Genomic DNA, 144,179 nt, shown 5'->3' on the forward strand with positions numbered 1-144,179 from the left:
GAGATGATGTCGTCCATAACCCGTTGGAAGCAAGCTACTCCATTCGTGACACCGAATGGGATTCTCCTGAATTGGTAGATGCGTCTACCTGCCTGGAATGCGGTGTAAGGTTTGTCTTCCTCTCGGATGGGAATTTGGTGATAGGCGCTTCGCAAGTCGATGGTGCTGAATATCTTATAATTGGCCACGCGTTCGACCATCTTGTCTATGCGTGGCAGGGGGTAGGCATCGAGTTGGGTAAAGCGATTGACCGTTTGGGAATAATCGACAACCATTCGTTTCTTATGGTTCTGACTGCTGGTTACCAACACCTGTGCGCGCCATGGCGAATCGCTCGGTTCTATAATTCCCTCTTCCAGTAATCGCTTGGTTTCTGAAGTGATGAAATTCATGTCAGCAGTGGTATATCGCCGCGATTTGATCGCTATCGGTTTGCAGACCGGCGACAGGTTAGCGAACAGCTGGGGGGACGTTACCTCCGCGGTAGTCAAGGCATTTAAAATCAGACGAGGTTTGCTTCCTCCAAAGGGTATTTCGACGCTCGTGTGCTGCTTGAGGACATTATGACCCAGAATTACATCTGCGCATAAATCACGAAGCACCAGTACCCTTACATCCCGATGCGTGTACCCTTTTACGTCCAATTCGACATTGCAGTACCCTCGTACGCGGGACTGTAGTGATGTGGCGGCCATGCATACCGTATTGTCTGTCGGGTGGATTTTCCATTTCCTGCCCTTCACTAGCGAGCTGTTGACGAAACTTTCAGAGCTACCGGTATCAATCAGTGCCTCAGCCATATGCCCGTTAATTCGTACGTTGATGATAGCCTTGGATAGATTCCCCGGGGAGGCTGCAGTTAGTTTATTTTGCGAGTAGAGAGCCGCAGAAGTGGGTTTATTTCTCCTTAGAGTAGATTTACATACCCTGGCATAATGCCCTTTCTTGTCACAGTTCATGCATGTGGCATCTCTGGCGGGGCATTTTTGGCGGTGGTGCCTTTTGTACCCACAAAAGAAGCATTTACCAACCGGAGTAGTTGCTGAGGAGTTTGACGTGGCCTGTGTATCCGGCTCCTCGGGTGTTTCTCCATCCCCTATGTCTGGCTGTGTCTGTGCCAGTGGGGTCCCTTGAGTTCCCATCGCAGCAGCGTTCATTAGCAGCATCGGTGTCCCAAATGACTCAGATTGCTGCTGTGCCGTATCCATCGCTCGAGCCTGATCAACTACCTTGTCAAGAGTGGGTTGCGCTTTCTCTAGTAAGCGTTGCCGTATGTGGGCTGATCTAAGTCCTTGGATGAATGCCTCCCGGGTCGCTTCCTTTCGGTGTTCCTCGGCGCTTACGGCCCGGAAGCTGCAGTCTTTTCCCAGCTGATTCAGAGCTTGCAGGAACTGATCGATTGTCTCCCCGGCTGCTTGCCTGCGTGTGTGGAGAAGATGTCGTATGTATACCTCGTTCTTGCGCTTCACGTAGAGCGCTTGCAACACGTCGATCGCTGCTTCGTAAGTGTCGCACTCCGAGAAGAGCCTGTATACGCTGGGCGAGACATGATTCACGAGGGCGGCCAATTTGTCAGCTCCCTCTTCGATGATGGTCAGATAGTGTGAGAAGGAACAGAACCAATGCGACCATTTCATTTCTGAGTCAGTCGCGTTTGGGTCTGCGTCGAACCTCTCGGGTTTGTAGATCTTGTCCATCGTTGGTTGAGAGAGCCGAGAAAACCAAATGGAATAAATTGAAATGAGGACGAGAGAAGAACCTTCAGAGTTTAGGCTTTATTCCATTTGATTGAAGCCGCTTCTACGGGCACACCAGGAAATACAGACGCAGCATGGAGTACAAGCAGTAAGGTACACACACGCAACTAATCACCGCAAAATAAATCAGTATTATATATCAATCAGTATTCTCACCATTCAATGAGCACCAAGTGAGCCGCCGACATAAAACGGCAATGCCCCAGGGACAAACCCCGCGGCCGAGCCGAACCTCAGCTTTATCTCTTCTGTGCTCGAGCCGGGCAACATGTGATCACACGTCACGACCTTCCATTCACCACAAAGCTTTTCATGTTGTTAAAACAATCGCACTGTTCCGAAAATATATATCACAATTGACAGGAGCTCGTTTCTTCATTTTTAAATTATAACATCGATGCAATGATTACGTATTTATAAAATCCAAACGCTAATTATTCATCTTTCTATAATCGAAGCGAGAGGAGATTGTAAGCTGCTGCTAATAACACCGATGGCCGTCATGAACAGCACAAAGGTAAATCTAACGTGTCTTCCGTCTCTCTTGGATGTGTGTTACAATTGCCGACAGTATTCAGTACAGTAACATGCTGTACAGGTTTGTATCCGAGGAGCAATAAGCTATACCATATAGCTTAGGTGTGTAGTTTTGTGTAAGTACGATGTTCGAAAACGAAAACGAAAAAAAAAATGATGTTCGCACAACGACGACGTCGCTTAACGACGCGTTTCTCAGAACGTAACCCCGTCGTTAAGTGGCACATGACTGTATATCTCCTTCTCCGGCTGCGGAGGTCTTCAATAAAGCATCTGTGTGTATGTCTGAGTGTGTTGGGCCCGTCTTTAAGTATAACTGTATAAGTGTTTTATTTCATCATTGTAAATATTTGTATATATCATGTATATATATATATTTGATTATATATATATATATATATATATATATATATATATATATATATATATATATATATATATATATATATATATATATATATATATATATATATATATATATATATATATATATATATATATATATATATATATATATATATATATTTGATTATATATATATATATATATATATATATATATATATATATATATATATATATATATATATATATATATATATATATATATATATATATATATATGATATATATATATATATATATATATATATATATATATATATATATATATATATATATATATATGTATATATGTATATATATATATATATATATATATATATATGTATATATATATATATATATATATATATATATATATATATATATATATATATATATATATATATATATATATATATATATATATATATATATATATATATATATATATATATATATATATATATATATATATATATATATATATATATATATATATATATATATATATATATATATATATATATATATATATATATATATATATATATATATATATATATATATATATATATATACATGGAGCCCTGGAGTGAAGAGTGAAATTGAACTGTCTTCGGAAGGCAATTCCATAAAAAGGAGAAATGAGGAAGAAACTAGAAAATATAATTTGACACAAATGCATCAATGGATATGCCTCCACCCACATTAGATGTCAATCCACTGTTACTTTTCATTTGATTAAAGGTCACATGAAAAATAGAGCACAAGAGAGAAAAGAGAAACAGTTCTTACAGAAAGTTGACATCCCCTTTCAAATTTTTCACCTTTTGATACTTTTTAGCCTGGAATTAAATTGCATTAAATCAGACTTTTCCACCATTATTTAAACATCGTAACCCACAACTTCCAAGTGAAAAACAAATTCTACAAATTTCAGAAAATTAATTAAAAATACAAAATTAGAATATCTTGGTTGGATCAGTGTCAATGCCCATTATAATATCAATTGTCAATTAGCTCAAGTGTAACCAATCACCTTAAAAATCACACACCAAGTGAACTGGCCTCCACCTGTGTTAAATTGTAGTGATTCTGATTATTTCAGAATAAAATCAGATGTTCCTGTTGGTTTCCTCAACTATGTGACCCAGTGCATTTCACAGCAAAGACTCAATGAATACCAAGGAGCTTTCAAAAGATCTCTGGGATAATGTTGTGGAAAGGCACAGATCAGGGGATGGGTATAAAATATTTCAAAGGCCTTGAATATCCCTTGGAGCAAGGTCAAGCCAATCATTAAGAAGTGGAAAGCGTATGGTACCACCAAGACCCTGCCTCGATCAGGCCGTCCCTCCAAACTGGATGACTAAGCAAGGAGGAGACTGATCAGAGAGGCCACCAAGAGGCAAATGGCAACATTGAAAGAGCTGCATGCCTTTATGGCAAAGACTGGTTACTGTGTGCATGTAACAACAATATCCTAAGCACTCCACAAGTCTGGCCTGTATCGTGGGGTGGCAAGAAAGAAGCCATTACTCAAAAGAGCCCACCTCGAGTCCCGTTTGAGGTTTGAAAAAACACTCCGGAGATTCGGAAGACACGTGGCAAAAAGTTTTGTGTTCTGATGAAACCAAGATGGACCATTTTGGTCTAAATGCCAAAAAAATGTTATATTTGGCACAAACCCAACACAGTACATCACCCAAAGCACACCATCCCTACTGTGAAGCATGGTGGTGGCAGAAAAATGTTGTGGGGATGATTATTATATATCAACAGGGACTGGGTCACTTGTCAGGATAGAATGGAAAATGGATGGAACAAAATACAGAAAAATCATAGAGGAAAACCTGCTGCCCTCTGTAAGAAAGCTGAAATTGGGACGGAAGTTCACATTTCAAGATGACAACGACCCGAGCACACAGCCAAAGCTACAATGGAGTGGTTAAGGAACAAAAAGATAAATATCCTTGATTGGCCGAGTCAGACCCCCAACCGAAAATCTGTGGCATGACTTGAAGATCACTGTCCATCAATGCTCCCTACACAACTTGACTGAGCTTGAACAGTTTTGCACAGAAGAATGGGAAAATTTTACCCCATCAAGGTGTGCAAAGTTGGTAGAGACCTATCTCAACATACTCACAGCAGTAATTGCTGTCAAAGGTGCTTTCACCAAGTATTAACAGAGGGGGGTGGACACATCCAACCAAGATGTTCTGGTTTTGTTTGTTAAATTAATTTTCTGGAATTTGTGGAATTTATTTTTCACTTGGATGTTATGAGTTACGATGTGTAAATAAAGGTGTAAAAAGCTGACATAATGCAATTTAATTCCAGGCAATAAGGTAACAAATGGTGAAACAATTTGAAAGGTGCATCGACTTTCTATGGGCACTATATTAAAGAGAGACTTCAGATGCTTCCAATTCGAGTTATGGTGGGCAAAATGATTTTCAAAGGATACTTGACCTTTGACCTGTTCAACCTAAAATCAAATCAGTTCACATTTGTACTACAGTCCATACTTGGGGCAAGTTTGGTTGAAATCACTTCAGGAGTTAAAAAGTTAATTTGGTTAAAAAATAAAATGATCAGAGGGACAAGCCTTCAGCTGTGGAGGAACGAAGAGTAAAGGTGTGCAGAAAACGTGGATTTCGGGAGGTTAATCAGGAGGCTACTGAAATAACACACGAAGAGCACGATGGGGAGGGGGAGGATTGGAGCAATGAGATTGCAGAATGAGCTGGGCCAGAGGAGAGACAGTACAAATAGGACTGCGGGGCCTGAAACTCACCTGGATCAGGAGCAAGTCACTCAAACCCCCTCAGACCCTCATTTTTTTTAACGCCGTGAACAAACTTTGGTACATCACGAGTGATGATGGTTGTGGTCAAATATCATCGAAATTGTGTGTGTAGTTTCGGAGAAGAGAGAAAATTCCTATTTTGGGTGGTCAAACCTCCCGCAGGCCCCCACGAGACCCTGATTTTTTTTTTTTTTTTAATGCTGTGAACAAACTTTGGTACATCACGGGTGATGAAGGATGTGGTCAAGTTTTATCGAAATCGTGTCATTTCGAAGAAGAGAACAAATACCTATTTGGGGGGGTCAACACCCCCCCATAGACCCCCTTAATGAGCCTTGATTTTGATGCAGTCATTATACCTTCATTAGGCATCATATATGAAGCTTGGGGCGAAGTTCAATCAAAATTGTGTGTTTAAGTCAAGCGATAATGACTGAAGTGTTTGCAGACTCACTCAATCACTCTCACTCACTCACTCACTCACTCACTCACGGACACTGCTCAATTACAAAACATCACCGGACTAAAGTCCAGGAGAGCTAAAAAAAAAAAAAAACCCAAACAACCTGTCTACAATCTGAGAGCAACAGGCCCTGTGCTTCAGCATCATTATGGGAGATTCCAATAAGGTTTCGATCTTTAGATTCCACAGACTACAGGAAAGACAGAGATAATGCTCGGATGCCAGCCCAGGGAGAGCAACACTCCATTGAGGTATGGACAAAGGCCTTGTGGTGGCTGAGTGGGGAGAGAGTACATGAAATACCTGGAAGCTTAAACTTTATGTGTAAAAGGGCCTCAAGCATCAGACATATACAAACAATGCTCCAAAAGGCTGATACTCCAGAGGATGAGAACGCCTGTTTATAAATATTAGAATGATGTTGTGGAAAGACAAATTGTTTATATTAAGGTAGTCTAAATGCCCCTTTGCGCCCTTTCCTAGCAAGGCCCCAATTTATTAACAGGCCTATTTGTACTCCAATGTTTTTAATACTCATTGTACTGCTGTGGACGCTATGCATGCGAGCACTCCGAAGTGTTGGGTAGGTGCCTGGCAAATTAATTTTGGTGTGCACATGAATGACTCTAAGCATCTCACCACATAAGAGTGCTTACCTTTTACACACCTCCTCACACCAAATGAGCATCACACGAGTCTCAAAAAGTCACACAAGTCACGTTTGATAAAACATTTTTAAATGTCAAAACTTTGAGCAACAAATGAAACCACATCAATTATGAAAGTGGTGACAGACAATACATGATACTACGGCATTAAATGAACAGAAAAAAACTCCCACAAATATAAGAACAGTCATGTAGCGGAAAATGGAATGTGCTTAAAAATTATCCTAATAAAATTATTTACTCAAAAGCATGCTTTGTTGTCATAATTTTAAAAGGGCTGCCTCATTATACACATTTGCATGAATTTTCCATGCACTTTTCATGGATGTTGGAGTGTGGGGGAGAAGGGGAGGGAAAATCAAATCCATGTTTATTCGTTTGTTCCAAATTGGATCTTTTTGAGTGGTGAGTTCCTTGATTTTATCTTTAAAATGAGCCAGCAGTGAGATCTATATATGAGTAAGAAAGTGAGTAAGATATTACACCACAATTGGCATGCAAGAGTGGTAAAACTAGAGGTAAAGCAAGCATCAAAACATTTTCCAAGTGAATGAAATGAATATGTCATGACATGATAACATCAGACATCCTCTCAGAATGAAAGAGATCAGATTGCATTAAATTCATTTCAATCTGCATAACTCAGAAAATAAATGATCTTTTGCATCGCATCGGAGAGCATCTCGCGAAGGTTCTTTGTGCAACGGCACATACTGCACAGTGCCTTTCTTGCTTCAACAAGGTCTGCGTACAAGCGCAAAATTACATTTCAAAATTTGATTCCAGTCTTTTGATGGGTTTATACTTTAGATAATGTTTGAGTGGAAGGTAAGGACACAAAATTATACTTTGCTCATACCATTTTGGAGAGTTACACAATAAACAACCCAAAAACATAAAAGGCACAAAATTCTCACTTCAATAGAGGTAAGCAATTTGAGTTGAATAAAGGTGGAGAGGTGCACAAACTCAGCTCTCTGCTGTCTCGCCTGGGTTCAAATCCCGACCCAGCTATAAACTGCCATCATGGTGTTTCACACACATGATGATTCATCATTGTGTGTGCCATTCCTCGATGGACGTTAAACTAGACATCCCGTCTGCCGACATTAACTGGTGGACGTTAAAGATCGCACGGTGTCATTCACAAAGAGTAGGCGAGTTATGACCGGCACCGTCAACAGATTACAAATTTCTGCTCTGACGACTGAATCGACCTTCAGGCCTGGCCAGCCAGTTTGCGAAATAAATAGGACAAAAACTCCACCAACACCTGACCCCCCCCCCCTTTCCTCAGGCAACGCCATAAAAACGTGTTCGGCAGGTTCACTATGTATTTTTGCACAAATTCTATGGAGATTAGCAAACCAGTACATTTTTGAGAAGCGTAATGCATCAGGAATATGAAATTTAATGTTTGCATTTGCACAGATTCCTGCATAGCCGCTATTTTGGATTTTCAAAATGGCCACCATAAAATAAGAATTTCCGAATATCTCAGCTTGTAATAAACATAGAAACTTCATTCTAAATGCTAATCCTATGTTTCCAGGCCCAAATAATCCAAGGCTTATGTCAAATTAGTGATTATGAACACCAAAAACCAAGAAATGAAGAAGTTTGCGAAATTATGTTTGTATTTTCATGGAAAAAAATGCACATTCAAATTGTTGGTAGTGACACCAGCATATGTATAGACGTATTTCCTACCTCAGTGTGACACATCATTATCACTCTGTGTCATATTCAATATTAGTCTGCATAGTTTTCGCATTCTGTGCCACACAATCTTCTGGCGGCAGTTGCAACAGTGTTTATAAGTCCTGATGCTACAATAATTTTGCAGTATTTTTTTACAGTAGTTTTGCAATATTTAATTTTATAGTGTAAAAATTTATGTTAACACAACTAGTCGACAATTATCTTGGTCTTGGTTAATTTAGTGATGGCTCTCTTTCTTTTCAGTGCCTGAGTCATTATGAGTGAAGACGCGGGAACCAGCAAGTGAGCTCGTTCAAGTCTTCCATGGACACTATAGACTGGAAGCAGTGCATTCTTTGTTAGGAGTCCACTGCCAGCAAAGGACCACTTGTTCAACATCCCAAAACATAATCATACCAGAAACTACTTGATGTAGTGGATGAAAGATCCAGCTTTCAGGATGGAAAATATGTTGACATCCAAAGACACCTCAAAGACTTTACCAAAGAAATATTGATTGAAAGGAAATATTGATTATTCTGATGCCACAAATCAAATATCCATACAGCGAGCGAGAGACTGCTTTCAGTAAGCCATGTCTACAGAAACCTATGCTGTGAAAAAACGTGGGCATAAAAGAACAAGCTCTGAAATCTAGCAATCAGCAGCCTCATGCATCTCAGCACCTTTCACTAGATCTGTGACAGAACCATTGACAAGGGATCATTGCTTCTTATGTCAAGAAGATGATGACCAGCGTCTCTTCACCGTATGAACTGAAAACGTGGGGAAGGCACTTAGATGAGTTGTGGAAATTTCCTAAGATCCAGTATTGATGACAAGACCAAACAATGCACTCTCACCAAGTGATGCCCAGCAATAGATGTAAGATACCACAAATCATGCTGGACACGACATGTGTTCTATGTCTTGAGGGATGATGCCAGCAACCGGGCCAAGTCTACAAAGACAGACCTTCCAAAGCAAGTACCATGCTTGATTGAGCTGATCAATCTCATTGAATATCAAACCCAAAATGAGGCTCATCTACCCATGGATGTCATCGAAAAAAAACCGACATATCTATGCTTGGTGGTCGTGATGAGGCACAGAAACACACTCTGACACTGACACGACAGTGGCGATAGGACAAAATTCTTGCAGAGTTACCAAGTGTGAAGTTAGTGAGGCAGAAAGAGAGAAGAAAACCATCTGTTATTTACTGTCCTGAATCCTGCGAAGAAGATATGGTCTACACTTCCTTGATGCAAGATGATATAAGTGAAATGGACAACACAATGATGAAATACAAGACAGCTAAGCTAATACGCAACAGCATTGCCAATTTCATTGAGGAGAAGGAAACACAATTACAGTATGCAGCACAAGAGAGGATGTCCTAACCAAGCTGTAGAGCCTTATATGGTAGATTTTGGTGTGATTTGAGGAGGAGCTGCAAACAGAGATGATGAGCAGGATAGTTGACATGTCAGCATTGAAGATAAGTCACAATATTTTGGATGCTTTCAAAACCAGGAGACAATTGCACCACATGCCCAAGAAAGACACTGACACATTTCGGACACCACACACACGAGAAAACCCACAGATTGTAGGGTTGGCACTCACTGTACATCTTGACACCAGGAACAAGGGCGTTGATGGACCTCCTCCATATACAGAACTACTGCGGATCACGTAGCCATGCCTTGCTCCTAGAAACAGCAATTGCCAACGCTGTTGTGGGAAGCATAAAACAATTTGATGGATTGTATGTACCACCTTTCCTCAAGAAAGGTACATTTGTCTTCTTCGCTGTTGATAATACCGATTTTGCAGAGGACACTGTAGATGGCAAAGGCACCACACATGGCACAATCACCACAGTGTATCAAAAGGCAGATGTGCCTGGAGAAGCAATCACACCCAATTTGGAAGTTAGTGAGGCAAAAAAACCTGTCGGTTGTCCCTTATCACGTACCCATTGAGCCTTGCAGCAAACCAAAACCTGGCCCAGTCAAGCGAGCAAAGGAATTCAAGGTGTGTTCCACAGGTGTTGTTGAATCCTATAAACTAACCAATCTTGGTTGGATGATTGTATCTGCTTTGTCGAGATCAACCGACAGTGAATCACAAAGCAGTATCCCGGGTTGGGCAGACTACAAATCACTTGTGTCATCTAGTCAGTCACTGACTCAAGTCGGTGCCTTGCCTCTACTTCGAGAGGTCGCACATGAGTGGTCTACCATGCTGACTGTGATGTTGAAAGCGTCTCAGTTGAAGAACTTGGCAGTTGGTGAAAACCACCCAACTGTCATAACCTATGACATAGTCCTGTAAGAGAAGGCAGTGCAATTGCTCGATGCAAGACCTAACTTGAAAAGAGAAGTTGTTCCGAGACTTGGGGAGCTGCATGCTGTGATGGCTACACTGAGGGCACTTGGAGCCTCAATAGAAAATTCTGGCATAGATGGTGCATGAATTGAGGCAGATGTATGTGGGCCTGCTACAATGAGACAGATCCTCAAGTGCAGCCACTACAAGAGAGCACTCCGTGCACACGTCCTCACTTACATGTCTCTGTATGAACTTGCTCTACAACAGTTCTTCACAGAGATGCCACAACTAAAATAAATCTGCTTGAAACCAGCAAATTAATTAGAGGAAGCCTGCATTAACAGCTTCTGGGACAAGTGATGGAGCAGAATGCATCAGAATTGCAAACACTCACCTGCTTCAAGTCTTGACCAACTAAGATGTCATTCAACAGCTGAAGAAGTGGGAAGCTCAGAAATCATCGATGACACAAAGTTCTTCTTTTCTTGGTTTTTGGTGTTCACAATCACTAATTTGACATAAGCTTTGGATTATTTGGGCATGGAAACATAGGATTAGCATTTAGAATGAAGTTTCTTTGTCAATTACAAGCTGAGATGTTCAGAAATTCTTATTTTGTCAGCCATTTTGAAAATCCAAAATGGCGGCTATGCAGGCATCTGTGAAAATGTAAACATATATTTTCATATTCCTGATGCCATAAGCTTCACAAAAATGTACTGGTTTGCTAATCTCCATAAAATATGACCGAAGGTGTTGTCATTGACAGAGTGAACCAGGCTATGTGAACAATTGTGGCCATTAAAGAAGAAGAAGAATTCAAGTTGAATAAACTTGAAAATGGTTTTCACTGACAATTTTTCTCAGATATAATTATTGAAAAAAGTCGTCTTTTTTTTTTACTGGCGCAGATCAACTCGAATCCATTTTTTTTTTTTTAACGGTTTTATATTGGTTTTTCCCACCCTACTGGATGAGATATTCACAATATAAAAATATTTCATGAAAATACAGGTCAGGTCAGGAATGGGAGCATGCGCAGGAACAGCGCGTAGCTGCATCCACCTTCCGCCAGTACTCCAGGGGCCTTCATCTGGCCATCCCCCAGACAGATGCCTGGCTCAACCCTATCTCCTTGAGATTCTGATCATCCTGCTGCAACCACGAGGCATGTGGTCAGCCCACTGGACTCCTCCACTCACGAGGCTCCCTTGCTGAGAGAATCTGGTGAGCAGGATCAGTGTCAGGAACACGAGCCACATGTCCATACAGCCGCAGCTGGGGCTCATGGACTATGCAGGTAACAAATATCATTTGAGTCTCTCTCAGCAACCGCTCATTGGACACAAAGTCTGACCAGCGATAGCAAAGGATTCTCCGAAGAGACCTGGAACCAAAGGAATTAAGTCACCGTCTCAGATCTCTGGTCAGAGTCCTAGTCTCATATCCATAGAGCAAGACTGGAAGCACCAAGGATCTGAAGACTTGGACTTTCGTCCTCCTGCACAGGTACTGGCAGTGCCACACCTCATGATCCAGTGAATCCATGACTCCCCAGGCCTGACACAGACGTCTGTTGACCTCTGGCTCACAACCAGCAGAGACATGAATATCACTGTCAAGGTAAGAGAATCTCTCCGTGACCTCAACATCCTCACCACAATCAGGTACAGACAAGATGGCAGCATCCAAGAAGTCATTGAAAGCCTGGATCTTAGTTTGGACCCAGGAACCCCGTAATCCGAGTGGCTCCGACTCCTCATTCAGCACCTTGAGGGCCCCCAAAAGGATATCTAGAGTCACTGCAAAGATGACTGCATCATCTGCCAAATCAAGGTCAGAGATCTTGCCATTAACAAACGATGCACCACAACTTGATTTCTTCAAAATCCTCCCCAGCATCCAGTCCATACAAGTGCTGAAACATGTGGGGGCAGTACACACCCCTGACGAACTCCAGTAACAACTGGAAATACGTCAGAGATGGTATCACCACATCTCACAGTACTCTCAGTTACAGAGTATAGTTCAGACATCAGATTGATCAGTTTTGGTGGCACCCCACGATGACAAAGAATCCTCCAGAGGGCATCCCAATTCACCGAATCAAACGGTTTGAATAAATCAACAGACTGCAAGCAGCCCCTGTCAAAACTCTCGTCTGCATTCGGTGAGGACTCGAGGAGCAAGGATAAGGTCAATCGTAGACCACTTTGTTGTAAAGCCTGGCTGCTCTGGACGCTGGTGCTCAAGCAGACGGTAACTATTCGAGGAAATACCTTGCCCAGCACGGAGAGCAGTGTCACCCCTCGGTCGTTGTTGCAGTCCTGGCAATGACCCCCTTCCATTTCCAGAGAGGGACAATAAGGCCCCTCTTCCAGTCAGTTGGGCTGATGCCTGTGTTCCAGGCAGAACACAGAACTGCGTGCAACGACACGAGTACAACAGTTCCACCAGCCTTGAGAAGTTCAGCATGAATGCCACAGATCCCAGGAACTTTACCCCACTTCAACCAGTTCACCGCAGTCTGTGTTTCCACAAATTAAGGTGGATCACAGTTGATTGGAGGGTCAGCAATAGGGATAGTAACACCCTCACATCCAACTCAACAGCTGGTGGATCAGCCAGGGACAGCTTGTGGATCAGCCTGGGAAAGCTGCTCAAAGTAAATGGCCCAGCGGGCCTTCACTTCAGACTCCTCTGTCAAGAGCCCACCACCTCCACTCTTACTGCAGTACACCAAGGGACGGGCTTGGAGGAGCACAATGCATGAATTACTCTGTGGGGAGGAGAATCACTTGACCACAGGTGATGCTCTACTCACTTTCAGATTCCTTGCACATAGGCCTCCTTGTCCACCCTTAGCACATATACAGTTTTACGCCTCAACTCTCAGAACAGCTCAGCTCTCTTAACAGCTTCTCTCTGTCATTCAACTTGGCTCTGCGACTCTGGTTTTTGGTATCCAATGTCCCTTGGGAAACAAAGTTCTTCTTTGCCTGACAGTGGGTTCCAAGACATCCACCGGCAATATCAAGGTTGGTAGTCTTGAAGGACTCAACAACTTCAGGATTCCCCAAAACACCCAGCCCCCCAAATCCATACTCAGCCTGTTCATAAACTCTTCAGCTGACCACTCATCCTTGAGCTTGCCAACATCCAGCCTCGGCTGGGATTCTCCCAGATATAATCTCCCAGATATAATATATACCATTCTCCCAGATATAATCTGCATCTTCAGAGTTGCTACCACAAGCATGTGGTCGGTATTGAGGAACTGAGCACTCCATTAGACCCTGCTGTTCTGAATCATCCTCCAGCGACCATCAGCGAGCACATGGTCAATCTCCTTTGCCACAACACCAGTGTTGGAATACCAAGTCTGGTGATGAGGCTGTGGGTGCTGAAACCAAGAACCAACCAACCTAAGTCCACGATTTCTTGCAAAGTCAAGGAACTTTGTGTCATTCTGGTTCACAGTTCCAGACCCATGGGGCTCAATACGTCTCATAACCATCCCTGTCAGTTCCAGTCGATAAATAGAAATCCCCCAAGACTCGAAGAATATCTTGCCTGGGGCACTGGTCAACCACAGACTTGAGCACGGCATAGAATACCTTCTTCACAGTGAGATCACTCGCCTCAGTCGGAACATATATAGAGACCAGGGAAATATTCTTCCTCTTCTTCTTGCGTATGGCAGCTTGGCTGCCAGGTAGCTATCATTTGGTTGGGGTGTGACGAAGCCTCTAATGCTGTGGTCCTATACCAGTACACTGGTACTCATTTCGCTGACCTCGGAAGGACGATAAGTTGAGTCAACCCCACTTGGTGGTGATTCACCGGCCAACGGGGCTCAAACTCAGGACCTTAAGATACCAAGCCAGCCACCCTAACCACCAAACACCAGGTTTACCAGGGAAATGACACCCAGGGAGTGACGAATCATCAGTCTCATGATCGCCTCATTGACCGGTGTTACCTCAATTATCATGGAAGTCAGCTTATTGGACACAGCTACAGAAACTCCTTGGATATGGTAACCATTAGAGCATCCAGACCAGAATTAGGTGTAACCACCCGCCATGATATCACCACTATCCGGTCTCCAAACATCAGAGAGGGCTGCAATACCAATGTTCAAATGCTGGAGCTCAGATGATACCAGAGACAGGTGATCATCCTCTTAGGGATAGGACATTGCAGGCACCCACCAGAAAGGACCTCCTCAGGTTAACTCAAGGAGACCGCCGTCTGGTGGATGAAACCTCAGCAACACCCCGACACACAACACTGCAATCCAACCCAGGAAGGTTACCACATGCTTTTCCTATCATCAAAGAATGGGGGTCCCGAAGGTATTTCCCCAATCCCATCATCCGATGAGCTGCTCTGTGAAGGGCATCTGCACAGGACGTACTCCCACAGAGTGGGTTTTCATTGCATCTTTTATGTGTTTTGTGGAATGAAGTGTTTTACGGTGGCCAGAGTGCAAATCCTGCCACTAACCTCCTAGAAAAAGGAAACCCAACTGTAGGAGAACATGCGCTGACACAGTTGGGCACCAGTTATGGATGGCCGTTGGCTCACAAGGAGCTCTTCCACCCTTTGACAGGTTTTCTTTTTAATCCTGCCGGGTGTCCATATCCATACACACTATTCACCAGGAAACCTGGTGAGGGAAACAGTTTAGTCGCTGACAACCCAACCGTGAACTCTCCAAATCTGACCTCAAAACTCGACCTCAAATTACAGCGCAAAATTCACTCTCTTTCTCTTTTCTATAGGTACACTTCGGTTTCTGCTCCCGAGAACTTGCTGGTTATGCACCTCCGCCACAAGTGAGACAATACTCGACAAGCCACTACATAGCATGATTGTTGTGTAGCCATTAACAACTCAAGGGTGGGTCGTTATGATGTTTGTTTCTTCCCCTTCACTGCCAAACTCGAGAACTCTATACCTTTTCATGTCTTTCCAAACAGTTATGACCTTCCCTTTTTCAAAAATCAGATTTTTTTACTTCCTCAAAAACTCTTGGACTATTCTCTCTTTCTTCACTTTTCAATCTATGCAGTTCTTTTATTTAAGGCCTGGCCTCGATGAGGACAATATATTCCGTGACTGGAGCCTTCAACATTAAAAAATAATAATAATGAGAACAGCACTCTTCGACATCGCGACGTCGACAGATATGCCTCCGCCCACATTATGATATCTTTACACATACTTGTACCAAGTTTGATTTAAATCCCTGAACCCAGATTCAAAACATTAAATAATTATGGCTGCCAGACCATGTGTCTGATCACGTTGAAATTTGAAACATATGTTCCCAATGACTACTATATCATAATTGTGAAGCTTCACGTCGATTGATGAAGCAGTTCAAGAGAAAGAATTTCTTAAAGATTTTCATTCAAACCAATATGACTGCCAGACTATGTGACCTATAATTTAATTATTTGTGAACATCTTGGTATTCGCAAGGCTTGGGAAACATGTGGGTGAAGATTCCCCTTGAGATGTCAAGCCGTGCTGGAGAAGAGGATTTTAAAGGTTTATTCTTCAAAAAATCTTAGCTGCCAAGCCATGTGACCTATGACATCATAGGTGGAGATCTTTTCGTTCCTCATGGAGAGGCGATCATACCTGTAAAGTTTTCCTCGATCTGTTCAGCCATATCGGAGAAGAAGATATTTGAAGGTTTTTTTTTGGAAAAAAAAAAAAAAAAGGCCTGCCAAACCACATGACCGATGACCATCCACAACCGTCCACAACTCCAAATCCGTCCACAACTTTTTGAGATATCGTGCTATATATCATTTTGGCCCAATCTCTCAATGGTGAAGAAATACGTAAAAAATTATAGTAGTCCGATCCGGATCCGGATCTTCACCACAATCTAATCAGTTCGTCCTTGCCACACACCAAACCTGTCCGCAAAATTTTATCTGGATCCGTCCACAACTTTTTGAGATATACACAAACAAACAGACAGAAAGGGGTGAAAACATAACCTCCTTCACCTTCAGTTAGGGAGGTAATTAGCACGGATGGATGAACAACCCGAAAACATAATGCCTCCGTTGACTTCCATCAGCGGAGGCATTAAAATTAATTCAAATTGAATGTTATATTTTGTGGTATTCTTTACTCTGTCCGGCAGTCAAGCAAAATTGGAAATCATTCCAAACAGAAAATTACTGTTCTTAGGGATATCATAAATGACACAAACAACAAGCACGGATAACAAATGTAACATTAAATAAGGTGGTGTACATACACTGCATCAACGGCAGTAGCTTGTGTTTTTCTACAACCTTTAAAATCTTTATTTTATTTCAATTTCATTACATACTTGAACACAAGAACACAAATTCAGCACTTTCAAAACTCTTCCGTTTAGCAGTACTTGGACAAAATATTACGGCATTTTACATCATCTCGACCAATCAAATTTGCTGCTCGCAGACCCAGCCTATGTCCTTTTTTCTCAAGATTGCACGTGCTAAGGTGTTCAATGAACTCTCTAATTTCTTTTTCTGATATTAGTTGTCAGTGGATAAAACATTTGGTGAAATTTTTTTTCACAAAATTTGCATTTTAAAGCCTCTATATAAATATGACCACATTGATTGTCCCTTTATGTTACCAATCTCTTTCTCTCTTTCTCTCTTTCTCTCTCTTTCTCTCTCTCTCTCTCTCTCTCTCTCTCTCTCTCTCTCTCTCTCTCTCTCTCTCTCTCTCTCTCTCTCTCTCTCTCTCTCTCTCTCTCTCTCTCTCTCTCTCTCTCTCTCTCTCTCTCTCTCTCTCTCTCTCTCTCTCTCTCTCTCTCTCTCTCTCTCTCTCTCTCTCTCTCTCTCTCTCTCTCTCTCTCTCTCTCTCTCTCTCTCTCTCTCTCTCTCTCTCTCTCTCTCTCTCTCTCTCTCTCTCTCTCTCTCTCTCTCTCTCTCTCTCTCTCTCTCTCTCTCTCTCTCTCACCATTTTTGGTATTGTCACCGAGCTTCATCGGTATAATTAAGTCTTACAATTTTGCCAGCAGTGTCTAAATTTACCTCCAAGTTTATATTCCATTCGGCCCAGTCAAAAGTAGACTTTTGTCAAAGTGTTCTCTATTCTACGAGATGATATCACAACATTCCGGTGGGCAGTGCCTGCATTGTTGTTGTTGCTCCCCCAGTCCTATCAAATACCATTCCATCTACTCACCCATCCATGACAGATATATCCATTAGTTAAAAAAAATAAATGCAACTACGGTAATGAATAAAACTTTTGTACGCTCTTTAAGGGGCTCAACAGTAAACACTTGTGCACTGGCACTTTTTCTCTGCACTGCCATTCACTCTCCAACTTCAATAATAAATTCCCTCAAACCAAAAGATACTGATATAGACACAAGTTAGAGCAAAACAAAAAAAAACAGAAGAAAAAGAGATTTTTTCCAGTAATGCAACTAATTCTATATCTACCAACACCACTCCCCCTCATTTTTTGCTACTTGTTTTGGGGTAATATCCATATTTGTACAGCCACCCAACAATGACTTTGGAAGCTGCCGTGTTATTCCAATGACTTTGTGTAACGAAAAAGGTTGATGTCATGGAATTAATCTCTGCTATGAATCGTTGTCGCATTAGCAGAGTTAATTGCAATTTATTGAAGTAAGGGGATCGGAAACTTTCCGAGATGCTCTTAAAGCATTGCATAATCCATTTAGATGACATTTCGACGATTTATTCGTGGGAAGAAAGCACTCAAATAATTCAATCATTGGAAGAGCAGGTTCGCTTGGTTAGTGAGTTACAATTCGACTTAGCTTTGCCAATTATATATTTGTCTTTCAGAATGTTATGATTTACCTGTACAGATAATACATCCCACTTTTTTTTAATTTCAGTCACAATGTGTATGTAAATCCATAGTTTCTGCAGTTAAGTGTATGACTTGTTCAGTGTATCAATTATTCATGTGTTGCACCCATATAAAAAGGAAGAAGAAAAAACTCACAACTACCTACCCCAGTTCTCAAGATAAACGAGGTATGTTTTCAGAAGCTTAAGTCCTTCATTCACTACGCCTATTGTGAATAAGCCTGGTGTTGGTTTTATTGTTTAAAGTGGCTGGCTTAAGATCTTAGGGTTCTGAGTTTGAGTCCGCTGTTGTGTCATTAAAAAACACGAGGTAGGTTGACTCAGCCTGTCATCCGTCTGAGGTCAGAAAATTAAGTACCAACTTATTGGGAATAATGAGCCATTTGATTATCCTGTGTCAGAGTGGTGACCCATCCTGAATTGTGCCCCCTTGCCAATGGAAAATCACCTCGGCAGCCCTATGCATCTGAAGATGCAAAAGCAGTGGCTGTTCTTCTTCTTATTCTTATTCTATTGTGAATCATGCTCAAAATGTGAACATATCTTAATGTTTGTGGGGGTGGGGGTAAATACCACCTTTGAGCAGATAGAAATGTATCGAGTAGAATGTTCCATGTACAAGTCGTTAGCCCAGCTCGGTGATTAAGTAGAGAAACATAGCTTAAGAATTGTCTTGTTTGAATGTGCACCAAACCGGGGATGGTGCGTGGTAATAATTAATTCGGGATTAAGGTGAAGAAAATTGTACGTATAACCGCTTGTAATGTCCCACCGGATAAAGTTGAGAAGAATGACAGCTCTGTTGAGAGGGGCTGGCTGTCCAGAGTGAGGGTAGGAGCATTTGATCGCTTCTCAAGGGGCAGAGTTATGGGCACCTCTCTCAAGGGGCAGAGTTTTTGTTACCACAGGTGGAGGGAGTTATTGGGGGACCTCTCGCGACAGCAAGGAGAGTGAGGGTGGTAGCTGATGAGAGAAGAGGAGAATTGGGTGTGAATGGAGGAGAAAGGATCACCTTGGGGAGAAACGGTTGCTCTGTTTGTGGATTTCTGCTTGCCTTCTTATGTTCCTGCTTTCTCCTGTTCCTGCTCTTGCTGTGTTCGTCATTCCTGCTTTGACCTGTTAATCGACCTGCCTGGGTGCCTTCGTATTTTCATCACCTGCTGCTCCACCAGAGCTGAGACCTCATCCGGTTTTCGTTCCCAATCCGCGTCTGTGAATAAATCTGGTGTGTGGCGCCATACGTTTCATTGTTAGCGTACATAATTACTTCTGCCACTGAAGGTGAAGGAGGTTTATGTTTTCACCCCTTTCTGTTTGTTTGTTTGTCAGTTTGTTTATGTGCAGGATATCTCAAAAAGTTGTGGACGGATTCGGATGAAACCAGGTGGACAAGGAAGAATTGATTCAATTTTGGTGAAGATCCGGATCTGATAATTTTTTAAGTGATTCTTCACCATTGAGAGATTGGGCTAAAATTATATATAGCACGCGATCCAAAAAGGTGTAGACGGATTCGGATGAAACTTGGTGGACTAGTTGGGTGTATGACAAGGAAGAATTGGATATATTTTGATGAAGATCAGGATCCGACTACTAGAATTTTTAAAGTGATTCTTCACCATTGAGACAAAGTGTGAAACCGATATATAGCACGACATCTCAAAAAAGTTGTGGACAGCTTCGGATGAAACTTGGAGAACACAGGTGGGTGACAAGAAAGAGTTTATTCGATTTTGTTAAAGATTCGGATCCGGATCCGACTACTAGAATTTTGTAAGTGATTCTTCACCATTGAGAGATTAGGCTAAACATGATATATAGCATGATATCTCAAAAATTTGTGGACGGATTCGGATGAAACTTGGTAGACAGGTTGGGTGTGTGACAAAGACAAATTGATTCTATTTTGGTGAAGATCCAAATCCGGATCTGGAAACGAGAATTATTTGATTTTTAAAGTGATTCTTCACCATTGAGAGATAAGGCCAAAAACGATATATCGCATGATATTTGAAAAATGTATTGGGCCCGATATGTTCTCGTGGATCAGGCATTACATGGCGGAAATATGCGCTCTACCGAGTGCCCTTCTAGTTATTTATTTATTGATTCTTTGTTCCCCCTTTCTTCCCCACCTCAACCCTTCATCATATCCCGCTGTTGGTTGAACCATTCCCTGTTTATTTGGTTGGGATTCGGGAAATAAACCTGTTGGTTTTAAAAGAGTTTAAAGCCTTGTGTGCTTCTGGGATTTTTGCGTGAGCGCAAAACCACCAATGTTTGAACGCAGTCCAAGGGAGTAAAAGCCGTTTTGGTCCATCCGTCCAGCGTCGGTGTTAATCGGCATGGACAAGCCAATATGTATGACATACTCGCACTTTTCTTCTCAAAAATCTTGCTGCTTTGATTTGGGCATATGCTGTTTGCTCAAATGAAGATGATTCCTTTGGGGACTTGATGGCATAGAATGTATTGTTGCGAATTTGGAAACCTATCGCACACAACACACAGGTCCTATAGATCAGTTATATCGGTAAGTATGTGTTTTATAGATAGCTTCCTTTCCCTTGTCTAATTGGTGAATAAATGTTCATGCGCTGTGAGTTACTTTTGATAGTTAGGATTTCCTTTTATTTGTAACACCATCAGCAACGACAGCAACAACGACAGCAACAACTACAGCAACGGATTACTACAGCTCTGCAGAGAACAACAGCAACCGTCTGCTCCCAGATTCTCCGCGCACTCAGTGGGGGAGGGGTCATACCCCCACCCACCAATGCGCTGGGCAGCGCGCCGAGTGGGGGAGGGGTCGAGCCGCGCCGAAGCGCATAAAAAGGGAGCTGGTCTGGAGCCGCAAAAAGCTGGTCTTGGTCGTCGTCGTCATCTTCCTTCTCCTCCGCCGCAAGATCGAGTGCTCGAGAGACACCATCCCCCCCCACCCCCCCCCCCCGCAAGGGTCGCTCGCCGGTGCCCGGGTTCGGCTCGCCTCTCGCTGGTCCCCGGGTCGACGTGAAGACCACACGAGGTGGACAGGTTCAAGACAGACCCTGGTCTTCAGCCCGACTGTCCTCCGGGCTGGAGGTCCGAATAAAGACCATTCGATCCAATTCTTTGGGTGTGTGTGCGTGTGTGTGTCCGTGGGCCAGTCAGCTAAGTAGTGAATTGTACAAGTGCTTTTTGCCTGTAGATACGTGCATTTATTATTACTCGGTTTAACTCTGCCCTTATGTGCTTCCCTTATTCCTCCCCCCCCCACCCCCATCGTAAATAAACATCCCCATTTGTGAAATGTTTCAGCTCGTTCGTGTCTATTCCTTCATTGGCTTTGTGTGCTGGAAAATTAGCCAGCCCATTGCCGTTGTAACGGGATATTTGGGACCGACGGATCTCGGCGATCAAACCGCTCGGATCGCTCACGGAATGAGTACGCTAAGTGGCTCGTTTCGTACGGGAGCCGTCGAGGGTGAATTTGCCCGGTAGGTTGGACCAAGTGGGTATTTAGGTAAATTGAAATTGGCAATCGACCCAACCCCACGTGGTCTGTCTATTGGCGAACTTCGGTCCAATAAGGGACCCGTACAACTCCGGAGTTTTCCGAAGAAGTACGATCTGAATTCCGGGCGATCGGTCGAGCCGACCCTGCAGCTCCATCTAGCGGTCGTGCTCGCGGCCGACGCTCGGCCCCGCAACAGTATTATATAATTTTGCGCTGATCGAACCAAGATGTGGGAATTGTTTATTTTCGCTATGCTACTTTGACCAATCCTATTAAAAAATATTTTGCCAGCTACTCAAGTGAAGTGGGAATTTGTCATTAGGATGTGATTGGTCACTATAATTGCTGTTTTATTGCACTGCGTATTAATTGTACCCAGACTCTACTCTGCCTGGTGTTGGCTTAATGGTTAGAGTGGTGGGCTTGGGATCCTAGGATCCTGAGTTCAAATCCCACTCGGCTGTTGAATCAATACCAGGTGGGGTTGACTCTGCCTGTCATCCTTCCGAGGTCGGCAAAATGAGTACCAGCTTGCTAGCATCATGTGTCGGAGTGGCGACCCGTCAAGGATTGTGCCCAATAGCCAAGGAGACTGGTTAGGCAGCACCAACGCTCTGCACAGAGTCTGGTCCCAATGGATGGAGGGATGGACTTGACTGTGCTAGAACTGAACAAGAGCATTCATACATTAAAAAAAGAAACAATCAAACACTATGAGTGATAAATAATAGAAAACAATAAGTTTACAACCAAAAGAACAACCAAAAGTATGCCATCTTGAAGTCGTTTGTTTCAATGTGTGTGGGGGATATGTTGGTTGAAGGAAATAAACTTTCTCACCTGAAAAGTGAAGGTTCTGGCAATTGGAAAGCCAATCTACCATTTGCAACTGTATTTTGCAACAAAGAACAGCTCTTTCATAGCTCATAAATGCATGAAAAAAGTCTTTGGGAAGTTCAATGCCAGGAAGTTCCCTGATGTAGCATATAAATTCTCCAACCTAGAACATGAAAATTTGTCCATTTAAATTAAAACCAATTTAAATTTTGAAACCATTTTTTAACATTCAACATCTCACCACCGACTGAAACTATAAATCATTTACTTGGAAATAATTATATCAACATGTATGTGTAATGAGACAGAGAAGATGTAATTTTGGTAGCATCCCTACTTTTGAGTCATTTACTCTGGATTCACCCAACAGAATAGGATCCAACTACAAACTCATGCTTCACAGGCATGGTGTTGTGCATTATGAAATGTCCAATCCTTTTGAAAATGTTAAACTGGCTGTTATCTCTACCATAACTTATTTGTGGATGTTAAAGATCTCACAATGTTTTTCAAAAAGTTGGCCCTTGTGTGTCAGTTCTGTGGTCAAACTAAAAATTCTGAACCATAATTATGATTGTAAGGCAATGCCAAACTGCATACAGTATTCCTTACTCATTGAAATTACCACACCGGGCAAAGCGAAAAGTGGGGTTAAGCAATTGGTTCACTTCTGTCTGTCTACAAATGTCAGTTTATGATCGAGGAACAACTTTATTTCAATTGAATGATATATTTTAAGCACGAATCGGAAAACAAACCTGCAGTTTAGCAGTACTGTCAGACCCCACAATTTGCGGATTTGCTATTTGCAGGCCCCTTGTTTTCGTGGATCATAAAGTGTCACCTGCATCAACATTTGTGCTTCACGTATTTGCAGGTTTTTTTTTATACTTCAGGACTGATCTCCTATATCCACCTGGGAGATTGGAAATCAGCACGCATCACAGAATTACATCAAAAGGTGCAAAAACGTATCCCCTTAACTACAGCCCAATTTGCTTACTGTGCTTCGAATTGCAAGGTCATGGACTCCATCGCAGTTGACATAAAATCATTCCTTTTCTCTAACAGCCTCATCTCAGATCATCAATTTGGATTCAGAACTGGTCACTCTACCTTAGACATGCTGCTTCCACTTACCCAACAATGGATGGAGGCCCTCAATGTCAGACATGAGATAAGGGCGGTCTCTCTGAACATATCTCGAGCTTTTGACAGTCTGGCATCCTGCCTTGCTCTCCAAACTGTCTGCCTCTCGAATCCAAGGCCAACTCCACTCTTGGATTACTGACTTCATCCCCTCTCGTAGTCAACGTGTGGCTCTCAACGGAACCCTTTCTTCTCCTCTCCCTGTCGAGGCTGGAGTATCACAAGGCAGTGTTCAAGGCCCCATATTAGTCCAAATCTTCATCAATGATCTCACTGACTCTGGAAAATTATCTTTATCTCTTTATTAATGGCATCCCTCATCCTTCTGACAGACAGACAGGCAGTAGCCTCTTCCCTCTCCTCAGACCAAGACAAAATCAGAAACTGGTCAAACATAATCTTGCTTATGTATCCATATTGTCCACTCTTTGCATTTTCCATTACCCCCTATCGTTACTTGCATCCTTTGTTTGTCCATCTCCAACTACTTTCTCCCTCTGCCCTACTGTTGTTGTTTCCCCCTTTCTCCTGCTGTTCCCTTTGTTATGTTGTGTCCTGATTTATTTTGTGTAATTGCTCTTCCATGAGCCGAAACCATGTAAAAAAACAACAATTCCCCGACATTCGCGGCATTTTTCAGGAACGTATCCCCCACGAATAGTGGGATTTGACAGTACTACAGCCAGATCTGAATTCATCCCGATCGCACATGTACAGAGGAGTGCAATCATATTTGTACTCTGTCTGCATGCCTGGCTGTCAAACAAAATTGAAAATCATTCCGAACAGGAAACTTGCTATTTTTAAGGATGTCATCAAGGACACAAACCACAGGCATGAAGAATTTGGCACGTGTTAAATATGGTGGTGTAAAAGACTGCCAGCGGTGGTAAACTTCTGAATTTTTTCCCTACACCCCTTAAAATCCCCATCCAATCTCAATTGAATTATATACTTGAACACTGGAGAACACAAATCGCCTTGTTGGCACTTTCAAAAACCTACTGTTTAGCAGTACAGTACTTGGAAAAATATTCATGCCTTGAGGACAGAGTAACTATGAGAATCAGCATTCATGCCATCTCATGTTCTGAGGGCAGAGTAACTGTGTGAGATTATGCAGAGTAGCAAACAAATATTGCAGTGCAGGGCACTGTTTGTTTTGTTCATCTTTTTCTCAAAGACTGTTGCAAAATCTTCATTTTCTCTGAGAGGAATTGGCAGAAGGTTTGTAATTGCACAAGTGCATGGATAAATCTCAATGGCGACGAAGAACTCATCTCATCGGAGCATCGTCAGCTCTGGACTGGTCTGTTTGACCCATCGGCTTTGTATGGTTACCATCGTGCCTGTTATGCAAGGTTCACGAACAAAACATACATAGATCATGCCGGAAGTGCAAAGCAAGGTTTTAAAAGACTTCCCACGTCCTTTCTCAAGATTGTGCAGGGTAAGGTGTTCTATGAACTCTCCAGTTTGATTCTGCACTTCCTACCCTCCCGATGAATAATTGATGCTGACAAAATTTAAAGTGAAGGTAAGTTTTAAGGTATAATTTAATAAACGTCATGAGCACTCGTAAGTCTTTCCATATATGTAGATATGTTCTTAGGGGTCAGCTACATTTTAGGTATGCACAAATAGTGGAATGTTTCACCTCCCTTCTCTTGCAGTCATTAATGTGAAATGTCACAAGGTAAAGTGTTTGAGGGCAATCAGATAAATTGACTTTTCCTACTCTAAAATAATAGTTGGCTCTTGCTATTCTGATTCTTAATGGATACATTTTGATGCTAACAATGAGGATTCTTTTTTGGCAAATTAGTCAGGGAGCATCATAAGTCCCGTGGGATTTTTGGTATGAAAGCAAACCACCATGCTAGACTCTTCAAGTGGACCCTAATGATTAATAGAAAGCTTGGTGGCACTCTGGGAAATGGTGCGGACGTGTATTTTGAACACATTTAACATTTTTTGAAGAATGACTATTTTACGCCACTTATAAAGTGACATAATGTCAACCTGACCCCTCCATATATCACCAATTTTGTCATATTTGGTATCAAATTGACCGGCATGAACCTCTGCATACTCATAGGTCATTTATTCGTCAATATATGAGCCATATCATGAATAAATCACACAAAAATCAAAATTTTGACCAAATTTCGACTTCGGTTTCACCGTCCGCAGTTCACCAAAATACCTTTTTCTCAACATTGTGCTCACTAATCTGCTAATGAATAGTATCGCAACATACCTATGTTATCACGAGTTCTTTTGATATTTTATACATATCATTCACTTGATAATTCAACGAGATATACCTCAAAATGTAACCCTACCCCCTAATGAATCGGAAGGCTACTCTTTCCGACATCTGTAAATTTGGATGCATGATTTTGTAAACACATGCCACAAATCCTACTGCAGATGATTAGGTTGAGGTAGTCTTCCAATATGACTATAGTAACCATGGTATCCACTAATATAAGCATTTTCTCTCTTTCAGATGTGATGCTGCTGAAGAGCCACAAGATGATATATTCAATGCAATATAGCTGATTCTGAATAAAAACATACTTTTATGTTTTTCACTGTTATGTTTTTCAGATGCAGCAGAACATCTGACAAGAACAGAAAGGGTCATCGGTAGTTTGTAGACACTAGATTGGAACTCCAGCATACTATCCCTCTCTTGTACCCAGTGATGGCTTATTGCGTATTCTGCTATTGCTAACAAATGCTTCCACATTCTAATACATCACCTTGTCAACATCGAAATGGAGTCAGCCACAAAAACTGTATTTCCTCCAGAGAAAGTTGCGAGAGTAGACACTGACTATTCCTTGTGTATTATTTGCCAAACAAAAAGTGCCGCAACATTAGTTCAGAGTCCCAGTGCTTACGAGAAGATATTACTCTGTATCAGAGAGCGAGCTAAGTACGGTGACAGAGACTATCCCGAAATCAGCCGGCGACTTGGAAATGTCTCCAGCCAGGACCAGCAGGAAAAATCTGTTGAACTCCACAGACACTCCGAACTTATGTTGCATATCAACAACTTTTTTGCTCCTGGTGGCTTGCCTCATGGCTATTCCGATAGCCAGTTGCTGTGGCATCTCGTGTGTCATTTTGAAGGTCTTTGTTGGCTTGTTTCCAACTTGTTGTGGTGACAAGTACTTAGCCACAGTACTTTGTGCCAGAATGATGGCATGCTTGTTGACGACGAAGTATTCCTTGTCTGTTGACAATGTTGTGTTTGGGCCCTGGATTAACCATCTATAAAATATGTAGAGTTCTTCTGGAACATACTTGCTCGTAGAGTCAGATAAGTTTCCAGTGAATGTCCATTTGTCGGCCTTGCGTATCGCTCTCCTCAAAATTGAAGATGCTTTGTATAGCACCCTCATGTCCGATTCCATCCCCATCTCTGTTTCCTCCATCCGGTTAATGGCTTCCTGATTCATTAGCAGATTGGTGAGCACAATGTTGAGAAAAAGGTATTTTGGTGAACTGCGGACGGTGAAACCGAAGTCGAAATTTGGTCAAAATTTTGATTTTTGTGCGATTTATTCATGATATGGCTCATATATTGACGAATAAATGACCTATGAGTATGCAGAGGTTCATGCCGATCAATTTGATACCAAATATGACAAAATTGGTGGTATATGGAGGGGTCAGGGTGACATTATGTCACTTTTTAAGCGGCGTAAAATAGTCATTCTTCAAAAAATGTTAAATGTGTTCAAAATACATGTCCGCACCATTTCGCAGAGTGCCACCAAGCTTTTTATTAATAATTAGGGTCCACTTGAAGAGTCTTGCATGGTGGTTTGCTTTCATACTGTTACGTTTGAGGGGGGGGTATGCATTTAAAGGGTAATTAAGATGTTTAATTAGGTATGCCATGCTGTTTGAGTGTACCAGGATCTCGATGTAATAAGTAGCAATTCAGTGGTGATAAGTTGTCTAGTAAATGTCCATTTCTTCAAGGGGGAAATGATAATTGTCACGTAATTAGATAGGGACACAGGATAGGGTAAGTGTGTCTGCGTAAACCCCTTTTAGTATTCTCTGGAGGCTTGCCGTGATGTCACAGGACAGTGCTGCGGATGGCTCCGCCCCGTGATCACGATTGGCGGAAGGCGACGGCGGAGGGCCAATAAACGGCTCGATTGGAAGTGACGAGGACGGGAGGATAAAAAGGTTCTGTTCGGGGTCGAAAAGGAAGAGGAAGAAGATCGGTACAGAAAGACCGTTTTTTGGGGTGGAGGTTGTTGTGCTGGGAGCGTGCTTGCTGTTGCGCTGATTCGGCCCTGGTTTCTTCGTGTCTTGTAGCCTTGCTGAGCCTCGTGCCTCACCTTGGTTGGCTCTGGGGTTCTGCTGGCTCGGAGTACGGGGTCGAACGGCGGGCGGACCTGCCTCCCTCTCCTGCTCGCGGTTTGGCGCTGGAGCTGGTTCCCTGGCGGCTGTGAGCGGACTTGGGCCAAGACCAGGAAGTCGACAGCACCACGGTTTCTCCTGCCCCCCTGACGAGAGCAAGGCCAGCTCGTCCAACGCCAATCCAAGGACTGTTGCGTCCACACCACGGTCCAGCCTGACTACCAAGAATAGCTGCGTTTTGTGTGTGTGTGTGTGTGTGTGTGTGTGTGTGTGTGTGTGTGTGTGTGTGTGTGTGTGTGTGTGTGTGTGTGTCTGTGTGTGTGTTTTTGTGTGTGTACCTGGCGCCTTAGAGGGTTTGAGATTTGTCTTTTCATTGGAATTGTCTGTGTTTTCCCCACGCCCGATCCCACACCATCCCGTCGAATCGCCCCGGATCCCTCTTCTTGCCGAGTCTTGTTATTTTTGGTTAGAGGAATAAACGTTATCAACTCAGTGAAAAGCGACTCGTGCCACCTTCCTCGTCCCGTTTGCGGTAGAGCGATTAGAACCGCCATCTTTGGGTTATAAATAAATAAACCGCCTCCATCATTTCGGCTCATTCTACGTTGGCGGGACTGTTCAAGTCCCGTGGACGTCACAATATCAAAAATCCCACGGGACTTTATTTTGTGCAAGATGCTGCCTGACTAAATGTGAGAGGAGTTTAAAAGGACAAACATGGAGCATTCAAAGTATATTTATTATATTGGGTTAATAACACAAAAGTAGCTTTCCTTGTGGGGAAGGTGTAAAATGGAAAATAAAAATACAGTATTAAAAAAAAATGGACCCAAACACAATACCCTCTCCTTTGGCGATGGTAATAAGGGAAGAGGGAGGATATGAGAGAGGATAAAATGTCAGAGAATGTGGGAAAATAAAGGAAAGGTTGGGTGAGGGGAAAATTAAAGGAATGGAAAGAAAGCCAGGAAGATGTATGGCGCACAAGGAATGGATGTTTGGGTTCAATCCCACAATGTTGTGTGCATGAAAAGATAGCCCAAGTCACAAAGCATTATGAAAGACGATTACATCCCATTTAGTTTTCACTACTTTTTGATCTGTTTCTCAAACAAAAGTTGATCGATTAAACATTTTGCATTTTTTTTGTGTAAACCAAAAGAGTGATGATAAATGATAACAGCTTTCAACTGTGCACTGGTGAAGATAGCAGTTCTCTGACAAAACATTGTGCCATATAAAGAGAATCAATGCCTGAACCAAGTTCACCCAATCGACTCTCAAAAAACACCAGACTATGGTCGATTCTCCGAGTTGAATGAGTGTCCACTTGTGGACGAGATGAAAGAGCACACAGTGGAGACTGTTTTCTCAAGTGTAGACTGTCTACAAGGATGAGGAAAAATGACTGTGATGTGAATGTGATGAGACTGTAAATAAGAAAACATCAACTTCCCAAGCTGTGGATGCTGCCACTACTCTCTTGGCCTACTTCGATTCATGTGTATGCAGCACATCACATGGCAGTGCATTTGATTCATTCCTGAGGGCATAGCTCTGCCACAGAATCAATGTCTTCTGCATTAGCAGGTGGCCAGGATACAGCACACAATGGCCTGCTCTTTCTGAAAGGTATGGTGGGATCTTTTAGGTCCACCTATGAATGCGAGCAGATGGGAGTCGGCATAACGTATGGGTTGAAGAACAATGCATTCATTGTTGCAGCGTTCTACCTTTGAAGTAGCAGGATGGCATTTTATAGTCTGATCAGAAATCAAACCCAAACAAGCTCAAAGTGAGTGTGCTCCCTCCGAGCTATCCTTGGCTAACTACCTCAGCTGTTTGCCTTAAAAGAGAAGACAGGAAGACACTCAAGCTATTCTCACATGCTACAATTATTGTTTTCTGCAAAATAAAAGCCTATTTTGTCCACAAAAAAGTCCAGAAAAATCAGGCATCATGCCTTATGGTCACAACTCTTGACCCTGAAGTTACCCTTTATCCCACCAATCCCTCCTACATTTGACCTGACTACACCTACCCTGCCTGACTCAAACTGAAGCTGGATCTTTTCATTCTTTTGGACATCGCATCTTCAGGTCAACATTTTTTTTCTGCTGTTATTTTTCGATTAAAATACCCCTTCTCACTCCTATCATAGTGGAAATTCTGAAAGATAGAGTTGTTAGACCAAAGTGTGTGTGACATAAAATTCCCAAAATGTAAATGGAAGTGGCTTCCTACCTTATGATTCTCATCATTCAAAGCTGAAATCAGTTTATATGTGTTCAAGCTGAAAGGAAGCTCTGATTGAGGAGTGGGAATTGGTCTTCCTCGGTACATATTTGCAAGAAAAATTTCTGCCTAAACAATACAGAAGCAAAACATTTCAAAAACAAAAAATATCAGTTTATATTAAACAAGTGAATCGAGCCAAATATATCCCAAAGCAACTGCTTTTACGGTGTAAAAAGAAGGCAAATTAAATAAATCTCAGTGTCACAGAAACAACAGAAATCAGGGTCTCCAAGCTCAGCAACGATGTGAGTTTCTGTAAAGTCAACAACGAAGACACAATTATATTTTTTGGAAAATAATAGAGAACAACTTATTGCCAGACAAATCCACATTCACCGAGAAGGGCACTCGGTAGAGCCTGATCCACGAGAACATATCGGGCCCAATACATTTTTGAAATATCATGCCATATATCGTTTTTGGCCCTATCTCTCGATGGTAAAGAATCACTTAAAGGATTAAATAATTCTCCTATCCAGATCCAGATCTTCGCTCACAATCTAATCAATTTGTCATGGTCACACCCAACCTGTCCACCAAGTTTCATCCGAATCCGTCCACAACTTTTTGAGATACCGTGATAAGTATATGTATGTTGTTGTTGTTCGTCTTTCGGCTGCTCCCGTTAGGGGTCGCCACAGCAGATCATCCGTTATGATCCGCATACTGATTTGGCATAGGTTTTACGCCGGATGCCCTTCCTGACGCAACCCTGGTCGCCTCTTACGACACAGGGATAAGGATTGGGTTTCGCCATGATTCCGGGCTGCCCTACACCCTCTCATTGCGTGGCCCAGTACAGAGCTCCCATCCTCAAGCGATCCTCAAACCCAAGCTTCCGGGTAGCCGGATTACAGGTGCACGCCACTACACCTGGTTTGATAAGTATATGGATGTATGTATGTATGTATATATATATATATATATATATATATATATATATATATATATATATATATATATATATATATAGCCTATTTTTTACAGACAAATCCACATATATATATATATATATGTATTATATATACATTATACATATACATAGTGTTGCGGTTGTGGAACTTCGCAAACCACCATTCAGGTCCCATAGGTGAGATATCTCTGAAAGTACATGTGTAGTTAGCCCCAAACCCGTTGTTTAGAGGGAATAAATGTGATTCATTCTGACTGCGACCCTTTGAGATAGCCGTTTTTCTGTTTTATCTTTACTTTGAACCAACCACGTCTCAACTGCCATCACACAACAACCACCAACCACAACGCCGCTTCATAACAACAACAACAACAACAACAACAACAACGCCAACAGCCACCATCTTTACCTTCACAACTCGCTCCCGCAAACATCGCATCACCGCCATTCCAAACGCACCATGGCCATAAACCACCACCATAAACCCTCCACCAACTTCACCTCTCTCCTTCTGCGGCCATTCCCGCACCACCTGTGAGCACGGAGCATCAGGCTGTCCTGGGCTCGTACGGGACGCGCACTGAGCCGCGAGTGCAAAATGCGGCCTTTCCGAGGAGAATTCGGATCAGGAATGCTACACGCCCACTTCTGATCCGTCCAATCAGCAAGCGCGGAGCGGTTTGGCCCCGCCTCCAGACGCGTCTGTGTGGAATTGAGATATGCAAATTCTAGGATCAGGGGAGACTCACGCCCCTTTTCCTCCGTCCAATGGGCGAGCGTGGCTCCACCCCCGAGCTCGTTCTGATCCAGAAATTTGCATGTGGGTCCTCCTGCCGGCCTATAAAGCGCCGAGCGCAAGGCGAATCGGAGAGCAGAGTCGGTTTGAGTCGAGTCGGGTGGAGAGTGAGCAGAGTCGGTCTCGGTCGAGTCGGTTTGGGTCGAGTCGGTCTCGGCAGAGTCGGTTTGAGCGGAGAGTCGGCCCTGGAAGAGCGGAGAGTGTGTTGAGCAGAGTCGGGTTGGAGCGCGGAGTGGAATCGGGAGGCGAGGGCGTACAGGTGGTTTGCTGCAGTCAGCTGAGGAGAATTGGGGAAGAGACCGAGGAGCTCGGGTCCGAGGCAAGGAAGACGGCGGTCGGCGACGAGGTCGCGGTGGAATCGCTCGTCACGGGACCCAAGCAAGCCAGCTATCCTCTTTCCCCAGAGCATCAACAATTCTCCCCCCACCCCTTTTTCCCCCGCGCTGAGATAGTGCGAAAAGGGGGCCCCGTTCCCACCCCACTCCAAGCAGTGCCAACGAAACCCGCGAAGGAGCAGGAAGTCGGGGCACCGCCGCGCTGCCACATTTGCGGCTCATCACAAAGACACGGGTAGGATCCACCCGGTCTCGCGGACCTGACCGCTCTTTCAGGTCCCGCGCAAATATTGGCCCACAGGCCCCGTCTGCCCCCTTGTCTTTGAGGGTGGCCCTTTTCTTTTGTTTCTGTGTAAACGTGTGTGTGGCGCCAGTCTGGTGAAGTAAAACTGTGTAAGTGTTGCCGTGTGTACGCGTAGTCGGTTGTAGATCTGCATTGTTGTGTTTCTTTTGTTGCAATTGCTTTATGTGCATTCTGTTTAATTGTATATGTGTGCTCTCCGTGTGCCGCGGAATAAATGTGCATCATGTTGAACTGTTTTCCCGTTTCGCTTCGTCTTTTCTTTAATTGAATCTTCATCTTGCTTCACGTAAAGGGTTGGTCGTGGGCTTCATACGCCCGATAATTAATCGGAACCGTAGAGGCCGACGATAACACCGCTCGGTTATCCCGATAGTACGGAACGGATCGCTTAAGTGGCCCGTGTCCGGAGTCGACCTGCGGCGAGGTGCGATTGCCCGGTCTAGCCTCCGCGTGGGTACTTAGGTAGGTCGAGTTTGGCGAACAACCCTATCCCACGCGGGTGGCCGATTGGCACGATCGTGGTGCGGCCGAAAGGCCCACCCGTGACTAGCTCTCGGCGTTAGTCCGAGAGGGTCACGATGGAATTGTCCGTCCGGTGGGTGACGTGCCGCGATTCGTGTCACGTGGCCGTTCGCACGCCTGCGGGCGCGAATTCGCAACACTGGTGTCAGCAGTGGGATACAAACTCATCCCCCTCCTCGCGGCACTGGTGTCGGAGAGCGGGAAAACGGGCTCTCCTGTCTCCAGCTAAATTCACAGGAATCGGTCCAGGGGTGAGAGGAGCGACCACTGATTCCCTCCAAATTACAAGCGATTCAAATTAACCCGTTACGAGAAATAAGATGGCGTCTCAAGGCGAGCGGGAGCCGGGGGTGTTAGAAATGGATTTAGAATGTGTAGAATCCATGGCCCAGGATGAGAACCCCGAGCAGGAAATGCTGGTTGTACAGGACGAACTTTCCCCCCAACTGAACCCAGAGTTCGAAATGGGCGCAGTGGCTGGGGTGGCGGACGAACGGCCCCCACGTGCGAATTCGCCCACGGATCGGACGATGGAAATGTTTGAGGCATTGATGAGAAAAATGGATGCGAATACACAACAAATGAACGAAGTGAAAACAAAAATGGATACGAATACACAACAAATGAACGAAGTGAAAACAAAAATGGATACGAATACACAACAAATGAACGAAGTGAAAACGAAAATGGATACGAATACACAACAAATGAACGAAATGAAAACGAAAATGGATACGAATACGCAACAAATGAAAAACGAAATAAAAGGCATGAACGAAAAAATGGAAACAAACATGAAGGAAGAAATGAGAGAAATGCGGGGTGAGACGCAGAACATGGGAATGAGCCTAAAAGGAAGCTTGGAAGAACTAAAAAACGAAATGAAAAAGGAAGTCGACACGATACGAGCGGAGGTGACCGGGTTAAAAGAGAAAGTAAAAGGAGTGGGGGTCGCCATGGAAGAGAGCAAACAAGAGAGGGAAAACGAAATAAAGACGGTGGTGGGAAAGATAGACAAAGTAGGAAAAGGACTGGGAGAAGTAATAAAGGGACAAGACCAAATAAAGGAGGAAATAGGGAAGAACACGACGGCGATAGAGGAATTAAAAAGAGAACAAGGGAAAATAAAGAAGGGATTGGGAGCCGTGAAGGAGGACTGTGAGAAAAGACATCGGGAAATGACAGACAGAGTTGAAAACCTGCGATAGGAGGTAAAAGCGGAGACACAGAAAGGATTAAAGGAGGTGGGGACGAATGTAGAAAGAGACATGAGAAGGTAATTAATGAAATGGAGCGAAAAGCCGGAGAAAAGACAGAGGAACTGGGGGAGCAGATAGGAAAAAACCGGGGCGAGACAGAAGAACAGTTTAGGACAACGAGGGAGGAAATATCCAAGACAAATAAGATGGTGACACAGGTACAAGGGGAGGTGGAGCAAACAAGAGAGAAAGTCGGGGAACTGTCGTTAGGGACGATAGGGGAGGAAATAAATGGAGTAATAAAGGGGAAAATGGAGGAAATGGAGAGGAGACTGACGAAATGTGTGGAGACCCGGTGTGAGAGGCAGGTTGACCTCCTTCGGGAACAGGGGGAGAGGATATTCTCCCTCGAGGCGGATCGCGCCCAGGTGGGGCCGGTGTCACAGGGCGGAGGAGGAGGCTTGCCCGATGCGGGGGTGAGCATGCCAAGCTTGGGGAGGGTAGAGGCCGCGGGGTCTTTTGGCCTAAGGGGGGTACCCAGTATGACTGTTCCGGGGGGTGTGCAGAGTGCGAGTCCAATGGCTTGGGAGAGTAAGCGGGACGACGCGGGGCACGGACAGACACGGACAGGGGTGGTAAAGCCCCCGGGCAAATGGCTCGGACCCTGCGCGAGTGAGGCACCGTTGGGACTGGGGAGGTACACCCCTCCTGGAGTCCCTGGGGAACTGGAGGAGGGGACCTCGAAAGGACCGAGGGTGCCGCTACCCCTGTACGATGGCAAGACGGACTTGAGGGCATACATGGCCCAGTTCCAGTGTGTTGCCAGAGGCAATGGCTGGAACGAGGCGTGTTGTGTGGCACAACTCACGGCGGCCCTGCGTGGCGTGGCCTTGGAAGTCCTGACCACGGTACCAAGTGAGGGGGTGACCCTGGAGGATCTCCATTCGGCCCTAAAAAACCGATTTGGCATGGACCAGCAGAGCGAGCTTGTTAAAGCTCAGCTGAACGGGCGCAAACGACGCCCCCAGGAATCACTGGGAGAATTGGCACACGACATTCGCCGCTTGGTGGGGATTGCGCACACCAACATGCCGCCGGAGTACCGGGAGGAGATTGCTCTGGACCATTTCCTCCGAGCGATAGGGGGCACCGATGTCGGAGCATTGCTGACCGTATGGTGCCCGGACAACCTCCAGAAGGCGGCTGATACTGCCGCCTGCTGGGAGGCAGCCAGAACGCCATTGGGAGGGGCTGGGCGGCATGCGGTGGCAGTACGACAGGTGGACCCCGTGAACGACAGTGCGCTGGGAGCCGGGGCAACCCTGGGCGACCAAGCGCGAATGGAAAGGATGGTGCAGGGCATGTTCGACCGCCGATTCGGGAGACCTGGGGAGAGGCGGTGGGGCCCAGGAAGGGCGGGAGATGGGCCATCAGGGGGTACCCCAATTCGGAACGGAGGGGGGTATAATTCGGCGTACCGGAGGCAAACACCTTACCAGAGGAGGTGTTATAATTGTGGCACAAGGGACCACCTGCAGCGGAAGTGCAACGCCCCGCGCAGGGAAATTCCCCCGCGAAGAGAAGAGCCACGGCCCCCCAGACCACCAACTCCGCCCCGGGTCAATAGGGATAGCCAGGCCCAACCATCACCCCCCCCCCACCAGTCCCCGGGAAACTAAGAAGTGCCGAACATGTAGGACCGTGTTCGGCAGACTCGGACGGAGAAGAGCCATCAGAACTGCGACAGGTCATCAATTGTGGCCAAATTGGCAATGGTAGCTTAACAATTCAGTGCAAAGTTGCTGGCGTAGGGGTAGACGCCGTTGTGGACACAGGAGCAAGCGCAACGATCATCAGCCCTGTGGTCCTTGATTCGAGTGTAGACGGTTGGGATGAGATCCACCGTCTGCAAAACCATAGTTTGCAGCTAGCTACCGGGGCAACGGCCCCCATCATAAGACGTGGTTTCGTGTCAATTAAATTGGGCACCGTGAAAACAAGGATAGAGGTTTGGGTGGCGGAGGTGTGGGACCCATGTCTAATAGGGTTGGATGTGCTTACGGCCGGTGGTTGTAAGATCGACTTGGGCTGGGGGGTCATGCAGTTGGGTGGTGAGGAGTTGTCGTTTGGGGGCGTGAGCACGGATGAGAGGGTGGAGCTGGAGGCTCCTGACTCCGTGGTCATTCCCCCGGGTGCCGAGGCGGTGGTCCCGGCCTGGTGGCCAACACACCCAACGTGGCAGGGCTCCTGCGGCCTGGCGGAACTACCGGCAGGGCTGTCAACCCCGGGTTTAGTCGTGGGCCGCACCCTGGTAAGTACCGACGGGCCAATAGTGCCCGTGCGGGTGATAAATATTAGCACGGAACCACGCACTATCAGGAAGGGCACGAAGGTGGCAGATTGCACCCCAGTAAAAGAGGTCGCAGAGCTAAGGGACGATAACGTCGAGCCGGACCGGCCCCAGAGGGAGTCTCCAGACTCGATTAGGAAATGGCCTGGTCCCATTTGCGAGATGGTAAATCAGAGTAGTGTAGATTTGGAGGATGCCCAGCGGGAGGCCTTATACAAGCTGGTCGACCGACACATCGGGATCTTCTCCTTGTCACCCGAGGATATTGGACGTACGGGCCTTGTGCAACATCAGATCCACACCGATGGGGCCCGGCCTGTCCGTCAGCCTGCTCGAAGGCTCCCATGGAGCAAAAGAGAGGAGGCTGATGAACAGGTTGAAAAGATGCTCAATGCAGGTGTCATTGAGCCCTCGGGAAGTCCTTGGATGTCACCAGTTGTGCTGGTTAAAAAGAAGGATGGAACCACGCGTTTCTGTGTGGACTATCGCCAGCTGAACAACGTGACACTCAAAGACTCCTATCCCCTGCCTAGAATTGACGATACCCTCGACGCCGTTGCAGGCTCTAAATGGTTCTCAACTTTGGACCTCAAGAGTGGGTATTGGCAGGTGGAGATGGATAAGACGGGGAAGGAGAATACGGAATTTTCCACAGGGAAGGGACTGTATCAGTTCACTGTGATGCCGTTCGGTTTGTGTAACGCCCCCACCACCTTTGAAAGACTGATGGAGCGTGTACTAGGCGGCATGCCGTGGCAGTCATGCCTGGTGTATCTGGATGACGTCCTGGTACACGCTAAAACATTCACCCAGGAGATAGCCAATTTGGACCAGGTGTTTGGGCGCCTCAGGCAGGCAGGGCTGAAATTGAGCCTGGAGAAATGCACTTTGTTCGCGACAGAGGTGGCCTATCTCGGACATGTGATAGGCCGCGAGGGGGTGAAGACCGACCCCGGAAAAATTACAGCGGTAGAGGAGTGGCCCGTACCTACAACTGTCAAACAGGTATGGGGCTTTTTGGGACTTTGCTCCGACTACCGGCGCTTCGTGGCAAACTTTGCGGAGATAGCCAGGCCCCTTCACCGGTTGACGGAGAAGGGGTTGAGATTGAATTGGACGGGGGAGTGCCAGGAGGCCTTCCTCAAATTAAAGGGGTGTTTGACATCCACACCCGTTTTAGCGTACCCCACCGATGACAGGATGTATACCCTGCACACGGTTGCAAGCCAGGAAGGATTGAGAGCAGTCTTGTCTCAGACACAGGGGGGGCGTGGAAAGAGTGATCGCGTATTACAGTCGGGCCATGAGTAGGCCTGAACGAAATTATTGTGTAACTCGCAAGGAGCTATTGGCTATGCTGTCTGCCGTGAGCCATTTCCACCCGTACTTGTACGGGAGGAAATTTTTGGTTCGAACTGACCATTCCTCCTTGCAATGGCTCTTACGGTTCAAGGAACCGGAAGGCCAGATTGCAAGGTGGTTGGAAAAGTTGCAGCAGTACGATTTCAGTGTGCTCCATAGAGCCGGTAAGGCTCATGGGAATGCCGATGCGCTCTCTCGACGCCCCTGTCTGGGAGAAAACTGCAAATATTGCACGACATGAGGAGAGGGACCAATTGGCAGACGCCTCCCCGAAACTCCCAGTCCGTGCGGCCCGGGTGGTAGGCCCAACTTTGCCACTAACTGCGGGAGAGGAATTTGGTGGATTGGCATGGAGCACGGCCCAGCGGGAAGACCCCGTGATAGGGCCAGTGTACAAATGGGTCCAGGAAAACAAGAGGCCCAGTGGGGAGGAGATCGCCCCATTCGGAGCGCGAACAAAGGCATACTGGGCTCAGTGGAGGACCCTAGAAATGAGGGACAACATCTTATATTGCAAGTGGGTGGAGATTCCTTCCGAACAAACTTCTTGGCTGGTGATAGTCCCTGATGGGTTTAAGACCCAAATTTTGAAACAGGTGCACGGTACCCGCGCCGGCAGCCATTTGCGCAGGACCAAAACAAAATCTCGGGCCCGCCGGCGGTTCTATTGGGTTAACATAGGGCGCGATGTACAGAACTGGTGTCGAGCATGCGACGCCTGTACTGCGAAAAAGGGACCGCCACAGAGGATGAGGGCCCCACTCCAACTACATCAGATTGGGGCCCCCCTTGAGCGAGTGGCCATGGACATTTTGGGACCAATGCCCCCCACTCGCCAGGGTAATAAGTACATCCTTGTAATTATGGACTATTTCACCAAATGGCCGGAAGCCTTTGCCCTTCCCAACCAGGAAGCAGGGGTTGTGGCCAAGGCCTTCGTAGAAGGATTTACATGCCGGTATGGGATTCCGCAGGAGCTGCACACGGACCAGGGACGAAATTTTAAGAGCGAATTACTAAAAGAGGTGTGCAGGCTCCTGGAAATTCGAAAGACACGGACAACGCCCCTGAGACCACAGTCTGATGGCATGGTGGAGAGGTTCAACAGGACCCTGGTCCAACAGTTGGCCCTCTTCACCGCTACTAACCAGGAGGACTGGGACGAACATCTCCCGTACCTCCTGATGGCCTATCGCGCGTCCCAGCACGGGTCTACTGCGTGTAGTCCGGCGCTGTTGATGTATGTTCGGGAGCTGAGAAGCCCCGTCGATTTATTGTGCGGTCCGACGCCTGAGCGGCTTGATAGGCCCCGGGGGAGGGCTATGCCCGTCGGTTGGAGGAAGGCATGGAGAAGCGAAGATTTGGCTCTTTAACCCCCGGCGGAGGAAGGGCAGATGCCCGAAGCTCACCTGACCTTGGCAGGGCCCGGGGGTCGTCCTGGCGCAAATCAGTGACGTGGTCCTAAATATTAAAATGGGACCACGGGCCTTTCCCCGGATCGTCTACGCGGACCGCCTGAGGCCTTACAAGGGCGACCTTACGCCCACATGGATATGTCTTGCCGGAGGAGTCGGTGCAGGAACAGCCGCTCCCGCAGAGGCGCAAGGCTCTCAGAGCCTTGCAACGAGTTCACGAGCCCAGTAGGAAGGGAGTAAATCCCCCCTGGGAAATAAGGATTTGGAGACAGTGACAGGCTTTGGATGTGTAGATGGGACATAGCTTAGCTACGTAGTGTTAAAAGGAACGTGCTATAGTGTAAGGGACGACGTGGGAGCACGAGTTAGTTAGGGGAGGTAGTTAGAAGGATGGCAGAGTTCAGCGTTGTGTGAGTTGTGAGAAGTGGAAACAAGTACATGTTGAGTGAGTGAGGCCAGCGGGTCTGTGTGAGTGGAGCGAATGGGGAATGCATGGTGCGATGAGTGATTGGGGGGAGGAGTGACTCCCGCCCAAGGGACCCCGGGGTCAGTGTAAAGTGAGTTCGGGGGTTAGTTAAATTGACAAAATGAAAGTCGTTCTGCTGTTGGTGGGAATGTAGGCTCGATACCCATTTGGAGGGGTGCAGGAGCCCTGTTGACAGGCTGGGAGCGTGGCTGCGAAAGGTGAGTATCACTGAGTGGGTACCCCGGGCACCAGGCTAGTCGGCCGTAGTAGGCCAAGGGCCCATGGGGGGCCGGGATAGCTTAGTGGGCACGGGTGCGCCCGCATGGTGAGGGGGCCTGGGGCGCCATTAGCCGCGTGGGCAGTGTTGTGGGCACGGGTGACCCTCGGAAAGGGGCCCGGGAAGCCAGTCTGCCACGTGTGCGTTTCAGGGGAGGTGCCATGGGGGGCACTCCCCGGTGTTTAGGGAGCTAGTAGGCTCGGAGGTAGTGTAGTGCCCGGGTGCCATAGCTGGAGATTAGGCAGAGGGTAGTGCCTGCCAAGGGGAGCCACGCGTCCCAGCCATGAGACCGTGTGAGGGCACGGGAAGAAAATTGGGGGGGGGGGGCGAGGCCCGAAATTGTAAGGACACCAACACAGGCGACGGGAATCTGGGTTTTTAGAACCAATAGCTTAAGCGAGAGGCGCTTGTTGAAAGCCCCGGGGTAGTTTAAAGGTAAATGGATAGGGTAGATTAGGAAGTGTACCCCTCCGCACCACCCAGCCCTCACTATCGTTGTGGGCCGCTGGACCCACTTTGTGTTATAGATCGCTGAAATCTGGGGAGGCCATCCTGAGGCTTCGTTGGGCCTCGACACAGGACGCTAGCTCTCCCTTATTCCCCTCCGGGAAGGGAACGTAGGGGTTGGGAGTAGGCTAGGTGACGAGAAAGTTAAGCCGAACAAGGACGATAAAGGGGGTTAGGGGATGATTTATAGTGGGGAAGGAAAAATAAAAACAACAAAAAAATAAGTTGGGGCTAAATTGGGTTTTTTTACAAATTAAGGGAGTTGGTATGGACAGTGACAGACAAAGGCAATAGGTTGGGAGGGAGACCGTAGGGTAGGTCCGAGCCCGCCTTCCGAGTGGCCAGCACCACCGCACTCCCTCCACCAACCTCCACTGCGAGGCAAAGGCCGGCCCACTTCATCGGCAGCTGTTGTTTTGCTGCAAGGCCTGTGCCGGCTGGATCGTCTGCTGGCTGTGTTACTTCAAGGCCTGTGCCGGCCAGATCGTCTGCCGGCTGTGTTTGCCTGCAGCGGCCCTGTTCTGCCGGCTTTGTTTGCCTGCTGCCTTTGCCATGCCATGCCCAGTGCCCCTGTTCACGAGGCCCGTTCAATTTTTGCTTAGCCCCCCCCCCCCCCTGTTCATTTCCATGTGCGCCAGGATCAAGGCAACAGTTTGCAAGCTGCGAGAACTGCCCTGTTGGCAGATACAACACGGGCCTGCAGTGGCGGCCCGTGCACCGTGTTTGCGTCCATCCATTCATCCATCCATCCATCCATCCGTTGTGCTCATTGCGTGTTCCACTTGAGCTGGCACTGAGACTGCGTTTGTGCAGCCCGTGCACCGTTTTGCTGCTTGCGTCAGTGCAAGTTCAGTGTTCTGCAGGGACTGCCTTGCGGGCAGCCGCACCAGGAGACTGCGTTTGTGCAGCCCATGCACCGTTGTGGTTCACTGCGTTCAGTTCAAAAGGGGAGGCCTAGGACTGCGTGTGAGCAGCCGGCCACATTCCCTGTCACCTGCATTGTTTGAGCCAGAGACTGCATGCGAGCAGCCTGGCTCCCTGCTAACTGCTTTCTTTTTGCAGAGTCCATTGATCCTGGCCCATGGTTTAGTGTAAAATTTGTAAGTTAAGGTTAAGATGTACTGTACATATGAGTGCGCCCCCGGCATGTCTGTCTTAGCGCCGGCAATTTTATTCAACTCGTCCGTGTGAGTGGGTTTGTTTAGTTAGTTACTCAGCCCTCAGGTTATTTATTTTGGGGACACGAATACCATGAATGTCGCACTCAGGGATCCGTAGGTAAGACGTACTAGGGGAGAACGAGACATGATGGGCACACGAGAATTTGACGACTCGGGACGAGTCTGTAAAAAAGGGGTGGGGTGGTGTTGCGGTTGTGGAAATTCGCAAACCACCATTCAGGTCCCATAGGTGAGATATCTCTGTAAGTACATGTGTAGTTAGCCCCAAACCCGTTGTTTAGAGGGAATAAATGTGATTCATTCGGGCTGCGACCCTTTGAGATAGCCGTTTTTCTGTTCTATCTTTATTGTGAACCAACCACGTCTCAACCGCCATCACACAACAACCACCAACCACAACGCCGCTTCACAACAACAACAACAACGCCAACAGCCACGATCTTTACCTTCACAACTAGCTCCCGCAAACATCGCATCACCGCCATTCCAAACGGCAGCATGGCCAGAAACCACCACCATAAACCCTCCACCACCTTCACCTCTCTCCTTCTGCGGCCATTCCCGCACCACCTGTGAGCACGGAGCGTCAGGCTGTCCTGGGCTCGTACGGGACGCGCGCCGAGCCGCGAGTGCAAAATGCGGCCTTTCCGAGGAGAATTCGGATCAGGAATGCTACACGCCCACTTCTGATCCATCCAATCAGCAAGCGCGGGGCGGTTTGGCCCCGCCTCCAGACGCGTCTGTGTGGAATTGAGATATGCAAATTCTAGGATCAGGGGAGACTCACGCCCCTTTTCCTCTGTCCAATGGGCGAGCGTGGCTCCACCCCCGAGGTCATTCTGATCCAGAAATTTGCATATGGGTTCTCCTGCCGGCCTATAAAGCGCCGAGCGCAAGGCAAATCGGAGAGCAGAGTCGGTTTGAGTCGAGTCGGGTGGAGAGTGAGCAGAGTCGGTCTCGGTCGAGTCAGTTTGGGTCGAGTTGGTCTCGGCAGAGTCGGTTTGAGCGGAGAGTCGGCCTTGGAAGAGCGGAGAGTGGGTTGGACAGTCGGGTTGGTGCGCGGAGTGGAGTCGGGAGGCGAGGGCGTGCAGGTGGTTTGCTGCAGTCGGCTGAGGAGAATTGGGGAAGAGACCGAGCTCGGGTCCGAGGCAAGGAAGACGGCGGTCGGCGACGAGGTCACGGTGGAATCGCTCGTCACAGGACCCAAGCAAGCCAGCTATCCTCTTTCCCCAGAGCATCAACAATTCCCCCCCTCTTTTTCCCCCGCGCTGAGGAAGTACGAAAAGGGGGCCCCGTTCCCACCCCACTCCAAGCAGTGCCAACGAAACCCGCGAAGGAGCAGGAAGTCGGGGCACCGCCGCGCTGCCACATTTGCGGCTCATCACAAAGACACGGGTAGGATCCACCCGGTCTCGCGGACCTGACCGCTCTTTCAGGTCCCGCGCAAATATTGGCCCACAGGCCCCGTCTGCCACCTTGTCTTTGAGGGTGGCCCTTTTCTTTTGTTTCTGTGTGAACGTGTGTGTGTGGCGCCAGTCTGGTGAAGTAAAACTGTGTAAGTGTTGCCGTGTATACGCGTAGTCGGTTGTAGATCTGCATTGTTGTGTTTCTTTTGTTGCAATTGCTTTATGTGCATTCTGTTTAATTGTATATGTGTGCTCTCCGTGTGCCGCGGAATGAATGTGCATCATGTTGAATTGTTTTCCCGTTTCGCTTCGTCTTTTCTTTCATTGAATCTCCATCTTGCTTCACGTAAAGGGTACGTAGTGGGCTTAATACGCCCGGTAATTAATCGGAACCGTCGAAGCCGACGATAACACCGCTCGGTTATCCCGATAGTACGGAACGGATCGCTTAAGTGGCCCGTGTCCGGAGTGGACCTGCGGCGAGGTGCGATCGCCCGGTCTACCCTCCGCGTGGGTACTTAGGGAGGTCGAGTTTGGCGAACAACCCTATCCCACGCGGGTGGCCGATTGGCACGATCGTGGTGAGGCCGAAAGGCCCACCCGTGACTCGCTCCCGGCGTTAGTCCGAGAGGGTCACGATAGAATTGTCCGTCCGGTGGGCGACGTGCCACGATTCGAGTCACGTGGCCGTTCGCACGCCGGCGGGCGCGAATTTGCAACAATATTATATATACATATTATATATACATATATATAAAAAATATATATACTTATTGTTACGGTTGTGGAAATTCGCATGACACCATAAAGGGTCCTCAGGTGAGATATATCGGTAAGTTCATGTGTAGTTAGCCCAAACCCGTTGTATAGAGGGAATACATGTGATCCATTCGGGCTGCGACGCTTCAGTTAGCCGTTTTTCTTTTGCTGTCGTTAATTTGGTGCAAAAACAACAACGAACCTCGCCACAACCAACATCTCAACGATCACGCCATTCACTACACGATGCCACCTTCCACAACTACGCTACCACATCTTCGCCACCCGCCATTCAACGAGCACTGTGCGGGCGCGTGCAAGAACAAAAACCAACAACGCTTGTGGGGTTTTCCCGCCTAATTTCCCCGCCTGATGCTTCCGCCTGAATCCCCCCCACCATGCTTGCTGAGAAGGGGAGGGGTGCGGCAGCTCGCTCCCGATTGGTGGATGCACAGCGTGAGGCGTTCGGAGTGGGGGCACGCCCCCCTTCGAGAGCTTTCTGGAAACGCCTCGAAGGAAGGAGGAGCCAAGAACGGGGCGGGCGCGGGGCGGAGCGAAGGGCGGAGCCGGCCCCTACAAAAGGCGTGGGCGTGAAGAGTCGTTGTTGGTTGGTTGCTCCCTCCCGGTTGTGTAAGAGGAGGCTCTTGGTTCGTTCAAGCGATTGACAAAAGGCGTGGACGTAAAGGTCGACGAGAACGTCGTTCCCTTTCCTGTTCCCTTGTCCCTGAAGGGGAAATGTGGAGAGTTGTGGTGATCGTCCCTGGTCGGAGGTTCTGTTCGTTCGTCCGAGCTGTGGAGAGGACCACACGAGCGACGCGCGGCACGAGCTAGCGGACCACGCCGAAGGGACTCGGAGTTACGGTCGCCAAGGACTCGACGCGCTCAGGGAAGTCGCGACTTCCATTTCTTTTGGGTTTTGTGTAAATGTGTGTGTATGGCGCCAGTCTTGAAAAGTGGAACTGCTTAAGTGTTGTAATAATTATATTCGGTTGTAGCTCTGCATTGTGTCCTTGCTTTTATATGTGCATCACTGTATGGCTGTGAATACGTGCTTGTCTGTGTGTGTGAAATAAATGTGCATTGTGTGAACTGTTTCCCGTTTGGTTGCGTCCTTTTTCTCCCCTTATTGAAAGCTCCATCTTGCATCACGTAAGGGATTGGTAGTGGGTTTAAAACACCCGGTAATTAATCGGAACCGTCAAGGCCGACGATAACTCCGCTCGGTTATCCCTGTAATACGGAACGAACCGCTTAAGCGGTTCGTGTCCGGAGTCGGCCTGTGGTGTGGTCCCATCCCTCGGCAGATTACCCGTGCGAGTACCCTAGGTATATCGACTTTCGGCGATTTACCCTATCTCGCGCGGGTGGACTGTAGACTGGGTGGTGGTGGGGTTAAACCCCCACCCGTGACTGGTTTCTGGCGGTAGTCCCAGGATGGTCACGACTGAATTGTCCGTCCGGTGGGCGATGCGGTCGCGATTCGAGTTACGTGGCCGATCGCACGCCGGCGGGTGCGAATCCGCAACAATATATATATATATATTGTTGCGGTCTTCGCGCCCGCCGGCGTGCGACGGCCACGTAACTCGAATCGCGGCACGTCGCCCACCGGACGGACAATCCAGTCGTGACCCTCTCGGACTAACGCCGGGAACCAGTCACGGGTGGACCTTTCGGTCTCACCGCGATCGAGCCAATCAGCCCCCGCGTGGGATAGGGTTGCTCGCCAAATTCGACCTACCTAAGTACCCACGCGGAGGGTAGACCGGGCGATCGCACCTCGCCGCAGGTCGACTTCGGACACGGGCCACTTAAGCGACCCGTTCCGTACTATCAGAATAACCGAGCGGTGTTATCGTCGACCTCGACGGTTCGATTAATTATCGGGCGTACTCAGCCCACTACCAACCCTTTACGTGAAGCAAGATGGGGGTTCAATGGGGGAAAAGACGAAGCGAAGCGGGAGACAGTTCAACAATAAAGCACATTTATTCGCGACGAACGGAAAGCACACAAATACAATTCCACCAAATGCACACAAAAAAGAAAACACAATTCCATTTACACAAAAAGCAAACATAAAAGTGAAAACACAGTGCAGAGCTAATACCGACTACCGAGCACACGGCAACACTTATACAATTCTACTTCACAGACGGCGCCGACAACACATACCCAAAACCAAGGAAAAGAAATACCCTCAAGAATGAGGTAGGCCTGGGGCCGAGACCAGGTCGGGCCTACCCGTCTGGTGATGAGACGCGGAGCGGCGATGGCCCCGCAACCCGCGGGCCTCGTGGACAGTGCCTGGCAGGGGGTGGGAACGGGGCCCCCTTGGTCGCACTATCTCAGCGCGGGGGGAAACAGGAGGGGGTTGCTGATGCTCGGGGTATAGAGGATCTTTATTATGTGCGCGACGAGCGTCTCCACCTCGGCCAGGTCGCGCTGCCGGCCTCCCAGGGGTGCAGCTCCCTGCACGACGCGAGCACCCCCTCGTCCGCCCTCGCCGCCTCTCCACAGCTCGTCCCCTCCGTTCCGACTTCAACGCACACGACGAGCAGCTCCACCGCCCGCGAAGTCTCGACTCTCTGTTCCGACTCCTTCGCCTCGTTCCGACTCCTTCGCCTCCGTTCTGCTGACTCTTTCTCGTTCCCGTTCTGCTGACTCTCTCGTTCCTCTTGCGACTCCTTCGTTCCGACTTTTACGACCCCTTTGACTGACGAACACCGTCCTTTTATCCCCCCGTAACTTCGCCTTTGACCCCCTCCCTTTGACCTTTCACCTCGCTCCCCATTGGCCCGAGAAAAAGTGGGCGTGAAGGCTTTTTGATCCACAAATTTGCATATATCGATCGCCCTGGGGGCGGGGCCAATTCGCCCCTCGCTCACCGATTGGACGGCAAAAAGTGGGCGTGTGTCGTTTTCGATCCGTTTTTGAAGCAGAAAATCCGTGGTTTTGTACACGCTGTTCAACGTGCGCCCCACACGAGTCCAGCATCGGTGCCCATGAGTGGCGCGAGATGACGGTGATGCGATGGTGGCGAGTTGTGACGGTAAAGGTCGTGGCGGTTGTGGTGAAGCGGCGTTGTGGTTGGTGGTTGATGTTGTGGTTGTGATCATGGCGGTTGGTCCAAAATAAAGATAGTAAAAGAAAAACGGCTATCCTGAAGAGTCGCAGCTCGCATAAATGACATGTATTCCCACTAGACAACGGGTTTGGGCCTAACTACACATGCACTTACCGAGATACCTCACCTAAGGGACCTGAATGGTGGTTTGCGAATCTGGTAACCACAACACTATATATATATATATATATATATATATATATATATATATATATATATATATATATATATACAGTAGTACCTCTAATGAATTTAATTTGTTCTGGGAGTAGTTTCGTAACCTGAAACCTTCGTAAGTAGAGACGCCTTTTGAAAGTAAATGCGCTAATCCGTTCCAAGCCCCGCAAAATTCGGACAATTTTTTTAAATAAATCATAAAAATGCATCAGAACATGAAACAAATACATGTTAAAATTAGATTACCGCACAATAAACATAAAACGAGAGGCACATGATGTAAAAAACAAAGAATAAAGGAAATAATAAAAATATTCATTTACCTTTTAACTGCTATTCTCGTTACTTTTTGGCCTCTGTTTACTGGTCCTTATCAGCAGTGTTTTTTGCCTCGCGTTTCGTGAAGAATTGATCCAATGACGTCTGCTTTTGCCGGCTTTTAACAATCTGTCGGAAATGCGCGAGGCAGACATCGTCATAGTGCGTTATAGCCCGACTTGTGAACACTTTTTCTGGGTGATGCTTTTCAACAAATTCCGAGACTTCATGGAATTTTCCTAAAATGTCTTTGATTTGGGCTGATGGAATAATGGCTGCCTCCTCCTCCTCCTCCTCGTCCTCTTTGAACTCCTCCTGCACCGCGCTGTGTTGCATCACCTCCAATTCCTGCAGCTCCTTCGTCGAAAGCTCCTCGTTGTGCTCCTGAATCAGCTCGTTGATGTCCTCGTCATCCACCTCAAGACCCATGCCCTTTCCCAGCGAAATAATTTCGCCATGGCGAAGAACAGAGTGAAGTCCAGTCCTCCTTTTAAACTTCTCGAACCACCCACGCGATGCCTTAAACTCCTGGTGTAGTCCTTGCGCCGAATTTCCCTCGCCTGTATCCTCCTTCACGAGGTCAGTGAAGATGGCGGTTGCCTTTGCGCAAATTATGGCCTCTGTCACTGTGTCACCAGCGATCTCTTTCTCCTTTATCCACACGAGTAACAACCTCTCCATCTCATCGTTCACTGCCGACCTCCTCTTGGAAATGACAGAGAGGCCTTTGGAAGGAGCCGTAGCTTTTAGGGCTTCCTTTTGTTTTATTATCGTGCCGATCGTAGATATATTACGGCCATATTCTTTTGCGAGATCAATCAAATGCATCCCCTTTTCATACCTTTCTATTATCTCTTGCTTTGTTTGTATGGCCAGAAAAACTCTCTTCTTCTTCTTTTCTCCTTGTCCACTTTTCTTCATTGCTTTCTTGGGGTCCATTGTGAATAAAAGTTACTGTAATCCACACGCGTACTGTACTGTAACACTGTCCGAGCACTTCGTAGCGGGACCATAGACTGTATACAGTATAACTATATTTACAGAGCGGGACGGGGACACGAAGAGCATGCTGGGATACACGCATACGCAAAGAGTTGCCAGGCAGATTTTAGGTGATAGCCAATGGCAGAGCAGCTACAAGTTTGTTTACGTTCGGGAAACTCTGGGAGCAGCGAAAAGCAGCGCGTACTGTACTGTATTTTTGACTTCGTATCCTGAAACGCCTTCGTAACTAGAGGCAATATTTTCCCGTTCAGGCGCTTCGTAACCTGAAACATTCGTATGTAGAGACATTCGTAAGTAGAGGTACCACTGTATATATGTATATATATATATATATATATATATATATATATATATATATATATATATATATGCAGTGTATATATATATATATATATATATATATATATATATATATATATATATATATATATATATATATATATATATACACATATATATATATATATATATATATATATATATATATATATATATATGCATGAGTTTAGCCCTATCAATGGTGAAGAATCACTTTAAAAATTCTCGGATCCGGATCCGGATTCGGATCGTCACCAAAATAGAATCAATCTTTCCATGTCACACACCCAACGTGTCCACCAAGTTTTATCCGAATCTGTCCACAACTTTTTGAGATATCGTGCTAAATATCATTTTTGGCCCAACTTCTCAATGGTGAAGAATCTCTTTAAAAATTATAGTAGCTGGATCAAGATCCAGATCTTCACCAATATCTAATCAGTTCGTCCTTGTCACACCCAACCTTCCCACCAAATTTAATCTGAATCCGTCCACAACTTTTTGAGATATCCTGCACACAGACAGTGTCACATGCTCTCACATTGTCTCTCTGGAAGGATCAACACTCAAACTATCCAATGCACTTCTCTGGACAGCTACTGGAAGAGGTGCAGTCTTGGATTTTCTTGGTCTCACTACCTGCCATCAATCTTTGTGGGAGGATAATATCACCAAGTTAGCATCAAAGGCTAGTCATCGACTGAGTATTCTCCATGGAGCGAAGACATCCCTGAGCCGCACTGAGCTCATCATGGTATACAAGGCTTTCATACGGAGCTCCCCGCTCTGGACTGGTTCCCATCTTGTTCCTTTGAAGTGGTTGAAAACAATGTCTTCCGCAGCATTAGAATCCCAAGACAGAAGGTGGATTTCCAATGACTGTCACTCACCCACAGGAAGCGATTTGGTGGGTTCTCTATTTTATACAAACTCACATCTTGACATGTTGCTCCTGCCCTCTCTACCTGTGCCCTCTCCAAGCTTACCCTGGTCACACACTTTCCTCAAGAAACTCTCACCTGCTCACTCTCCAAAAGTCCCTACCTACAATTATTCCAACCCTTATTCTCCCAATTGTAGAATTGTCTCCGTGTTCGTCTCATCATCCTCACTTCAGTCTTTCAAATGCTCTGCATGGACCATTAAAAAATATTTAGTATGATTTAACATCAAAAACGGTGGCTGTGTAGATGGCTGTAGTTGCTGTAAAACGAATTCAACTCATAATAATAAAATATTTGAGGCTTATAAACAGCAAAAAGGATCCTTTGAACATTTTCATCAACAGCAGAATTATGCGACACAAAATATTACCTTATGTCTTTCCTTTTGCAGACGAACCAACTCTGAAATGCATTGATAATGCTGGTCTGCAAGGGATGCTTGAGAGCCTGCAAAAGATGAGTCAACACAAAACTGAGGTTCTTGGAACAGCTTATATGGAATATTTCCCATTACTCAAGCTTTGTTTTGTTCTGAAGGAAAACAGAACATCACTTGAGCTTTGACATAGACCAAACTAACTGCTCAGATTTTTGCAATCGTGATTTATTACACCTTCAAACTTTCTGGCAGTGGTCGACACTGTGATGTTGAAAAATTTAGAGAAAATTAAACTACAAAATAGAATTAGATCCAAATACCAGATCAGTGCTCTGCCATCTGAGCTATCTGGGCAACGTAAATATATGTGTATGTATATGCATACAGCAGAATTATGTCATGGTCATTTGATTGTATATGTAAACAGTATACAGCATAAATATGTGTATGCATATGTATACACACACAATATAAATACATATACATATATGTACACATATATATAAATATATATATATATATATATATATATATATATATACATGTATATGTATATGTATATATATATGTATATATATATACATATATATATACATATATGTATATATATATATATATATATTATATATATATATATATATATATATATATATATATATATTAAACATATTGTTGCGGATTCGCGCCCGCCGGCGTGCGAACGGCCACGTAACTCGAATCGCGGCACGTCGTCCACCGGACGGACAATCCCGTCGTGACCCTCTCGGACTAACGCCGGGAACTAGTCACGGGTGGGCCTTTCGGCCTCACCACGATCGTGCCAATCGGCCCCCCGCGTGGGATAGGGTTGCTCGCCAAATTCGACCTACCTAAGTACCCATACGGAGGGTAGACCGGGCGATCGCACCTCGCCGCAGGTCGACTTCGGACACGGGCCACTTATAGCGACCCGTTCCGTACTATCGGGATAACCGAGCGGTGTTATCGTCAACCTCGACGGTTCGATTAATTATTGGGCGTATTTAGCCCACGACCAACCCTTTACGTGAAGTAAGATGGAGATTCAATAAAAGAAAAGACGAAGCGAAACGGGAAAAACAGTTCAACATGATGCACATTTATTCCGCGGCACACGGAGAGCACACATATACAATTAAACAGAATGCACATAAAGCAATTGCAACAAAAGAAACACAACAATGCAGATCTACAACCGACTACACGAGCACACGGCAACACTTACACAGTTTTACTTCACAGACGGCGCCGACAACACATATACTCCAAAGCAAAAGAAAAAGGGGCCACCCTCAACGATAAGGGGGCAGACGGGCCTGGGGCCGAGACCGCGTCGAGCCTACCCGTCTGGTGATGAGCCGCAAAATGGCGGCGGCGCCCCGACTCCGCGGGCCTCGCTGGCACTGCCTGGAATGGGGTGGGAACGGGGCCCCCTTCTCACACTATCTCAGCGCGGGGGGGAAACAGGGGGGGGTTGTTGATGCTCGGGGGAAAGAGGATATCTGGCTGGCTTGGGTCCCGCGACGAGCGACTCCACTGCGACCTCGACCGCGTTCCCGGCCTCCCCTTTCCGCAGCTCCCCAACTCTGACACGAGCGCAGACCTCCACAAAGCTTCTTGGCTTCTCCAGCCTCTCCGGACCCCGACAGACACTCTCTCGACTGATTTCGCCGCCGCCACAACTCTCCAACTCTTTCCTCTTCTCAACTCTTTTACTCTTCCCAACTGCTCAACTCTTCTCAACTCTCAACTCTTCAACTCTTCCCAACTGCTTCGATTCGCTCCGCGCTCGGTGCTTTATAGTCCGACAGGAGAAATCATATGCAGATTTTTGGATCAGGAACGGCTCGGGGGCGGAGCCACGCTCGCCCATTGGACGAAGGAAAAGTGGGCGTGAATCATTCTTGATCCGCGAATCTGCATATAGCGATTATACTCCGACGCGCCTGGAGGCGGGGCCAAATCGCCCCACGCTCGCTGATAGGACGGAACAGAAGTGGGCGTGAATCATTCTTGATCCGATTTCTCGGAAAGGCTGGTGTTTTTGCACCCGCTGCTCGGTGCGCGCCCTGTACGAGTCCAGTATCGGTGCCCACAAGCGGCGCGGGAATGGCGGTGATGCGATGGTTGCGAAAGCGAGTTGTGACGGTAAAGGTCGTGGCTGTTGGCGTTGCTGTTGTTGTGAAGCGGCGTTGTGGTTGGTGGTTGGTGTGTGAAAGCGGTTGTGGAGAAGGTGGATGTTGTGAAGGCGGTTCTGGAGAAGGTGGCTGTGGTTGTCGAGATGCGGTTGGTGGTGGTTGTGGTGGTAGTAATGGCGGTTGGTCCAAAATAAAGATAGTAAAAGAAAAACGGCTATCTAAAAGGGTCGCAGCCCGAATGAATAACATTTATTCCCTCTAAACAACGGGTTTGGGCTAACTACACATATACTTACAGAGATATCTCACCTACGGGACCTGAATGGTGGTTTGCGAATTTCGTCAACCACAACACTACCCCCTCCCCTTTTTAGACTCGTCCCGAGTCATCAAATTTTCGTGTGCCATCATGTGTAGTTTTCCCCTAGTACATTTTACCTACGGATCCCTGAGTGCGACATTCATGGTATTCCTGTCCCCAAAATAAATAACCTGAGGGCTGAGTAACTACCTAAACAAACCCACTCACACGGACGACTTAAATAAAATTGCCGGCGCTTAGACAGACACGCCAGGGGCGCACTCATATGTACAGTACATCTTAACCTTAACTTACAAATTTTACACTAAACCATGGCCCAGGATCAATGAACTCTGCAAAAAGAAAGCAGTTAGCAGGGAGCCAGGCTGCTCGCATGCAGTCTCTGGCTCAAACAATGCAGGTGACGGGGAACGTGGCCGGCTGCTCACTCACAGTCCAAGGCCTTCCCTTTTTAACTGAACGCAGTGAACCACAACGGTGCATGGGCTGCACAAACGCAGTCTCCGTGCCAGCTCAAGTGGCACACGCAATGAGCACAACGGATGGATGGATGGATGGATGGATGAATGAATGGATGGACGCAAACACGGTGCACGGGCTGCCACTGCAGGCCCGTGTTGTAGCTGCCAACAGGGCAGTTCTTGCAGCTTGCAAACTGTTGCTTGCTGATCCTGGCGCACATGGCAATGAACAGGGGGGGGGCAAAGCAAACTTGAACGGGAGCTGGTGAACAGGGGCAGTGGGCATGGCATGGCAAAGGCAGCAGGCAAACACAGCCTGCAGAACCAGGCCGCTGCAGGCAAACACAGCCGGCAGACGAACTGGCCGGCATAGGCCTTGCAGAAAACAGCTGCAGACGATCAGGACGGCACAGGCCATGCAGCAAAACAACAGCTGCCGATGAAGTGGCCTGGCACAGGCCTTGCAGCAACACAGCCGGCAGATGAAGCTGGCCAGCCTTTGCCGTTCAGTGGAGGTTGGTGGAGGGAGTGCGGTGGTGCTGGCCACTAACAGCTCGGACCTACCCTACGGTCTCCCTCCCACCTATCGCCTTTGCCTGTCACTGTCCATACCCACCCCCTTAATGTGTCAAAAACCAATTTATCCCCAATTAATTAATTTTAAAAAAAAAATTTCTTACTCCCACTATAATTCGTCCCCTAACCCCCTGTACTGTCCTTGTTCGGCTAACCTATCCTGTCACCTAGCCTACTCCCAACCCCTACGTTCCCTTCCCGGAGGGGAACAAGGGAGAGCTAGCGTCCTGTGTCGAGGCCCAATCCAAGCCTCAGAATGGCCTCCCCAGAGTTCAGCGATCTAACCCAAAGTGGGTCCAGCGGCCCACAACGAGAGCGAGGGGATGGATGGTGCGGAGGGGTACACTTCCTAATCTACCCGAACCATTAACCTGTTAAACTACCCCGGGGCTTCCAACAAGCGCCTCTCGCTTAAACTATTGGTTCTAACAACCCAGATTCCCGTCGCCTGTGTTGGTGTCCTCACAATTTCGGGCCTCGCCCCCCAATTTTCTCTCCGTGCCCTCACACGGTCTCATGGCTGGGACGCGTGGCTCCCCTTGGCAGGCACGACCCTCTGCCAAATCTCCAGCTATGGCACCCCCGGGCACTACACTGCCTCCGAGCCTACCAGCTCCCTGAACACAGGGGAGTGCCCCCCATGGCACCTCCCCTGAAACGCACACGTGGCAGGCTGGATTCCCGGGCCCCTTTCCGAGGGTCACCCTGTGCCCACAACACTGCCCACGCGGCTAACGGCGCCCCGGGCCTCCGCACCAAGCGGGCGCACTCGTGCCCACTACGCTATCCCGGCCCCCCCATGGGCCCTTGGCCTACTACGGCCGACTAGCCTGGTGCCCGGGGTACCCACTCAGCAATACTCACCTTTCGCAGCCACGCTCCCAGCCTGTCAACAGGGCTCCTGCACCCCTCCAAACGGGTTTCGAGCCTACACTCCCACCAACAACAAAACAACCTCCATTTTGTAAATTTGACTAACCCAACTAACTCACTCTACACTGACCCCGGGGTCCCTTGGGCGGGAGTCACTCCTCCCCCCAAATCACTCATCGCACCATGCATTCCCCATTCGCTCCACTCACACAGACCCGCTGGCCTCACTCACTCAACAAGCACACGTACTCACCTCACAACCCACAACTCTTCAACACACTCACTGCTGAACTCCGCCATCCTTCTAACTACCTCCCCTAACTAACTCGTGGTCCCACGTCGTCCCTTAAACTATAGCACATTCCATTTAACCTACGTAGCTAAGCTACGTCCCCACTACACATCCAAAGTCTGTCTCTGTCTCCAAAATAATCCCATACTCCATTTTCCCAACCTAAATCTGACTAACAATCCCTCTAACTAATCCATTCCACGGGCCCCATGAGGACTTACCCCTGCCCCATGGAGCCGGTCTAGCTAAGCTAACCCTTCCCTCTAACTAGTTTCCATCCTGTGCCCTGGTAAGGGGGTCTTCCACCCCTTGCCCGGGAATCCTGTGCACCCGAAAGTGAGGCTTGCTTTTTTTTTTCTTTTTTTTTTTTCCACATGCGCAGCACCAGCGCGGCAACTCACAGCTCGCGCACTTTGCACCTGCCCGTGACGTCATGCAGCTGCACGTGTACCTCGTCCCTCCTTGGACGGTACCATCCGGCAGGGATACCCCTCCTGCCGGATTCCAACCCCGCGTGCAGCCATGACGTCACCGTGCGCATAAAAAAAAACACAAGCCCCACGTCTTGAGGGGTTCCCCACGCGAACACATGTGCTTTGCCCGTTGGAGCTTAACACACACGATCGCGTGGAGAACCCGTCCGGTCCAAATCCATAATCCTGCCTAAAGTTTGTCCGTCCGCAGGATCGACAAATCCACCGCGTGTGTTTCCGGACCGGGACTTCACTCTCGCAAGCGAGCACGTGGGGGCCTCGTGCGTTGCACAGCACGGACCTCGCGCTCGCTGCTGGGTGAACCCGGCAAGGTGCGCAAAACATCTACAGCCGCTACTCGGCTTTCTTTCCTCTGTCGCCGTCGTCGTCGCCATTCAACCCACGCACAGCTGCGTGTTACGACGCTCACAGTCGATTCCATTACATTCGCCCCGGGAGACGCGGCTGCATGTTCACACATGCCCACCGACATCTCCCTCACACACAGCGACCTTGCACACGCTGTCTCTCTCACACTCGGCCGCTCACTCACGCATGCCATTACCCTTGCACACGTGGCTCCTCACTCGCGGCCTTTCACTCACTAGTGCCATTTCCCTCACACAAACCACACCACTCACACACGCGGGGGCACTCGCCCGCGGTGCCTCATCCACACACGGCGTGCTGGGAAGCACGCCCTTCTGCACACTTACCACCACACCACTCACACACGGGGGTGCACTCACACACGGGGACGCACTCACACCTTGCACCACACACACCGGGACCACCACACTGGGGATTCGTGTCCCCACAAGGGTCTCTGGGGCCTCTATACCCAAGCTCTCTGTGCACCTGTCCACAGCACCCCTCCCCTCGATCTCGCTCGACACGACCGAACTCACCTGGTCGTGACTCGCCTCAAGGGGGCATACTCCCTCCCCTCGTTCCTGGAGGAGGCTATCCCACTGCTCGCACTGGGTCTCCACCCAGTCCGCCAGCTCCCCCTCATGGTCCTCCACTCCCTCTGTGTGTGTGTGCGCGCGTCTCTAACCCCGTCATTATCATGCAGTCTCTCGTCTATTTTTTCTTTCTCCCGTGTCTCTATACATTTTCTCTCCTTGTTCCTTATTTCTGTCTCTTCCTGGTTCCTTTTTCCTTCCCATCTGGTCGTTCTTTCTCTCTGAGCCCCATTAGCTGTTCGTTCTCCCTCCAGAGCTCCTCAATCTCCGTTGACTCCAATCTCGCTCTCCGTTTTAGTTGTTCAATTTCACACTCATATAGTTGTTGTTTTCTCTCCCACTGTTCCTCCTGCTCTTTGTTTTCCAATCTCATTGTTTCTTTCAATTGGCTCATTTCCTTCCTGTGTTTCATTCGCTGTTCTTTGTCTATCTCCTCGTACTCCAGCCTCAGCTTTTCTTTCAATTGGTCAACCTCGGATTCATGTTCTTTTTGTTTTCTATTCCATTGTTCCTCTCGTTCTTCCCTCTCCAATCTCCATGTGTCCTTCAATCTCCTGATTTCTCCTTCCTGCTTCATTCCTTGCTCCTTCAACTTCTCCTCGTATTCCAACCTATTTTTTCCCTTTTGTCGTTCAGTTTCAAATTCATACTCTTTCAGTTTTTTATTCCACTGTCTCTCTTGTTCCTCATTCTGCAATCTCATCGTTTCCTTTAATTGAAGGATTTCTTTCTCCTGTCTCATTCCTTGTTCTTTGTATTTCCTATTCCACTGTCTTCCTTGTTCCTCATTCTGCAATCTTGTTATTTCTTTCAGTTGGCTGACTTCCTTCTCCTGTCTGATTCGTTCTTCCATCATTACTCTTTCTTGCATCTCATTCTTTAATCTGGCCTTCGTTTCCAGCTGTTCGATCTGTACAGTGTGGTTCCTTAACCTTTCATTCTCTGCTGTCGTTCTTTCTTCTCTCACCATCCTCAACTCGTTTTGTAATTCCCTCTCTTTGTTTTGGTGTTTCTGTAACTCAGAAGCTTTCTTTTCCAATTCTTTTCTCATCTCCGCACCCTCCGACCTTGCTTTGGCTTCTAACTGTTCTTCCGGCTTGCGCTTGTGGTTTTCTACCCGTCTTCCCAGTTCCTCTGTCTCCGTTTTTACCTCCAGTCCCAGCTTATCAACTCTCTTTGTCATGTCTTGAAGTCTTTTCTCACACGCCACCGTTTCGACCTTCAATCCCTCCTCTGTCTCCTCCTGGCTTTCTTTTAATTTTTCTAATACCTTCTTTACCTCGTGTCTCGTCTTGCACGTCTCCCGAATTATTTTCTCACCCGCCCCGACCGTGGGTCTGACAGCCGTTGCACTCCCTCCCGTTGGTTCGGAGTCTCCGCCACGTGGCGTCGCTATTTTCTCGCCCGCGGTCCGAGTTTCCTTTCCCCATGCCTTCATGTCTGCATTAATTTCATCCATTTTGTTTTCCATCTGTTGAGCATTCGTCTTCATTCTGTTGCTCATGCTTTGCACGAGTTCAATAATCTGCCGCATTGTCACCTGCCCTGGCCACTCCCACTGACTACATTTAGTGGTGGAGTTATAATAAAAAAACCGACCAGATGAACGGCATCGATGCCTTTCCCAACCTTCTGGTACGGGTTTCTCTTGCACGGTGATCTCGTCCTGAGCCATGGATTCTACATTACTATTACACATACCTAATCCACCCGGCACCCGCTCGCCTTGAGACGCCATCTTATTTCTCGTAAGGGGTTAATTTAGCTCGCTCGTAATTTGGAGGGAATCGGGGGTCGCTCCTCTCACCCCTGGACCGATTCCCATGAATTGAGCTGGAGACAGGAGAGCCCGTTTTCCCGCTCTCCGACACCAGTGTCGCGAGGAGGGGATGAGTTTGTGTCCCACGACCTGACACCAGTGTTACGGATTCGCGCCCGCCGGCGTGCAAACGGCCACGTAACTCGAATCGCGGCACGTCGCCCACCGGACGGACAATCCCGTCGTGACCCTCTCGGACTAACGCCGGGAACCAGTCACGGGTGGGCCTTTCGGCCTCACCACGATCGTGCCAATCGGCCCCCCGCGTGGGATAGGGTTGCTCGCCAAATTCGACCTACCTAAGTACCCGGGTAGACCGGGCGATAGCACCTCGCCGCAGGTCGACTTCGGGCACGCGCCACTTTAAGCGACCCGTTCCGTACTATCGGGATAACCGAGCGGTGTTATCGTCAACCTCGATGGTTCGATTAATAATTGGGCGTATTTAGCCCACGACCAACCCTTTACATGAAGTAAGATGGAGATTCAATAAAAGAAAAGACGAAGAGAAACGGGAAAAACAGTTCAACATAAAGCACATTTATTCCGCGGCAAACGGAAAGCACACATATACAATCACAACAATTATGCACCAAAAGCAAATGTAAAAGTAACACGACAATTCTGCACAAAAAGCAAATGCAACAAAAGAGACACAATGCAGATCTACTACCGACTACGCGAGCACACGGCAACACTTACACAGTTTTACTTCACAGACGGCGCCGACAACACATATACTCCAAAGCAAAAGAAAAAGGGGCCACCCTCAACGATAAGGGGGCAGACGGGCCTGGGGCCAAGACCGCGTCGAGCCTACCCGTCTGGTGATGAGCCGCAAAATGGCGGCGGCGCCCCGACTCCGCGGGCCTCGCTGGCACTGCCTGGAATGGGGTGGGAACGGGGCCCCTTTCTCACACTATCTCAGCGCGGGGGGAAACAGGGGGGGGTTGTTGATGCTCGGGGGAAAGAGGATATCTGGCTGGCTTGGGTCCCGCGACGAGCGACTCCACTGCGACCTCGACCGCGTTCCCGGCCTCCCCTTTCCGCAGCTCCCCGACTCTGACACGAGCGCAGACCTCCACAAAGCTTCTTGGCTCCTCCAGCCTCTCCGGACCCCGACAGACACTCTCTCGACTGATTTCGCCGCCGCCACAACTCTCCAACTCTTTCCTCTTCTCAACTCTTTTACTCTTCCCAACTGCTCAACTCTTCTCAACTCTCAACTCTTCAACTCTTCCCAACTGCTTCGATTCGCTCCGCGCTCGGTGCTTTATAGTCCGACAGGAGAAATCATATGCAGATTTTTGGATCAGGAACGGCTCGGGGGCGGAGCCACGCTCACCCATTGGACGAAGGAAAAGTGGGCGTGAATCATTCTTGATCCGCGAATCTGCATATAGCGATTATACTCCGAAGCGCCTGGAAGCGGGGCCAAATCGCCCCACGCTCGCTGATAGGACGGAACAGAAGTGGGCGTGAATCATTCTTGATCCGATTTCTCGGAAAGGCTGGTGTTTTTGCACCCGCTGCTCGGTGCGCGCCCTGTACGAGTCCAGTATCGGTGCCCACAAGCGGCGCGGGAATGGCGGTGATGCGATGGTTGCGAGGGCGAGTTGTGACGGTAAAAGTCGTGGCTGTTGTTGTGAAGCGGCGTTGCGGTTGGTGGTTGGTGTGTGAAAGCGGTTGTGGAGAAGGTGGATGTTGTGAAGGCGGTTCTGGAGAAGGTGGCTGTGGTTGTCGAGATGCGGTTGGTGGTGATTGTGGTGGTAGTAATGGCGGTTGGTCCAAAATAAAGATCGTAAAAGAAAAACGGCTATCTAAAAGGGTCGCAGCCCGAATGAATGACATTTATTCCCTCTAAACAATGGGTTTGGGCTAACTACACATATACTTACAGAGATATCTCACCTACGGGACCTGAATGGTGGTTTGCGGAGTTAATGTCGACCTTGACGGTTCAGATTATTTACCGGGCGTTTTAAACCCACTACCAATCCCTTACGTGATTCAAGATGGAGATTCAATAAAAGGAAAAGACGAAGCAAAACGAGGAATAATCGGACAAGCACATTTAATACGGAAGCATGGAAGGCACGTATATTACAGTAAAACAAAGGAACAAAAGCAATACACGTATACGTTTATGCAAAGAAAAACACAAGCAAAGAACCAACGCAGATCTACAACCGAATAAGGCAATTCACACGGCAACACTTAAAACAGTTCTACTTCTCAAGACTGGCGCCACCCACAGACATTTACACAAAACCCCAAAAGAAAACGAAGTCGCGACTTCCCTGAGCACATCGTCCAGCCCTTGGCGACCGCAACTCCGAGTCCCTCCGGCGTGGTCCAATGGGCTCATGCCTCGCGCCTGCACGTGTCGTCCGCCCGACAGCTCGGACGGGGTTCTGGGGGAATGGGCCGGGTTTTCACCGCTATCTCGGTGCGGACAGTGGGGGGGAATGGCAGGCGCTCCGTCCCACTAGCAGGGTCTCGGGACTGCACCGACTCCGAATGACCCTCCAACCAGGGACCAGGTTCGACGACCCGTGGCAATTCGACGACCCGTGGCAATTCGACGACCCGTGGCAATTCGCCGACCTGCGCCAATTCGGCGACCTTCACCCGACCACGACCAGACCCGAACGAACGAACAGAACCTCAACCTCTTCCTCCGAACGAATGAACCATAAGCAGGGACTCTTCAACAACTCTCGACAATTCTCATTCAGGGACAACCGACCAGCGACTCTCCACAACTCTCGACAATTCTCATTCAGGGACAAGGGAACAGGGACTCTCCACGCCCACCCTTTTGTAGGGTCGGGCTCCGCCCTTCGCTCCGCCCCTCACCCCGTTCTTGGCTCCTCCTTCCTTCGAGACACTTCCAGAAAATGCCTTGAAGGGGGGCGTTCCTCTCCCCCGGCCGCGTCACACCGCGCATCCGCCAATCGGGAGAGGACGCGCCACCCCCTCCCCCTTTCTCACCAAGCGCGGGGAAAAATGGCGGGAAAACCCCACAGGCGTTGTTGGTTTTCTTCTCCACGCGCCGTACGACGAGGGAAGGAAGATTCGGGCGGGAGATATTTGTGCGGGCGTTTTGGGCGGGAGATCTTGACGGGAGATATTTAAGCGGGAGTTTTGGGCGGGAGATGCCCCTTCGCACCCTTGTTGCTGCTGCCACTCCGCTCCTTTCATCCGTCCCACGGAGATCGTGACCGCACGGTTCTCGTTGAATGGCGAGTGGCGAAGGTGGTGGTAGCGTAGTTGTGGAAGGTAGCCTCGTGGTGTGAATGGCGTGATTGTTGTCGTCGTGTAGTGAATGGCGTGATCGTTGAGATGTTGGTTGTGGCGATGTTCGTTGTTGTCCTTGCACCAAAATAACGACAGCAAAAGAAAAACGGCTAACTGAAGAATCGCAGCCCGAATGGATCACATATATTCCCTCTATACAACGGGTTTGGGCTAACTACACATGGACTTACCGATATATCTCACCTGAGGACCCTTTATGGTGTAATGCGAATTTCCACAGCCGTAACAATATACAGGGTGTCCCAAAAAAATTTACTCACATTTTGGTATAACTCAATGAATTTTCGTTTCTTTTCAGATCAAATTGACCCCAATAATGGCAGAAGTACGACTCGGTTTTGAAGAAAGAAAATTTATCATAAAGTGCTACTGGAAGCACGAAAACATCATGGAAGTGCAAATACATTTGAGAAGACATTTTCACAAAGTTCCACCAACGCGACGCACCATTGCTCGCATCCGAGATAAGTTTGAAACAGGTGGAACTGTGCATGACGTCCATCAGGAGCATTCAGGAAGACCACGGTCATCAACCACCCCCGCAAAGGAAAATCCATTGCCGGAAACCCTCCACCAATCCCCACGGAAATCTGTACGACAAATGGCTTGTGAGACAGGAATCCCAAAATCAAGCGCCCATCGCATTTTGAAGTGAATTAATTAGAAAAGTTACATTTCAAAATTAATCCACGCTCTAAATGAAGACGATCCTGACCGGAGAGCTGAATTTTGAGAGTGGTACCTGGGCAAATGCAAAGAAGATGCAGCATTCCCATCCAAAATTGTTTGGAGCGATGAGGCCAGCTTCAAGTTAAATGGCTCAATTAACAGACACAATTGCACGTACTGGGCTCCTGAAAATCCGCATTTTACTATGGAACACCATTTAAACTTACCAGGGGTTAGTGTGTGGTGTGGGACATCAGCATTGGGCATCCTAGGGCCATTCTTTTTTGACCAAACTGTCACTGGGGATGTTTACTTAAACTTGCTGCAGGAATCCGTTGGTCCACATGTCGAAGAGGTATTTGGTGACGAAGAGATTACTTTCAGCAAGATGGAGCACCACCCCACTACCACAGTGATGTGAGGGCCTATATCGAAACAACTTTTCCGAACAGATGCATTGGGCGAAGAGGTAGTGTTGAATTCCATGCGCGTTCCCCAGACATCACTCCAATGGACTTCTTTTTATGAGGATATCTCAAAGATAAGGTTTACGGCTCAAAACCAGCAACAGTCTATGACCTGAAAGGGGAGATTGAAAGACAATGTCTTGCAGTTCCAAATGAAATGATTCGTAACTCTGTTGAATCCATTGGTCCGCGTTATCGGCTGTGTTTGGAACGTGATGGTCGTCAGTTTGAACATTTGTAAACGTGCATTTATCCATTTAACCATTAATCTTGTTTCTGTAAATAAACAACGCATTTATTATCATTTAAAGAGTGAGTACATTTTTTTGGTACACCCTGTATATATATATATATATATATATATATATATATATATATATATATATATATATATATATATATATATACATATACATATATATATATATATATATATATATATATATATATATATATATATTTATCATATATATACACATATATGTGTATATAGATATATATATATATATATATATATATATATATATATATATATATATATATCTTCTTCTTCCTCTTTCGGCTTGCTCCCGCTAGGGGTCGCCACAGCGGACCAACTGTCTCCATTTTGCTCTATCCTCCACATCTTCCATTGACACTCCAACCACCCGCATGTCCGCCCTCACCGCATCCATGAACCTCTTCTTTGGCCTTCCTCTTCTCCTCCTGCCTGGCGGCTCCATCTTCAACATCCTTCTCCCGATATACTCCGTTTCCCTCCTGTGCACATGTCCAAACCATCGCAATCTCGCCTCTCTCACTTTGTCTCCAAACCGTCCTACCTGCGCTGTCCCTCTAATACACTCATTTCTTATCCTATCCATCCTCGTCACTCCCAACGAGAATCGCAGCATCTTTAACTCTGCCACCTCCAGCTCTACTTCCTGTCTTTTTGTTAGCGCCACCGCCTCCAAACCATACAACATAGCTGGTCTCACTACCGTCTTGCATACTTTCCCCTTCACTCTTGCAGCTACCCTTCTGTCACAAATCACTCCTGCAACTCTTCTCCACCCACTCCATCCTGCCTGCACTCTCTTTTTCACTTCTCTCCCACACTCTCCGTTACTTTGGACAGTTGATCCCAAGTATTTAAACCAATAATATATATATATATATATATCTATATATATATATATATATATGTAGATGTATATATTTGTATATGTATAGATACATATAGATACACACACACACACACACTTACACACACACAAACACACACACACACACACACACACACACACACAAACACACACACACACACACACACACACACACACACACACACAATGCCTGGTGTTGGCTTTATGGTTAGGGTGGTGGATTTGGGATCCCAGGATCCTGAGTTCAACTCCTGCTCAGCCATTCAATTAATATCAGGTGAGGTTGACTCTGCCTGTCATCCTTCCGATGTTGAAAAAATGAGTGCCAGCTTGCTGGTATACTGTATGGGAGTAGTGACCCGTCCAGGATTGTGCCCAATAGCCCAGGAGACTGCATTGGCAGCACCAATGCTCTGCACAGAGTCTGGTCCCAATGGATGTACTGGATGTACTGTATATACATATATATATATATATATATATATATATATATATATATATATATATATATATATATATATATATATATATATATATATATATATATATACATATATATTCTTCTTCTTCTTTCGGCTGCTCCCATTCGGGGTCGCCACAGCGGATCATCCATATGATCCGCATCGTGATTTGGCACATTTTTTAAACCGGATGCCCTTCCTGACGCAACCCTGGTCACCTCTTGCGACACAGGGATCTGATACACCTATTTTTAACCGGGGTATACACCGGCCCAGTACACTGGTACTCATTTCGCCGACCTCGGAAGGATGACTGGCTGAGTCAACCCCCTGGTGTATTAATTCAGTGGCTCAATGGGGCTTGAACTCAGGACCTTTTGGATCCTAAGCCGCTGCCCTAACCACTGCGCCAACACAGGAAAAATGGCAAACTCAAAGGATTGCAGCCCTGTGAACATGAAAATTCCCTCTAAACAACGGTGGGGAAATCTAACTACACATATACTTATCGTCATAACTGATCTAAGGTCCGTTATGGTGGTCTGCGAATTTCCACAGCCGTAACAATATGTGTACATATATATATATATATATATATATATATATATATATATATATATATATATATATATATATGTATATATACACATATTATATATATATATATATATATATATATATATATATATATATATATATATATATATTATATTATGTATATATATAATCTGTATATTATGTATACAGTATATTATGTATGTAGTCTGTATATTATGTATATATATATATATATATATATATATATATATATATATATATATATATAACTACACATACATATATATATACATATATATATACATATATATATATATATATATATATATATATATATATATATATATATATATATATATATATACACATATTGTTACGGCTGTGGAAATTCGCAGACCACCATAACGGACCTTAGATCAGTTATGACGATAAGTATATGTGTAGTTAGATTTCCCCACCGTTGTTTAGAGGGAATTTCCGTGTTCACAGGGCTGCAATCCTTTGAGTTAGCCATTTTTCTTTTCTTTATCATTATTTTGGACCAATCATCCCCAACAACCAAATCGCCACCACCAACATCATTCCCAAACAACTACAACTCAAACACCACCACCTTCGCCTCTTTACCTCCACAACTCCACCCCGCAAACATCGCTTCACCGCCATTCTCAAACGACGCCTGCCAGCAACCAAATCGCCACCACCAACACCCTTCCCAAACCACCACAGCAAACTCCCACCACCTTCGCCTTTCTACCAAACGTCGTGCCATGGGTTGTGAATGGGATCCTTTCGAAGGAGAAATCGGATCAAGAATGATTCACGCCCACTTTTCATCCTTCCAATGGCTGAACATCAGGTGATGTAGCCCCACCTCCGAACCCGCTGTGATCCACAAATTTGCATATGCGCTCCTCCCCCGGCCTATATAAGCGCGAGCACGGCGCAGCTCGTGGCAGCCAAGTCGGATCTGGAGAGTGGCAGTCTGGAGTCGGTGGAGTGGCAGTCTGGAGGGTTCGGAGAACCGGACGGAGCTCGAAGAGGCAGACGGCGGCAGTGTCGGTGGGGCAGAGTCAGGAGACGGAGCTCGAAGCAGACGGGAAAGGCAGACGGGGGCCGAACGCCGGAGAGAGCTCATCGGCCACGCCAGGGGGCACGAAGCCAGGCGCAACTACGCTGACATCGCGGCTTGCCCGCCATCGCGCCACGAGGGCGCGGGTAAGACCCTTCGGTCTCGTGGAGCTGGCCGCTAATCCAGGTTCCACGCACATTTGGTCCACGAACTTGTCTGCCACCCTTGCCTTTGAGGGTGGCTTTTTCCTTTGCTTTTGTGTAAATGGATGTGGTGGCGCCATCTCATAAGTAGAATTGTCTCAGTGTGCGTGTGAAATAAAGACTTTATTTGGTTGTAATTCTTCATTTGCTTGCTTCACTGTTATACGTGCCTGAATTACTGTATGGCTGTAAAATACGTGCTTGTCTGAGTGTGCAATAAATGTGCTTGTTGAACTGTTCCCCGTTTCGTTGCGTCCTATCCCTTGTTTGAAAGTTCCATCTTGCATCACGGAAGGAATTGGTAGGAGGGGTGTAAGCACCCGGTAAATAATCACGTCCGTCGGGGCCGGCGATAACACCGCTCGGTTATCACTGAAGCACGGAACGGACCGCTTAAGCGGTTCGTGTCCTAGGCCAGCCAGCGGCGAGGTACGATCGCCCGGTTAACTACCCGCGCAGGTACTTAGGTAGGTCGAGTTTGGCGAAGAACCCTATCCTGCACGGGTGGGCGATTGGCACGATTGTGATGGGGTCGAAAGAACAACCCGTGACCATCTCCTGGCGGTAGTTCCAAGGAGGGTCACGATTGAATTGTCCGTTCCGGTGGGCGACGCGGTCGCGATTTGAGTTACGTGGCCGATCGCACGCCGGGCGGACCGAAATTCATAACACTGGTGTACAAGAGTGTGGGATTCAAATCCACCTCGGTCTCCAACTAAATTTACGGGAGTCGGACCAGGGATGTGCGAAGCAACCCGCCCCCCCCCCCCCCCGTTCCCTCCAAATTACGAGTGATCTAAATTAATTCCTTTCCGAGAAATAAGATGGAGTTTCAAGGCGAGCGGGTGCCGGGGGTAGAAATGAATATGTGTAGTAATGTAGAATCCGTGGTCCAGGATGAGAACCCCGAGCAGGAAATGTTTGTGATGCAGGAACAATTTCCTCCCCCCCCAACCAAACCCAGGGCCCGAAATGGATGCGGCAGCTGCCGTGGTGGATGACACCTCCCCTCCCCCTCTCCACCAACCCCCCCCCCCGATCCTTGCCGAATCGGCTCAGCCGAGTGCACTCGACATGGCCCAGCTATTCGCCATGCTGGCAGGAATAAACAGCAAGATGGATACAAACACAAATGAAATGAAACACGAAATAAATGGCATGACGCAAATACTGCGGGGTGAAATGCAGCGCGTGGGGCGATGCCTGCAGGCGGACATAATGGCGGCGCCTCGTGGCAGTACGACCGAACCAACGGGGGGGGGAGCGTGGACTGTGTCGGCCCCGCGGGTGAGGACAAAATAATTTGGGAGATGCATTGGGCGAGGGTCGTGACAGAGAAAGCAACAGTGACGGTGACACAGAGGGAAAAAGTAAATGTGGTGACTGCGACGTATAAGAGACACGTGGAGACGGAAGAGATAATAGTTGAGACGAGGGAAATAAGGGAAGAGGTGACGGAAATAACAGACGCGGGAGATGGGAACGATAGAGGAGAGACTACACGATGAATACGGGGTGGAAGAAACTAAAGACAAGCACACACACACGGAGGTAGTGGAGCATAATTGGGGGCGAGCGGAATGTCTCGAGACACGGTGCGAGCAGCTGCATAGTCTCCTCCAGGAACCAGGGGAGGGAATATGCCCCCTTGAAGCGGTTCACGACCAGGTGGGTCCGGTCGAGCTTCGCGGAGCTGAGGGGGCGAATGCTGTGGACGGGTGCACAGAGAGCTTGGGGGGTATGGAGGCCCCGGGAGCTCTCGAGGTGACGCGAATCCCCAGCATGATTGTCCCGGTGTGTGTGGTGTCGAGGTGTGTGTTTACGAGTGTGGCGAAATGCGTGCTGCAAAGCACGCATAGCGTGGGTGCAAGGGCGTGTGTGAGAGCGACCGGGTGGGTGATAAAGACCCCGTGTATGGATGAGACCCCGGGTATGAGTGACACCCCGTGTGTGAGTGGTGTGGTCACGAGTGTGCCGGACTGCATGCTTCCCAGCGTGCCGTGTGTGAAAGAAGCACAGTGTGTGAGAGGAACAGTGTGTGTGAGGTCGCTGTACGTAAGGGAGATGACGGTCGGCATGCGCGAACATGTAGCCGCATCGCCCGGTGTGAGTGTAATGGCACGGTGTGTGTGTCTCGTGACACACAGGAGTGCGTGTGTGGAATGGAGCTTGAGCGCGAGAGTGCGACGGAGACGACGGCGACAGATGGACAAGGGCCGAGTAGCGGCCGTAGCTGGATTGGGGACCGCGCTGGGTTTGCATGGCAGCGAGCGCGAGGTTCGTGCCGTGCAACGCACGAGGCCGCCACGTGCGCGCCTGCGTGAGTGGAACCCGGTCAGTAAACGCCAGCGGTGGATGTTTCCGATCCCGCGGACGGACAAAAGGTAGGCAGGTAACGGATTTGGACCGGATGGGTTCTCCACGCAGGCGTGTGTGAAGCTCCAATGGGCAGAGCACATGTGTTCGTGTGGGGAACCCCTCGAAATGCGAGGCTTTCTTTTAATGTGCAGGGTGACGCCATGGCTGCACGTAGGGTTGGAATCCGGCAGAAGGAGAATCCCTGCCGGATGGTACCGTCCAAGAGGGACGAGGTACGCGAACAGCTGCCATGACGTCACGGGCAAGGTGCACAGGTTGCGAGTTGCCGCGCTGGTGCACGCTCATTAAAAAAAAATCTTAAAAGCAAGCCTCGCTTCGGGTGAACGGGATTCCCTGGGCAAGGGGTGAAAGATCCCCTTGGCCAGGGCAGAGGATAACAACTAGTTAGAGGGAAGGGATAGTGATAGCTAGACCGGCTTCATGGGGCTGGGGTAAGTCCTCATGGAGCCTGTGGAATGAATTAGGTAGAGGGATTTAGGTCAGATTAAGGAAGGGAAAGAGGGAAAATGACATTTCGGAGACAGTGACAGACTGTGAGTGTGCAGAGGGGACATAGCTTAGTTACGTTGGTTAAATGGAACGTGCTGTAGTGTAAGGGTCGACGTGGGAGCACGAGGTAGTTTGGGGATGTAGTGAGCAGGATGGCAGAATTCAGTGATGTGAGAGTTGAAGAGAGTGGAAACTGAACATGATGAGTGAGTGAGAGGCCAGCGGGCCTGAGTGTATGGAGCGAATGTGGTATGCATGGTGCGATGAGTGATTGGGGGGAGGAGTGATGCCCGCCCAAGGGACCCCGGGGTCAGTGTAAAGTGAGTTAGGGGGTTCGTCAAATTGACAAAATGGAGGTCGTTTTACTGTTGGTGGTAATGTAGGCTTGATACCCATTTGTAGGGGTGCAGGAGCCCTGTTGACGGGTTGGGAGCATGGCTGCGAACGGTGAGTATCGCTGAGTGGGTACCCCGGGAACCGGGCTAATCGGCCGCGGTAGGCCAAGGGCTAATGGGGGGCCGGGATAGCGTAGTGGGCACGGGTGACCCGCTGATGCGGGGTCCGGGGGGCCATAGGCCGTATGGGCAGTACGTGGGCACGGGTGACCCTTGGAAAGGGGCCCGGGGCGCCAGCCTGCCACGTGTGCGTTTCAGGGGAGTTGCCAGGGAGGGCACTCCCAGTTTAGGGAGCTGGTAGGCTTGGAGGCAGTGTAGTGCCCGGGGGTGCCATCGTTAGAGAATCGGTAGAGGGAAGTTCCTGCCAAGGGAGCCACGCGTCCCAGCCACGAAGCCGTATGAGGGCACGGAAACAAAATTGGGGGGGGGGCGAGGCCCGAAATTTGCGAGGACACCAACACAGGCGACGGGAATCTGAGTTGATGGAACCAGTAGATTAAGCGAGAGGCGCTTGTTGAAATCCCCGGGGTAGTTTAAAGGTTAATGGATTGGGTAGATTAGGAAGTGTACCCCTCCGCACCATCCATCCCTTCGTTCTCGTTGTGGTACGCTGGTCCCACTTTGGGTTCGATCTTTGGTTCACTGAAATCATTGGGTTCGCTGAAATCTTTGGGTTCGCTGAAATCCGAGGAGGCCATCCTGAGGTTTTATTGGGCCTCGACACAGGACGCTAGCTCTCCCTTATTCCGCTCCAGGAAGGGAACGTAGGGGTTGGGAGTAGGCTAGGACGTGATAGGTTCGCCGAACAAAGACGATAAAGGGGGTTAGGGGATGATTCATAGTGGGAAAGTAAAAATAAAAACAAAAAAAAAATAAGTTGGGGCTAAATTGGGTTTTGACAAATTAAGGGAGTGGGTATGGACAGGGACAGGCAAAGGCGATAGGTTGGGAGGGAGACAGTAGGTTAGGTCCGAGCCCGCCTTCTGAGTGGCCAGCACCACCGCACTCCCTCCGCCAGCCTCCATCTCAAGGCAAGGTGCCGGCAACTTCGTCTGTCGGCTGTGTTTGCTACAAGGCCTGTGCCGGCCACTTCATCGGCTGGCTGTTTGCTGCAAGGCCTGTGCCGGTCGGATCGTCTGTCAGCTGTGTTTGCTGCAAGGCCTGTGCCGGTCGGATCGTCTGTCAGCTGTGTTTGCTGCAAGGCCTGTGCCGGCCATTTCATGTGCCGGCTGTGTTTGCTACAGCAGCCCTGTTTTGCCATGCCATGCCTGCCCACCTTTGCCATCCATGCCTACTGCCCATGTCCACCAGCCCTGTTCTGTTTTGCATTTCCCCCACCTCCTTTTGTTCAATGCCATGTGCGCCAGGATCACCGCGCAAATTTGCAGGGACTGCCCTGATGGCAGCTGCAACACGGGACTGCACCAGCGGCCCGTGCATCGTTCATGGCGTGTGCTGCTTGAGCCAGCACGGAGACTGCGTTGCGCAGCTCATGCGCCGTTGTGTTCACTGCGTCAATTTTAGAAGGGGGGAGATCCTGGACTACGTGTGAGCAGCCAGCCACGTTCCCTGTCACCTGCATTGCATGAGCCAGAGACTGCGTGCGAGCAGCCTGGCTCCCTGCTAACTTTTTCTCTTTGCAGAGTCCATCGATCCTGGGCCATGGAATAGTGTAAATTATAAGGTTAAGTTGTTAAGTTGTGTATTGTGTATGAGTGCGCCCCCGGCATGTATGTCATAGCGCCGGCATTTTATTTAAGTCGTCCGTATGAGTGGGTTTGTTTAGTGAGTTACTCAGCCCGTAGGTTATTTATTTTGGGGACACGAATACCATGAATGTCGCACTCAGGGATCCGAAGGTAAAACGTACTAGGGGAGAATTACACATGATGGCACACGAAAATTCGGCGACTCGGAACGAGTCTGTAAAAAGGGGAGGGGGTAGTGTTACGGCTGTGGAAATTGGCAGACCACCATAAAGGACCTTAGATCAGTTATGACGTATATGTGTAGTTAGATTTCCCCACCATTGTTTAGAGGGAATTTCCATGTTCACAGGGCTGCAATCCTTTGAGTTAGCCGTTTTTCTTTTCTCTATCATTATTTTGGACCAATCATCCCCCAACAGCCAAATCGCCACCACCAACATCATTCCCAAACAACTACAACTCAAACACCACCACCTTCGCCTCTTTACCTCCACAACTCCACCCCGCAAACATCGCTTCACCGCCATTCTCAAACGACGCCCGCCAGCAACCAAATCGCCACCACCAACACCGTTCCCAAACCACCACAGCAAACTCCCACCACCTTCGCCTTTCTACCAAACGTCGTGCCATAGGTTGTGAATGGGATCCTTTCGAAGGAGAAATCGGATCAAGAATGATTCACGCCCACTTTTCTTCCATCCAATGACTGAGCATCAGGTGGTGTAGCCCCGCCTCCGAACCCGCTGTGATCCACAAATTTGCATATGCGCTCCTCCCCCGGCCTATAGAACCGCGAGCACGGCGCAGCTCGTGGCAGTCAAGTCAGGTCTCGAGAGTGGCAGTCTGGAGTCGGTGGAGTGGCAGTCTGGAGGAGTCGGAGAACCGGATGGAGCTCGAAGAGGCAGACGGCGGCAGTGTCGGTGGGGCAGAGTCGGGAGACAGAGCTCGAAGCAGACGGGAAAGGCAGACGGGGGCCGAACGCCGGAGAGAGCTCATCGGCCACACCAGGGGCACGAAGCCAGGCGCAGCTACGCTGACATCGCGGCTTGCCCGCCATCGCACCACGAGGGCGCGGGTAAGACCCTTCGGTCTTGTGGATCTGGCCGCTCATCCAGGTTCCACGCACATTTGGTCCACGAACCTGTCTGCCACCCTTGCCTTTGAGGGTGGCTTTTTCCTTTGCTTTTGTGTAAATGCATGTGGTGGCGCCGTCTTATAAGTAGAATTGTCTAAGTGTGCATGTGAAATAAAGACTTTATTCGGTTGTAATTCTTCATTTGCTTGCTTCACTGTTATACGTGCCTGAATTACTGTATGGCTGTAAAATACGTGCTTGTCTGAGAGTGCAATAAATGTGCTTGTTGAACTGTTCCCCGTTTCGTTGCGTCCTTTCCCTTGTTTGAAAGTTCCATCTAGCATCACGGAAGGAATTGGTAGGAGGGGTGTAAGCACCCGGTATATAATCACGTCCGTCGGGGCCGGCGATAACACCGCTCGGTTATCACTGAAGCACGGAACAGACCGCTTAAGCGGTTCGTGTCCTAGGCCGACCAGCGGCGAGGTACGATCGCCTGGTTAACTACCCGCGCAGGTACTTAGGTAGGTCGAGTTTGGCGAACAACCCTATCCTGCGCGGTTGGCCGATTAGCACGATTGTGGTGGGGTCGAAAGACCCACCCGTGACTGGCTCCTGGCAGTAGTTCCATGGAGGGTCACGACTGAATTGTCCGTTCCGGTGGGCGACGCGGTCGCGATTTGAGTTACATGGCCGATCGTACGCCGGGCGGACCGAAATTCGTTCCAATATATAGATATATATATATATATATATATATATATATATATATATATATATATATATGTATACATATATATATATATATATATATATGTATATATATATACATATATATATATATATATATATATATATATATATATATATATATATATATATATATATATATATATATATATATATAAATATATATAGACTAGGCGTAAGTCGTCACCATCGGGACCGAGAAAAAAGTGACGACTTAGATGTGTGACGACTTACGCGTATGCGAACATTCATGACTGGGGTGAAGGATGAAGTCGCGCGTGGCCTGGAAATGTACGTGTGAGAGGGCACAACAATCTCTAAGCCGGCTATTGTACCAAAAGGGAAACACAATCCTCGGGGCAAAGGTGGGGGTTCATTGGTGAGTTGGAAATTGATCAAGCAAAGATGGAATTCATTAATCAGTTTATCAAAAGTAAAGATAATGAACAACTGTATGACAACTCATATACCATCGGTGATGGTATATCACCATTGACAAATGTGGAATGAATTGCTGTTGGCATTCATTCATTGGAATGAATGTAGAATGAGTTTTCATATGGAATGAAAACTCATATACCATCGACAAATTACATGACACAGTCATCGTGGTGATCACTACCACTCAATGCCTATGTGTAAGTGAGTGCGGTGATGTACAAAACAAGCCAATATAAAACCATGATCGGACTTCAACACGAAGCTCGATCGATCCTTTACTCCTTAGTCAGACAGCATTGCGCAGCCTGCCTACCTCTTCAGATGCATGTGGGACGGCACGCGGACTGGGCTTAACACAGCGCAGTTATGAATAGCCCGCACATCACGATTCCATGAAATCGGGCTTCTCATGAGGCAGCAATTCCATGTGACGAGTTGGGCGTGGTAATTTACTTGAGTTTCCATTATGCGGGAACGGACAACATCTGACGACTTAGACGAAGTGACGACTTGGAGATGATGACTTACAGAGGGATGACCCTTTATTCAAAAGGATTTAACATTAGATAAATTCGGGACTTTTTGACGCTGCCGACTTAGGCGAAGTGACGAGTTACACGCTGCCGACTTACGCCTAGTCTAGTGTATATACATACATACATATGTTTGGTACTACAGAACTTTAATATAGATACAAACAAACACGACATAATAGTGACCGAAGCTTTTCATGCTGCACTCTTCAGGGTAAAAATCGCAGCAAGTGAAGGAGGAAGTGAAGGCACGTACTTTATACGCAGGTCTCAATAAGGTAGATGCTGATTGGTTCAACCGTAATGACGTCACGGTTCATCCGAACGCCCATTGGTCGGCTCATCATCTTCACCTCCAGCTCCCATTGGCTGGAGCGGAGTTCGTTGATGATTGACGTTTGCAACCACATCCTGGAGAGAGCGGGGGATGGGTTTCCCCAAAGGTCCATTCACCATTTGTTACTGTACTTCCCTTAATCTTTCCATGCTGAAAGAGACACAGAGATCGTACAAATTCCTTTTGACGACATAATATTGGATCGGTGGTGAGGATGAAGGTTGCTTCCAACATATGTAAATGAAACGAGCTCGGACCTCGGCTCAATATCCTGAACATATCTGCAATGTACTGGTCTGCACAGAAAGGCTTGGTAACCAGGTGCTGTGCAATGGCAGATGAAGCAGGTACAGCGGCCGGTGATTGCTGGATATTTCTACAAGCTCAAACTGGTTGTGTTCTAACCCTCACAATCTTTCTTCGAATCGCCAAGGGGATGTGTTGTTTGATCTGATCAGCCAATCTTAGTGTTGTGCGGCCCACGTACCGAGCTTCACATCGGCACTTTAACTCATCAATAACATTGCTGGTTTGTGAGGTGGGTCGCACATTTGTTGACTGACGTCAGCAAATGGCGAGAGGTAAAGATTACTCGGGGGTTGCACAGCCAGAAACGTGTTGGACACAATATGTTTGATTTGTACCTTGAGCCTTCGTGATGATTGCCCTTTCCAGGGCATCCTGATATAGACTGGACATTTGTCCAGACCAATCTTCCGATCTTTTGTCGTGTTTAGAAACTTGTGTATGTATCTCTTAGCTATATGCTCAGGATAACCATTCTCACCGAGTATATTCATGATTTTGTCAATTTCAGCAGGAAGATTACAAGGTGAACAAATCCTCTGTGCTCTGTTAACCAGGATATTGATAAAAGCAATTTTGTTTCTCGTGGAGCTGTAGGAGTCCCAGCGAGTATACTGCCCTGTGAAAGTCGGTTTCTGGTAGACGGATGTTGTGAAACCAAGGTTGGATCTATCAACCAACACATCCAAAAATGGTAACGTGTTTGACGATTCCAGCTCCGTGGTAAACTTCAGTGCTGGCTGGAGAGTGTTGAGCCATGCCTGGAAATTGTCACATGCCATCCGAGACTCAAACAAAGCAAAAATTTCATCAACATACCGATAGTATACGATGGGGGAATCGACCCCTTGCCGACCAGTCAGTTTCTGCATTCATGATAACCTACAAAGATATTTGCAAGAGCTGGGCCGAATGGAGAACCCATGGCCACACCGTCCATTTGAACATACATCATGTTGTTAAAACTGAATTCCACCTCCCTTGTTGCTTGCTGTGTTCATTAATTCCACGAAGACGTGTTCCGAGATCATCGGTTGTTCCAGATCGGTGTGACACAGCAAATGTGCACATATCTCAATCGTCTCCTTCAATGGTACATTCGTGAAGAAGCTTTTAATATCAAAGGATGCCATGATGTTGTCCTCACTTGTCAGTGTTTTTGCTCTAATTGATTCTGCAAATGTGAAGGAATCCTTAACCATGAAATGAGAAAGTGAATCCAATACTGCTTGCAGTACCTCTCCCTACCACTTGGCAAGTTCATGTTGTGCTGATCACACCACTTGGCAAGTTCATGTTGTGCTGGGGGAGGCGTTGCCAGACGGTCATTTCAGAGAGAGATGGTGAGAGTGAGATTTGTCTGGGTTGAAACACGTATTCCAAGTGCTTGACCTTGTTGTGGTTTTGTCAAGGTCTGAAGAGAGATTAGAGGCTACAGCCTGCCTGTCTGAAGAATGAGGGATGTCATGGCACAGGGTGTAATCATCAGTAAATAGATAAAGAGGATTTTCCCGAGAGTCAGCGAGATCATTGATGAAGATCAGGAATAGGAATGGGCCCAGAACAATGCCTTGTAGTACTCCAGCCTCGACAGGGAGAGGAGATGAAAGGATTCCGTTGAAAGCCACACATTGGCTAAGAGAGTATAAGAAGTCAGTGAGCAATGTGTGGAGTTGGCCTTGCATGGCCAAAGACAGAGTTTAGAGAGTAAGGCAGGATGCCAGACTATATCAAAAGCACGAGATATGTCCCTGAGAAAGACCGCCCTGATCTCATGTCTGACATTGAGGGCCTCCATCCATTGTTAGGTGAGTATAAGCAGCATGTCAAAGGTGGAGTGACCAGGTCTGAAGCCAAATTGGTGATGAGATGAGGTTGTTTGAGAAAAGGAAGTATTTGATATCAACTGTGATGATGGATTCTATGACCTTGCTGATAATTGGAAGTAAGCTGATAGGTCTGTCGTTGGGGGAATCGGTTTTTTTTACTTTTTAATGTAATGCAGTGATGTTAGCTGATATGCAAGCAGATGGAAGATGACTGAGGGCAAATTATAGGGTGAAAAGGTCAGAGAGAGGATATGCAAGAGCAGCAGAGCAAGTTTTTAGCTCACCTGGAACATAGTTACAGGGAGCTTATGGGATGGTGGGTCGTCAGTTCGTCCGTCGACAAATACTTGGAACTTCTACTATGAAACTACAGATATGATTTCGATGAAACTTGACCACAACATTAATCACCCTGTATGTGCAAAAGTTTGTTCATAACATTAAACAAACATCGGGCCTTAAGGGGGTCGAGGGGGTTGCCCCAAAAATAGGTATTTGCTTTCTTCTCAGAAACAACACATGCAATTTCAATGAAACTACCACAACCTTCATCACCCGTGATGTATCAAAGTTTGTTCACGGCAATCAAAAAAAAATTTGGGGTCTGAATAGGTCTATGGAGGAAGTTTACAGTGGGGGGGGGAGGTCCCCCCTAAAGAGCTCCCCCCCACATCCAGAAACAATACACACGATTCTGATGAAACATAACTACAACCTTCAAGCAGCCCTGATGTACCAAAGTTTGTTCACGACATAAAAAAATTGGGGTCTAGGAGAGTCTATCGGGTGGGGGATTTGCCCCCCAAAGGATTATATTGGCGTATAATCAAAATAGACTTATCTATGAATGAAGGAAAGAAAAGGAAAAATTAGCCAATTCCACTTGTACGCCACATTGACCTCGAGGCTGAAAAATATGGTACTTCAACGAACATAACTTTAATTCGATTGTCCATACCAGGCTCTTTGACATGCTAAAACTGGGATGTGTCTAAATATATTAAACTATCTGGCAAATACATTTTCAGCATTCGTAGGACGTCCACATTCACATATCGGGGGAAATCCTGACACATAGGCACCATCACTGTCTTAAAATAAGTCATTGGTAAGAATCCTCACAATCTTGTATTGAGGGAGATGGATGGATTGGCCCTCCTTGGTCATTGCCCTCAAAATAGGGATAGCTGCATGAGAAAGAGGACACAAAAAAAAGAGAATCACCACACAATAACTAATAACATTTCTTTGCTCCACAAACCTTCACTTCAACTGCCACATCACGTCAATCATATGAAGGCATCACATTTCAAACCAAGTGCCAGTATTATTAGTTGCGTCATCGATGGTGATGAACTGTAGCTTCTTACAGATTAAATATATAATTTATTGCACTATTATTGCACGAACATTGAGATTATTTTGAATTGCTAAGAAGTAATGGAGACTTATATTACGATAATAGAATTGGAAGGCAAAATACTTCACACGTTCATATTGTTGTGGTTGAGGAAATTCGCAAACCACCATTCAGGTCCCGTAGGTGAGATATCTCTGTAAGTACATGTGTAGTTAGCCCAAACCCGTTGTTTAGAGGGAATAAATGTCATTCATTCGGGCTGCGATCCTTTAAGATAGCCGTTTTTCTGTTCTATCTTTATTTTGAACCAACCACGTCTCAACCTCCATCACACAACAACCACCGATCGCAACGCCGCTTCACAACAACAACAACGCCAACAACCACGGCCTTTACCTTCACAACTCGCTCTCGCAACCATCGAATCACCACCATTCCAAGCGTCGCCATGGCCATCATCGCCACAATAAACCCTCCACCACCTTCACCTCTTCTCCTTCGGCGGACATTCCCGCAACGCTTGTGAACGCCGAGCGTCAGGCTGTCCCTGGCCTCGTGCGGGGTGCGCGCCGAGTCTCGGGTGCAAAAAGCGGCCTTTCCAAGGAGAGGTCGGATCAGGAATAATTCACGCCCACTTCCGATCCATCCAATCATGAAGCGCGGGGCGATTTGGCCCCGCCTCCAGGCGCGTCGGAGTAGAATCGATATATGCAGATTCGCGGATCAGGAATGATTCACGCCCACTTTTCCTCCGTCCAATGGGCGAGCGTGGCTCCGCCCCCGAGCCCGTCCTGATCCGAAAATCTGCATATGGTTTCTCCTGCTGCACTATAAAGCGCCGAGCATGGGCGAATTCAGTCAGAGGGAGGTTTTTCTGTTTCGGGCTCGGGCGAGTTGTGGCGGCGGCGAAGTGTGGCAGCAGCAGTCAAGACGGGTCTGGAGGAGAGTCGGTCTGTCGGGGTTCGGAGTCTGTCGGGGAGCTGCAGAGAGGAGAAGCCGGGAACGCGGTCGAGGTCGCTCGTCGCGGGACCCAAGCAAGCCAGCTATCCTCTTTCCCCAGAGCATCAACAACCCCCCCCTGTTTCCCCCCGCGCTGAGATAGTGCGAAAAGGGGGCCCCGTTCCCACCCCATTCCAAGCAGTGCCAACGAAACCCGCGAAGGAGCGCGGAGTCGGGGCACCGCCGCCATTTTGCGGCTCATCACAAGACGGGTAGGCTCTACGCGGTCTCGCACCCACAGACCACGTCTGCCCCCTTGTATTCGAGGGTGGCCCTTTTCTTTTGATTTTGAGTATATGTGTTGTCGGCGCCGTCTGTAAAGTAAAACTGTGTAAGTGTTGCCGTGTGCTCGCGTAGTCGGTAGTAGATCTGCATTGTGTTTCTTTTGTTGCAATTGCTTTTGGTGCATAATTGTGTTTTTTGTTACATTTGCTTTTGGTGCGTCATTGTATATGTGTGCTTTCCGTTTGCCGCGGAATAAATGTGCCTGATGTTGACCTGTTTTTCCCGTTTCGCTTCGTCTTTTCTTTAATTGAATCTCCATCTTACTTCACGTAAAGGGTTGGTCGTGGGCTAAATACGCCCGATAATTAATCGGAACCGTCGAGGTTGACAATAACACCGCTCGGTTATCCTGATAGTATGGAACGGGTCGCTTAAAGTGGCCCGTGTCCGAAGTCGACCTGCGGTGAGGTGCGATCGCCCGGTCTACCCTCCGTGTGGGTACTTAGGTAGGTCGAATTTGGCGAACAACCCTATCCCACGCGGGGGGCCGATTGGCACGATCGTGGTGAGGCCGAAAGGCCCTCCCGTGACTAGTTCCCGGCGTTAGTCCGAGAGGGTCACGACGGAATTGTCCGTCCAGTGGGCGACTGCCGCGATTCGAGTTACGTGGCCGCTCGCACGCCGGCGGGCGCGAATACGCAACACTGGTGTCAGGTCGTGGGACACAAACCCATCCCCCTCCTCGCGACACTGGTGTCGGAGAGCGGGAAAACGGGCTCTCCTGTCTCCAGCTAAATTCACGGGAATCGGTCCAGGGGTGAGAGGAGCGACCCCCGATTCCCTCCAAATTACGAGCGATTCAAATTAACCCTTTACGAGAAATAAGATGACGTCTCAAGGCGAGCGGGAGCAGGGGGTATTAGAAATGGATTTAGAATGTGTAGAATCCATGGTCCAGGATGAAAACCCCGAGCAGGAAATGTTGGTTGTACAGGACGAACTCGCCCAACTGAACCCAGAGCCCAAAATAGGTGCGGCGGCGGCCGCGGTGTATGACACCTCCCCTCCCCCTCTCCACCAAAACCCTTCCCCGATCCTTGCCGAATCGGCTCAGCTGAGTGCACCCGACATGGCCCAGCTATGTGCCATGCTGGCGGCAATGACAAAAAAGATGGATACAAACACAAATGAAATGAAAAACGAAATAAAAGGCATGAACAAGCAAATGAACGAAGTGAAAACGAAAATGGATACAAACACAAACGAAATGAAAACGAATATGGAAACAAACGCACTCAAAATGAAGGAAGAAATGAAAGAGCTGCGGGGTGAGACGCAGAACATGGGCCGAAGCCTGCAGGCGGGCATGAAGGCAGTAACCGCAGAGCTCAAAATGGCGACGCCACATGTGGGAGCGAACGAGCTGGGAGGGGGTGCAACGGCTGTCGGGCCCGCGGTGGAGGCAGGTAAGAAGAAAATAATTTGGGGGACGTGTTGGGCGAGGGTCGTGACGGTGACCGAGAGGGAAAAACTAATTGGGGTGACGGAGACGTGCACGAGGGAGATAACAAGGGAAGAGACGGAAATAATAGTTGAGACAAGGGAGGTAAAGGGTGAAGAGGTGACTGAGTTGACAGAGACACGGGAGATGGGAACGATAGAGGGAAGACTACACGATGAAGACAAGGTTAGAGACGTACACACACACACACACACGGAGGTAGTGGAGGACCATGAGGGGGAGCTGGCGGACTGGGTGGAGACCCAGTGCGAGCAGCTGGATGGCCTCCTCCAGGAACGAGGGGAGGGAGTATGCCCCCTTGAAGCGAATCACGACCAGGTGAGTCCGGTCGTGTCGAGCGAAGTCGAGGGGAGGAGTGCTTCGGACGGGTGCACGCCGAGCTTGGGGGGTATAGAGGCCCTGGAGACCCTTGTGGGGACACAAATCCCCAGTGTGGTTGTCCCGGTGTGTGTGGTGCAAGGTGTGAGTGCACCCCCGTGTGTCAGTGGTGTGGTGGTAAGTGTGCCGAAGGGCATGCTCCCCAGCACGCCGTGTGTGGATGAGACACCGCGGGCGAGTGCCCCCACGCGTGTGAGTGGTGTGGCTTGTGTGAGGGAAATGGCACGAGTGAGTGAACGGCCGAGTGCAAGGGAGACCGTGTGTGTGAGAGAGCGGTATGTGAGGGAGATGTCGGTGGGCAAGTGTGAACATGCAGCCGCGTCTCCCGGGGTGAGTGTAATGGAATGGAGTGTTAGCGTCGTAACACGCAGGTGTGCGTGTGTCGAATGGAGACGACGACGGCGACAGAGGAACAAAAGCCGGGTAGCTGCTCTAGTTGTTTCGGGGACCGTGCCGGGTTCACCCAGCAGCGAGCGCGAGGTCCGTGCCGTGCAACGCACGAGGCCCCCACGTGCTCGCTTGCGAGAGTGAAGTCCCGGTCCGGAAACGCACACGGTGGATTTGCCGATCCCGCGGACGGACAAAGTTTAGGCAGGTAAACGGATTTTGACCGGACAGGTTCTCCACGCGGGCGTGTGTGTTCAGCTCCAACGGGCAGAGCACATGTGTTCGCGTGGGGAACCCCTCGAGACGTGGGGCTTGTGTTTTTTTTTTTTGCGCACGGTGACGTCATGGCTGCACGTGGGGTTGGAATCCGGCAGGAGTGGTATCTCTGCCGGATGGTACCGTCCAAGGAGGGACGAGGTACACGTGCAGCTGCATGACGTCACGGGCAGGTGCAAAGTGCGCGAGCTGTGAGTTGCCGCGCTGGTGCTGCGCAATGAAGAAAAAAAAAAACAGCAAGCCTCGCTTTCGGGTGAACAGGATTCCCGGGCAAGGGGTGGATAATCCCCTTGGCCTGGGCACAGGATGGAAACTATACTGAACAAAAATATAAACGCACCAAGCGCAAAAATATAAACGCACCAAGCGATTGTTACTATTTTACCTCGAACTCATTAATACTAAATCTTCACAACAATTTGGTTATAGAATCCATGACAATTGAGCATTAAATTTCAAAGAGTTCCTTGAGAATTCTGGCGACAGTCTTTGCGCTACAACAGCCGACACAACCGAGGTGTCACTGTCAGAGTTCACACAGTCAGTAGCGGGTGTGTCCACCGTTGGCATCGCGCAGAGTGGTGCATCTCCGGCGCATGGACATCACCAGATTATCGATGGTGGCCTGAGGGATGTTTTCCCATTCCTCCTGGAGAGCCACACGGAGCTGGCGGACGTTCTCTGGGACTGCGTAACGTTGTCGTACGCGTCGATCAAGAACATCCCAAAGGTGCTCGAAGGGCGACATGTCGGGAGAATATGGAGGCCAGTCGAGGACATCAATATCCTCCTCTCCGAGGAAGTCCATGCAGATCCTGGCAACATGGGGGCGAGCATTGTCGTGCTGAAACGTCACATGGTGAAGGCGCACAAACGGCACGACGATGGGTCTGAGTATCTCGTCCCTGTACCGCTGCCCGTTCAAGTTGCCTTCAATGAAATGAAGCCGAGTGCGCTCTCCATGGCATATGCCTGCCCACACCATAACACTGGCACCACCGTGTGACACCTGACGAAGGACATTGGCGTCAGTGTAGCGCTCCCCAGCCCGACGCCAGACGCCGAGTCCGCCATCAGCTCGATACAGCTGGAACCGCAACTCATCGGTGAACAGCACTCTCCTCCATCGTGCGAGGGTCCAGCGCAAGTGAACATTGGCCCAGTTCAGTCGGGTCTGACGCCGGACTGCAGTGAGGTCGAGTCCCCGGTGTGGTCGGCGGGCTCGGAGGTTGGCCTCCCTCAAGCGGTTACGCACCGTCTGGGCTGAAATGCGCCTGTTATGCAGCCCGACAGTCTCATCGGCAGTCCTCGTGGCCGGTCGGAGTCGATCCCGGAGATGTTGCAGCCTCATGTGACGATCCTGACCGGCGGTGGTCACACTTGGTCGCCGGGCATGTGGGCGGTTCACGGTGCTTCCAATCTCTCTGAGGCGCGTTCTCAGGCGGCTAATGGTGGAGTGGTGGACATTGAAGTGTGCTGCAACGGCCCGTACTGACGTCCCAGCATTCAGCATGCCAATGGCGCGCTCCCTCAAGATTTGTGACATCTGTGGCATGTTGACATTTGGCACCAGTCCACATTTTGGGGAGGCCTTTTATAGGGCAAGCTATAGGGAGTGTTTGTGTCCTGGTCACGCTCACTGACCATCACTCTGTCAAGCCCCATGGTGCTCATGGGAAGGATTACTCAACGTGTGAGTCCACACACTCAGAGTGGTCAATTTCAATGGGAACATCTGTCTTGAGCAAAACAAAGGAACCATTGCTCAAACATATCATCGGTTTGACCATTTTCCCATAATGGCAATCTTGACTCAGATATTTAGGTTGGTGCGTTTATATTTTTGTTCAGTATAGTTAGGGGGAAGGGTTAGCTTAGCTAGACCGGCTCCATGGGGCAGGGGTAAGTCCTCATGGGGCCTGTGGAATGGATTAGGTAGAGGGATTTAGATGAGATTTAGGTTGGGGAAATAATTTTTGGGACGTTTGAGGACAGTGACAGACTTGTGAATGTGTAGTGGGGATGTAGTTTAGCGACGTAGTGTTAAATGGAACGTGCTATAGTTTACGGGACGATGTGGGAGCACGAGTTAGTTAGGGGAGGTAGTTAGAAGGATGGCAGAGTTCAGTGGCGTGTGTGTTGAAGAGTTGGTGAGTTGTGTGGAGACTTGTTGAGTGAGTGAGGCCAGCGGGTCTGTGTGAGTGGAGCGAATGGGGAGTGCATGGTGCGATGAGTGATTGGGGGGAGGAGTGACTCCTGCCCAAGGGACCCCGGGGTCAGTTAAATTGAAAAATGGAAGTCGCTTTGCTGTTGGTGGGAGTGTTGGCTCGAAACCCGTTTGGAGGGGTGCAGGAGCCCTGTTGACGGGCTGGGAGCGTGGCTGTGAAAGGTGAGTATCGCTGAGTGAGTACCCCGGGCACCAGGCTAGTCGGCCGTGGTAGGCCAAGGGCCCATGGGGGGCCAGGATAGCGTAGTGGACACGGGTGCGTCTGCTTGGTGCGGGGGCCCGGGGCGCCATTAGCCACGTGGGCAGTGTTTTGGGCACGGGTGACCCTCGGAAAGGGGCCCGGGAAGCCAGCCTGTCACGTGTGCGTTTCAGGGGAGGTGCCATGGGGGGCACTCCCCGGTGTTTAGGGAGCAGGTAGGCTCGGAGGCAGTGTAGTGCCCGGGGGTGCCATAGCCGGAGATTCGGCAGAGGGTCGTGCCTGCCAAAGGGAGCCACGCGTTCCAGCCATGAGACCGTGTGAGGGCACGGGAAGAAAATTGGGGGGGCGAAGCCCGAAATTGTGAGGACACCAACACAGACGACGGGATTCTGGGTTTTTAGAATCAATAGTTTAAGCGAGAGGCGCTTGTTGAAAGCCCCGGGGTAGTTTAACAGTTAAATGGTTAGGGTAGATTAGGAAGTGTACCCCTCCGCACCATCCATCCCCTTGCTCTCGTTGTGGACCGCTGGACCCACTTTGTGTTATAGATCGCTGAACTCTGGGGAGGCCATCCTGAGGCTTGAGTTGGTCCTCGACACAGGACGCTAGCTGTCCCTTATCCCCCTCCGGGAAGGGAACGTAGGGGTTGGGAGTAGGCTAGGTGACAGGATAGGTTAGCCGAACAGAGACAGTAAAGGGGGTTAGGGGACGATTTATAGTGGGGAAGTAAACATAAAAACAACAAAAAAATAAGTTGGGGCTAAATTGGGTTTTACAAATTAAGGGAGTGGGTATGTACAGTGACAGGCAAAGGCGATAGGTGGGAGGGAGACAGGTAGGTAGGTCTGAGCCCGCCTTCTGAGTGGCCAGCACCACCGCACTCCCTCCACTGCAAGGCAAAGGCCGGCCCACTTCATCAGCAGCTGTTGTTTTGCTGCAAGGCCTGTGCCGGCTGGATCGACTGCAGCTGCTGTGCTTCAAGGCCTGTGCCGGCCACTTCATCTGCTGGCTGTGTTACTTCAAGGCCTGTACCGGCCGGATCGTCTGCAGCTGTTTTCTGCAAGGCCTGTGCCGGCCAGTTCATCTGCCGGCTGTGTTTGCCTGCAGCGGCCTGGTTCTGCAGGCTGTGTTTGCCTGCTGCCTTTGCCATGCCATGCCCACTGCCCATGTTCACCAGCCCCCGTTCAATTTTGCTTTGCCTCCCCTGTTCATTTCCATGTGCGCCAGGATCAAGGCAACAGTTTGCAAGCTGCAAGAACTGCCCTGTTGGCAGCTACAACACGGGCCTGCAGTGGCGGCCCGTGCACCGTGTTTGTGTCCATCCATCCATCCATTGTGCTCATTGCGTGTGCCACTTGAGCTGGCACGGAGACTGCGTTTGTGCAGCCCATGCACCGTTGTGGTTCACTGGGTTCATTTCAAAAGGGAAGGCCTTGGACTGCGTGTGAGCAGCCGGCCACGTTCCCTGTCACCTGCATTGTTTGAGCCAGAGACTGCGTGCGAGCAGCCTGGCTCCCTGCTAACTGCTTTCTTTTTGCAGAGTCCATTGATCCTGGGCCATGGTTTAGTGTAAAAATTTGTAAGTTAAGGTTAAGATGTACTGTACATATGAGTGCGCCCCCGGCATGTCTGTCTTTGCGCCGGCAATTTTATTTAAGTCGTCCGTGTGAGTGGGTTTGTTTAGTTAGTTACTCAGCCCTCAGGTTATTTATTTTGGGGACACGAATACCATGAATGTCGCACTCAGGGATCCGTAGGTAAAACGTACTAGGGGAGAACTACACATGATGGCACATGAAAATTTGACGACTCGGGACGAGTCTGTAAAAAGGGGAGGGGGTAGTGTTGTGGTTGAGGAAATTCGCAAACCACCATTCAGGTCCCGTAGGTGAGATATCTCTGTAAGTACATGTGTAGTTAGCCCAAACCCGTTATTTAGAGGGAATAAATGTCATTCATTCGGGCTGCGACCCTTTAAGATAGCCGTTTTTCTGTTCTATCTTTATTTTGAACCAACCACGTCTCAACCTCCATCACACAACAACCACCGAACGCAACGCCGCTTCACAACAACAACAACGCCAACAGCCACGGCCTTTACCTTCACAACTCGCTCTCGAAACCATCGCATCACCGCCATTCCAAGCGTCGCCATAGCCATCATCGCCACAATAAACCCTCCACCACCTTCACCTCTTCTCTTTCTGCGGCCATTCCCGCGACACTTGTGAACGCCGAGCGTCAGGCTGTCCTGGCCTCGTGCGGGGCGCGCGCCGAGCCTCGGGTGCAAAAAGCGGCCTTTCTAAGGAGAGGTCGGATCAGGAATGATTCACGCCCACTTCCGATCCGTCCAATCATTAAGCGCGGGGCGATTTGGCCCCGCCTCCAGGCACGTCGGAGTAGAATCGATATATGCAAATTCGCGGATCAGGAATGATTCACGCCCACTTTTCCTCCGTCCAATGGGCGAGCGTGGCTCCGCCCCCGAGCCCATCCTGATCCGAAAATCTGCATATGGTTTCTCCTGCTGCACTATAAAGCTCCGAGCACGGGGCAAATTCAGTCAGAGGGAGGTTTTTCTGTTTCGGGCTCGGGCGAGTTGTGGCGGCGGCGAAGTGTGGCAGCAGCAGTCAAGACGGGTCTGGAGGAGAGTCGGTCTGTCGGGGTTCGGAGTCTGTCGGGGAGCTGCAGAGAGGAGAAGCCGGGAACGAGGTCGAGGTCGCTCGTCGCGGGACCCAAGCAAGCCAGCTATCCTCTTTCCCCAGAGCATCAACAACCCCCCCCCTGTTTCCCCCCACGCTGAGATAGCGTGAAAAGGGGGCCTCGTTCCCACCCCATTCCCAGCAGTGCCAACGAAACCCGCGAAGGAGCGCGGAGTCGGGGCACCGCCGCCATTTTGCAGCTCATCACAAGACGGGTAGGCTCTACGCGGTCTCGCGCCCACAGACCACGTCTGCCCCCTTGTATTCGAGGGTGGCCCTTTTCTTTTGATTTTGAGTATGTGTTGTCGGCGCCGTCTGTAAAGTAAAACTGTGTAAGTATTGCCGTGTTCTCGCGTAGTCGGTAGTAGATCTGCATTGTGTTTCTTTTGTTGCAATTGCTTTTGGTGCATAATTGTGTTTTTTGTTACATTTGCTTTTGGTGCGTCATTGTATATGTGTGCTTTCCGTTTGCCGCGGAATAAATGTGCCTGATGTTGACCTGTTTTTCCCGTTTCGCTTCGTCTTTTCTTTAATTGAATCTCCATCTTACTTCACGTAAAGGGTTGGTCGTGGGCTAATACGCCCGATAATTAATCGGAACCGTCGAGGTTGACGATAACACCGCTCGGTTATCCCGATAGTACGGAACGGGTCGCTTAAAGTGGCCCGTGTCCGAAGTCGACCTGCGGCGAGGTGCGATCGCCCGGTCTACCCTCCGTGTGGGTACTTAGGTAGGTCGAATTTGGCGAACAACCCTATCCCACGCGGGGGGCCGATTGGCACGATCGTGGTGAGGCCGAAAGGCCCACCCGTGACTAGTTCCCGGCGTTAGTCCGAGAGGGTCGCGACGGAATTGTCCGTCCGGTGGGCGACGTGCTGCGATTCGAGTTACGTGGCCGCTCGCACGCCGGCGGGCGCGAATTCGCAACAATATAATGACATTTCAGTATTCACATTATGGTGCACCTATATCAAGTGAAAGCTTAATAAAGGACCTCAAAGAAGTTCATTCACTTTTTTCACAAATTTAGGCATAACTGGGTGAGTAGATACAGTTCTGACAAGAACCATCTAGGGTGGGGCAATGCATGAACTTGTTAATGGAGACATGGCATTCACTCACCAGGATGTATAACCTACATTGTGTTTCATTTGTGTGGTGGATGGAGGAATTTCCTAGCAAAGCTAGAATTGTAAAGGGTAGCATGGTCCGTGGACAGGTAGGAGACATTTCGATGTAACTTAAGTAGGGAAACTGTCAGTTTAAGTGTTACGTGTCACCACACGGGGGGGGGGGGGGAGGGGGAGGTGCTGTGTTAATTAGGTAGGGATTAAGGCTAATTTCTCCCAGTATGTGATTGCCCCCTGTGACCTTTTCCTATGACTTTTGTATTTCAAGACCAGCGATAAAAAGGAATCACAACCTTACAACAACTGAGTCAGACATTTCCGGGCTGACGAAAACCCTGCCTCCAGGAATGACAACCAACGAGACCACACCCCTAGGGTGGATGACTTGATGGGGCGTGACGTCAGGAAGGTTTTGAGAGAGAGAGAAGAGGATTGAGGAAAGGTCAGAAGGTGCGGGATGGAAGCGAGTGAGGAGATGGCAGCAGAAAGGGAAGGGCATGATGGCTGGCTTGCCCTCGACACGGTGAAGAAGGCTGCACGATTCTCGTGTTCATACTGAGGCGAATTTGCTCGCGTAAGGGAGCAAGAAGCTGGCCATTGACTGTTCGACTGGGTCTTGTGTGACCGCTCCTAGGAGCCTCGTGTTGTGCCATTGGGGAAGAAGGTGACGCCATTTTGCAAAAAGCAGTGGCGTCGGCAATCTCAATCATGAGGAGGAACTTTCACAACAGCTTCTGGGCCCTTAACGAAGGCACCATCCCACGTGAACTACCTCTCGTATGCTTCCCGGCTTGGTTGGTGCGGCTTGGTGCCATTTTGGAGAACACTTTCCTGCGCAGTGACGACGCGGTTTGGCAAACCTCAAGCTCCAGAAACTCATCTCTGGGCACACAGCTAAATGCTGGGAGAAAGGGAGGATTATTCTGTTCTTTTTTGTTCCCTTGTCTGAATTAAAGTCTGTGTGGAGGCACCTCAAATAGGAATTTAGGTCACCTCACGTTTCATATTATCCCATTTTGATATATTTCCATTATAAACAATTGATTTCTGTTTATTAAACCCCTATTTATTAACTTTGCTTGTGTTGTCTATTTGTCATAGGTTTGAGTATAAACCCGTGCGTCCTCCATCCGGGTGAACATGTCTAGTGCGTGCTCCTGTCCCGCGTGAGCAGTGGTCTCCTGGGAGCCTCCAAGGGAGAACTGCTCGGTTATTCGTCCAGGTTGTTCTTAACTGGCATGGACACGACAACTGGTGTCAGGAGTGGGATTTTTCGAGCCCCCCCCCCCCACCACTATGACAATTGGCATCGGGGTGGGATTTCTGAATCCATCGGGACCATGCCATTTTGTGCCGGAGCGAGCGAAAGCTTAAAAAATAAAATTGCGAATATGGGTTTTTAGACAATCGCCTCCCTACCATTGAGGGAGAGGGGGTTGTAGTAATCGAGGTACAAATTGTATAGTTAATTGATGTCGGGAGAAAGGAATGCTTGGAAATTTAAGGAAAATAATTTTTTTCTGAGGAGATTGAACGAGCGCGGGAAATGATGACGTGCACGAGATGGCGATGATTGTGCTCAGGTAGTGAACATGAAGGAAGCGAGCCGGGGTGGACTTGAGTGACGATGATAGGGTAGAAGCTTCCCCCGTCCCAAGCATCTATCCCCTCTCCTCCACAATAGTCGATGAGATGCAGGGAGTGGGTGCGATGACTCTCCAAGTCATGTTAAAACAATTAATGACTGAGCAAATGAAAGAAATGATAAGAAAAATCGATGAACAAAATGAACAAAGGGATGAAAAAATGAATAAACAAATGAGTGAAATGAAGGAACAAATTAATGAATAAAGGAATTAATTGAGTGAGCAAATGAACACCTTTAAGGAGGGAATAACACAGGAACTGGGGGCACGAATTGATGGAGTAGGGGAAATGAATGAACGATTGGAAGACAAAATTGATGAACAAAGGAATGAAATGGAGGAAAAGTGAGAAGAAATCGAAGGTGAGAAATTGAAGGTGAGCTGAAACAATCGAAGGTGAGCTTGCTGATGTAAACTTTGGAGAGAGAGTTTCCCAATTTGGAAAAGTGCAAGGCGATTTAACAGTCACAGGGACCTCAAGAGGAAGAGCAGGATGTTTGTCAAATGGACAAGTGGGAATGTGATGTTTTTAAAATGAATTTGCGGGAGCAATCCCAGAGTTCAGATTTGGATAGTAGTTGTGAAAGCCAATTACACATTGTTAATGAACCGAGTGGAAGTGATGCCAAGGCAGAAGGTTATGACGAGTCTGGTGCTTCTTGCTATTGTAATGCAGATGGTGCAGCTGTCATTGAAAGTGGATCTACAGAGGTGCTTGTTGATGATTGTATATAACAGGGAAGGACACATTGGTTGCTTTAAAGGAAAATTACATTGAAGTTGTGGAGGCGCTGGGTGAGGAAAGTGATCTTCCTGAAACATTGCTTCCTGAACTTGGCACTGACAGGAAGGCAAGTCTTAAAGTTTATTTTGTTGAGCCAATATTGGAACAATCCCCAAAAAAATATGTTGAGGAGAGTTGCAGCAGCTATGGCTTCCTGTTGGTTGAGCGGGAGGCTCATCTTGAATCGAACCAGGGTGAGTCAAGTGCAGGCTTTGAAAAGAAAATGCCCCCACTTGGTGTGAATGTAGAGGATTCTAGTGATGAAGATGATGCTCAGCATTTTTCATCAGAGGAACTGGCAGTTGCTGATGTACCTCAGGAATCCTTTCTAGACGTCGATCTTATCGATTTTTCAGAAAGGGATAATGAGGAGAAACAGCTGGATGAATTGCATGACGAAGATGAACTGCGAAATACTGTACATTTTGGCAATGAGAACCGTGCTGAACTGTATGAAGGACCTTGTCAGTCTTCTTTCAATTCAGTGGTTGAGAAGGATGCTCCAGAGGTTGTGCCACTTGAGAAGGAGTTTAAAGTTGAGGAATGTGAGTGGGGAGTGAACCATTGGATGATGATTGTTAGATTGGAGGCAAGAATGAGGTGGATGAGGAAAATGAGCTTTCTAAGGAGTCCCTGTCTGCGGTGAACACTTTCCAGGAGATCAGGGCATTGCGTACTGAACTGCAGTCCTTCAAAGGCGAAACCCAGAAAGTGGTGAAAAGTCTTCGGGAGAGAGTGCGTGAGCTTGAAGCTGAGTTGGACAGCGATCGCAGCTGTCGGGAGCATGTGCAGGCTGACGCCCAAGTCCTGCAAGCTGAATTGGATGGGCTGCGCCTGCAGCAAGCCAAACAAGCACAGCAAGGGCTCACTGAAGCTAAGATGGTTGGCAGACGTGGACTACCGTACCTCGGGGCACGCGCGGCTCTGATGGTGATAGTGTGGTTGGTCCTGGTCATTTTTGGAATCCTTGTGGCCCGATTTTACCGATTCGCTTGGCACGCTCAACAGCTGTGCTTCCAAATCTGGTTTCAGGTCGAAAGGACAGCTATGGTGATGGCGTTTGCATTAACCATAGGGGCTGTTTGTCTGGCTTTTGTCTATCATGGATGGTGGAGTGCGGTTGCTGGCGTCCATGCGTACCCTGGAATTAATGCCGTCATGCTGGTTGTAATTCAGCCAATCATGGCTTTGTCCCGCCCTCACCCTGTCGCACCCAAGATATACATTTTTAACTGGATCCACTGGGCTGTGGGAATGTCTGTCTGTATTATAGTTGTGGCCACAGTTTTCCCTGGAGGAGGATACAGGCCTCGATCGAGGATGGATGCAAGAACTTTGGATCTACCAGATCCTGGAGGAGGATGCAAGCTTCTGAGGGTGGACACGAGAACTTTGGATCTACCAGATCCTGGAGGAGGATGCAAGCTTCTGAGAGTGGACGCGAGAACTTTGGATCTACCAGATCCTGGAGGAGGATGCAAGCTTCTGAGAGTGGACGCGAGAACTTTGGATCTACCAGATCCTGGAGGAGGATGTAGGCATCGATCGAGAGTGGATGAGAGAATTTTGGGTCTACCAGATCCTGGAGGAAGATGTAGGCTTCTGGGAGTGGATAAGAGAACTCTAGGTCTGTGATCCTGGAGGAGGATTCAGGCTTCTGGGAGTAGATGAAAGAAATCTGGGTTTACCAGATCCTGGAGGGGGGTGCAAGCATCGATCCTGCTGCCTCTCGCAAGAAAGTTTGTCGACGCATCTCTTGTGACTAGCCTGGTTCTTTGACAACTCATTATGGTTGCGCTTCAAGTCTAAAATTGCAACCAAACATTAGCCAGGTTGGTTGACAAATTTTGGAATAATAGGCAAATTTAGAAAGAAAAAAAAAAAGTATGGAATCCAGGGAGATTGAAAGCAACGAATCCACAGGGGTGGATTGGAAGGGTGCATGGAAAACTAGAAGGGATGGATGACACCCTTGGACCCGACCAATCTACGACGACTTGTACTTAGGGTAGGGTGCCTTGATGCTGACTGTCCCAAGGGTTCAGTTTTGCTAGAAATTGGGACAGGGATAATTAGGATGGGAGCAGGTGAGAGTGACTCAATGGTCAGTAAAGGGAACGGTTTGGAAATCAGAATCGTCCTGTGGTGTTGATGTCTGTTATGTGTAAAGAATTGGGTTTTGTTTGGAGAATGAATGTGAATTATAACATGTAAGCAGGCCATGGCAGTGTAGGAACACAGTCACCATTTTGCATTGCATTGTTTGAGAATTGAATGGCAACAGGAGAGGAAATGAGATGTTGGATTGTGTGGGTGGGGAAGATAGGTGGGACCGCAAGAATGGATCAAGCTCTGATTTTTTTAAATAGCATGAACAAACTTTGGTACATCACAGGTGATAAAGGTTATGGTCAAGTTTCAGCGAAATTGTGTGTGTGGTTTCAGAAAAGAAAGCAAATACATATTTTGGGGGGCAACCCCCTCATAGAATCCCTTTGACCCAATTTTTTAAATGTCATGAACAAACTTTAGTACATCACGGGTGATGAAGGCGGTGGTCAAGTTTCATCGGAATTGTGTGTGTAGTTTCTGAGAAGAAAGCAAATACCTATTTTTGGGGACAAATTGCCGAAGACACCCTTAGACCCCGATTATATTTTTTAATGGTGTGAACAATCTTTGGTACATCATGGGTGATGAAGGTTGCCGTCAAGATTCATCAAAATTGTATGTGTAGTTTCGGAGAAGAAAGCAAATACATATTTTGGGGGGCACCCCCTAACATCCCCAGAGCCCGATTTTTCTAATGTCATGAACAAACTTTAGTACATCACAGGTGATAAAAGCAGTGGTCAAGTTTCATCGGAATTGTGTGTGTAGTTTCTGAGAAGAAAGCAAATACCTCTTTTGGGGGGAAAGCTACCTTAGACCCCAATTTTATTTTATTTTTTAATGGTGTGAACAATCGTTGGTATATCACGGGTGATGAAGGTTGTGGTCAAGTTTCATCGAAATTTTGTGTGTAGTTTGGGAGTAAAAAGCAAATACATATTTTGGGGGACAACCCCCCTCCCCCTATACACCCAAATTTTCTAATTCATAAACAAACTTTGGTACAACATGGGTGATGAAGGTTGTGGTGAAGTTTCATCGGAATTGCGTATGTAGTTTCGGATAAAAAACCAAATATATATTTTGGGGGGCACCCCCCCCCCCAGTAGATCCCCTTACACCACAATTATTTTTTAATGCAATGAACAATGGTACTTCATGCATGATGAAGGTTGGAGTCAAGTTTCAACGGAATTGTGTGTGTAGTTTCTGAGAAGAAAGCAAATACCTATTTTGGGGGGCAACCCCCCCCATAGACCCCCTTAGACCTGGAATTTATTAAATGGCATGAACAAACTTTGGTACATCATGGGTGCTGAAGGTTGTGGTGGTTTCAGTGGAATTGTGTGTGTAGTTTCTGAGAAGAAAGTAAATACCTCTTTTGGGGGGCAACCCCCACGTGGAATCCTTTCGACCCCAATGTTATTTAATGTCATGAACAAACTTTAGTACATCACGAGTGATGAAAGTGGTGTTCAAGTTTCATCGGAATTGTGTATGTAGTTTCTGAGAAGAAAGCAAATACCTCTTTTGGGGGGCAAACCGCCGTAGATGCCCTTAGACTGTGATATATTTTCCTTAATGGTGTGAACAATCTTTGGTACATCACAGGTGATGAAGGTTGGAGTCAAGATTCATCGAAATTGTGTGTAGTTTCAGAGAAAAAAGCAAATACATATTTTGGGGGGGGAACCCCCCTTACACCATTAGACCCAGATTTTTCTCATGTCATGAACAAACTTTGGTACATCACGGGTGACGAAGATGGTGGTGACGTTTCATCAGAATTGTGTGTGTAGTTTCGGAGAAAAAAGCAAATACATATTTTGAAGGGCAATCCCTCCATCGACCCCGATATTCTTAATGCCATGAACAATAAATATTTGGTACATCAGAGGTGATGAGGGTTGGAGTCAAGTTTCATCGGAATGGTGTGTGTAGTTTCTGAGAAGCAAATACCGATTTTGGGGGGCAACCCCCCCCCCCATAGACCTGGAATTGTTTCATGGCATAAACAAACTTTGGTACATCATTGGTGATGAAGGTTGTAGCCAAGTTTCATTGAAATTGTGTGTTGTTTTGGAGAAGGAAGTAAATACATATTTTGGGGGCACCCCCTTATACCCCCATAGAGCCTGATATTTCAAATGTCATGAACAAACTTTGGAATATCACAGATGCTGAAGGTTGTGGTGAAGTTTCATCGGAATTGTGTGTAGTTTCTGAGAAGAAAGCAAATACATATTTTGGGGGGCAACCCCCCATCCTCATATACTCCTTTAGACCTCAATTTTTCTAATGACATAAACAAACTTTGGTACATCAAGAGTGATGAATCTTGTGGTCAAGTATCATCAGAATTTTGTGTGGTTTTGGAGACGATAGCAAATACATATTTTGAGGGGTGCCCCCTTGCACCCCCATAGAGCCGATTTTTCTAATGACATAAACAAACTTTGATACATCAAGGGTGCTGAAGGTTGCGGTGAAGTTTCATCGGAATTGTGTGTGTAGTTTCTGAGAAGAAAGCAAATATCTCTTTGGGGGGCAACACCCGCCCCCCCCACCGTAAACTCCACTCGAAGACCCCCTCAGATCCCAATCATTTCATACCGTGAGCAAACTTTGGTACGTCACAGGTTTTGCAGAGCCTCCTCAGGGCCCGATTTTTTTTAATGTCATGTACAAACTTTGGTACAAACACGGTGATGAACGTTGTGGTAAAGTTTCATCGAAGTTGTATATGTAGTTTCAGAAAAGAAGTTGAAAGTATTTGTGGATGGACGGATGGAGGGAAAGACTCCATCCATGAGGATCATACTCTGTGCAGAGTATTGGTGCTGCCTAAGCAGTCTCTTTGGCTATTGGGCACAATCCTGGACAGGTCTCCAATCCAACACAGGATACCAGCAAGCTGGCACTCATTTTGCCGACCTCAGAAGGATGACAGAAAGTCAACCCCACCTCATAGTAATTCAACAGTTGAGCTGGATTTGAACTCAGGATCCTTGGATCAAAAGCCCCCCCCCTCCAACCCGAACCATTAAGCCAATATCAGGCATACGGACAGACTGACGATGCACCATCCCATAAGCTCCCTGGAACTCATTCCAAGTGAGCTAAAAATTAACGATATTTTACAATACTAATGGATGGAGATTTCAATCTTTGGTATGACCACTTCTTTTTCTTCGTTCATGTGCAGCCAAGAAAAATAAGTGGTCACACCAAATATTGAAATTTGGCTGAGGGCACGGTAGCATCATTGGCTGAGGGCATGCTGCGCCGCTGATTCCATGCCCTCTGCTGGTTGGGGCAGGAATTTATAATTAGTTCAGGGTGCTGGTGATAACTTGACTACTCTTCGCAAAGGACACCATGAGATCTTTAGCGTCTACCAACTAATGCTGCCAGACAAGACACCCGTTTAACGTCCATCTGAGGGAGGGCACACACACCAATTAATCGCCCTGTCTGTGAAACACTGGGATGACAGTTTATCGCTGGGTCTGGATTCAAACCCCGACTTGACAGCTTAGAGGCAAGTGTGCGTAAGTGTGACCAATTTTTTGTGCAAAACAGCAGATAACCGTTTTGGAATGTTCAGCTTTTACATGCGTGTAGCAATGTGGGATAATTTTCGTGGGTCTCCCCATGCCCTCCACCCCCTGCCCTCTGCCTCCTCCACCCCCCCCCCCCCCGCCAAGCAATAGTAGGATTTCCACCTGATAAATGAGCTCTAACAAGCCTCGAAGACTGAAAATTTCTAATATACCCACTGGATGTTTTGCACAACTAATCTGACATGAGGAAAGCTTAGATAATTGGATAAATTATTGCACTTGTGCAACTTTCAGTTTTCATTCTACATTAAACAAAAAAAATTGACCCAAAATTACATTTCTCGAGAAAATCATGTTTTGATTTTCATTTTTATATATGTGAAATTAACATTCTGGCACATAATATGACAAATCATTGAATAAGATTTTAATTGAAGAAAATGTTAAATCAAATAGCAGTTGTATCGTACATGTGTTTCAACAAGAAGATAAAAAAACAACCTCGGCAAACAAGTTTGTTGTGTCATACTCTTCTCAAATGTAATGGTTGTCACCATTCCAAGCAGACGAGTCGTGCTGTCATAAAGTTTTGCTCGGTACCTATACAAAGGGGGGAAAAAATGAGACAAACCAACATGGAAGTTTGAGTAAACTTTCCTTAGCTGGATTATGGAGATTGGCCTGTTCCAGATATGAGAGTTTCTGGCATATTACAAACACTGAATAAATATTAACTACTTAACTCATTAAAAAGTTGACGTGTAATATTGTGGTTCACCCAATAAGAAAGACTGAAGTTGTCTGGTGTAGGATTTGCGTGTAAAGCAGTCCGAGATCTGCTTTTTCATTTTCTTTTTTTTTTGGCAAATCAAACCTAAACTACTTTGCTCTTCCACATGTTATCACAATAGACCAGTCCTGTTTGAATATTTCTCCCCTTTAATTGTGCCCATAAAACTGCAAAGCACATCCTACCGAGGTCTTGAGCCTCGTCTTCGCATATTTAACATCACACACTCAATTTTCCAGATTTGTATTCCACCAATATGTATCAGCTCACACTATACCTCAGTTCATTCAAAATTTCACAACTGGTAGCCAAAGTGATGGATTACAGAAATCTGAAGTCTGGATAAGCAAGGTTCAATTGTATCAACATAACTTCTTATCGGTGGCTTGTCCCAATCAGTCATGAACAAGAAAAGATTAGAAAGTGAAAGAAGGAAATAAGAAAATACAGAAAGAGAGAAAGGGAGTCACTTATGCTGTAAGCTATTCACTCAATTGTGTTATAAAGTATATTAATTTTTTTGTGAATGCAAATAATGTGAAAGCATATTGAATTGTAGAATGTGAAGAAATTCAGCTTACTCCTGTGATGGTACTGAATCAGGCACAGAAGCATTTTGCGGAGGCCACAGAGAATCACGTTTGGAAGAGGCCATGGCAGACAGACAGTTCTGCAGTTTACAGCAAAATACAGGAGTTTGTCAAATTCTTCATCAACAATACACTTTAATCGCACTTTGCAGCAAGAACTCGTCCAGTACATGGGTTCATGCATTCTCCCAACAGTTACAAGGTTATATATGAATACCGTATACACTAGTGTGCAAAAGTCTTAGATGCTTAGCATTTTTTTACTCTGATGATAATGAAACAAAAACTTAATGTTTACTTCAAATACAGTACACCTTTATGAAAAAGGAAATCTTCTTCATTTCACCAAATCTAAACACAATATACCTTGATATGAACTAATTGTGAGGATGTCCACCCTTTTCCTTCAAAACCATTCAAAATATTCTCGGGACACTTTCAAATAATTTTGTTATAAATTCTTGCCGAATGGTGTTCCACGCTTCTTGCAAAAATCATCCAAGTTGCTGGGATTCTTTTTTTACTTTTTCTTTGTCTTTATATTCCAATACTGCTTCAGTGATTGAGATCTGGGCTTTGAGGATGGCATTGCATACATTGAAGGACTCCAGCTTCCTCTTTATTTTGCACATAAGTTTTAATTATTCTGAGTGTTTTGGATAATTATCATGCTGCAATAAGTCTAGTAGCACTGTCGATTGCATCTGGTAGATTAAAATTTGTTTGTACCAAGCAGCAGTCAATGTACCATCAATTTTCAGCAATTTTCCAACATCACTTGAGGATATGCATCCCAAAACTTGAATTTAACTTCCTCCATGCTTAATTGTTGGCTTCAAGCAAGGCTCTTTATAAGTTTCAGTTTTTATCATTTCACATACTTTCTTCAATTCAATCCAAATAACTGAAATATTGACTTATCTGTCCAAATCACCTTTGACCATTGTTCCATAGTCCAATTTTGGTGTTCTTGTGTAGACGTATATTAACTTTTTAGTCTTATTCCCCTTTCTTAGCAGAGGTTTTCTTACTGCAACACATTCTTTAAGTCTTGATTTCAAAAGTGACCTTCATACTATTGATGAATAGATGACAACACCTGAGACTTCTGCCAGTTCTGTTGCCAATTCAACAAGCTTGTCTACATTCTATTCCTTAAGATTATCTTCAAGCAATATTCCTGGTGTTGGCATAATGGTTAGGGTGGTGGGCTTGGGATCCCAGGATCCTGAGTTCAAATCCCACTTGGCTGTTGAATTAATACCAGGTGGGGTTGACTCTGCCTGTTATCCTTCTGAGTTCAGTAAAATGAATGCCAGCTTGCTGGTATCCTGTGTCAGAGTGGTGACCTGTCCATGATTGTGCCCAATAGCTGAGACTGCTTAAGTGGTACCAATTAAGTGGTACCACACAGAGTATGGTCCCACTGGGTGGAATGGATCTTCAAGTAATGCACATCCTTCTTAAATAGCTTTTTGGGTCTTCCAGTCCTAGGTTTGCCAACTACAGATGATGTTTCTTTGTACTTGTTGATTGTGCTTTGGATACCACACCTTGAAAATCGAGTAATGTGAGCTATTTCACTCGATGTTTTTTTCTTTCCTTCTTCAAAGGCTGGTGTTGGCTTAACGGTTAAGGTGGCTCAGTTAAGATCTTCAGGACTTGAGGTCAAGCCCCTGCTGTGCCATTTAATTAACACGGGGTGGGTTGATTCAGTCTGACATCCTTCCGAGGTCAGCAAAATGAGGACCACACCTGTGGGAAATACGACATTTGATTATCCTGCGTCAGAGTGGGGACCCATCCAGGATTGTGCCCCTTAGCCATTGAAATTGCCTCGGCAGCCCTTTGTGCCTCACAGCGTGAAAGGAATGGCTTATTTTCTTTAACTAGAAACACCCACTCTACTCCCTATGGGAGAGGCCAGGGGGATGGGCAGAGGGGCGTCATATGTATGTGCATGTCTGCCATTATCATGCGGATGGCAGTGATTTAATATTCTTCTTCTTCTTAACAGCCACAATAATTCCCACGTGAAGGGTGAAGCTTGGCCGGAGATGAAGCATGGCCTTAGTCTTTCACGAACCGGCTGGCCAGGTCTCACGTTTTCACGAAGGTTAGAGCAAGAATTCGGAATTTGTTCAGGATGCCGGTGATCGCTCACATACTCTGCGAAAGACACAGATGTTTAATGTCCACCAACTTATGCCAGCAGATGGGACGCCCACATTAGCGTCCATTCGCCGGAAGGCACATAATGATGAATCACCCTGCCTGTAACTGTCATGGATGGCAGTTTTATAACTGGGTCGAGATTCGACCCCAGGGTGGAAAACTTTGAGGCAAGTGGCCATTACGAATGGGGTTATGCGTCAAATAAATGTCACAATTGGGCCGTATAGGTGTCAGGAGCAATATCACATGTCACACTTAAAGTCATGGCTGGGAGAAATGACATATGAGGCCCCAAGATATAAGTTATAAACAATCCGTGTACAGTCCACAAAATCTTCTGACTAAGGGGGGAGTTAAGTTGCTACAACCTCTGTTGTGTAAACCTTAGCCCCTCTAGCAAGTTTGGTTGAGTTTGGATAAGTAACAACTGAATGTATCATGGTCAAACAGATAGACACCAAATTGCATGTTTTTGTATGATTTATTTTACTTCTTTCTGCAAAAACACAATTCCATGGAAATCTTCACCTGAGATTTTAGCTATTTTATTTGAAGCAAACAGTAAATCCTGACAGATCTGTATTCTGCATGACAGAGAGTGGGCTTTTGGATTTTCAATACCATACAGGACGTGGACACATCCAAAACCAGTCTGTTCCCACCCTGTCTGATTTCACAGAGATGACATTTCTGAACTACAATTAACTGTCAATTGCTTATCTCGATTATACCGCCTCTCACGTAATACAGGACAACTTCACGTTAACAGGTCCTTGACTACAGTAAATGCTCTAACCCGCACGAACACACAGACCACGCTAATTTAACATGTTAACTAATTTGTACCCCATCCAACGTAACAATATACTGTATATCATGGGATCATAAAATATTGTTACATTCATGGGGGTGGGTAACAGACAGAAGTTAGGCTTTAGTATGGTTTGTGTGCTTTGTAGGGTTTCAAATCATTTATTGCATTAATCTATGTTTCGAGTGAAGTTGTCCGATGCATAGCCCACTTGGGGGATGGACTTGGTTGAAATTAGAGCTCAGGGTAGGGATGTCTCGTCTGGTGTTCCTCCCCATTTGAAACTGGACCAGGGCCAGGCCGTGTCTACGATGTAACATTGGCCCCAAGGGAAATGGCGGATACACGTGTGTTTAATGTAGCCAGTCCACTGCACCAGGGCCAGCGATTGGCTCCCCAGCAGGCTGGGGCACCCGCCTTGTGATTGGTGAAGCGGTGGTGCTCTGTAAACCCAATCCATATCGGCCTCGAGTGTGCATTCACTTTGGCACCCCTAGTAGACATGCCCATGACATGCGTGATTGGCTGCTGCCACTCACTAAGGCCGTCGTGGTTGAACAGCGCCCACGGAGTGGGCAGGTCATGGCCTCGAATAAGTATGGAGTCATCGGGGGCCAAGAAAAGTGACAGAGCTGGGTGGAATCTTGCTCGCTTTGCCTGGCTCTCTCCTTGCTCTTCGCCTGGCCTGTTCTTCACCCCCTTCTTTGATCTGTGTCCTCTCTTGAGCCTGGACGTTGATCTCTATTGAGGTGTACTTTTCCTCGGTCATGGTTCACACCCACCCATCTGTCTGCTCACCTTGCCTGCAACACGCCGGTCACTTCAAGCTACATGCCAGCACCCATTTGTGTAACAGCCCTGTGGGATCTACTTCTGAAAGGCCTGGTCCACTGTGAGTGATTGTGAGTTGTGATTGTGGTGCCATAGGATATATTTTCTGCATTGTTAAGTGTGTATATATTTTTTATTGATTGTCAAAGTCTATCTTTCGTGTCGGATTCTCCATTTGTGTCAGCTTCTTTCATTGAATTATTCTTATTCATTAAGAGCAAGCGTCCACTCGTTCTGCCGTGCTGGATAACCCCTGGGGGATGTAAATTGGATTAAATAGTTGGATTAAGAACCGGCATCGTGCCAGACCATGTTCGGAGTCATGACGTGGCGTGAACCGCTCGGCATTCGCCTCATTAGTTCGGCGATCCAAGAGGCGACCGCTTCGGCATTTTACAGTTCCACACTCGACTGGCCGACGGTCATGACGGGACGGGAAACACAACAGCACATTTATGATAAGCAATGAAGCAAAACAATCTGCACAATGTGTGTCATGCAGAAGGTGTATATATTTTCAGGTGGCCAAAAAAAAAGCATGAAATTCTGCTTGACAAGCTCATTTTAAAATGTGCATGAACACATTTTGCCTGTTGGTCCGTTGTGTCCCTGTCTCCACTTCAATCTTTCAAATGAACTTCCCATCATTAACTTATGCGCTCACTCATGTATTTCTATGATCTTCCATTCTGGACACATTCCAAGCAAAAAGTACTCATGGAACCTGTTACAAGATTATTCAGTCTGAGGTATGTTTCATTTCCTTGTTTGTGAAAAGCAGTAACATCATCTTGAGCGACGACCTCCCATTTCCAAACTCCGATTGAGTGCATTGACCTGCTGCATTTTCCTTTGATGGCAATCTGTTAAATGTGACTGGCCAATGGAAATACGATCAATGTTAACGACTAGTACCAATTTTTTTGGGCAATTTTAAAAACACAGGTTTCAGAGAAACCATTGGCATGGTAGCTTCTGTGAAATAAAATTGTTTTTCATTAATTACAATAATCAACGTGGGCCATGGACAGTGTGACCGCTCCTTGGCTTTTTTCACAAGATCTTGGCTAATCGTTGTTCACCTTGGCGTCTTGGTTTTCTATAGGTTTTCTATTAATTATCATTGCTTTTCCGAAACCTTCTGAATTCTTGGCTTTTTTCATTGGCTCACATTGGCATTTATGAAAATGAGGAGTGGTCACACTGGTCATGGACATTGCCAAATCAACCGACATGAATCAAAGCTTACATACAATTTTGTGTCTGTTTCTCTCTGCTAATGATTAAAAATCAAGAATAAAGCCACTGAAGACCCACCAATCACAAATTGTGGCCCAGTCAGGCAAGCAACCGCAACCCTCACCCTCCTCCACCAAAAGTGGCCCAAAAGGACAGCTGAAATTTTTCCCAACAAAATGTAAAGAACTTCCCCTCAGAAATGACAAACGATGAACTATAATAGAATGATGAGCAATAAAGATGCTCCTTTCTAAATCACCCAAGAATGATGTCGTTATAGAATTACAATAATCAGCATGGGTAATGCATTTCTTATTCTTTGCCCAGAAAAGTCCAAAATTAAATGCAGTCATTGCTCCCATATGGGTATTTTCTGAAAAAATGTTTTTTAATTCATTTTGTAAACATAATCGCAAGTCATCAAATGGGCGATGCATCAATGTGTGTTCCGTCCCACGGATGGACATTAAACTGGGCGTCCCGTCTGCTGACATGAGTTGGTGGACGTTAAAGATTCCACGGTGTCCTTCACAAAGAGAAGGCAAGTTATCGTCGGTAAGCTGAACAAATTAAAAAGTCCTGTTCTGACTTGCTGTGTTGGAGTGATGACCCGAACAAGATTATAACCCTATTGATGGAAACTGCTTCGGCAGAACCGACGGTGTGTACAACGCATGATTCATGATGTGATCCATCAAACTATACTTGTTAAGGCTTACCCACCTAGAAGCTGTCCGAAACTTGTGGCAGCCTTCGTGGCATTGTCCTGAACTCTAACTGGCTCATCTGAAACACTGGATATTGTAAATAGGTACCATGATTTGTGGTTACGTTTTTGAGTTGTGAGAGTTAACCTGTTTACAAGTATTAACGAATCTTCTGCCAACAAGCTTTTCAGAAAAGAAAAAAAAAACACACCCTGCAAATGAGTTCCGGAAAGTTCGTTCGAACAAATGTGTTCGGCAAAGCAAATTTGAATGTGAAATCAAAAAAAGTTGGATTTTTTTTTTATCACTCCACAATGTCTATAATTCTGAATATCTCATTTAAGAGCTCTTTGGTATGGACAGAGTACATGGAGGTCTAGAAATATCGAGACACCCAATTTCCAGTTATTGGTTTGCGGGCGCCAGCAGTGACCACTATTTTCGTTGTGTCTGTGTGTCTGTTGGGTCGCCGAAATAGATGACTTATTGTCAGTAATTCTGTCTGTTTGTTTGGATGTTTGTTCGTTTGTCACCAGCATAACTGGTAGTAAACGTGGGTGGATTTTGACCAAACTCGGGTGGTAGGTACATCTTATGACCTCGTGCTTTGGAAATTGTGATGGTTGCTAGGGACGCTTTGGTTCCCTAGCAACAACCGAAAAACCTTCAAAATCGGTACCGTTCACGCGAAATCAATTCCGAAAGCCATTATCCCACGTAGGGTTATGAAATTTGGCACGAATGATCTACAGGTGATGCTCTATCAAATATATTCCGGTTTTTGTGATATATGGAATACTTTACCCGCAGCGCCCCCTACAATTAGAGTATGCGCGAAAATTGAAGGCCCCCTAGCGACCAAGTGAGTGCATCGATACGAATGAAACTTTGCAGGTTCATGGTACTCAATGAGTACTCCAAGTTTGCCTCAGGACATATTGACCGATTTCGCTTAGGCCAGGGGTCAAAGGTCAATTAGTGCAAAAATCGATAATATGCGAGAGCTGGAGGTGCCTTCGCACCAAATGCTACTCCTCCTAGGGTTATGGCTGGATGGTCATGAAAATTCACAATAATCGTCTGGAATACATTGTGCATAAACGATCGAGCCGGATTTTCGATTTAGATCTTTGTTCACCCACAGCACCCCTTCGAACTTTGGGGATTTCCGATTTCAAACCGCATTTTCGGTACTTTTCATTCAAATGGATACTGAGTAGTTATCAATAGATGGAACTGGATGAGATTTGATATGCATAATCTCAAGGTGATTCCCTATCCGCTATATGACATCCATTTTGTTCTATATCTTATAGCGAACGCAGTGAGCTTCATACTTAACGCGTGCACGTGAGAGAATAGGAAACAACAACAACAAAATACCCCTGGCTATTTGGAATCCGTGTCGTTGGATATGACCTTTTGCTTCCGGTTGTTTTTAAACGCTGTGCGGTGTATAAACACGATTGGGTTTTATTTCTATCTTGTGAATAATATTTAACGCGTGCACATGAGCAAATAGGAAACAACAAAAACAACACAATACCATGGCAATTGTGAATCCGTGTCGTTGGCTATGACCATTTTGCTTCCGTTTTTTTTTTGTTTCTGGTTTTTTTTGTTTCCGGTTTTTGTCATGGGGAATGATGCATGCCGGGAGATCATGACCAGAAGTGTTTATTTATTTATTCAATTATTTTTTTCTCAAAGTTAATTTTATCCTTCCGAAAGTGATTATTTTCATGACAGGAAGTGTTTATTTTGTATTTAACATTACCGGGAGTGATTTTGAAACTCTTTCCGGAACTTATATTTTCTTTTATTCTTGACCAGAAGTGATTGTTTATTTATTTATTCAATTATTTTTTCCCAAAGTTAATTTTAATAAAGATATCTCCCGCATCATCAAAAAATAATTTTTCATCGTGATTTACATTATTTGATCGCTGATCCCGAATCCAGGCCGAAGTAACCGGAAATTGCGTCAAAATCATCAGCTGTGTGGTGCTTACACGTACCACGGTATAGTTGGCAAGTATACAGTTGTGAACACGTTATAGGTAAAGTCAGAAGCAAATGTAAGAAGAATTCTACGTTCGCTTCTCGGCTTTGCCTATTCCATATTAGTTTCCATGCTCGGCGAACCATCGCCGCCTACCGGCTTGTCTGTCTGTTTGTGACTCTCTCCAGAGCATAGCTCCGTGACGTTTGATGCGATGTTGATGAAACTTGGACACAAGCTAGATATCATGGTCTAGTTGTGTCTTTTTGTATGAGGGGCGTCCCACGCCCCTAGTGGGCGGAGCCACGCCCACTTGAACTTTTTATTTATTTTTTATTTTTTTCTCGATTTTTTTCTCGCAATTTCATTTCTGAGAAGCTGTGCGTAATATCCATAAGTACAACATATAAAAAATCCAATTTGATTTGGTCAATTTTGACGGAAGAGATAGGTTTTTACGGTCGGGCTTCCTCAAAAGCTTTCACTAACTCAGTTTTACCTATCGTGGCATTGTTCAATAATATCCGGGAACCATCGTCGCCTCCCGGCTAGTGGTGCATTTTTGTTGAGCACACGGGTGGTGTATAGACTCAGTCACTGGTTCGCACACCTACGGGAAGTTAAAAAAAATTATATATAAATATATATTTTTTTATTTATATGAATGTATAACCACAAACAATTCAGTAAATTCTGTCCAACGTAACTTTTAGTCGATTTTACTTCATCGAGAAACCTGAGCAATCTTAACAGTTAGGGACTATGATGCTGTTTAAGGACATTCCTAAGCAAACTCCTTAAATATTCCATACTCCATCAGAAACGAATTCCCTTTCAATAATACAACAGCCCGGTAGAACCGAGTTATCTGCAAGTTGTTGATATTTTCGAGGTTATTGAAAGACTGAGATCGAGACACGAGTAACCTTGCTTGCCCATCTCAGGAGTTGTTGGGTTAGGATTGAATAAACACAGACTCCATGATTTTCAAATTTTGCTTCTCAGTTTCAAATGAAATCCAAATTATATTACGTTTACATTTACGATTTTAGGGGGAAAAAAAAATTCGGAAAAGAAAAAAAAAAATTTTTCGGAGAAGGAAAAAAAAAAAATCACCTCACGAGTAAAAGTGAGTGTAACACAAATCATCAAATAAACGTTTATGTACACACAATGTCCGTTTGAGTTGACGTCTTGATTTAAAGAGATTTGTACAATTTGCAAAACTTGATAAACGCTGAACAAAGATTACCTCACAAAATGTCGGCAATGGCTTCCACGAGTGGAGAATTTGGCGGGAAATGCAGTTAACGCGTTTCGGCCGTTACACAGGTGATTCCAAAAAATGAAAAAAAAATCAAACAAAAAACACACACCCGTCACCAGTAATATATATAAATATAAATATATATATAGTGAAATATATTTGCCTAAATATACAGTAACGTCGACAGAAAATGCGTGAGGTAAAAGACCTCAGGCGTGAACTTGAATTCCACCTGACAAAATGAGGTATTTAAAATGAAATACTGCTTCAAACGCGTCAACCCCCCAAAAACATTTTCATAAATCATTGTCTCAGGAAACACGCATTAAAATGTCGACGAAACTGAAGGAATATTCTTCACAAAACCCCGATTAGTTTTAGAGCGCGGGAAGAGCATACCGAAACACGACAGACCACAATCCTCTTCTTCTTCTTCTTCTTCTTCTTCTTTTTCTTCTTCTTCTTCTTCTTCTTCTTCTTCTTCTTCTTCTTCTTCTTCTTCTTCTTCTTCTTCTTCTTCTTCTTCTTCTTCTTCTTCTTCTTCTTCTTCTTCTTCTTCTTCTTCTTCCTCATCTTCTTCTTCTACTTCTTCTTCTTCTTCCTCATCTTCTTCTTCTTCTTCTTCCTCATCTTCTTCTTCTTCTTCTTCATCTTCTTCTTCGACTTATTCTTCTTCTTATTCTTCTTCTTCTTCTACTTCTTCTTCTTCTTCTTCTACTTCTTCTTCTACTTCTTCTTCTTCTTCTTCATCTTCTTCTTCTTCTACTTCTTCTTCTTCTTCTACTTCTTCTTCTTCTTCTTCTACTTCTTCTTCTTCTTCTTCTTCTACTTCTTCTTCTACTTATTCTTCTTCTTCTTCATCTTCTTCTTCTTCTACTTATTCTTCTTCTTCTTCTTCTTCTTCTTCTTCTACTTCTTCTTCTACTTATTCTTCTTCTTCTTCATCTTCTTCTTCTTCTACTTATTCTTCTTCTTCTTCTTCTACTTCTTCTTCTACTTCTTCTTCTTCTTCTTCATCTTCTTCTTCTTCTACTTCTTCTTCTTCTTCGACTTATTCTTCTTCTTCTCTACTTCTTCTTCTTCTTCTTCTACTTCTTCTTCTACTTCTTCTTCTTCAATATCATCGTTTATTCTGGTAAAATTTAATGTAATAAAAAATAAATCAATTTTGGTAATGACGATTTTTTTTTTGAGGTATTAAGTTTGCTAAATGTGGTATTGAGCAGGTCTGGTGGTGTAAGCAGGTCCGATACACCAACAACAGGACGAAGCTGAAGAGTGGAGATGCTCGAGGCGTCCATTTTGTGAACACGGACTGGGTGCCACGATCGTCATGACGAGAGATGTGCTGTAAAGATATGCAAATCACCGACAAAACGATGAACACACGATTCGCTGTTTCTGGCAACATTGAGTGTATGACGTCACTATCGCAGGTCCAAGATGGCGGCTCCCTGAGAAGCATCAGCCTGCTCCAGGGAGGATCAACATTCTGTCGTCCGTTTCTTGGGGGAAATGAGGTTGTGGTGAATCCCAGTGAAATCCATCGCAGAATTAAAATGCAATCTGGTGACTCATGTTTATCATTGCGTCTGGTGTACGCTCCTCCCCGGAGCATGCTTCTCAGGGAGCCGCCATCTTGGAACTGCGATAGTGACGTCATGCGCTCAATTGTGCCAGTTCTAAAACAGGCAAAACATGACTCTTACCCATAGATATAACATACGTCATCTACAACCACAACCATTTTAAGGTTACTTAAAGACTGCCCCTCCTATTATATGTGTGACCAGACAACGAGAGGGGAGGATGATAATCACTTGACCACCCTGGATGACTGAACTCCCACTGATGCAATGTGGTCTACTTCATTTATATAGCAGCATTCTGCAGTTTAAAATTCAGCTGTCATCCTCCCTCTTGTTAGAATGTATGGTTCATGAATTTAATAAATTTGGGATTGAGATTATTTTTGGTGGATTTGGTCGTGAAAGCAAAATCGGAGTTAGCAACACTGTTCAACGGCAACCTGTGTACCATGTGGGTTAAACTTGCACAGTGGAGTGAATGAATGTGGGTAAATGGCCTTCATGCATTCAGAATTGAGGCAAAACGTCAGAGTCATTGGTGTAATCAAATGGAATCTTGAGCAAGAAGGAACTCCAAGAAATAAATAGCAAAGATAATATCAGAAGGAATTACAAATTCCTGCCCGAACCAGCAGAGGGCATTACATCAGTGGCACAGCCACACCTTCAACCTCAGCCAGTGATGCATCCAAACGAAGACAGATAAGGTGATTCATCAATATGTATGCCCTCCATCGGATTGGCATGAAACTCGGTGTCCTGTAAGTGTGTGCCAGTATTAGTTGGTGGAAGTTTATCATTCCAAATGAAGAGGAGATAGTTATTGCCGGCACCATGAACAAATTACAAATTCCTGTTTTAACCAACAGAAGATAGTGGGGCAACTTAGCTAAATATAACATAACAATTGTGCATTTTGTGAGGAAAGCACCAAATTTGGCACACGAGTCGCCTATCATATTATGAACAGATTTGGATATTGGGCCATCTCAAAATTTTTGATGACAGTGGAAAATGGCTGCCACAGCCATCAGCGCCTGAATTTGAGATGGCCCAATATCCAAATCTGTTCATAATATGTTAGGCTACTAGTGTGCCAAATTTGGTGCTTTCCTCACAAAATGCACAATTGTTATGCTGAGTTGCCCCACTGAGACTGCTTCAGCAGGAGGAGGAGATTGGGACCATACTCTGTGCAGTGTTGGTGCTGCTTAAGCAGTCTCCTTGGCTATTGGGCACAATCCTGGACGGGTCGCCACTCCGACACAGTATACCAGCATGCTGGCACTCATTTTGCTGACCTCGAAAGGATGACAGGTAGAGTTAACCCCACCTGGTATTAATTCAACAGCTGAAGAGGATTTGAACTTAGGATCATTGGATCCAAAGCCCAGCACCCTAACCATTGAGCCAACACCAAGCATATGCAGGGAACCCAGGTGCAGATACCATAAACTTATCAACCTAATATGTTTGTCCCCTATCTGCGAAAGTCCTTGTAATTTATGTGACAGTACACTGATGTCTAATATTTTTTTTTGTGATGAATGTGATATTTGTTCATGTCCCGCACTTGATATTTTGAATGTGTAATAGTTTTTTGTTCTGGTCTTGCACCCTCTGCTCTTTCCATGCTTTGTTATGCCCCCTCACCCCACTCCACTCCCCACAGGTATCTGCAAGATGTTTGCGGTCCACCAACAACCCCCTTCTAGTGAAACTCCCAAAATCCAGAATCACTGCTCACCTGCACTCATTTGTTCCACTTTTTTCCCACCTGTGGCATCAACTACCACAACCTCTTCAATATCATTCTTTCCTCCAAGTCTTCAAGACAGCTGTTCACCACCATCTCAGATCATCCCTGATACAAAACCATGATCTTTTATACACCTGTTAACCACCCTCCCCTCTCCCCCCCTCCTTCCATTGTTCTTTTTGACCTGTTGTGTCCTGATCCGTTCAGTGGACTGTCTCTTTCATGAGCCTGAGGTCACTGTAAAAATATATTAATGTATATTCAGGTCGTTTTTGTATAGTTCCACGCACTGTATGATCCATGAGTGTGGGAAAACCTCAAAAGCTTTGTTGTACTTGATGTCAACTGTTAAGAGCCTTTGTTCCCCTCGCCGAAGGAGAGAGTATTGCATCTGGATCCGTTTGTTTGTCTGTTTCTTTTTCTGTTTGTTTGTTTGTCCGCACAGAACTTTAATGTTTTTCTCTGCAACCGCTTATCGGATCGAGACGAAATTTTCACCACAGGAGCGACAACTCAAGTAGAAGTTAAAAAAAATTTTTATTATGACGTCATAGGTCACATTGTTTGGCAGCCATATTGGACTTACCCTAAAACCCATAAGAAAGTCTTCTTCTCCGGAACGGCTGGAGAGATCGATGGGAAGCTTCAGACAAATGTTCACCAAGCCTTGGGGATACCAGGTTATTCACCAATATAATTGGTAAGTCTCATGGTCTGGCAGCCATATTGGTTTGAGCGAGAATCTTGTAAAAATTCATTCTCATGAATCGCTTAATCAATCGACGTGAAACTTCATAATTATGATCTAGTAGAGATAGGGAATTGAGGACTTGGCTGTGCCGGGATGGGTTTGAGGGTAGAGGAGTAGCAACTGAAATGTGAATCCTATCCAGGTTCCTCCTGATGACTTCATTTTTGGTTTTTTTCTTGTTTGAGTTCCTTCTGATTATTCCAATTCAGGTCTGTACCTATTTTGGTCTTCCATTTGATTTGAATTCAATCCATTTTAATCCCATTCTAAATTGAATTGAATAACAATAAATGTCATCGGTTAGGGTCAGATGTCCGATCAAAGCAGAGTTGCATCAAAGCGGGACATCTTGGTACCCAGTCATCACTGCCAGCAGTTACAAAGTGGCAGTTGTAGTTATGTCTCTTATTAATGACGGAACACGCCAGTACACAAACACCGCACAAAACTACACAAAAATCACACAAAAGAAGTCCTGGCGAGGGTCTGCAATCTCTGATTGCTCTTTTTCTTGTTTGTGGTCTTGAAGTTGTGCTTTGCTTTGTGAAGCAATAAATGAAATATTCCTTAGTTCCAATTGGTAGCTCCTTCCATGTCCTGTTTTTTTCTTCTTCTAATTGCAGACATTGCTGTTCTGTTTAATGGATATGCATTTTTGTCTTCTTCTAATTGCAGACATTGCTGTTCTGTTTAATGGATATGCATCTCTTCTGTATTGATTCTTAAAAGCATTTTGTCATTGGCAGGGCGGGTATTAGGTGTGCATAATTTTTAAGGTAGTTGCATTGCTTGAGATGAGTGGACATTTAAGTTGCTGCCCGCTGTAAATCATGACAATTCTATTTATTCTTCCATATGCAGCACAAGGCTGGTTGGTGGCATCATTGGCTGAAGGAGCAGCTGTGCCGCTGATGTAATGCCCTCTGTAGGTTAGGGCAGGAATTTGTAATTTGTTCATGGTGCCGGCGATAGCTCACCTACTTTTGCGAAGGACACTGTGGGATCTTCGATGTCCACCAAGTAATGCCAACAGACGGGATTCCCGTTGAACATCCATCCGAGAGACGGGAAGGCTCACCCATTGTTGGATCACCCTGACTGTGAAACACCAGGATGACAGTTTATAGCTGGTCAGGATTCAAACCCAGGCTGAACAGCTTAGAGGAGAGTGTGCATACACCGAGAATCTCGGTCATCCTGCCAGCTTTTATATATTTACATATATGTTTATATATATATATATATATATGTTTATATATATATATATATATATATATATATATATATATATATGTATATACTTATTGGCTATGCTTACACATTGTAAGCAATAACGAACCGTGCTTCCCCGTTGTCTCAGGTCACTCACCCACAGTTTTTTTCATTTATTTATTTATATTTTCATTTATGGATGCTTTCCAACGGTTCTGTGATTTTTCCCAGTATATCGGCTTCGATGTCCGTCAGCACGCAAAATTTCAGCTTTCTATGTCACCCTGAAAGTACCAAACTTGAATGTCAGTGAGTCAGTCAGTGGTTAGAATGAGCGTTATGTCATATATATATATATATATATATATATATATATATATATATATATATATATATATATATATATATATATGATTGGCCCCTCCCACACTCCTCGAGCCCAAGTTGCTGCATAAAACCCAAGAAAACTGACACAAGGTAAGTGCTAATGCTTGGGAGCCTCATTGGTATGCATTTCTGTATGCGCTATCGCTGATGATTCACCAATAAGTGATGAAACCGGTTCGGGAGCTGAAGGGGTGTATAGCATTGGGATTATCATGTGTGTACTCTGTGTGAACGTCTTTATAGTTGTTCAGGAACTCTGGGAAGAGTTCAAAACAGTGTTTGCACTTTCCTTGTGTAAGTCTTCTTGGGTTGCTTTATGCAGCTACTTGGGCTTGACGAGTGTGGGAGGGGTCAATCATTTATATAATTCGAGCCACATGGGTTTAGTCGATGAGGTGAGAGCTGATTGGCTATTCCCTCTAAGGTAAGAAATGTGGGTGGGTCTATATGTGTATATATATATACATATGAACATATTTATGTATATATTCTTTTATTTTATTCTAATAACCTTTTTGGGGGGGGGGGGGGGTCAGAGATTTTTTTTTAAACTGTATTCCCCTTTGCTTCTTGAATTGTTTTGGTTGTATCTGTTTGGCTTTTTTTCTGAATCATCTCTCCTTTGCCTTTCGAGTCTCCATTTCCATGGTAGTAGTGAATTTATATTAGGAAGGCTGGACCATTTTCTTGGGATCTCTTTGCTGTTACTTATTGTTATTGGTGGCTCTTTACTTACTCTGTTTTGTTAGGCAGCTCATCTTCCAGTTTGTGCAGCTCCTTATCTTCTTCCTTACTGCTTCATCTCTCCTCTTGTCCACTCTCATATCTCTCTCCAATGCCATCCACTGATATTACCTCTGTTGTTGTTCTGTCTGAATGTGTCACCTCTCCTGAGTTGAGCTGAATATTCTCTTCATAGGAGGTTGAACTTGCCTCCCATTCATGTACTACTGCACTCTAATACCAATGTTTGGCTCTTATGCAGACCTTTGGCTTGCACACATACTTTCTGCCATCTAATTATCATTCTACTCCAGTGTCTGTCTGAGATGCCAGAGTTTGGTCTTCTCTCTGAGACACTGCTTCCGAAAGGGCTCGCAACCTCAGCAACTCATCAAGGGCTATACACATTATTCTTCTGTCGGTTGTGTATTCTGTTGAAATCCATTGAGAGACTCCCCTCGTTGAAGGTCTGCTTCGTGGGATTTTCCTTCCAAGTATCCATCAAATCCATCTTGTTGATCATAATCTCCTTTCACCAGTGTCAGAAGTTAGAGCAGAACTCTCCTGGGGCCCCAAGGTATTCCATTCTTTTTATTGGGTCACTTTTTTTGTATGCATTGTCAAGGCTCGTATGAGAGCTAACACCCAATGCACAAGAGGGGCAGGAGACAAGAGGGGTGGGAGAGGGAAGGACAAAACAGTGGGGAACAGAGACATTAGATCTGTGGAAGGGAAAGGGATGGGGGTGGGGACATGGGGTATACAAGATGTACACCACAGGGACTTTCAGGACCTTACACGATGGGGAACATTCAGGAAAGAAAGCAGGGAATTTGAAGGTGGGTTTGGAGTGGATTAACGGGGTAGAAAAGATCGTGGTTTTTGATAGGGGAAGATAAGAGGTGGTGGTGAACAGTTGTATTGAAGGCCTGGAGGGAAGAATGGGATTGAAGCGAGTGAGAGAGTTTATTCCAAATGTGGGAAAAAGAGGAATGAAAGAGTGAAGGTGAGTAGTGATTTTGGTAGTTTTACCAGAAGGGGGTTGCTGGCAGACCTTGAGCACCCTGCGAATATATGGTGGGGACAAATCGCAGACAGAGCAGGGGGGGGGGTGAGACTGGAGATGAGACAGTGGAAGACAGAAAGACCACCGACCTGCCTGCTGTGAGAGAGTGAGAGGCCCAATGACTCAGCCTCATCACAGGAGATACCAATGATCCTAAATGCCTTGGTTTCCACAGCGTGAAACTGAGAAAGGTGAGAGGCAGGCGCACCAGACCAGAGGGGTGAGCATTACTCCATCAGGCTGCGGACGAAAGCTTTGTATGTGATCAGGAGCTCAGGTGGGCCGAGGAAGGACATTGCACAAAGGAGGTCATTTCAATGACCAAGTTGTGATGTTTTGACACTTTTGCATGAGATTCACAGATCTTAGTTCTGCTCTCATTATCTTTGTTCCAAGTAGTGGTAATGCCAGAATTTTTTTCTTCTGTTGGTGGCCATTTACTTCTTATTGTCATCAACTTGCTCTTCCAACTTTTTTTGTCCTATAAATTGAGTTCATATCATTGCCTTTGCCACCAAAGGTGGACAGAGGTTATGTTTTCACCCCTGTCTGTTTGTTTGTCTGTGAGCAGGATATCTCAAAAAGTTAAGGATGGAATCAGACGAAATTTGGTGGACAGGTTGGGTGTGTGGTAAGGACAAATTGATTAGATTTTGGTGATGATCTCGATCCTAGAATTTTTAAAGTGATTCTTCACCATCAAGAAATGGGACCAAAACTGATATATAGTACGATATCTCAAAACATGGATGGGTTGTGACAAAACATGGATGGCATGGATGGGTTGGTGGATGAGTTGGTTAGGTGACAAGAACAAACGGATTAGATTTGGGCTGAGGTGCTGATGCAGATCTGGCCTATCAGTGGGATACAAACCATGAACTGGTCAGTGGTCAAGCTGGCAGGGGTACATGCTCTACTGAGTATCATTCTAAGTTTATTTATTTTGTCTTTGGAGAGGTCTTGAAAGCAACCGAGTTGATATTAGATGACTGTCTTAAATTGAAGTTTTTTTTTGGTAGTTGGTCCAGTGAACATTTTCCTTCTCCATGGAAAATGTTTGGTGAACCAGCTCACAGAATACACTTGGAAATAACCCCCCCTCCCTTTCCTTCGTCCTCCACATGCATCATTTGCAGAATACACTTCGCAATAGAATACAATGTCTCCTCCTTTGTAGAACGTTGTTATTTCACACCTCTTCTGGAAGTCCAGAGTATATTTTGCAGATTTTTCCTTCTATAGCTTTTTGCTTTTGGACATAGGTCCATCTCATAGTGAGGTTGAAAATCTTCCTCACTGTTGAAGGATGTCGCAGTATTTATCCTTTTTGGAATACATTCTGACTCGTTGGTGTGTCCTTTGAGGAGTCATGTCCCTTTCCAAATCCAGTTCAGAGTTCACCATTGTTTGGCAATTTGTGGTTGCAGCTTGCCATGTGGCTTTCCTCATAGGCCCATGTTTACTTGACAGGGGGTTACTCCTGGCTCTCAGGAGAGTTGTATGGAGAAGGTAAATAACCACATGGCCCAGGCTTGTTCACTTAGCAATGCCCCGTAAGCTCGGAATCACACATCGGGACATGTACCAGGCCAAAACCCCTTGAGTGTGTGTTTCTTTCCTTATCAAGAGCTGGTGCAAAAAAAAAAAAATCCAAATAAAAAACGTCAACTATGAACACTTTTAATTCCTACTCATGTCTGAAAAAAAAGAATACATTTACTTTTACGATTTTGAGGAAGTACATCAATAAAGAACTAATAAGCTTTATTGTGAGGAGGAATTCATTGTGTTTGCCAACAGAGATCCTGTTGATCCACAATATCTGGATTCAATCCCTGTAAAGATCATTCCCATATTCTCCTGTTATTAATAAGCTGCTTAAAAGATAAACAAACAAACAAAAAAGTCAAGAATGCAAGACATTGGAAATTCAAATCTAATATTGGAATAGTCCCACTTACCCATTTAACGAATCAGGATTGTTATTTGATGAAACTGCTGTTGAGGGTTTTCTCACAAAGACAGCATTTACTATTTTAGGCAAGAAATTTATTAGATCAAAAATTTATTAATCCAAAAATTATCAACTAGAAAATTTTAACATGGAAACAAGGAATGCATAGACATTTGATGACTCCAATACCTTCATACAAAAACTTCCTACATGAAGATCGACTGAATATTCAAGTACAATGTAATGCTCGCTCATCGTATAAGTAGTTCGGCTGAGTAACAGGTTCTTACACCCAGGAATGTAATGTGTGAAGTTTCCTCGTTTTTCCATCTGGAGAAAATATCAAGCTACTTGATTTCTATGACGTTACATGGAATGCTAACATCGATTAAAACAAGAAAAAAAGATGTATGCAGCATTTTTGAAGAAGAGCTAATACTTTTCATGAAGCAACAAGTAGAGGCCCCGCTGGTACATTGTTACAGGCCGTACCGATAACACCCGCGTCATACTTTCAAAATAACCTGTACACTGTATTACCCTTTTGTTCAACAGATAACATTAGTTTTTGGCATCCAACGTTACCCCTTCACTGCATATGACAATAAGGCAGCACTCGATACACACAAGAACAACCAGCAACAATGTGCTCAAAATGGCGGCCCTCACATGGCCCGTTGGCGGATGTAAGAACTGATCGTCAATCGATGCATCAAAATGGTGAAAACGATTAAAGTCTACAACTCATCAATTTTGATCGAAATGAAGTTTTCTCTCTGAACATCCAAACACTATTGAAACTGTCGATAACGGAGTTAACATTAATTAAATTCACATGGAATGCAAAATACAGGAATGAATGAGAACCGAGTACAACTTTGTAAATGAAAAGTAACAGCAGCATCAGTTATTTGGTTCAAATAAACAAAAACAAAACTTCAGTGCTTATCCTCTTAAACGAACCAAGCATTAAACAGAAGAACTTAAGTAAGCTCAAATAAATTATCATAGTTATCAAACATTGCATACAATATTATGCTTTAATACAAATTATGGAAGCTAGTTTGGTCTCCAACCATAAAATGTAGTCTTGGATTCAAAGTTGATACGAAAATGAGACCATGGGATTCTACATTTATTTGATGACTATGTCTTTTAATACATCTCGTTTTGTTAGCCAAAACATTTGATCGAGTTCAAGTGCACCTCCTCAGAAGCTCTTTGATGCTATTGCTAGGAGGTGGTCAGATAGAGATCGGGGGATTAGAACGACAACTCTTCTCCTGCGCTGCATTCATCCTGTTCTGTTCCACCACCGGTTCTGAGGTCGTGCTGTTGGAACGCTCGGAACCCATGGTGGTCGGTGCCGGAGGTGCCGAGGGGGTTCGAGCATGCGAAAGTACCACAAGCTGCTGCTGTACCGCGTGGAGGCTCTCCTGCAGCGCCGATAAGCTGGCAAATCCCGGGAGTGCGGGAGCAGAGTTGTTCGAAACGTCCAGGCTTTCCTGCACTGTCGCAAGCTGCGGAGGTTTTCCATTGGTCAACCTGAAAAGCATGTCAGTCCAAGGATCATCATTTAATCAGTAGCCATCAATAACTTAATACTGTTGAAAATTTTTGACAAGTTGGTTTATTTATTGTCCAAAGAATCCTCAGCGACAAGATAGGACCAGGCAATTTGGTCAAGGATGTCGCTCGGATGTTTTTTTTTTATTGTATTTTTTTAAGTAAAGGGTCAGATTTCATCCCGAACTACCACACTCCCGACAACAGAAAGTGCACATTTGGATATAATCTGATTATGATTTGCATAATAGTTTGTTTCTTATTTTTGGAAAAGCCTTTCACATTTCTTCATTTATGAGAACTTGTGCATAATGAAGCTAATATGGTAATTAGCATACACAGCAAACCCCATGTGCAAAGGAAGCAAATCAGTTAATTCAACTGCAGTGCCGCCTGACATCGGCACTGCTCGTGTTTCGGCTAAAAAAAATTAAAAAAAATTATGAACTTGTTTTAAAATTTGACACAATAATACACAGTAATAAAGCAGAATCCACACTTCGCGTTAACAAAAAACAAAACAAAAATTACAATCATCTTTCAAACCCAACAGTCCCTCCATGATACATCAAACGATAAATGTGTTATGATACAAATGGCCATTGCAACACAACAGCCCATCATGTATCATACCAAGAACCAGTAATGAGTGACCGAACAAAAAAATAAAAATAAAAATCTTGAAAGGCACTGAAGTCTGTTTACGGGTGCATACGTCAAAGTGCAAATTGAAACGTCAACAATGAACTGTAACGATGCAACCCAGACGTTTTTCCTGTGGGAACTAAAGGGGAAAAAGGGAGAAATAAATATCTCCGTTTTGAAAAGTCTTTCGGCACATAAAGCGATTTTTACTTTTAATCATCTTTCTTATAAAACCACAATGCTGTGGCTTAAACAGGAAATAAAACCTCTATGATTTACCTTTATACATCGCAATCAATTTCGAGGAAAACAATTAAAAAAAAATATTATAATTTAACTGAAGTCTACTAGCGAGAGATCCCCTTCGGTAGTGTTTTCACAATTATTTATATCGCATGCTGAGTGATGTTTTATCATCTTAACATATGTTCGTTGATTAGCGTACACATATCATACCGAGAGTCAATTACTATAATCATCCAATAAACATTGGCGATGGAAATTTATGAGCACATGTAAAGATTAAGGTTATACGCTGTGCTCGGAGTGAATGAGGCTTGTGTGAGAACGATAATGCAATAAAACTAACTGCATAATAAGAATGAAAAACAAGGAACTCAATTAATAATAATAATAATAATAATAATAATAATAACAATAATCATAAAGTGGCGTAATGGTGACAGCATTCGCTCTGAATCTGGTACGTAAGCAGTTTGAACCCAACCCCATCCCAGTCATACGAAAGACTTCAAAAATGGAACATGCTGCTTCCTTGTTTGACGCTCAGCATTTAAAAAAAGGATAGAGCATGGCCAAACAACCATTGTGCAGGCTTGACAGGCCTAATGGCCTTATCCTGCAAGGCAACTCACATATTAATGAGAAAGCATCTCCAAATGCAAAGCCTGTCCATGTCCGTTTTGTACTCAAACTTGTATGCTTGTGAGAGTCAACCTCTCCCTGGCTATTCTCAGAGAGCTGCCTCAATGCCGGCAAGTCTGACGGTACACTCAGACAAACTGGCAGGGACTGCAAGCAGCCATCTCACTTTAGAACTGATCTTCTATATCTACTGCCCCTGATATTAACTCAGCCTGGGAATTCTTCCACAGAAACCTGGTCTCTCTTATGCATAGATTTATCCCATCTCGTCTTCAGTTATCCTACCCTGCTTCCCACCCATGCTACACTGAATCCTGTGGTGAGGCAGTTGCTACGAAACAACTTGCCCTCTTTTCCTGAAAAGCAAACCCGACTAAAGGCAATCTCAGCTCATTCCACAATGCCCACAAGTGTGTGTCCACTCTCAGGAGAGGCAGAAAACAACATCTGTCCAACCTCAAAGTTTAACTTTCAAACTTGTTTTCCTCCTAAAAAACTTGGTGGCACCATGTCACGTCTATCTCTGGAGTATGCTCCACTCTGCCCAAAAGAAGGCCAAATGCCTCAATTCTGTGTTTGCTTCCAAATATTTTGTCCCCAACCTCTGTCTCTCTCTCTCCCTGTCTCTCAGATCATCAATTGGATTCAGACGTAGTGCTTCTACTCTCCTATCACTATCAGACATGAGATCAGGGGCATCTCTCTGGACATATTTCGAGCTTTCGATACAGTCAGGCATCCCGCCCTGCTCTCAAAAGCGTCTGCCGATGGAATCCAAGGCCAACTCGACTCTTAGATTACTGACTTCCTCCACTCTTGTAACCAACATGTGGCTCTCAACATAACACTTTCTTCTCCTCTCCCTGTCAAGGATGGAGTACCCCAAGGCAGTATTCTAGGTCCCATCTTATTCCTCATCTTCATCAATGATCTCTCTGGAAAACCTCCTTTATCTCTTTGCTAATGACTGCATTCTCTGGCATGACATCCCTCATCCTCTCATCATGACATCTCACCGACAGGCAGCAGCCTCTTCCCTCTCCTCAGACCTTGACAAAAATCACAAACTGGTCAAACACTTGGAATAGGTCTTTTAACCCTGAGAAATCTATCTCTATCTCGATATCGATCTATCTATCTCTTTCTCAACAACCCTCTCGAAGAATTTCAATCACTCAGTCTTGGGTCTCACTCTCAGCCATGCCACATTTCAAAAATGAGAGGGGTAGGAGAGGGGTGGGAAAGAGAGGGAAGGGGAGGGGTGAGGAAAGGAGGGAGAAGGGGTCAGAGAAAGAGAGGGAGAGGTGTGAGAGAGAGGGAGAGGGGCTAAGAGGGAGAGAGGAGAGGAGTGATGTCAGCAGATGTGACGTCCAGTTTAACGTCCATCCAAGTGACGGCACACACATTGATGACTCACCCTGCCTGTGAAACACTGGGATGACAGTTTATAACTGGGTCGGGATTCAAACCCAAGCTTCACAGATTGGAGCGACGAGCATGCTTACCCCTCGGCTGTCCTGCCATGATGTGGCGATTCATTGCTTTATACCAACTGAAAACATTATTTTTACTCATTATTATCTAATTTTTTTTTGTTTTCCGAACTCCGGAGATGTCCCCATGGAGAACCGAGCTGCGGTATTGCCATGGAAGCTTGTAGAGCACTCGCCAAGTGGCATAATCACTAAAGCAAGCACTTTGGCTTGGCAAGCAATCAGCGATCGCCGATCGGTCATATAAACACCATGCACCCGGAGATGCCTGAAATGGACAAATGGACACTCAACAGTCCGAACTGCTGCTGAGATCAACTAGGAAGTTGAAATTTTGAAATTACCTTCAGAGTAAGAGATTCTAAAGGTTGTGGCATGTGCGGAAATGAAATAAAGCCATGAACGCTGGCACCTCCAGGCGTTTATAAGCATTGCAATGTACCCAGCGATTCATAGGTATGATCAGGCATTTGATAATACTAGTGCATGCCCGTAGGTGCGTGCCCGTACGTGCAAAAAAAAACAAAAAAACTTTCAAACCATGAGCCAGAAATGACAACCACAAAGGCCGTTCCTTCGCTCTCGTGTTCTCGCGACAACCACACTTCTACACACAGAGTTAATTCAAATCCAAATTAAAATCAAGTTTACCTCCCTCTTTGCTTGCCATGACATTCGCTGCCATGTAACCGGCACGGCCCGTGACGTCATCGTCGGCCGGCCGTGCACCGGCCTACGCAGCCACGTGTCATGTCATTGGTTGGTAAATAAATGGCCGCAGCAATGTGTCATGTCATTGGTTTGGTAAATAAATGGCCATAACTTGGGAAGGACTTGTCCGATTAATATCAAACCTTGAAAAGGCACATCCTCAGGTCCCCAGAAATATAGCTGGCAAGTTTCAATATCGGACCAGTGGTTGTCGAGAAACAGCGGTCACACACACACACACACACACACACACACACACACACACACACACACACACACACACACACACACACACACACACACACACACACACACACACACACACACACACACACCTGGAATTATAGATAGATGAGTGAGGAAAGTGAAGAAAAAAAAAAAGATCGTTCAGAAACCATCGTGGCCCGTTCCAAGTTGAGGGATTGTTGAGCAGGCCAAAAAAAGGCCTGCTGAAATGTGAATCTCCTTCCGAGTTTAAGCTGACTCAAGCAGGTCTTCATCAACGATTCTGCTGTACATCGTACCGTCCATTGTCCCTTCTATCCAGCCAAGCCTGCCAGTCCCTGCTGATAAAAAGCAGTCCAATAACATACTGCTGCAAACACCATACTTGACAGGAGGGATGGTGTTGACTGGGTGATGGGTTGTGTTAGACTTGCGCAAGGCGTAGTGTTTTGAGTTTAGACAAAAAATTTCAATTTTTGTCTCGTCTGACCACAAAAATTTTCACCACATGCCTGCACTATCATTAAGATGCTTATTCACAAACTCCATATGAGTTTTTAGATGCGTTTTTTTTTCAGTAATGGCTTCTTTCTTGCACCTGTCCATGGAGGCCAGATTTGTGAAGGGAACGGCATATTGTTGATTGATGAACAATGACCCCCATCTCGTACATAGAGCCTTGTAGATCTTTCAAAGTCATTGATGAATTCACAGTGACATCCCGAACCAGTTTCCTGCTTGCCCGGCTGCTGAGTTTGGATGGGCGACCAGGTACATCTTCCACTTCTTAATGATGGATAAGGGATAATGAATCCACACTCAAAGGAATAATGAATGACTGAAATATTTTTATAACCCTCTCTTGCACAGTGTTTCGCCACCACTTTGTGCACGACTTCTTTGGAAAACTCATTGGTCTTCGTGTTTGCCTTGTTGGTTGAGCTTCTTCTTCTTCTTCTTCTTCTTCTTCTTCGTCGTCTTCAGTATGGCAGCTTGGCTGCCAGGTAACAGTAATTTTATTTGGGCATGACTATGCTGCTGAAGCTGTGCCCCGATACCAGGACACTGGTACTCATTTTGCCGACCTCAGAAGGATGACAGCTGAGTCAACCTCACCTGGTGTTAATTCAGAAGTCAACAGGGCTCGAACTCAGGACCCTAAGATCCCAAGCCAGCCATCCTAACCACTAAGCCAACACCAGGCTCAATGACCAAGCAAGTTGCATCTTAAAACTCCTTAGATAAGTGGGGGAGCTTAATTTTAAGTTAAACCACTGATTACATTAGGTTGAAACCTATTACCAGTAGACTTATTTTGTAATCTTTCAAACAAATAATTTGCTACTGAATGATTTAACGTTAATTCGGTAAAGGGTTTGAATACTTATGCAACTGAGAATCTTCTGATTTTCTCTGTTAATCTAACTTATTCACATTATATCTGCATTTTTGAGCTTTATAACTTTGGAGTAGTTTATGAAGACTGTATATTAAGCTTGATTTGAAAGATTCATGAAATAAGCTCAGGTGGCATATAAATGTGAAAACGTTGGGGGGGGGGGGGAGGGGGTTAATATTTTTGTGCAGGCCACTGTATTTATAACATGTGTAGGACATATCTTATATATTATTTCCGAGTTTGTGGTTTCGTGTCGTGCTATCTTCGACTTTGTTCTGCGCTCGAGTAACGTGATATTCAGCTTGCATTATCTCAAAGACCATATGAGGTGCATGGTACAAAAAAAAAGTAAATAAAATGGTTCTGAAACAGTGAAATCGTATTCCACTTACTGCATTAAAGTAAAATTACTACTGATACTCTGCATCAGTTCCTTTCTCAAACACACCCACCCCAACATGTCGCGCAGAGCGCGGGTTATGCTAGTCTACATTGAATGCAGGCACGACCAAAAACTGCATGTGGGAAATTTTTATTTTATTTAAAGGGACAGTGTGGGGAGTGGTGGGGGGTTATTTCAAGAAAAAGAAAATCGAAATGTATCACTTGATGGAGATACTGAATGACATTTACTGCCACCAAAGGTGGACAGTGGTGATGTTTTCACCCTTGTCTGTCTGTCTGTGAGCAGGGTATCTCAAAAGGTTGTAGACGGATTCAGACGAAATTTGGTGGACAGGTTGGGTGTGTTACAAGGACGAATCGATTTGATTATTGTGAAGATTTGAATGCAGATCCGGCTTATCAATGCGATACACAACGTAAACTGTTCAGCCTGGCAGAGGTATGCGCTCTACCGAATGCCGATCTCGTTCTTTATGTAATCTCACATAATAGATATGCTAGAATTAGACTGAATGCACTTTTTTTTAAATATAGTAATAATAAAAAGTCCCCCGCCCCTCCCCCAGAGAAATAATGCCCAACCCAACAAAAATATATTGCCCTGTCATTCCCCAGTCTGAGATGCTTCCAATAGAGGGGTCAAAGTGCCAGGTAGAAGGTAACCCCTGTTTTCCTCATTCTATGCAGTTTTTTTATCCGAAAAATGTCCTCCATGTCAAATACCTTCATACGAGGTATCTCACGGCAGTGCTGAATGTGTTTTGTTGTGAAATTGTTTGAAAACCCTTAATGCCTTAAAACTTGCATAAAACACCTGCCCTCCGTACTCCATTCACGGGTCTGAGATGCTTCTGTAGAGGTATTACACACGTCTATGTCGAATGGCTTCCAAGTTTATAATGCACACATACCTCCTTTATAAGGATAATTGCTATATTGCAATAAACACTTGCCTCAAATTGATATCGGTAATTAAAAAATAAATAATAATTGCACTATTGGATCATAATGGCAGGAAAGTTTCTGTAAAGGAGAAACTGCACACAAAACACTTACACAGGTGAATAAAATACATGAATAATAATTCAATTAAGGTTCACAACACACCTGTAGTGTGACTTCACAACAGTGTTGTATTCTGGCAAAAGAGATGGCACTTGCACATAGTTCTGGCTTGCCCTGTAAGGAGAAGCCGATTTGGTTGTTGCGTCTTTCTGGCCACTAGCTGAGTGTTGGCTTCCTCGCAACTTACGATTTTGTAGTTCTTGTTGTTGCTGATGATGCTGTCGGCGACCACGCACGACATCACTAACTGCACCAAGCCCTAAATGCCACATTTCAGCAATGTCTAGGACCAGGCAAATGGCAGCCACGCCATACATGATGAGCAGGAAGATGGATTTCTCACGAGGTCGGGACACAAAACAGTCGACCTTATGTGGACACGGATCTCTGGTACACTCAAAACGTGGTATCACTTCAACGCCATAAAGTAGGTATTGGCCAAACAGAAAAGCCACCTCAAGCAGCGTGCGTAGGATCAGCTGCAAGATGTAAGCTTGCATTAGACCATCTTGCTTGATACGCCTCCGCCCATCATGTCTCTTGTCCCCGCTGCTCGACTTTCCTGCAGTTTCCTTCCTTCCCTCTCTCTCCTCTTCTTCAAACACCATGGGATCTTCCTCACCGTTATCTTCAGCTTCCTCGAAGGCACGGTCTGGCCCTCTTCGCACAAGCGGTGTACGTTTCCTTTTCCTTGGCGGATAGTCATAATCCATCCTGAAGGAGGAGAGAATGCAAGAATTACACAAAAATTTAAACAAAAGCTAAAGCGAGGAAAAACAAAAAAGCACAAAAAAAAAAAAAAAAGCAATGTGGAGGATGATAAAATGTGAATGTAAATTCCAAGTTTAAGAGGCAAGAAAAAAGAAAGCAGTTAAAGTTACAGTACAAAATAATGAAGTCATTTAAAACCAATGGACAAAGTAAAATTATTTTCCTTTGTGGATTGGTTTATAATTACTTCAATATTTTTCTCCTATTAACATTGGTCAAAGATAAGAACACCCATTTAATTAAATGTGAGACCAAAGGCAACAATTTGTTTACTTGTAAGGAAGCATTAAAAAAAAAAGACTATTTACTGAAGATCCTTACAATATAATCAGGTGTCTGGATGTACCTTGCGATTCGGTGTATTGCAAAAGCGAGATAAATGAGGGTAGGTGTTGCCACCAGAATTGCTTGGAAAATCCAGAAGCGGACATGCGAAAGCGGCGCGAATGAGTCATAACACACGTTCTCACAGCCTGGCTGCTGCGTGTTGCACACGAATTTGCTTTGCTCATCATAGTAGATAGATTCTCCACCGACTGCCGTGAGCACTATGCGGAACACTAGGAAAACCGTGAACCAGATCTTGCCCACGAACGTGGAGTGCTGATGAACTTCCTCAAGGAGTCGGGTAAGGAAGCTCCAGCTCATTTTCTCTCACTTTTACGGAGCCTGGGAGATGAAAATGAAAGGTAAACTCAGCCCACATCATGTTGCAATGTCAAGTTACCTTCAAATTTAAATATGTGGGAGTTTAGATGATTAACAGTTGCTTTTCCAAATTGCTGTGAGGGCAGAAAAAAATAAAAAGCATTGAAAATAACAAAAGTCACAAGTTATTGTCTGCTGGAGTTACGTTCATCATTCTGTGCCTAAACTTTAAACAGCAATCTACAAAGCCATCAAGGCTCACAGAATAGACAACAATGGAATGCAGACAATGACAAATGAACAAACATGGGACAGATACACAAACAAAATTATGGTAGAAAAGCTTAGGGGTCACTTAGCAGTGGAGACAAGTGAGGACATTTAGCATTCAGGACAATAGACAATTTCATAGGGTGAGACATTCTGTGAAATGTGAGGACATGATGAGATGCCACCTTGAGGAACTCAAGGGAGGAGCAAGACAGGACCTGTGCCAGAAGCTTGTTCCATAGACAAATAAACAGGCAATGAATTGAACAGACAGGCACACTGAGGAGGGATACATGGGAAAGGTAAGTTATGTCAAAGTATGCAATACACAACAAACATACAAGGAATGATCAAATGCTTTAACAAAACATTATAACTTTCATTTCGTTACAGGTTAAAGCAAAGGACTTTTATGATCATGCTGTGCAAATGGAAAGCTTACATTAAAAAAAAAGTGTGTGCCGTAGGTTATCTCTATGTGCTGGTTTCAGAGCGTGGAATGGAGCCCTCCCAAGTCTCAAAGTATCCACCTTTATGTGTGCATGCATAAATGTGTGTACGTGTCTTCTTGGGTTTTAAAGCTCCTTGTTTTGCGGCAGTAGCCCTGAAAGAGCTCCCAAACTGATGTCCAAAAGAGCTTTTGTATATCCTTTGCTTTTGTCTGAATTGCGAAATCAAATTGCACTCGGTGTAGGATCTCGGGAAAGCAAATTAAATGTCCCGTTTCACATTATGTCTTGTCAACGTTATTCCAAACAACAACGTATTGTATAGAAAACAAAAGTTTAGCTTTCACTGCAAATATTGCTTCAGTAATCTTAAGGATAACTTAATTTTTTTTTATCTCTTGCCATGGTTATAACACAAGCTTAACTTATACCCCAAAACAACTTATATGGGAAGCATACCAGGTCATGAAACATAATGTTCTAAAGTAACTGTTCATACAATCTTGGTTTGTAGATTTCTGTGAAGAACAGAGTGAATGGAACAAGTTATTATTTTTAGCAATTTGCAAGTAACCAGAAACTGCAAAGAAAATCAATTTGAAAATTCAACATGTCAGGACACCAACACTGCAGACACGCACATCTATCTTTAGCCTGAAAGAAAGCTTGGTGTTGGCTTAGTGGTTAGGGTGGCTGGTTCGGGAACTTAGGGTCCTGAGTTTGAGCCCCGTATGCCACTGAATTAACTTCAGGTGGGGTTGCCTCAGCCTTTCATCCTTCGGAGGTCGGCAAAATGAGTATCAGTGCACTGGTATAGGAGCACAGCATCAGCGGCATAGGCACGCTCCAACAAAATGATAGCTACCTGGCAGCCAAGCTGCCATACGCAAGAAGTATGAAAGAAAGAGGTCGAAGATTTAGGCCTTGACTAAAGTATCATAAAGTGGAGAGTTCGTAGACCACCTTACCCCACAGAGCCTTGAGGAATGAGGACATGGACAGGGTATGCGGCTAGCAAATTTGATTGGTCGAGACAACATAAAAATTCCGTAATATTTTGTCCAAGTACTGCTAAACGGAAGGGGCTTGAAAGTGCCAATGAGGCGATTTGTGTTCTGCAGTGTCCAAGTATAAAATTCAACTGAAATAAAATAAAGATTTTAAAGGTTGTAGAAAAACAATTTTCAGAGGTTCACTGCCATTGATGCAGTGTCTGTTACACCACCATATTCAACACGTTACACTCGTTGTTTATGTCCTTTATGACGTCCTTAAAAACGATGTTTCCTGTTGGGAATGATTTTCAATTTTGTTTGACTGCCAGCCAGGCAAGACAGAGTTTAAAAAAAATAAAAATAAACCAATGTCACCCGCAGGGTGACCCGTATCTTGCCAAAAGGTGACCACGTGTGACTTCTTTAAGGTCACACTGAGGTGAACAGAGCTGCTATCCACCAGGAGCGACTCCTTGAGGAATATCTGCCTACGAGAGATTCCGATGAGAATCGTTCTACAGAGTAACCATGAAAAATATGCTTTTGCCTCATAACGTCACCAAATGACGTCATAATGTCTCAAGCTTGACATATCTAGAAAGCACTCATCGAGGTGTTCAATTTGAGGTACTACACGATATGGTTCCTAAAACTTGAAAATTTGACCTCAGGCGCTAACCATGAAGGTCAAGGCCAATCGCCACCAAAAATTAATCAGCTGAGCGCCAGACCATGAACTATATTCCCATGAAGTTTGAAGACGATCCGATCAAAATTACTCAAAAAATAAGGGTTTCGTCGACTCCCCTGATTTGCGACAAAGTCACTTTGACCTTTGACCTTGACCTTCAAAATTTTGTGCACTGAAAGGGACCTCTATAGGCCTCTGATATGCGAAGTTACAAAAATTTCCAATGATAAATGTGCTCTGCAGAAATTTTTTTACGTGATTACAGACAAACAAAAAAAAATAAATAAAATAAACCAATGTCACCCGCAGGGTGAGCCGTATCTTGCCAAAAGGTGACCACGTGTGACTTCTTTGAGGTGACACTGAGGTGAACAGAGCTGCTATCCACCAGGAGCGACTCCTTGAGCAATATCTGCCGACGAGAGATTCCGATGAGAATCGTTCTACAGAGTAACCATGAAAAATATGCTTTTGCCTCATAACGTCACCAAATGACGTCATAATGTCTCATGCTTGACATATCTAGAAAGCACTCATTGAGGTGTTCAATTTGAGGTACTACACGATATGGTTCCTAAAACTTGAAAATTTGACCTTGGGGTCAAATATGTTTGACCTCAGGCGCTAACCATGAAGGTCAAGGCCAATCGCCACCAAAAATTAATCAGCTGAGCGCCAGACCATGAACTATATTCCCATGAAGTTTGAAGATGATCCGTTCAAAATTACTCAAAAAATAAGGGTTTCGTCGACTCCCCTGATTTGCGCCAAAGTGACCTTGACCTTTGACCTTGACCTTCAAAATTTTGTGCACTGAAAGGGACCTCTATAGGCCTCTGATATGCGAAGTTACAAAAATTTCCGATGATAACTGTGCTCTGCAGAATTTTTTATACGTGATTACAGACAAACAACAAAAAAAACAAAAAACATACAAGCTGACTAACATATCTTGCAAAACTTCGTTTTGGCAAGATAAAAAAACAAACAAACAAAAAAAAAACATACAAGCTGACAAACATATCCTGCAAAAACTTCGTTTTGGCAACATAATAAAAAATAAAAAACTCTTCTCTCTACACATGCACGATCATGACAAATTCAGAGCCAAAGAAGTGCTAAACGAATTTCACTTTGAAAATGTGATCAACGTGAGAAGAAAAACAATACAACATTAATTACCCACTTTAAGGCACAAATTGAAAGCCTCTTGTTGCTGGTCAGAAAGCTTCTCTCTGAGCTTTGCGATCTTAATTTCAATCACTGGCAAGGTTGTACACAACCAAAACTGCTTCCTGGTTTGCTTTAGTGCAATAATTGGTAGCTGCACCAAGGAGCACTACACCTTTTCAATGGGACATTAAACCAGCTGTCCCATCTGGAAGCATAATATCCTTGATGTGTGTTATAAAAAGGAAAATTTCAGAGTTAAGTCAATAAATACCATTCATACATACTTACACTTTACTTAGATGACTTGGCCATTTTTTTCCTCTTCTACTAATTTTTATTTGTTGCATTTGACAAGGATTTTTATTGTAAAAACAACAACAAAATTCCAGGGAAAGAAGAACCTTGATTTTAAGGATACTATGATAAGAAATATGTTTTTGCCAGAATGAAGGAACCGAACACCCACGTATTCACATCAAAATGAGCAAGAAGTGCACATCGACAAAAGCAAACCCAGAAGTGGACAAGATGACATACTTTGACCATGGCTACTTAGCAATCCGTATATGCTGTCCGCGTTTGGGGCACTATCAATGAGCTCCTTTCAACTTGAAGTTTCCCAAATGAAAGCCAAGTAAGTCACAAAGGATACTACAGTACTTGCACAAATGCACTATTATGCTAACAACAACAAAAAAATGTTTTCTTAATCCCAGTTTTCAAAATCCCAAGTTTTAAATAATTAATCAGCAAAATATAAATGATGATGCTTTTCCCCATCTTGCTTTGTCATGGTCACAGCTCATGCACGTGTTGGTTTTTGTGTTGTTGTTGTTTGTCTTTTAAGAATTTTTTTTTACAGGAATGAGGCTCATGGAAAAGCAAGGTAGAACTGACAGTGAGACAAATATCAAGGGAATGAACAAATCAGAAAAGAGAAGAGAGGGGATGGGAGAAAACACTTAAAGTAGCAACTTGCAAGATGTTGAGTTAGGAAAGGTCAATGGGGATAATGAAGATCATGAGTCACGATTGTTCAAATGCAAGAGATGACGCTCTTGCACTTGCCAAACATCCTGAGCCAATATTTACCTTTGACATCCTATTTGACATAGTAGCAGGGTCTATGTAATCATGGTATCATTAAAGGCTGAAATAACTACTCATGAGAAATTCTAGGATTCTTTAAGTTCACATGAAGCATGAAACGGTTCAGGCTGTCTCCTCTAAAGAATAGCACGCACCATGAAATACCCCCTGATGAAAATGTAATGCTGTCCACATATCATCTACCAGGAATGGGGGAAAGGTTGGGGGGGGAGGGGTGACTTGAGATAAAGAATATTGAGAAAAGGGAAAGATGAAAGAGGGGAATAGGTGGCAAGGAGAGGGGAGAAAAGAGTAAATGGAATGTATGAAGTGGAGAGGTGTTACTCATTTATTTACTGCAGACTTTCCCCACCTCCTGCATTAACTCTCAGCCTGGAGGTGCACTGGGCATTTGAACATTCATTTGCATGACTGCTGCCTATGCCTGGTTCAAACTTGCCTTTTTAAAACTGAACCACTGATTTCTGGATTGTTTTGAAGGAAAACCATGAGTGGAGCAAGGGTAGTTAGGATTGGAGTGATGCTCTGGTGACATTTGGGAAAACTGTCGTCGTAGATACAGAAGAATTAAGTCACTGAGGATTCAAGACTGAGCAGTCAAGGGGAAATGAGTTGCGTCCAGCTTATGGAGCTGGTTCATCCAATAGCCGCAGAACACAGCAATGTACACCCATCCCTGCACAGGGCAAGAAGAGAGTTGAGGTGCTTTTGGTTTGGTGATGCTTCGGTCAGTCTTTATGAGCCTGCAATTCCACTGCACTGCTGTACACACCGTCGATGCCCTCGGAGCTACCTGGCAATAACAACTTTTGTTGTGCAGGATATGTTTGCCCTCACCACTCTTCTGCTATACCATTGGCTCATCATTTGCAACAGTGGGTCTGCAAGTCGCCACGGCTGCTAATGATCATTTCTCTCCAGACTTCCTCTTCCTGTCTCTCGCTCTCCACGTCCTCCCATTCTCAACATCCTCTCATCAGATCCGATTCCTTTCTTTCTTTCTTTTTCCAGCCCATTTGATTTTGTTCATTCTGTTTGCCATTTCACTTCCCCTGCTGCCCATATTAGAATTAGTGATTATCATTAGTTATTTATTATGCTGTCTCATTCGGTTCTGTTTTGTTTGTCGATAATAAATCATTTGTTCCGAATTAAGTGGTGCTACTTGTTCGCATTCATGGTGCAATAACACCCCAAATTAAACCACATGACAGGTTAAGAGAACGAGTATACACTTGACCTGATCAGTCATCCGAGCTCATAATTATAGTGCTCCAGCCTGCGAGGGGCTTTGGAAAACTGACACCTGGAAGCATGCAACCCCCTTTACTAAAACCTTATTCTTCCAAGAATAAAACCTTGAACAAACAACCTGTTAATGGCCGCATTCTCAATTTATTCTGTTCCTCCAAAAAATGACAATCGTACATAAAAAACATACATTTCTTTAGGAGTCGATTGTACATTTTGACAACATGTGTACATCAAAGAAGTGGAAAATGAAATTGAAAGAGACACTTTGTAACTTCAACATCCCTTAAAATAATAATAACAAACAAAAACCAATGTCACCCGCAGGGTGACCCGTATCTTGCCAAAAGGTGACCACGTGTGACTTCTTTAAGGTCACACTGAAGTGAACAGAGCTGCTATCAACAAGGAGCGACTCCTTGAGGAATATCTGCCTACGAGAGATTCCGATGAGAATCGTTCTACAGAGTAACCATGAAAAATATGCTTTTGCCTCATAACGTCACCAAATGACGTCATAATGTCTCAAGCTTGACATATCTAGAAAGCACTCATTGAGGTGTTCAATTTGAGGTACTACACGATATGGTTCCTAAAACTTGAAAATTTGACCTTGGGGTCAAATATGTTTGACCTCAGGCGCTAACCATGAAGGTCAAGGCCAATCGCCACCAAAAATTAATCAGCTGAGCGCCAGACCATGAACTATATTCCCATGAAGTTTGAAGACGATCCGATCAAAATTACTCAAAAAAAATAAGGGTTTCGTCGACTCCCCTGATTTGCGACAAAGTGACCTTGACCTTTGACCTTGACCTTCAAAATTTTGTGCACTGAAAGGGACCTCTATAGGCCTCTGATATGCGAAGTTACAAAAATTTCCAATGATAACTGTGCTCTGCAGAATTTTTTATACGTGATTACAGACAAACAAACAAACAAACAAACAAAAAATAAAAATAAAAAAAAACATACAAGCTGACTAACATATCTTGCAAAAACTTCGTTTTGGCAAGATAACAAACAAAAAAAAAACATACAAGCTGACTAACATATCTTGCAAAAACTTCGTTTCGGCAAGATAATAATAACAAAAGGCATTATCATGTTGCTGCAAAAGCCAGGTGTTGGCTTCACAGTTAAGGTGTTTGTCTTGAGATTTGAGGGTCTTGAGTTGAAGCCACTGCTCTGCCATTGAAATAGCACCAGGTGGGTTGACTTAGTCTGTCATCCTTCAGAGGTCGACAAAATGAGTACCAGCTTACTGGTAACAAGGGCACTGCATCAGTGGCACAGCCACTCCCCCCAAAAATGATGCAGCCAAGCAGCCACAGGCTGCATATGAATAAATACATTAAAAAATGTTGCTGCAAGAGACAAAAGAGGCATCACATCAAAGCAAACACTATAATTGAGGTTAGGTTGAATACCATTTTGATCCAGCACCAATTGACTCCGATCCGATGTGCAGTGCTCTGTTACAGAGCGCCAGTGCTGCCAAAGCAGTTTCTTAGCGAGGGTCGAGCTGGGTGGTATACCATCCCTCTCCCAGCAATAGTTAGGGCAGGAAATAGTCATTTGTTCAGGTTGCTGGTAACAGCTCGCCTATTCTTCACGAAGGACACCGTGCGATCTTTTATGTCCACCAACTAATGCCGGCAGATGGGACTGGGACATCCATTTTAAGGTCTATCCAAGGGACGATGAATCACTCTGCCAGTGAGACACCAGAATGACAGTTTATAGCTGGATCAGGATTCAAACCGAGGCTAGATGGCTTAGGGGTGCGTGTGCATACCTATAGGCCATCTTGTCAGACCCCAATTAACCACAAGGTATTTTATACATGATATCATGAACTTTGCACAGATAAAACGATGAACATGTCGGTATGAATTCACTTAAGACAGATAAAATTGAAAGTCATTTACAGAAGTTGAAAGAACTTACAACTTGAGTAAAGATTGCAACAACATGGGTTTTAAAATCCTGCTGATGGAATTGTGACATCTGTACAAATTGTGACATGTGACTCGGTGCTTTCAAAATCTGTACACATCATGTGTTGATCATGGCTTGGCTGTGATCATACTATTTCATTGTATGGTTGGTTCTTAGTTTATTAATTTATTTACTTTAATCAGACTGTGTGAAAGAGTGCCCTCTATATCACAAAAAAAACAAGTATTATTGGGAAACGAAAGAAATATGCAAGGTTATCAATTCACCACCGTTGGTTTGATTTGTAATCGGGATTTGGTCTGCCTTTCACAAGCACTGCTCAGACACTTAAATAACCAATACTTTGTACCCAGTTTTGAAAGATATCAGGCACAAAGTTCAGTGGGGAGTCGGAGTCTGTTGACTCTCGACCTCAGATTGTGGCCTGAGACAACCCAGTGGTTTATTTGAGGTTTCAGTCGGGATCTGGGCCGACGACTGCAGATTTCACAAATCATTGTCCTCAACTCAATTCCTTTAGACAGACACAACAGTTTGGCATGGTGCATTTTAAAGCTGATGGATGACACAGCCCTCGTTGTACTGTCGTGTCGCATCAAAGCCAGTAATGCATCATCATGTACCATGCCTTATGCAGAGCGTTGGTGCTACAGAAGCAGTTATTCGGTTGCGATGCTGGACGGGTCACCACTCCAGCTCAGGAAGTCAGATTAGGAATTCGTAATTTGTTTATGGTGACGGCAAGAGCTCGCTTATTCTTCATGAAGGACGCAGTGGGATCTTTAACATCCACAAACTAACTCTGGTAGACGAGTCGCCCATTTCATGTCCATCCAAGGGACGGCACACACATTGATAAATCACCCTGCTTGTGAAACACCAAGATGACTGTTTATAACTAGGCCAGGATTCAAACCTACGCGAGACGGCTTAGAGGCAAGTGTGCATACCTCCATGCTATCCTGCCAGCCCAGTAGTGTATCACTGTCAAAAATATCCCAATAATACATTTCTATAAATTACATGATGCTTTACATTGTGGGAAAAATATATAGACTTACATATTGACAGATTAAATTTCAAATTCTGGTGTGCTGCCCAATAACTTTGGAAATACTATGAATCACTTTCTGATGAAACCTTTGCTTAAAAGGAACCGTGACTGCAACCAATCTGGAATAAGTCATTGCTGTGTCACCGATGAATGCAGCGGAGAGTTGAAAACCGTTTTACCACCTCCAACCTGTTTTCAACAACATCACAGAATATACAACGGATAAAATAGTATAGTACAGCAACAAACTGCCTTCCAGCATCTCTACATTCGAATAATGTCCACCGTTTTAAAAATGCATCTCCTATTTATACTCGTAGCAGGGTTTGTATTGTGCTGGATCAAAAGCTTGTTCTTGTTAACAAGATGTCCTCGTATATTTTACACTTGCAAAGTTTCCTCAAACCCAAATTGATGCATTAGAGAGGTAAGCAAACTACCAACGGACTTATCCTGCCATCCCCAAACACTTGCTTTTGTTACCTCCACCACCGAAGGTGGATAGAGGGTTATGTTTTTACTCCTGACTGTCTGTTTGTTTGCTTGTTTGTTAACAAAATATCTCAAAAAGTTATGGACTGATTTGGACGAAATTTTGTGAAGAGCTTGGGTATGTGACAAGAACGAAATTGTTCGATTTTGGTGAGGATCCAAATCCGGATTTGGATCTGAGAATTTTTTTTAAGTGATTCTTCACCATTGAGTGACAGGGCTAAAACGATATATAGCACGATATTTGAAAAAGTTATGGCCGGATACGAATGAAACTTGGTGGGTGAGTTGGTTAAGTGACAAGAACAAGCCAATTAAATTTTAGTTCAGGTCCAAATCCAGCCTATCAGTGGATTGCAAAACATAAACTAATCAGCCTGGTGGAGGTACGCTCTCTACCGAGTGCCCTTCGAGTTATCTCTGCCATCTGCGATGGACGGAGGTATTACATTTTCACCCATCTGTTTGTTTGTGTGCAGGATATCTCAAATTGTGAACGGATTCGGATGAAATTTGGTGGACAGGTTGGATGTGTGACAAGGACGAACTGATTAGATTTTAGTGAAGATCCGGATGCGGATCCAATGATTTTAAAAGTGATTCTTCACCATTGAATGATTGAGCTAAAACCAATATCGAGTATAGCACAATATCTCAAAAAGTTGTGGATAGATTTGGCTGAAACTTGGACAGGTTGGGGTATGATAAGGAAGAATCGATTCGATTTTGGTGAAAATCCGAATCTGGATACGAGAATGCTTTCATTTTAAAGCAATTCTTCCTGATTGAGAGTTAGGATCAAAATATATATATATATATATATATATATATATATATATATATATATATATATATATATATATATATATATATATATATATATATCATGATATTTCAAAAAGTTGTGGACGGATTCGGACGAAACTTGGTGAATGAGTTGGGGAGGTGACATGAACAAGCCAAATAAATTTTGGTTCCAGTCCAGATCCAGATCCAGCCCATCAGTGGGATACAAAACGTAAACTGTTCAGCCTGGCGAAGGTATGCGCTCTACTGAGTGCGGTTCTAGTTTATTCCTGGTGTCAAACTCATTTGAGTAAAGGGCATCTCAGAGTGGCAAGGTTTATTTATTAATTTTTTTGTATCCAAAAATTGAGCCTTTTTTAATACAATTGACAAAAAAAATTTTTTTGAAAAAAAATGCCCTTTTTAAAATTCTAAAGTCTGTTCAGTCCCATTCTTCCCTCAAAAGCTTCAAGACAGCTATTTACCACTACCGCAGATCATCCCCCATCCATACTCATGATCTCTTCCACCCTAAATGTCTCCATTCCTAAGCACTCCCTTTCTCCAGGTATAGCGAGATTTTTCCCCTCTTTCCCTAATCTCTTTTTGTTTGTGAGTTATCAGTTGGTTTGTTCCTTTTCTCTTTCATCCCTGCTTTCCCCTTCCTCTTCCTGCTGCGTTTCACCTTGTTCACCCCCATGTGTCCTTCTCCCTCTCTCCTTGATCTGACTTTTGCTCTACTCTACTCTACTGTTGGTGTTTCCCCCTTTCCATCTTGTTCCATCCCATTCTGCTCTAGTTTTTCCACGAGCCTCAACCATGTGTAGAAAAATAAAAATCTACAACACAGAACAGAAAGAACAAAGTGGAAAGCGAGGAAACACACCAACAGCGGCATAGAGGAACAACAGAGGAAGATTGGGTGAGGGGAAAAAATGAAAGCAAGAATAGGTAAGGAGGACACGGGGGGGGGGGGGTGAGCTCAAACCCAGCAAGAAGGGAGCTGAAAGAAGAGGAAGTGAAAACCAGGGATGAAAGAGAAATGGAAAAAAAAATAGAAAGGAGGGCGAGGAGAGAAAACACGATTACATTTTCACCAGGCTCAGTGGCGTAATGGTTAGAGCATTCACTCCGAGTCTGGCAAGTCGGCAGTTCTAACCCGACCCTATCTGATTCACACCAAACAACTAAAAATGGTACGTGTCGCTTCCTTGCATGATGTTCAGCATTTAAAAAGGATAGAACACAAACAATCAACCATGGGTTGGCAACCATTGCACAGGCATGATGGGCCTAAGGACCTCTTCCTGCATTGGAAGTTCCTTTTAAGGGAACTCATTAGGGAAAGGAAAGGGTGGGTTAAAGAAGGTAAAAAAAACATGAGTATGGATGGGGATGACCTGAGGTAGTGAGTGATGAACAGCAATCTTGAGGCTTGGAGGGAAGAATGGGACTGAACAGACTAGGGAAGTTGGTTTCACAGGCAAGAGAGAAGAGGGAACAAATGAGTGCAGGTGAGCAGTGAGCCTGCATTTTGGGAGTTTAAGAAGAAGACGGTCACTGGCAGACCATGTGTGTCCTGCAGAAACTTACCGGAAGGGGGGGAGGTTTGGGGGGAGAGGACATGGAAAGGGCAGAAAATGCAAGCCCAGGAAGGAGGCGGTGGAAGACAGAAGCAGCCGACCTATCTGCAATGCGATCGAGTAAATGACCGTGATTCAGCTTCATCGTGGGAGACTCCAATGATATTGAGAGCCATGGTCTCCACGGCATCAATATGTGAAAGGTGTGAGGCAGGGGTGCCAGCCCAAAAGTGGTGAGCAGCACTCCAATAGTTCTGTGGACAAGGTCTTGTGCGCACGAAGAACACAATGTTTATCATCCCTACCCTGAGATGCCCTTTACCCAAACACGATAGACGAAAAATTGTTGGGGAAATAACGAGGTGCCATTTTGGAAATGCTACAACTGAACATGATGTAAACCCGATTCCATATCACTCCTGAATCGCAAATTCCAACCAAAAAGATTTCTTTTGCATTTCACTCACTCACCAACAGTGAACGAACAAAATGCACACATTGAATCATTACCTCCACCACCGAAGGTGAAGGAGGTTATGTTTGCATCCCTCTCTGCGTGTTTGTCTATTTGTCTGTGTACAGGATATCTCAAAAAGTAGGGGACGGATCCGGATGAAATTTGGTGGGCAGGTTGGATGTGTGACAAGGACGAACTGATTAGATTTTGGTGAAGATCCGAATCCGGATCCGACTACAAGAATTTTTAAAGTGATTCTTCACCATTGAGCGATAGAACCAAAACGATATATAAAGCACGATATCTTAAAAAGTTGTGGACGGACTCGGACGAAACTTGGTGGACACATTGGGTGTGTGCCAAGGAAGACTTGATTCAATTTTGGTGAAGATCCAGATCCGGATCTGGATACGAGAAATGTTTTTTTTTTTTTTAGTGATTCTTCACCATTGACAGATGGGGCCAAAAACGATATAGTACTGTGTAGCACGATATTTCAAAAAAGTATTGGGCCCGATATGTTCTCGTCGCTCAGGCATTACGTGGTGGAGGTATGCGCTCCACCGAGCGCCCTTCTAATTATTCATGGTTTCATGATTCTCTCTGTAATTAATGATGTGGACAACAACAAATGTTCCTCCTGAAAAGATGCAGACGTATCACTGCAGTGCATGTTTGGGAATCAAACAAAAATATATTATTACATATTTAATAATAATTTAAATCCCCTGCTTTGACCAGCATCGACGTTCTGCTGTATGAATGTGTGCCCAACAAGGTTTAAGGTTTTTACAGGAACCTATAAACAGCTTTTAACAGCTTAATTAATCAGAACTATGCTCCTGTGGCAAATGACTAATACTGCAGTCACAAAGATAACTGCATGAAACATAACATGCTATCCATTTAAGTTAACCTCTAAAATGCTTGATGGTTATTTTACTGTTCATCATTCAGCAAAGCAGCAGACAGGAAGGTAGTTAAAGCCAAAAATGCACCATGTTTGTTTGTTTGATTTCGAGGCAATAATCCTTTTTCTTCTTCTTCAATGGCTACAATTATTCCCATGTTCTTGTGGGGTATGCTGGGGCCAGATGTTGGCCCAAGTCTTTCACGAACCGGCTGGTCAGACCTGATAGTCGACCAAGTAGTTAGAGCAGGAATTTGTGATTTGTTCATGGTGCCGATGATGTGTCGCAGAGTCTTCGCGAAGGACACCGTGGGATCTTTAAGGTCCACCAACTCATATGCGGGCAGACGGGACGCCCGGTTTATTGTCAATCCGAGGGACAACGCACGTTGATGAATCAGCTGCCTGTCAAACGGTTCATAGCCGTGTCGGGATTCAGACACAGACAAGACAGCTTTGAGGAGAGTGTGCATACCTTTTGGCCATCCTCCCAGTCATTTGAGGCAATAAGCCTGATTTTGCAATTCCTTTTCATTGCCAATGACTCCACATCTTCAATGGGTGGACATCGGTCATGTAGTACATCAGCACAGCACGTTTAAAAATGGAATCCCCGATTTCTGGTCTGTCACATATAGTCATGACCAATGCATGTCCGTGCCATCAGGACATGGTGGTCGACTTCAGAAAAGTGATTTTGTGATTGCAAGATCTCCATTGTCTGTCGAATCGTTGCTCAATATAAATTCACAAATCAGTCTTTCTTCATTCCTCCAAGAAAAACCAGCAATCTTGTTTTCAAAGCGATAAATCTTCCTTCCTTTCAAAAAAAAGAAAAAAAACCCCAGCAATCTGCTTCCTCTCTGTTATTTGTTTTCACATCATGGCCCTCCCTCGCGTCCCACACTTAACATACAGCGCACGTTGTCCCACCATGTTAAACTTACTGTAGACATGCCATCATGGGATTTGAGATGTTCAAGCCCAACTATAAAAAAATGATATATAGACGTGAAAAGCTTCATCATTACTGTGCAGGTGTGTATACCATGCAGGTACGTCATCATGCTATTGCCGTGCAGGTGTGTATACCGTGTAGGTATGTGATCATGCCATTGCCGTGCAGGTATGTATACCGTGCAGGTATGTGATCATGCCATTGCCGTGCAGGTGTGTGTACCCTGCAGGTACGTCATGATACCATTACCGTGCAGGTGTGCATACCGTGCAGGTACGTCATCATGCCATTGCCGTGCAGGTGTATATACCGTGCAGGTACGTCATCATGCCATTGCCGTGCAGGTGTGTATACCGTGCAGGTACGTCATCATACCATTGCCGTGTAAGTGTGTGTACCGTGCAGGTATACAGCACTTACCATCACCACGTTCGAGATTTAAAAAAGGCCGTTTGTTACGTTTTACTTATTCTCAGGCTGAATGTAACAGGGTACAACTACCTGAGCGCTGCAAGTCATGTACGTGTTCATAATTTAACAGTGACATCATCGAACGGACCGAATCGTCCATAAATACACGATTTTACCACAATATACCAATGGGAGAGGAAGATGCACAGCCAACAGCACCGAGCCGTGGAAGCATGGAAAGGAAAGGACGAGGATGGCGGACAACATGGGATGAGGATGACGGACAACATGGGATGAGGATGACGGACAACATGGGATGAGGATGACGGACAACATGGGATGAGGATGACGGACAACATGGGATGAGGATGACGGACAACATGGGATGAGGATGGCGGACAACATGGGATGAGGATGGCGGACAACATGGGATGAGGATGGCGGACAACATGGGATGAGGATGACGGACAACATGGGATGAGGATGACGGACAACATGGGATGAGGATGACGGACAACATGGGATGAGGATGACGGACAACATGGGATGAGGATGACGGACAACATGGGATGAGGATGGCGGACAACATGGGATGAGGATGGCGGACAACATGGGATGAGGATGGCGGACAACATGGGATGAGGATGGCGGACAACATGGGATGAGGATGGCGGACAACATGGGATGAGGATGGCGGACAACATGGGATGAGGATGGCAGACAACATGGGATGAGGATGGCGGACAACATGGGATGAGGATGGCGGACAACATGGGATGAGGATGGCGGACAACATGGGATGAGGATGACGGACAACATGGGATGAGGATGACGGACAACATGGGATGAGGATGACGGACAACATGGGATGAGGATGACGGACAACATGGGATGAGGATGACGGACAACATGGGATGAGGATGACGGACAACATGGGATGAGGATGGCGGACAACATGGGATGAGGATGGCGGACAACATGGGATGAGGATGACGGACAACACGAAATGAGGATGACGGACATGGGATGAGAATGACGGACAACATGGGACGAGAACGGACAACATGGGACGAGAACGGACAAAGGGAAGCTGGAGTCGTTGATACATCCTTGTACGGACAAAGGAGGCACGAAGGGTCGGCAGCAGCCTGGCAGTCCGGAAAATGGCAGGAATGGAATGTGAACAAAGCCTCAACAGGGGGCCCAGGCCGCGCCGAAGAGCATTCCTCCTCATGGTGGAACATCATCGTGTCTGTCATAAAACTAACAGCTTTCAAGATGCCGTTATAGTTCAATCACAAGCATCACACGGATCGAACATCCATTCTTTAATTACCACCCTCACCCCCCACCCCCTCATCAAAATAAATAAATAAATAAATAAACAAACCACCTCACTCAGCATTGATCACCTGACTGCTCGCAGCCCGAGGAGGTCGACGATCCACGGCCTCTTAAAGCCCGGGCGAGACGCCGTAGATCTGTTAACTGAAGGCCCGACTGACGGAGGATGAGGCCAAAGATCCGTGTCCGAAACGGGACTCAAAACCGTGTGGATCGTTCCCTCACGGAGTCTCTCAGAGATCCTATACCTCCGCCTTCCCAAGGCCTCAGTACGCCCCCCTCCTCCTCCCGCCAACAACCCTTCCTCGGCTCCCCCTTTCACATCCCCCCCCCCTGTGCACGCACGGCTCATTCATTCTCGGTTTAAAACGCCGACCGCATTCCTTCGCTTCCACTCATTCTGTCCGTCGATATTCCCCAGACTTGTTCTAATTATTTGTTTTCTCTCTCGCATTGCCGACCCTCGCTGAAACAGCTTTTAAAACAGCGTCTTCGCCTCCCCACACACTTTAATCGGTCCGATAATATTCCAACCCGCTTCGTTTAAAATAATAAAAATAAAGATAAAAATAATAATAACAATCACATTGCCGCACTTATTTATTCACACCCGTTGTCGTTCCCAGCCGCACCATGGGTTTTTAGCTTTCATTCGCAGCCATGAAGAGTTCCCACGTTTTTCTTTCAAGACCGCCATTGATGAGGCCGAGCCTCCGTGGACGGGAATTTGATTGCTTGCGCACGTTAAAGATCAGTGGTTACCTCACGAAAAGAGCAGGCCATCGTGTGCCGATCCCCCTGGACACATTCCTGTTCAGGTTGACTTGACGTCGAGCGCAGCTTTGGCAACACCTTTAACAATGGAGTATCGACTTGTTCAGGAGTCGGTTGTCTCTCTCTCTCTCTCTCTCTCTCTCTCTCTCTCTCTCTCTCTCTCTCTCTCTCTCTCTGTCTCTGTCTCTGTCTCTGTCTCTCTCTCTCTCTCTCTCTCTCTCTCTCTGTCTCTGTCTCTGTCTCTGTCTCTGTCTCTGTCTCTGTCTCTGTCTCTGTCTCTGTCTCTGTCTCTGTCTCTGTCTCTGTCTCTCTCTCTGTTTGTGGGAATCAAATTCAATGAAATTCCCCTTAAAGTTCAGCGATTTAATGGGAATGACTACTGATGCGTGCCCATGCTCTCTAACGTGTTGTCATTACTCATTTGCATTCCCGCTGGCACACTCTTTAATCCCCCCCCCAAACCATTCCCACATCTTCGTCTAAATTAATTACTTATTAAAAACTAGACCGGCACTTGTAGAACACATAGTTTCACCTCAAACAAAAATGAACACATTACTATTATGGCCCACTGCTGTTCAATGGCCTACATACCTGTATCATCCATGTACACTATTGTCACACACTTTCTTGGCATGGGTTATGAACCTCATACATTTAATTCCTCACTCACATCCGGTGATAGATCAGATATATGAAGTTTCAGATTTTTCGAACAAAGATTTCGATTCAACCAATTATGGCTCGAATGCCACTGCTCTGATGACGTCATTGTTATCACCCTATCCACCCCATGAGGAATTTATGACATATGACATATGCCATTTCGATTTTTTTCGTTGAGCAGTTTTGGAGAAAATGATGTCCAATTTTTTTTCCCCTTTAATCCAATATGGCTGCTGCACCATGTGACCTATTATGTCAAGTTTTGCATCAATCGGACAAGCGGTTTCGGAGAAAACCATTTTTAAAGCGAAAATGTGTAAACGCGGACACGCACACAGATAGAACACACAGGCAGACAGACAGACAGGGGTGTTGCAATAGTCTCGCATCCCCCTTCCCCTATTTCTCTTTCCAATTGCTGCAATTTCAGTGCTGGGGTTTTTAATACTGTGTGACCTGTGGAAATGGCTTTCAAGTCTGTTGGATCACCCATGACGGGATTAGGCATTTGGCCATACCATGGACGTAGCGATATAGTATGAGATTTCTCTACTTTCCTGGCAAACAAGGAGCTCTCCGTTTCCCTTTCATGTGAGCCACGACTTCCCTGTGAGCCACAACTCGCTCGGACCATTGTGAGCGTCCCCTTCATCACATGACCCAACAAGTGCAGCAAGTCCTCATGAAGCTGTGCAGTATTGCACTTGATAAATAAAAATTCTCGGTTATTCATACAACAGGGATGCAACTTGCAACGAGCCTTGTCCTTTCACGGCAGGTTTCGTGTGACACGAGTAAGTACAATCACCTGTAGCGC

General features: G+C 45.8%; 2 protein-coding genes and 1 pseudogene across 5 annotated transcripts; 1 reads left to right on the top strand and 2 right to left on the bottom strand.

Moving 5' to 3' along the window:
- Positions 1 to 6,659: 6,659 nt before the first annotated feature.
- On the bottom strand, positions 6,660 to 107,334 carry LOC147021522 (uncharacterized). Its single transcript, XM_085891536.1, has 8 exons — positions 107,169 to 107,334; positions 97,729 to 97,817; positions 96,859 to 96,957; positions 77,969 to 78,033; positions 50,759 to 50,835; positions 30,654 to 30,773; positions 22,875 to 23,034; positions 6,660 to 7,364 (listed from the first exon to the last, which is right to left on the bottom strand). Exons 2-8 carry the CDS (start codon positions 97,800 to 97,802, stop codon positions 7,249 to 7,251), a joined length of 711 nt encoding a protein of 236 aa, XP_085747662.1. The 5' UTR covers positions 97,803 to 97,817; positions 107,169 to 107,334; the 3' UTR covers positions 6,660 to 7,248.
- On the top strand, positions 7,434 to 10,023 carry LOC147021523 (uncharacterized; annotated as a pseudogene).
- An 8,589-nt stretch (positions 107,335 to 115,923) lies between the features above and the next one.
- LOC147021524 (gap junction gamma-1 protein-like) lies at positions 115,924 to 142,289 on the bottom strand. Of its 4 annotated transcripts, XM_085891540.1 has the most exons (5): positions 141,991 to 142,130; positions 128,735 to 128,843; positions 125,725 to 126,047; positions 124,650 to 125,321; positions 115,924 to 117,758 (listed from the first exon to the last, which is right to left on the bottom strand). In XM_085891540.1, exons 3-5 carry the CDS (start codon positions 126,024 to 126,026, stop codon positions 117,458 to 117,460), a joined length of 1,275 nt encoding a protein of 424 aa, XP_085747666.1. In that variant the 5' UTR covers positions 126,027 to 126,047; positions 128,735 to 128,843; positions 141,991 to 142,130; the 3' UTR covers positions 115,924 to 117,457. The 4 variants fall into 4 exon arrangements, with proteins under 4 accessions (XP_085747666.1, XP_085747664.1, XP_085747665.1 ...); XM_085891538.1 differs by lacking the exon at positions 128,735 to 128,843 and having other exon boundaries at positions 141,991 to 142,192; XM_085891539.1 differs by lacking the exon at positions 128,735 to 128,843 and having other exon boundaries at positions 141,972 to 142,159.
- Positions 142,290 to 144,179: the final 1,890 nt, after the last annotated feature.

This window comes from Eptatretus burgeri, chromosome 8 (genome assembly GCF_056783735.1).
Source record: "Eptatretus burgeri isolate ZD-2024b chromosome 8, Ebu_testis_v1, whole genome shotgun sequence".
NCBI classification, from domain to species: Eukaryota; Metazoa; Chordata; class Myxini; order Myxiniformes; family Myxinidae; genus Eptatretus; species Eptatretus burgeri.

What these genes read in the sequence shown, in the direction of transcription:
- LOC147021524 (XM_085891538.1), bottom strand. Translation starts at nt 126,026, where the DNA reads ATGAGCTGGAGCTTCCTTACCCGACTCCTTGAGGAAGTTCATCAGCAC. An exon ending in GCAATACACCGAATCGCAAG is followed by an intron (nt 125,322 to 125,724) that starts GTACATCCAGAC and finishes CTCCTCCTTCAG; the next exon opens with GATGGATTATGACTATCCGC. An exon ending in GTTGTGAAGTCACACTACAG is followed by an intron (nt 117,759 to 124,649) that starts GTGTGTTGTGAA and finishes CATGCTTTTCAG; the next exon opens with GTTGACCAATGGAAAACCTC.
- LOC147021522 (XM_085891536.1), bottom strand. Translation starts at nt 97,802, where the DNA reads ATGGCCTCTTCCAAACGTGATTCTCTGTGGCCTCCGCAAAATGCTTCT. An exon ending in TGCAAAAGGAAAGACATAAG is followed by an intron (nt 30,774 to 50,758) that starts GTAATATTTTGT and finishes TGTATTGTTTAG; the next exon opens with GCAGAAATTTTTCTTGCAAA. An exon ending in CCAGAACCTTCACTTTTCAG is followed by an intron (nt 7,365 to 22,874) that starts GTGAGAAAGTTT and finishes GCTTGTACGCAG; the next exon opens with ACCTTGTTGAAGCAAGAAAG.